The sequence below is a fragment of the Carassius gibelio genome, chromosome A3 (assembly GCF_023724105.1).
Source record: "Carassius gibelio isolate Cgi1373 ecotype wild population from Czech Republic chromosome A3, carGib1.2-hapl.c, whole genome shotgun sequence".
NCBI lineage: Eukaryota > Metazoa > Chordata > Actinopteri > Cypriniformes > Cyprinidae > Carassius > Carassius gibelio.
The window spans coordinates 3,063,882-3,208,060 of NC_068373.1; the positions used below are offsets into that span (position 1 = coordinate 3,063,882).

General features: G+C 42.2%; 1 long non-coding RNA gene across 1 annotated transcript; it reads right to left on the minus strand.

The window, feature by feature from the left end:
• Window positions 1-7,076: 7,076 nt before the first annotated feature.
• LOC127944162 (uncharacterized) lies at window positions 7,077-7,594 on the minus strand. Its single transcript, XR_008150284.1, has 3 exons — window positions 7,463-7,594; window positions 7,235-7,386; window positions 7,077-7,158 (listed from the first exon to the last, which is right to left on the minus strand). It is a non-coding gene; the product is annotated as an uncharacterized LOC127944162 (long non-coding RNA).
• Window positions 7,595-144,179: the final 136,585 nt, after the last annotated feature.

Consider the following 144,179-nt stretch of genomic DNA (forward strand, 5'->3'; position numbering starts at 1 on the left):
CTGTGTATGGAACACTGTACTTACATTGAGAGCTAGAACCCCTGCACGCTAACAGCTCAGCCCTGTGAATACTTACCTGTGTATCAAACACTGTACTTACCTGAGAGCTAGAACCCCTGCACGCTAACAGCCCAGCCCTGTGAATACCCACCTGTGTATCGAACACTGTATTTACCTGAGAGCTAGAACCCCTGCACGCTAACAGCCCAGCCCTGTGAATACCCACCTGTGTATCGAACACTGTATTTACCTGAGAGCTAGAACCCCTGCACGCTAACAGCCCAGCCCTTTGAATACTTACCTGTGTATGGAACACTGTACTTACTTGAGAGCTAGAACCCCTGCACGCTAACAGCTTAGCCCTGTGAATACTCACCTGTGTATTGAACTCTGTATTTACCTGAGAGCTAGAACCCCTGCACGTCAACTGCCTAGCTCTTGCTTTAAACTTACCTGGAGTGGAGTCGGCGGGAAATTAAGGGCTGAAGTGGAGTGTTGTCGAGGAAGGGCTGAAGAGGAGTGTTCTTAAGACTGGAATCCGTATTTGTGGATAAAGAATAGTTTGAGTCATCATTAGTTTTAAAGTTTCCTTACCCCTTTCCCCAAACTTTTAAACAAATAAAATTGTTACATTTTAATCTTGGTTGTCCGTCCATTCATTGGGGTGTTGTGGGACCTCCTCGAGGTGGAAGTTAGAGGGAGGAGCGAGACCCGTTGAATTGGTGGTCCGCTCCGGCCTGTGACAGATTTTGGCGTAGTCGGCAGGGTTCCACCTCGAGTTGAGCGACCGCGGCTCCCCAATGGCGGATGAGGCAGTGCCTGAGGCCCCACCCCGAGTCATGCCCATTTTCTTGGGAGCCCCCTGGGCACCGAAGTATGGAGGGCCGGGATCTGAGATATGGCTGTCGGAATGGAAAGCCCAGGTCGAATATCTGGCTGGGATTCAAGGATTGAGCGCCCCCCAGAAACTGCAGTTTGTGATAAATTCCCTAGAGGGGGAGGCCCAACGGGAAGTCCAGGCTGCTCCAGAGACAGTCCGAGCTACTGCACAAGATGTGTTGGACTTCCTCACAGGAATATATGGGGATGCAACCCCAGTAGCGGTCCTTCGGGCCCAGTTTTTCAATTGCAAGCAAGGGCAGCAACAATCCTTAAGGGCCTTCACACTAAGGTTGCGGGAGCAGTTCATCAGGCTGCGAGGTAAGCGGGACCATGGCTTGGGAGAAGGGGAGACTCTCTTACGAGACCAGTTCCTGTTGGGGCTGCGAGAGGGCCCAGTTCGTCAGAGTCTACGTGTTCAATTTCGTAGAGACCCAGCTATGACGTTTGAAGACCTGAGAGCCGAGGCTCTGGCCCTAGAAGCGGATCAGGTGGGAGTGGTGGATTCCCCAGTGTGTGCGGCAGTGAGTGGAGAAGTGGCAGCTGCCTCTGGAACAGGGGATTGGAAACAGGCCTTACGTTCTGAGCTCTTGAAGGATGTCCGAGAGCAGATGGCAGAGTTATCTAAAACCCTCCTAGAAGAGATGCGACGAGGCCCCCAACGCTTACCACCAATGTCACGGGAGCGGTCGCATTCCGAGGGAAGACGAGTTCTGGAGAGACGTCCAGTACGGGAAGCCCGGGCCCGTTTTCAGTGGGACGAACAGGGACGCCCCATTTGTAATCGGTGTGGTGAGCCAGGGCATTATAGTCGCCAATGCGGCTCTCGACGGGGTTCCGAAGGGGATTTTTAGGTCGGCCGGCCACTGTGGGTCAAGTGGCTGGGACCTCTGTGAGTGACCCAAATTGGATGAGCGCCCCCAGGAATCAGCTGATCGGGCATAGCTCAGTGGTAGAGGTACGGATCCGTGGGGTGAAGATACGATGTCTGGTAGACACTGGGTCTCAAGTCACCTTAGTCTCAGAGAGCCTGTCCAGGGAGCTGTTTCAGGGTAGCCAGGTACAGGGAACAGAAGCACCCTGGCTGACCTTACGGGGGGCTAATGGACTGGAGATCCCCTATGTCGGATATCTAGTTACAGATTTGGAGATTAATGGAATCACTGTGCCCCAGAAGGGGGTCGTTATTGTCCGAGATCATTGCCTAGGAATCCAAAAAGCCCTGTTGGGGATGAACGTAATTGCAGACTGCTGGGAGGAGTTGTTTCAGGCTAGGCCTAAGAAGACCCTACCACCGGCAGAAAGACAAGAATGGGAAAGGATAGAGGCCGATTGTCGTCGGGTACACATGGCCAAGGCACGGGGGAGTCAAGAAGGTATCGGGCGGGTTGCCTGCCGATACGCAGTATCTATACCGGCAAGGAGTGAGGCCATTGTCTGGGCAAGAGTACCATCGTACGAGTGCGGGTCGTCAGGCTGGGTGCTGGTCGAGCCCCATATGGACTGCCAGAGTGTAGCAGTGGCCCATGGATTGGCAGTGGTTCGCCGAGGCCGAGTCCCGGTGAAGATACGGAACGAGAACCCTTACCCTGTCAATTTACATCGTCACCAGCGGTTGGTCCTGGTGACCATGGTGGATGCCCACCAGGTGCGAGAGGGCCGGGAAGTCAGCTTCCGGCAGGTGTGTCCTACGGTCGTAGAAGTGACCTTGGCTCAGGTGGACTTATCCCTGGAACAGCTCGGAAATGAGGTGCCTGTTCACCTGACCAGAGAGTCCCTGCAGGGAGAAGGGCTAGAGGAAAGCCAGAGTAAACAATTGCAGGATCTCCTTACCAAGTGGCAACATGTGTTCTCCAGACATGATGAGGACTATGGCTGTACCGGTGTAGTGAAACATCAGATCCCCACTGGCGATGCCCTGCCTAGTCGTGAGAGATACCGTCCAGTACCACCCACTCTGTATTCGGAGGTTCGTACTCTGCTGCAGGGAATGTTGGACAAGGGGATTGTCCGGGAGAGCAGTAGCCCATGGGCGGCCCCGATTGTCCTCGTCCAGAAGAAGACGGGAGCTTGGAGATTTTGTGTAGACTATCGGAAATTAAATCAAGTCACAAAGAAAGATGCTTTTCCACTGCCGCGGATAGAGGACTCTCTTGCCAGCCTGACACGGTCTGTATGGTACTCCACTTTGGATCTTGCGAGTGGGTATTGGCAAGTCCAGGTCGAGGGGGTCGACCGAGAGAAGACTGCTTTCACCACTCCCTTTGGGCTTTTTGAGTGGGACCGTATGCCCTTTGGCCTATGTAATGCACCGGCCACGTTCCAACGGCTGATGCAGCGGTGTCTGGGTGGCCAGTTGGTGGACTCTGCGCTGGTATATCTAGATGATGTCATCGTCTATTCCCCAGATTTTGAGTCCCATCTGCGACATCTGGAGGATGTGTTTCGGGCCATGGAGCAGTATGGGTTGAAGCTGCAGCCAGAGAAGTGCCACCTGTTGAGGAAGGAGGTGAAGTTTCTGGGCCATTGTGTGAGTGCCTCGGGGGTCTCGGTGGATCCCGAGAAGATGGCGGCTGTGCAGGGCTGGGAGGCACCGAAAACCGTGAGGCAAGTTCGGTCCTTTTTGGGCTTCGTCGGATACTATCGGCGATTCATCAAGGATTTTTCAAAAATTGCCAAACCCTTGAATCAGCTGTTGGCAGGGACTGGGCGTCCTCGCGGCCGTGGGTCTCCCTCCATTGCTTGGAGCCCGGTGTGTGAATCGGCGTTTCAAAGGCTGAAGCAAGAGCTGCTCCAGGCTCCAATCTTGGGCTATGCGGATTATTCACAACCTTTCATCTTGTACACAGACGCCAGTAACCTCGGGCTTGGGGCGGTGTTAGCTCAGCAGCAGCAAGGGGTAGAGCGAGTGATCGCCTATGCTAGCCGAAGCCTCCACCCGGCAGAGAGGAATGATTCGAATTACAGTTCATTTAAGCTGGAGTTGCTGGCTTTGAAGTGGGCCCTGAGTGAAAAATTCAAAGATTACTTATGGGGTGCTAAAGTACAGGTGATAACAGATAACAACCCCTTGGTCCACTTACAGACGGCAAAGCTGGGGGCAGTGGAGCAAAGATGGGTGGCCCAGCTGGCCAACTTCGACTACCAGATCCAATATCGGCCAGGCCGAGAGCACACAAATGCCGACGTCTTGTCCAGACTCCCGGAGGCACATCAGATGGAGAGTGAACGAGAGTTACCGATAGGCCCGGAGGAAGGGCTGACAGTGGGGGTTGTAGAGGTACCGGGGGCTCCGCAGGAGGCTGTGCCAGTGAGTTGGGGCTGGGACCCGCAACGATGGAGGGAGCGTCAAGAGGAGGACCAGGATTTGAGAATGCTAGGTCATTGGTTAAGACGGAGGAGGGGGCCAACGAAGGTGGAATGGCGAGCCCAGACTCACAAGGTGAGGAAGTTGTTGGGGCAGTGGGCACGCCTTGGCTTGAGAGATGGGGTGATGTGCAGGACGATTAAAGACCCGAAGTCGGGAGAGGAGGTCCGCCAGGTGTTGGTGCCAGGAGGCCAGGTGCAGGCTTTGTTAGAGGCCTACCATACACAATTGGGGCATCAGGGGAATGAGAGGACGTTGTCGCTTCTGCGGCGACATTTCTACTGGCCCGGGATGGAGGCCGCTGTGAGTTTGTTCATTCAAGCATGCCCTCGATGTACCCTGTTTAAGGCTCGGAAGGAGGTGAAGGCCCCGATGGTTCCGATACAGGCCAGGGCCCCGTTGCATATCCTGGCCATGGATTATCTAACCTTGGGCAGGCCCATGGACCGCTACCAAAACATATTGGTGGTCACCGACCTGTTTACCAAGTATGCTTGGGCCATCCCGACTTTGGATCAGACAGCCAACGTGACCGCCACCGCTTTATGGAGGGCAGTGATTCAGCCTTTCGGATGCCCAGAATTCTTGCACAGTGACCAGGGGCCGAACTTTGAGTCCAGAGTGATCAGGGAGTTGTGTCGGGTGTATGGATGTACTAAGACCCATACTACCCCCTACCATCCCCAAGGGAATGGGTGCTGCGAACGCTTCAACCAGACTCTGTTGAGCCTACTGGGTACGCTGGACCAGGAACGTCAGAACGATTGGGTGAGTAACCTTCCTGCACTGGTCCAGGCCTATAACAACAGCGTCCACAGCACTACGGGGTACGCTCCGACCTACCTGATGTTCGGGAGACATGTGCGGTTGCCGACAGACTTGGTATTGGGGGTGGCCACGTTGGAAGAGACCTTGAGTTTGACCGAGTGGGTAAGATGCCACCACCAGCGCCTTCACTCTGCCTATGAGCAAGTCTCGGGGAGGATAAATGCTGCCGCAATTAAGAACAAACAGATATATGATCGGACGGCCAGAGAAGCCCCGTTGTTACCAGGAGAGAGAGTGCTGGTACGGGACAACCGGCGACAGGGGAAAGGGAAGTTGAGTGACCGTTGGGAGTCTGTTCCATATGTGGTGCAGCACCAGCAGCGGCTGGGGCAGCCGGTCTATGTACTTCGACCTGAGGGGAAGGCTGGACCAGAACGGGTATTACATCGCAACTTGATTCGGCCATGCCCGAACTACCCTAGACCTCCCCTAGAGGCATTACCAGCTCCGACTGTGTGCGCTCCGCCGTTGCAAGCATGGGCCATAGTTCCGAGGCTCCCAGAGGCTGAACCAAGGGGACTGGACCCCGGATCACCACCTAGACGGTCCCAACGAGAGAACCAAGGACGGCCCCCCGAGAGGTATGGGGATTGGGTTGAACAACCACGTTCTAGGGACTAGAACGATTTGGCGGGGGAGGATGTCACTGGGTGACTAATCCGGGCGGAACTGTAGTGTGGGAAATATTTCCGCCCGGACCAATTTAAGTGAAACATAAGTTCTGTTCCGGTTGGCCCAAGGTGGGGAAATTATCCAAAATACATGTCAGGTGTGGGAAGAGGACGTGTTGGATACCGATTGGAGGATCGGGAAGGATGCAGTGATATAAAAGGGGCTGGTTTATGAACAGGAGCGGGTTTTTTTGTTCTGCTGTTGTTCCACGGGATACGGAAGTGGCTGGTGTGGCGTGGATGTTGCGATTTACGGGCTGCAACGGAGAATCCAAGGAAAATGGATATTGGAAGTGCGGAGGAAGTTAAGTGATCGACCTTTTGTATGTTGTGTTTACCTCTTATTGTGGATTGAGTTGAAGGAGCGATCCTACGTTTGGAAGGCCCCTGAGTGAAGGAGATCATTGAATTCGTGTTGGGAGAGGACAACACTGTGCACTGGTGGGTGAAGACTTTACGAACATTTCTTGTATATTGTGGAGAGTGAATGACGGATGTGGAGGGAGACTAACCGCCTTTAAGAAAGGATTCCGACTGCATATCTCTCCGTAGCAGTGGAACATCCCCCCCCCCCTCTTGTGTTGATCTGATAATCCTCATTGCTTGGGTGTTTACTCAGTGTTGATAGTAGTGCCTTGCGTTGGAGATCGCTGGGAAAGACGGAGAGACTCCGGTGTACGATATATCTGCCTGCTGTGGTCTGCCCTCCTGCCTTTGTCCATCTGACCCGCCCTGTCAGGACTCTGAGCCCGAAACGGGAATACACCACCGATCTTCTTTCACTGAGTGTGTGGAGTGTGGTGAGTGCTGCTATATTGAAGTGTACACACGAGAAGAATTGTAGTGCCTTTGTGGTGTGTGGTGTTTGTCCGTGGTTGTGTCCCTGGTCGTAGGAAGAGGCCTGACGGAGAGGAGTAGTGTATTGGTGGCAACCACAGTCTTTACCTTAAGTAAGCTGGAGCTCGGACGTGTTGGAGGCGCCTCTGGAGGAGGTTGGATGTCGTTGCCCATGCATCAATCCCTGTAAGCTTTTAAATCAAAGCCTTATCCTTTTTTTTATCCATGTGACGTTGTGTCCTTGGCCCTGTCAGCAACCACCGGCCTTGTGCGTGTCGTCTGTGCTGTTTATTTGACGAGGGAAGCGAAGGACAACAGCCGATTCTCCCCCGTGTGCCCCCTTGTCAAGCTGGGCGGGAAGCCCAGTATTGTTTGCAGTTTCACCTGTAAGGCCCACCAGCCGTCAGTCATCGACTAAACCCGTATCTGCTTGGAATACAGACCTCTGAATATCTTCAGTGGTGAGTAGCGCATTAACAGCCCAGCTCCGTGAATACTCACCTGTGTATTGAACACTGTACTTACTTGAGAGCTAGAACCCCTGCACGCTAACAGCTCAGCCCTGTGAATACCCACCTGTGTATGGAACACTGTACTTACATTGAGAGCTAGAACCCCTGCACGCTAACAGCTTAGCCCTGTGAATACCCACCTGTGTATGGAACACTGTACTTACATTGAGAGCTAGAACCCCTGCACGCTAACAGCTCAGCCCTGTGAATACTTACCTGTGTATGGAACACTGTACTTACATTGAGAGCTAGAACCCCTGCACGCTAACAGCTCAGCCCTGTGAATACTTACCTGTGTATGGAACACTGTACTTACATTGAGAGCTAGAGCCCCTGCACGCTAACAGCTCAGCCCTGTGAATACTTACCTGTGTATCGAACACTGTACTTACCTGAGAGCTAGAACCCCTGCACGCTAACAGCCCAGCCCTGTGAATACCCACCTGTGTATCGAACACTGTATTTACCTGAGAGCTAGAACCCCTGCACGCTAACAGCCCAACCCTGTGAATACCCACCTGTGTATCGAACACTGTATTTACCTGAGAGCTAGAACCCCTGCACGCTAACAGCCCAGCCCTTTGAATACTTACCTGTGTATGGAACACTGTACTTACTTGAGAGCTAGAACCCCTGCACGCTAACAGCTTAGCCCTGTGAATACTCACCTGTGTATTGAACTCTGTATTTACCTGAGAGCTAGAACCCCTGCACGTCAACTGCCTAGCTCTTGCTTTAAACTTACCTGGAGTGGAGTCGGCGGGAAATTAAGGGCTGAAGTGGAGTGTTGTCGAGGAAGGGCTGAAGAGGAGTGTTCTTAAGACTGGAATCCGTATTTGTGGATAAAGAATAGTTTGAGTCATCATTAGTTTTAAAGTTTCCTTACCCCTTTCCCCAAACTTTTAAACAAATAAAATTGTTACATTTTAATCTTGGTTGTCCGTCCATTCATTGGGGTGTTGTGGGACCTCCTCGAGGTGGAAGTTAGAGGGAGGAGTGAGACCCGTTGAATTGGTGGTCCGCTCCGGCCTGTGACATATGGGTATACAGAAGCAATGTTAAATTAATTTTTCCACCACACCATGTGGCAAGAGCTCATTCAAATACTGAGGTGCTAAACCATTCAGGGCTTTATAAGTAATAAGCAATATTTTAAAATCCATAAAATTTTTGATAGGGAGCCATTGCAGTGTTGACAAAACCGGACTAATATGGTCATACTTCCTGGTTCTAGTAAGAACTCTTGCTGCATTTTGGTCTAACTGTAGTTTGTTTACTAAGCATGCAGAACAACCACCCAATAAAACATTACAATAATCTTACCTTGAGGTCCTAAATGCATGCATTAACATTTCTGCATTTGACATTAAGAGCATAGGCCATAATTTAGATATATTTTTGAGATGGAAAAATGCAGTTTTACAAATGTTAGAAACGTGGCTTTCTAAGGAAAGATTGCCATCAAATATCACACCTAGGTTCCTAACTGATGATGAAGAATTGACAGAGCAGCCATCAAGTCTTAGACAGTGTTCTAGGTTAATACATGCAGAGTTTTTAGTTCCTATAATTAACACCTCTGTTTTTTCAGAATTTAGCAGTAATAAATTACTCGTCATCCAGTTTTTTATATCGACTATGCATTCCATTAGATTTTCAAATTGGTGTGTTTTGCCGGGCTGCGAAGAAATATAGAGCTGAGTATTATCAGCATAACAGTGAAAGCTTACACTGTGTTTCCTGATGATATCTCCCAAGGGTAACATGTAAAGCGTGAAGAGTAACGGCCCTAGTACTGAGCCTTGAGGTACTCCATACTGCACTTGTGATCAATATGATACCTCTTCATTCACTGCTACGAATTGATGGCGGTCATATAAGTACGATTTAAACCATGCTAATGCACTTTCATTAATGCCAACAAAGTGTTCAAGTCTATGCAAAAGAATGCTGTGGTCAATTGTGTCAAACGCAGCTCTAAGATCCAATAAAACTAATAGAGAGATACACCCACGATCAGATGATAAGAGCAGATCATTTGTAACTCTAAGGAGAGCAGTCTCAGTACAATGATATGGTCTAAATCCTGACTGGAAATCCTCACAGATACAATTTTTCTCTAAGAAGGAACATAATTGTGAGGATACTACCTTTTGTAGTATCTTGGACAAAAAAGGGAGATTCGAGATCGGTCTATAATTAACTAGTTCCCTTTCGAGGAAACTTCAAACTGCATCCTCTAGGTGTCGCTTTGGGGAACACCTCGTTGTGACCCATGTCTGAACCATACTTTGAAAAGACACCAACGCCTTGGCTGGCGACAGCCTCTGACGTCACTACCTGAGGAGAATGAGCTTGTGGGGATCACAACTTACCCTTTCATGCTCTTCGGTGGCAGATGAGAGTGAACTTCAGGAGGAAGATGTGTTGTCATTAACCCCTTTCTGATACTGAAGTTAGTGCTCTGCTGGGTTCTGCCCAGGAAGAGCAATAGATGTTTGAGGATGGCGAAGAAGCTGAGGTTGAGCCTTCTCAATCCTCCTGCCCCGCGTATGCGGAGTTGTTAGAGGTTATGGATCGCACCATGGCAAAATTAGACTTGCCATGGAAGCGTTCCAGCAAAGTAACGCCGTGAGGTCGCCTTGACGAGCGTTATTTATCTGACCATAGCCCTCCAGCCCAGGTGAGCCTTCCGTTCTTGCCTGATTTACATGCAGAAGTCAAAAAAGAATGGAAGAGTCCATTTTCTACTCGCATCCATTGGTTTCAGCATACTAATTATGCTATCATGGCTATGAAAAGATGCCCTCCGTAGAAGAGACACTGGCTAGCTATCTCTCTGTGGGGGAAACATCCTCTCTTAAATCTCCCTCTTTGCCATCTAAGCCCCTCCAGGATACATCCCGCTTAAATAGCAGAGCATACGCAGCAGCAGGTCAGGCTGTGGCTTCATTGCACACAATGGCAGTGCTTCAGGCCTATCAGGCTGACCTGCTGAAGGACCTGGATAAAGGCAAGGACTTTTCAGCTGACCAGGTAGCCGAGCTGTGCCGCACCACAGACCTCTTTCTTCTCCGTGCTACCAAACAGGCCGCCTCCGCCATGGGTAGGTCTATGGCTGCCATGGTAGTAATGGGGAGACATCTGTGGGTGAACCTGTCAGACATTGGGAGGATAGAAAGGGGCTTTCTTCTCGATGCTTCATTCTCGCCTTCTGAGCTTTTCAGTACCTCCGTCGAGACGGTGGTCGAGAAGTTCAGGGAGGCAAGGGCATGTTCAGCTGCCTTTAAATCCTTCATTCCACGAAGGTCCAGGTCTGAGCCCGAACAACATAGGGGTCCTTGCCCGTCTCATTCTGAGGATCAAAGATGGGCGCAGAAGGCTAGTGTCGCGGCTCACGCTCCTCCCCCGCCCGTGGGCAGGGGCAAGAGGAATCTTGGGTCACGAGGAGGTAAGCAGGACCTGAGGGATGTGATTCAGACGAGGCAGCGTTCTCGTCCGAATCGGAGCGATACCTAGGTAGCTACTCATTCCCTTTGGATGTTTTTAACTTCTGCTCTTATCCTCCTGTGCCTAAACTCCCCTGTAACCACCAGCTCTCCACCTGATCGAGGTTAGGTGGAAAAAAATTCTCACATAACAGTCTCATATGCTGGACCTATGATGTTTTTGGTTGGTTCTAAATTCATAATTAAAAAAATTGAAAAGTGAACGTCGCTTGATTGTGCCATCCCAAAGAAGCACAAAGTCACTTTTACGGACTTTTAAATTAAATGTTCCCTCCTGGTGGAATGACCTCCCCAACTCAATCCGGACAGCTGAGTCCTTTGCCATCTTCAAGAATCGGCTTAAAACACATCTCTTCCATCTTTATTTGACCCTCTAACTTTAACACTCACTATTCTAGTTCTATTCTTTAAAAAAATCTAACTACCTTTCTAATCGTTTTATATTCTATTTTCTTTTCATTAATTATGCAATTGTATGTGTGTGTATGTGTAAAGATCTCTAACACTAGCTTGCTCTATTCTTTTTTTATTCTATCTGTTTTCTTTATATTATATTATTTAACCCCTTACTAGTAACCCCCCTTTTTTGGCATGGAGACCGAAATTACATACCCAAAATAAAAAGGTTTCTGCTCATGATTCTTTCTGACTAGATACATAATCAACCTTTGTTCACAAAGCTGAAACTTTAAAGTTTACTGTTCAGGAATCAGAATCACTCAGACTGTTATGATAATAGAGATATATAAGCTCAAACATAAAAACAAAAATAAAAATATTAAAAACATATGTTTTAAATGTATTTAAAAAAATGTTGATGTAGGAAATGAGTTTGAAAACACAGTGTAGCTAAGGCCACAAGTCTTCCAAGACTTCATAAAAAATTTCATAATCGAATCTGTAAAACTGTGAATTTTATGAAATATTTTCTAAGGCCATGTCATGTGTGTTTTTAGAGAAGGCTAATCAGATTGATTTATGGCCCTTGTCATCTCTGTAAGATCTCACATGTAAACATTCATGTGCTCTTTGTGTATGTTTCACTGTTGAAAACTGCCCGAATCATGATTGTATTGTTCTCACCAAACGGTTCTTTCACACCTCCGCCAAGTATGACACATTATCCGCATTATTCTTTTATCATTATTCTTTTGTTTTTATTCCACCTTTATTAGCCTTGATTGTGGTTTTTCAGGCTTTACAAAGCAACAAAGCAGCGATCTCACTTCAGTCTCTCTTTGCATTTAGCCCTTATTTATCAAAAGTCTTACTATAAAAATACAACAAAACATTTTCTTACGACCTTACGTGAATTATTGAGACAAAAATGCATTATGAAGAAGAAAAGCACCTGCTATTAGTAGCATTGGTGCAAACGTTAGCATCAAGCTACATCTGACAATTTATGAAATTATTAGTACACTTTTACTCAAAACTCACTTTAAACCCCGATCGAGTGTTTATAATAACTTCCTTTAGCGATCAGGGGTGGAATTTGGTCGTTTACTGTTGTAAAAATATGTTATTTGTAGCCTTTTTCATCGCTGCACAAGTTGTACGATGTACATTTTCGATTTTTTTTATAAAAACGCCCCAGATCTCAAGAAATTCTCATACCAAGCTTTACTATCGTAATCGCGGGTTTATTATTCGGATATTTTGTGTGTACAGAGGTGTTTCAGTGTTGTTTTGGCCAGATAACTACCAGGAAGTGTGCAGGAAGCATGTGACACGATGGGGCGGTGTCCAGATATGAAACTCTAAGATTGACGTTTGAAAGACCCAATCAGAGTCTGAGTCACACACCGCACGAGCTGTGACTACTGCACGCACACACAGATCGCTGGGAGAGGCTGTTTATCATCTGATCGCGTAAATCCGTGGAAAATGAATAGAAATGACGATTCTGTCTGAAGAAATATGAAGTAAACATCAGTAAATATATCCATATATCTCCGCAGATATGCATCTTTGGTCTGTAAATCCTTATTGACGCTGTTCAGTGAGTCTATGTGAACACAAATAAACCGCTCTTGACGTGACTGAATATGAGTAAGTTTTGAATTTCTATTCAAAATTTGGCATAATACGGATTTATTATTTTGCACTCCTGACATAAATCACTAAATATCTGTCACTGCAACAATGTTTTATCAAAATATTGGTCAAATATCGAAGCTTGAGTCTTTAAACTTTCCATTGATGCACAGTTTGTCCAGATGAAGTAAGACAGTGATGTTTAATGTGCTGTGAAAGTGAAACAATAATAAACTGGGGCCGTCAGCGATGTTTGCACGCAAAGGGGTTAAAATCCCATGTTAGGTGTACTGTGTTATAACCTTACCGAGACTTGTTATAGCACTTATATATCATTGTTCTTTTTGTTGTTTTTGATTGCTTCCACTGTCCTCATCTGTAAGTCACTGTAAGTGTACTTCCTAAAGTGGTAAGTGTGCATGCAAGACTTTTCTGAAATCCTGTACGGTAAGGGTTATGCGCTCAGCTTCGTTCCCTTTTCAAAATTATTAGACCTTGATACCTTTGTCTTCATTCAGCCGGAGTGTATTTGTTATACACCTCAAGCATTGCTTCCCCCAACGTGAAGGGATATCTGGGCGGTTCTCACGGTAGTTTAACATCGGTCTCCTTTCCAGGATGGGTCACGTATGAGTATGCTACTCTGAATTCGGAGTTCTCTCATATGAGACTGCGTTCTCTGTTTTTTCCCCAGAGCACTCCACCATTAGTTCCACAGATTGAGTTGATGTTCTCAAAACATATTTTTGAGATACATCATTCCATCTGTGAGCTGCTCGATCAGAGTGCCATGAGAAACCCTCCTTAGAACATTATTCAAAAATCCATATTATGGTAAGTGTGCACGTGAAGTCTTTGCGCACTTTCTAAAATCCACACAGTGGTAAGTTCGCACGCTAGTGCTCTGGAAAAATCCTTTATGGTAAGGGCTTCGCACGGTTGCTTCGTGCCCTTTTTTGAGTTGGTGAAAGCTCTGTTCATCTTGGGTGCCACTCCATTTATGTATCCTCAAATACCTATCTAAGCAGGGTATTGCTACCAGGGATCTGTTGAGACAGCTCCTTCAGCAAACTTGTGGCTCCTTCAGCAAACTTGTGCGAGAGCAAGCGGTAGCCCCTGTGTTACAGGCAAGACCTTGTATGAATACTAGGTTCTTAGCCGTATCCCTTTAAAGGAATCCTTCCTGATTCCAAGCCTTTAGCTCTACCCCAGGCCAAGGCCCTAACAAATAAACTGGCTATGAAGCTTAGGCCTTTGGCCGTAAGGGATAATGTCACAGACAGCCGTCTAACGTCCCAGGGGCAGCTCCCATAGATATGAGTTGGTACTTATTGTTTGCCATGAATCTGGCTTGCACTCCCCTCAGCATGGCGGCGTGGGTATACTGTTCCCCAAAGCAACCCCTAGAGGAAGCAGTTCAAAGTTTCCTCGAAAGGGAACTGTCTCAGGTTACGTATGTAACCTTAGTTCCCTGAGAAGGGAATGAGACACTACGTCTAGCTTCCTGCCATGCTTCGGACGCAATCTTCAGATGAAGAAGATAAATGACATGATCTCTGGGTGCTTATTTATAGTCGCACCGGTAGTGACGTCAGAGGCTGTCGCCGGCCAAAGTGTTGTTGTTTTTTCAAAGTATGCTTCAGACATGGGTCACGACAAGGTGTTCCCCAAAGCAACCCCTGCAGTGTCTCGTTCCCTACTCAGGGAACTAAGGTTACATACGTAACCTGAGACATTTCTTTGGGGTCAAGTTGTGGTTTTTTGATGAAAGGCTTAATAACAGTCCGTTTGAAGGTTTTGGGGACATATCCTAATGACAATGAGGAATTAATAATAGTCAGAAGAGGATCTATGACTTCTGGAAGCACCTCTTTTAGGAGCTTAGATGGAATAGGTTCTAACAAACAAGTTGTTGGTTTAGATGATATAACAAGTTTATACAATTCTTCCTCTCCTAAAGTAGAGAATGAGTGGAACTGTTCCTCAGGGGATCTATAGTGCACTGTCTGATGCGATACTGTAGCTGATGGCTGAATAGTATCGATTTTAGAAGTAAAGTAGTTCATAAAGTCTTTACTGCTGTGATGTTGGGAAATGTCAACACTTGTTGATGCTTTATTTTTCGTTAATTTGAGCCACTGTAATGAATAAATACCCGGGGTTATGTCTATTTTCTTCTAAAAGAGAAGAAAAGTAATCAGATCTAGCAGTTTGTAATGCTTTTCTGTAGGATAGGTTACTTTCCTGTCAAGCAATAGGAAATACCTCTAGTTTTGTTTTCCTCCAGCTGCGCTCCATTTTTCTGACTGCTCTCTTTAGGGTGCGAGTGTGCTCATTATACCATGCTGTCAGACTGTTTTTGTAAAGGAGCAACTTTATTTAAAATGTTAAAAGTTGTTCTGAGGTTTTGGATATGCTAAGGAATTTGGATACATGAGGAAGATTACTTACAAAGCAGTCTTTTGTAGTAGAAGTGATGGTTCTACCATACTTGTAACAAGAAGTAGAAATTACAGTTTTGGCTATATGAAGTTTGCACAAAACTAAATAATGATCTGAGATATGGAATGCCACGACTAAAAAAAAATACATAAATACACAAATAAATGTAAAATATATATATATATATATATATATATATATATATATATATATATATATATATAGATCTTACTGTGTGACATGGGTAGGCTAGTCTTTATTCCAGACATGGCCGTAGAACATCGTTTGGTCTGGATTTGTAAAATGTCCTGGGCTAACAAACATGAAACAGGGACTCTGAACCCGAAGCGCTTGATATTTTCCATTTTTCGTTCAAAACTCTTGGAAAGGAAGCAGGGCGCACAGGCTACAGTGAAGTCGATGCAAGCATATTGACCAATGCTTTTGAAACAAGACCATTGCATGTAGCTTAATTTCCAAAAACAATAATGACAGCAACAGCCTTATTAAATGTATGAACATCACGTTAATCCACATCGATAAATTCAGTTAGAGGATAAGACTTAAAGAGATCGCTAATGTGTCATCATCATGACGTATTCCCAGTGGTGAACGCAAAGCATTTTGGGAATCTGCGGCACAAGCATTAGGTGCTAGACTTCTTTGCATGAGGGAAGAACACAGTGTTCAAGATGCTGTCTACCTATAAACTGCAATAGTCGTTCTCACGATAGAAGTGGCATAAAGCTTAAGAATGGAATATTATTTTATCGTTTTCCAGTATGGAAAAATAATAGTACAAGCGATGTTTCAGAGGTGACAAAAAGGCACCGAATGGCATGGATAGCAGCGGTAAGGAGGCCAAGATTACCTTCGATAACACTCCACCACACATGATGGTGTTCAAAGCATTTTCACAAAGGTAAGTTACAATTACTCTCTGTAAATGTTAACTGTTAACTAGCATGACATGGTTAGAAAATGAGCTTAAGTTACCAGTGTATTAAAGCATAACGTTAATCAGTTTTAAATGTTGTACATCTACATTGTAATTTATTTGGTGACTGTGTTTGCAGTCAAACCTGCCTATGAAATGTTGGGAGTGTGATCCTGCTTTGATTACAGGAATAAATTAGTTTAAAATATATTAAAATAGAAAAGTCATTTTAAATTGTCATAATATTTCACAATATTACTGTTTTTATTATTATTAATTTTTTATCAAATAAATGAAGCCTTGGTGAGCAGAAGATGCTTCTTTTAAAAAAAATGTAAAAAATCTTGCTGACCCCAAACTTTTGAACGGTAATATATGTTGTGTGTATCCTATGTATAGCTAATCTGGATTCCTTAGGAATAGAGGTTGTGATATGACCTGATTTCTTTATATTGTTACTGTCAGACACTACACCTGCACCTGAGATGGAAGATCCTGAGAATCCACCTCCATCGCCGGACACTCTCCACACCACTCATGAGACTGAGCTGAAGACTTTGCTGGATATAATTGTGATTGTGTGCTGTGCTTTGACCAATATGTGTCCAAGTATTGTTGTGAAGGCGTCAAGTTAGAATTATACACCATGCTCACATCTAATATGTAAATGTTTTTTTTGTTTGTTTTCTAAAAAAAGATTTTGTAATGTCTCTTCTCACATGTAATGTTTTTTTAGCCATGTCTGTAAATAAAATACACAAAGATTGAATGTAATTGTGCAAAATCAGTGTTCTTTGGTTGCAAACACAAATACATAACTTAAATAGTAGTAACAACCAACTTAATTTCAGTGTCTTTACATATTTAACATGTAAATACATTTAGATGAATACATTAACTTGTAAATACATTTAGATGAATACATTTACATTTATAAAGAGTCGATAGAAATGATGAGAAACTGGAAATGTATGAGGTAGGTTGTGGGTGATAAGTCACAGACACATGACTCTTCTCTGGCTGTCCCACGCAGTCTAAACGGAACCACTGTATAGGACAGTTCTGATTTTCGCAAGCAAACATGTCATCAAGCTCTTCAGGCTGTCTGCAAAAGCACAACAACACAGCCTTTTCACATGCCCTTCTTTTGGGCTGGAGTGTGTTACCTTGACCAGTCGCTCTGCTCGTAAGGATCGAGTCCTTTGATTCTCTTTATTTTCTCATCATATCTCATCTTTGCATTAGGATTTAGTTTTAGGCGGTATGGTCCGACAATGTTTTCTTTATCCCGCTGCATTTTGTAGGATTATATTCTGTTTTTCACGCTAATTTTTCATTATTTTCATGCCAGAACACTAGCCTCCTATGCCAGACCATGTTAACTGGCCAAACATACCCATAATTCTTTGCTTTCTGATGACGTTGCCGCCCAGTTGGTCACGTGTTAGCGATCTCTATAGGGCAGTTAGCCTCCCAGACAGCAACATAGTGTCGGCCCAGATCCGGCCCACATCTGGCCCGCATGAAATCCATGCGGGCCAGATGTGGGCCGAATCTGGACCGAAACTGCTTGCTGTCAGGGCTACCACTAAAATCCAACCAGAGGTTCATCAGAGCCATCAATACAGAAGAGATCTTAATGCATTTACACAACAATTAGCCTACAAGTGCATACAAATATTATGAAGTGTCTTAGGCCTACATTTTGAAGACATAAATATGACATGATGGAATCAATGAAGTGATAGCCTACGTTTAATAAGAAACTAAAACAGACACCAGGTGTCAGAAAGTCACTGTCTTAATGAGTGAGTTCAATCCACTCGTTTGATACACCAAAATCAAAAACAACTCTATGTAATGATGAGACGGATAGGTTCGGATCCATGTGCAGAACTTTTAATGAGAATGGTCAGACAGGCAATGATCAGCAACGGCATCAGGTATATAGGGATAACCAGAATCGAAAAATGGAACAAGCAGATGTCGGGGGCAGGCAGCAGAGAATCAGAGTCGGTATAAACAATCCAAAGGTCAAGGAACAGAGAGATCAAACAAGGAAAACGTTCGGAAATGACAGACACAGCAAATCAAGATTTCGCAGAGAGTGAGAGTGAGTGTGCTGCTTATATGTGTGTGTAAATGAGGTGCAGGTGTGGCAAGGAGATTGACTGAGGAATGAGGTGCAGGTGTGGCAGGGTGATTGTGATGCAGAGACTCATGGGAAATGTAGTTAGGGTGTGGTGCTACAGATAAGTGGTGCTAGAGTCCAAGTGACATCTGGTGGTGAGTGTGGAATTGTCCTGATTGGAGTGCCCTCTACAAAAGTTCCTGAGCACTCCATGTAATGATCGTGACATAGCCCCCCCCCCCCCCCCCCAAAGGAGCGGCTTCCAGATGCTCAAAACAATCTAGGAGGGTGGTGGAGCGGAGGCGGAACAGGGGGAGGGACGGAGGGCCAGGTCCATGAGGAAGTGGATTGGTCGAGGACCGGGACAGAGCAGGCAGAACTGGGCCTAACATGGAGATCAGGAGTCTCTCCTGGACCTGACATGGGAAACAAGGGGCCTTCCTTGGCCTGACAGAGGGAACAGGAACCCGCCATGGGCCTAACTCAGTAACAGGGACCCGACGTGGGCCTAACTCGGGAACAGGGATCCACCAAGGCAGAGCAGGTGGCGTGGGAGCCCACCAGAGCGGAGCAGGTGGAGCTGGAGCCCACCAGGGTGGAGCAGACGACCACCACAGCTGAGAAGAGGGGACAGAAGCCCACCAGGGCGGAGCAGAGGACCACCACAGCCGAGATGATGGGACAGAAGCCCACCAGGGCGGACCAGACGACCACCATAGTTGAACATACATGACAGAGGCCCACCAGGGCGGAGCAGAGGACCACCACAGTGGAGTTGATGGCACAGGAAAGCAAGTCTAGTCAGGTGGGACTGAAACCGGGAAAATAAACAGGTTAATAGCGGCCTCCGTGGCCATGATGAGATGGTAGCTGGCCTCCGTGGCCATGACAGAACAGACAAAGAGTTGGTGTATGGTCTCCGTAGCCCTGACCGGAATGAATGACAGCTCATTGACGGCCTCCCTGGCCGTGACAGGATAGGACGAGAGCTCTGAGATGTGACGAGGCTCTGGGAGTTTGGCTGAGATGTGACGAGGCTCTGGTAGATCTGTGGTGATTTGACTGGGTTCATGAAGATCAACTATGACTTGACTTTGCTCATGAAGATCATTGGTGACCTGACTTTGCTCATGAAGATCGTTGGTGACTTGACTTTGCTCATGAAGATCGTTGGTGACTTGACTCATCTCTGGATGGTCAACGGTGACCTGACTATACTCCGGGAAATCAACGGGGACCTGATCAACGGTGACCTGACAAGGTTCTGGGAAATCAACAGGGACCTGATCAACGGTGACCTGGCTAGGTTCTGGGAAATCAACGGGGACCTGATCAACGGTGACCTGGCTAGGTTCTGGGAAATCAACGGGGACCTGATCAACGGTGACTAGCCCTGACTCTGGAGGGTCGACGGTGACTAGCTCTGACTCTGGAAAGTCCACGGGCACCTGACTCGACTCTGGAGGGTCAACCGGGAACTGACTCGACTCTGGAGGGTCAACCGGGAACTGACTCGACTCTGGAGGGTCAACCGGGAACTGACTCGACTTTGGACTACCTGTAGAGACGTGAGACGCCTCAGCTTCGGGCACCACCTCTGGAACGGCCTCGGGCACTGCCTCGGTAACGGCCTCGGGAATGATCTCCGGTCTTTGAGGAACGGTAGACGGTAGTCTCCTCCTCCTCCTCCTCCACCCTCTATGGTGGCGAGTCGGTGGCACCTGGTCTGGAGGCTCAGGCGTTGAGTCGGCCATCTTGTGCTGTGGCGCTGGGCTGGCGGCCATCTTGTGCTGTGGCGCTGGGCTGGTGGCCATCTTGTGCTGTGGCGCTGGGCTGGCGGCCATCTTACAGATAGGAGCTGGATACATTGGAGAAGTAACCTCCTCAACTGTAAAGGGAGAGCCACAAAACTCCAACACAAAGTCAATAAACTGTCCCAGGGTCCAGCTAGGGTCTCCCTCCGGTAAACTCAAGCTTATCCTAGTATCAAGACCACTCCAGAAACAGTCCTTTACCAGATCCTCATCCCCAGGCAAAAGGTGACTATACTGAATGAATTCCTCCACAAAGAGCTCAATTGGTCTACCATATTGAAAGATGGAGCTTAGCACCTTTATAGGGTTGCATGAAATGTTAGCTCACTCCATACCTGGTCTGGGGTTCAAGAAAGCTGCTGGATCCTGGTTTGGCGAAGTCTTCTGTAATGATGAGACAGAGAGGTTCGGATCCATGTGCAGAACTTTTAATGAGAAAGGTCAGACAGGCAATGATCAGCAACGGCGTCAGGTATATAGGGATAACCAGAATCGAAAACAGGAACAAGCAGATGTCAGGGCAGGCAGCAGAGAATCAGAGTCGGTATAAACAATCCAAAGGTCAGGTACAGAGAGATCAAACACAAGGAAAACGCTCGGAAATGATAGAATGATAGACACAGCAAATCAAGACTTCGCAGAGAGTGAGAGTGAGTGTGCTGCTTATATGTGTGTGTAAATGAGGTGCAGGTGTGGCAAGGAGATTGACTGAGGAATGAGGTGCAGGTGTGGCAGGGTGATTGTGATGCAGAGACTCATGGGAAATGTAGTTAGGGTGTGGTGCAACAGATAAGTGGTGCTAGAGTCCGAGTGACATCTGGTGGTGAGTGTGGAATTGTCCTGATTGGAGTGCCCTCTACAAAAGTTCCTGGGGACTCCATGTAATGATCGTGACACTCTACGTGTTGAAGCGATTTGTTTCTGATCATTTATGTTTAGGCCTATGCGTTATCTAAATAATTAAAATAGCCTTATAATAATAAATAAATGACCAAATGTTCAAAAAGTTGGCAGAGAGGGGTCATGTTCGGGGGAACAACATAACTGTTGATAGGCTATATTTTTCAGGGACATGGGTTTAATGCGCAAACCTGCTTGACCATATAGCAACTATTCAGAAATGGAAATTACGAATGCATTAATATTTTGTTTTGAATTTAGGAAAGGTCGATTGAATATTTACAGGTTTGTATCTCGTTATTATTTTCAGAATAGTAACGTCTTTGTAACCAACCACAATGATCAAATGTCGAAGCTATCTCTATCTAATAGGCTACTTCAAAGATCAAATCAAATTACCTATTGTAAAAGTTTGTAAAAATTTCTGTAGCCCAAAAACGTAACAAAAAATAGCTAGTAGCTATTTAATTTATATTATTATTATTATTATCATCATTCTTTCTTTCTTTTTATTATTATTATTAGGCTATTGTTATCATCATCATCATCAGCTGGCAAACCATTATGGAATCTATTTATGGAATCTATTTAAAGGGAATGATCACACACACACACACACTCTCTCTCTCTCTCTCTCACTCACTCTTACACACACTCTTACACACACACAAAAGGTTAAACACTGAAAGCAATTTTTATTTTTGAGTTTTAAAGGATTGTTGATGCCCGTTCGACCGAGCCCGGCAATGCAAGCAGAAATTGATGCTGCAGAACCGGATGTGATGAATTTTATGAAGGCGTGACAACGTCGACGATTGTTTGCTGTTTGTTTGTTGGAAGTGCATCATAGATAAATATTCTAAATATCAGTAGTGTAGTAGGGCACAACCGTATGTTTTTGCGCTGTATAGACAAGAGATAGCAAGACAGTTGAGACATATGGCAGAAGTAACTGAAGCCAATCCGGATTATGTACTGTCACGTGTTGAAGCTCTGTCTGATAGTTTGTTCGATTTCGCGGCAACGACTGACATTGAAATGGATCTTGTCATATTAAGTAATCTAGAAGAAGCGGTCAATCATCTTAGTGTGTCTTTGCAAAATGCAGATGACTGCAAGGCAGTAGGCCGCCCCAGGTATTTCATACCCGTGGACACTCTTGAGAGTTACCTGCATGCAGGGTTGTCCGTTAGCAACATTTCAGCTCTTTTTGACTTTGGTGAAAGAACAATTTGGCGTAGAATGGCAGATCATGGGATAAGGTAGGTAACGTTTGTTTAATTGATGTTGTGTGCAATATTTGGGTCAGTCTTATTGAGAAAAACTAACCCCATACCATTACATTTATTATTTATTAATCATCATGTTGTTTTAAACTAGGGAGGGTCAATATGACCACTATGTCTTGTAACACCAATGAGCGGATGGTATTCAACCATCTGTTCCATATTAATGAATTCTGACCCTTTGACACATTCTACACTCAAAGACCAGAACGTGAATTAAAGAAAAAACAAGGACCTTTGTTTTACAAACCTCTTACAACATAACTCACCACCCTGGGCGCCGCCTTGACGGCAACGTCCTGGCGTGGATGAGAGTTATAACGCCTTGGAAACTATCCAGCGATGCGATATCGAACTTCAAAAGGGAAGACAAACACCCCCCCCCCCCCCCTTTTGATCACACATTCCAGCGAAACAGACGCACCCACACTCAAAAGACGCACACACATTCAAAAACAGGCACAAGCATTTTTGGCTAGCCCATGGACTTTTTTACTTAAACTACCTCTAATACTGAAAAATAGGTGTAAACCTGGTTTTACGTAAAAGCTCAGGGAAACCTGTATTCTGTGCATTCCGCCAGAGAGAAAAAGAGGATTCCCAGCTTTGCAACCGGACTTCAAGAAGTTCTCCGTTTATTCTTCTTTACTTTTCGTTTCATTTTAGTTTTTCGTTATTGTCTTCGGATATTTGACTTCGTTCAATTGTCTTCACGAGCCAAACGAACTTAAGTCTAATCATCTTTTGGCAAAGTTTACCTTCGCGTTAACCATCGAGCTCACGCATCATCTGCTCTGGAAAGAACCGCGGTGAGGCCGCACAAACGGACAATTTGAGCGCAGCTACACACAAGAGCCATATCAAAGCAAGTACTTTCTTATATTGCAACTAAAATTGCTGTTTAAGGTTGTCTAGGCTATTCCATGTTTGTGAAATTATTCAATGACTTGGGGTCTCTTGCAAAGTTAACTGTTTGAAATTGCCACGCTGAGATTGGTTTCCACTTTCACTTTCTCTCCCTCTCTCTCTCTCTTTATCTCTCTCTCTCATTTAATTCATTATTATTCTTGTTCGTTTACCTTGTTTAAATTGTATTTTTGTTTTGCTATATACTCATATTTACTCCGTGTGAATTGTAGTTATGTACTCTTTAGTCTGTTTTTATTAAATCCTATAATTTGCTTGAATTGAATTGTTTTATTGCTCATTGAGATCGAAGTCCCTGAATCGTGTGATCTACGCTACGAGCTTTGTTTTATATGAATTAATTTCAGTAATCTTAGTAGTACAGACACAGAAAATATTGTTTTTTCCTAATCAGAAGATTAATATTTCTTGGAGTTTGTAAGAAGGTTATTTTTATTGAATTTTGATAAGGAAGTCTAGCTTCCAGTTCGCTGGACGAACAGATTGTCTAGAGTAACTTAAATTAATTCTAGTAAAGGTTACCTGTAAATGATTAAATATTCCCTCTTTGGGTAATTTAATATTTGTAAGCAATAAGCACGTTATATTCATAGACTCATGAATATTCACTTAATTTGAGTTAATTATTCCCCAGAAAGTGATTGTTGCTACATTATTAATACCAAACCTTAATTCACTTTAAGTTTCCTTTGTTCATCCTTTGTGTATTTGATTGTAGAACTCCCTTGGTGATTGGACAGTCATCTCAGGTTTCTAGTGAGCAAGGGGGCCGACCGGCGTTACCAACACTGGCTGTGAGTGAAACTCGGTCCCTCTTATCTCTGTCCGTTTGCGGCACGCAGTGGAGACATCAGCAATTTGGCACTCCAACGGTGATCAATCAGTCCAGCCGACACACGATGCAATCTCTGGGACCAGTACCTAAACTGGGGGCTAAATCGAGGCCCACTTTCATTTCTATGAGAGGGTTCTGGGGAACAGCCCAATTTTGTAGTGCTGTCTGGCGGTTGACATCTTGGTGTTGCCGGTTGTGTTAAAAGTCACAAGCTGTTTGAGAGGGCGCAGCGTCAGAGTAACGGAGGGCCAGGGACACTGCGGTTGAGTGTTTGGGAGCGCCAGGGAGGCTGACCGTGCCACTGGATTCCACCAGGTGAACCAAAAGTGATAAAACCTATCCACTTATTATAAGGCACAGAATATTAGATATCCCCCCAGATATTTATGTTAAGTGTTTGGTCCATTTCCTCTCTAAGCCACACCCTTTTCCTAGGTCTCTTACTCCCCTAGCCGCACGTGCTGTAGGCCCTAGCAGAAACTCTTGTGAAAAGTAGCAGGCTTAGCCCCTTTATTCTCTACCTAACACTTCTAGCGTTCTTATTCATTCCATTTCATTGCAGACCAATTTATCTGGTGTTTTGTTTTCACTGTGCTCTTTCATATCTTCACCTTTTTGCATGCTGTTGTGATTCTGTTTCTTGCAGTTCACCGAGAGACCCCAAGGAGAGCTAAGTTGTAGAGCGACAACCGAGCAGCCGGTGTCACCAGGTGACCCACGAGGCTATCCCCTGTCAAATCTCTATTTTGGGCCGACCCTAATTGGACCCACCTCCCTGTCTAACTGTCTGCATCAGTTAGCCAAAATTCTTATAGACGGCATAGCCCGTACGATAGCTCGTTAGCCAGAGAACAAACTTGCATTGGCCTCTTTGTGTGAGTGTTGTGCTTCTCTTGTCCGCAGTAAGCCAAGATGTCGCGTGCATCCAGTCCCGCAGTCCCTTGGGATCAGCTAGCGACATGGCTGGAGACGATGACGACCTCCTTCCTGCCAAAGGACACCAGTGACCTGCAGCACTTGAGCCAGAGACAACTGGACACTGAGATGGACCAGCTGATTGCAAACGATCCGACGCAGAGTTACACCCATAAAGAACTCGCCAGGATCACAGGGACCCTAGCTCACCTCCTCATCGCCCAGGCACGGATCAGCGAAAAGAGCAACCACGACTTGGAGCAGGAAGCCACAGCTCTGAGACTTCGAGTGGAGGAAGCCCTACAGCATCAGGCCCACACGCAGAGTCGTCTAGATAAGCTACTTCTCGAGACCCAAGACCAGCACGAGAAAGAGAACGCTACAGATCCAGGGCTACAGAAAGAAGTGGAAAGACTTCAAAATGCCCTGGAGAATCTTCGTCTGAACACAGACCAAAGAGAACATTTGGAGAGAAAAACCCGAGAGAGACTCGAGGCAAAGCTCCGACAAGGTGACGCTCTCCTTGAAAGGGCTGAAATCGAACTGAAAGAAAGAGATGCTAAAGTTAAGGTCTATGAAAATCACCTGAAAATGGCCTGAGCTGAAATCCACGACCTTACACAGCGTAAAGACTTTCTAATAGATGAACTTGACATGGTTCACAGAGAACTGAAACATTCTTATAGCCTGCAAAGTGAACAGAAAGAGGAAACACACTCCACAGAGTTTCCCCTGGCCAGTGAACCCCAGCCTGTCAGCCAAGAACTTCGAGCTGAAAAAGGGGGTGAAAGCCTGCTTTTCAAAATGTCATCAGCCAGCCTCCACGAACCCCTGTCAGCAGTGGGGGAAGGAAAACCCTTCCAGAAAGTCCGGGTCACCAGCTACGGACACATAACTCCAAAAGAACTGGACAAGCTGGCTAGAAACATCCCTACGTTCCACCCAGATCCTGCAGGAGGCCACGACATTCAAGCTTATTTACAAGATATAGACTTTCACTTGCAAACTGTCACCAACGTAACCACTTGGGACAAATTGTACCTGCTCAGAATTACGTCCAGTCGTGAGGTACGCAGTTTCTTAGACCGTCAACCAGAGACTGTCAAAATGGACTACCAGCAACTGTGAAAAGCTTTGGTGCGTGAATTCTCTGATCCAGAATCAGACCAAGGGCTAGTAACCGCAATGAACCTCAAGCAAGGTCGACTTGAAACCCCACCAAATTTCTACAACCGACTGCGACGTGCCTACTTCGGAGCAAGGAATGAACCAGGCATGGAGGAAGACGTCAACTTCCGAACTCTGTTTCTGCGAAACCTCCATCCTACTGTCAGCCACCATTTGGGAGTGTTAGCGTGCCCGCATAGCATGTCAACGCAACAGTTACGTGATTTAGCACATAAGGCCTACACCAAACAAAAGACTGTGTCAGAAAAGACTGTAAAACACCCAACTATTTGCTCTGTCTCTGAGTCCTATTCAGAGTTGACCCTAGAGGGCGCCCAACAGCACCCCAGTTATACACCCAGCAACCGAGAGTCAAGACCGTTCCAAGCCAGCAGAGGGCAGCGCGGTCGCGGTGGTGGTGCACGTCTGAAGCACCAGAACGACCGCTCTGGAATATTTTGGGACCGGCCTCGCCCCTCCCATAACCAAAACGGGGGGCCACCTGGGAAGACCCAGAAATAGCCAACTTCCAGCCTCCAGAACATCAAGCCCAGGGAGGCGGGAGGGGGAACACTCTCGACGTGATGCTTGGAAACTCAAGGCTGAGCCCACATCTGACAAGGAAAGTGCAGCCACATCCGAAGCTGCAGAACTTCTGAGAATGCTGAGAGAGTTCCTTCAAAAGAAACCTCATAAGGAGGACAAGAAGGATAAACCAGACACTGCATGACTAAACCTCATGCCTGAAACCAGCAGCACTCCCGACGTCTCCACAACTGAACCAAGCACACAGAACACTGTTTTTCAACCACAAACTATTGAACTACCTGTTGCATCAACAAACGATAGCAACACCCACTCAGTCCAGCTGACGTCTGCACCTCCTGACCAAGAAAGCATCATCCCACACACTGAGGTGCCAGAAAGTGCTGTTTTGGTTATCTGTACCCACAACGAAACACACAAAACATACCCTAACTGCTTATTGATCAACACACAAGCCCCAACACCAAAACTCCTGGGGAACCTGATCGAGAAGGGAGTGGCTCGGAAACTCTACCTAACCATCACTTTAGAAAAGGAAATGAGACTCGAAGCCCTTGTGGACACAGGCTCAGACCTCACGTTGATTTCAGCTCAACTATTTGATAAGCTCAAATTTGAAGCTCAGAGACAGAATCGAACTCTAAATTTTCACACTTGCAAGCTGAATGTGCAGTCATACAACCAAAATGACATCCAGCTCAGAAACGTAGCTCCCATCCACCTGACGATCGGCCCTATGAGCCTAGTACATCCTATTTATGTCTCACCAATGAACAATTATTCATTACTCATCGGGAAAGACCTGCTTGATCGCTTTGAGCCTTTACTGGATTTCAAACAGCTGAAAGTCTGGGCTCAAGTGCGAGAACCTCTTCCCCTCCAGCCACACAGGTCGCCGGTGCCAGACAGTCAGGTCACAGAGGTCACAAGAATTCCCACCAAGCCAGACTGTCAGGTCACAGAGGTCACGGGAACCCCAGCAGCCAGCCATAGGTACCCAGCCTCAACAACGAACCAAGGCTCAAGTTCGATCCTCTGTACCTTCAAGGCCACTAAAGACTCTGATACCTACTGCCCCAAGGTCAAAACCAAACTGCAGCTGCATGATATAACAACAACGGACAGTATTCTGGCCATATGGGCAGACAACTCAGCCATTAGTCTGTCACTATACAATGCAATCACTGAGAAGACACCTGACCTCCCTTATGCCAGCAAGCGCACTCGTTTCCCTTTGAACCAACACCCATCCTCAATGGTGTCTGCTAGAGGAATCTGCGCTTTGCATGTGAAATGGAATTACCGGTGCCTGACTCATTATTTCCTGGTCCTTCCGGACCTGCCCCACGATGTTTACATTGGAGCAGACCTCTTGATTCGCCTCAAGGCTCATGTGGACACTTTTAATGAAGTTGTATGGGCCCCATTGACTTTGCAGCCACACGTTTCCATCAACCATGACAACCTCATATCAAGGCAGACCATCCCAGAAGTCTGCACTTTAGTCAACGAACAGGAAACGGTGGTACCAGCTTACACCAAAGGGGTCGCTATTCGGCTTAACATGCGATGGGGTCAAACCTTAAACCACACGCTGGGTTTCTTCCAACCCTCACCTGAATGTGTGGAACTCGGACTCACACTGGAAGCCACACCCCTCACTGAAGTGTCATCTCGTGAAGTCTACATCCTGTTCAACAACTGCATGGCAACTGACATCAACATTCCCAAGGCCTACCGGCTGGGATTGCTAGTGAGCCATGACTTTCATGATTTTGAACTTGTACTACCTGTCATTGGTCCCATTCCACCCGCACTGATACCCGAAAGGAGTACAGACAGTACATTGTTCACTGCACCCTTCAAACTCATTGCCATCACATCTGTTATGTCGGTGTCTAAAGACCAAGTGTGCAGAACGGAGCTGACCGAGGACGAACACCTCACAATATACACAGTCTCCCACAAGAACGTCGGTGAGGCTCATGAACCTACTACACCTCTCAATACCAACCCGACTGATGACACAGCGATGGAGGAGCCTTACCCAGGTTTTGAATCTCAAGTGCAGCAAATTCTACAAGACGCTAATGCACTTCAGAGCGATACGGATCGTCAAGGACTCAGACAAGTTCTGTATAAGTTCAAAGAATCCTTTGCCAAAGACTCTCTAGACTGTGGTCTCACCAACCTCCACATGGTGCGCATCCCTACGCACCCTGATGCTCCTCCCACTTTTGTCAGACAGTACAAGATTCCCATCGCCTCACACGAACCAGTGTAGGAGATCATCGAATCTATGCTTGAAAAGGGGGTCATCCGTCCATGCAACAGCACCTACTCAGCTCCCATCTGGCCCGTCCTCAAACCTAACGGCAAATGGCGACCCACCATTGACTACAGGAAAATACATTTACATTACATTTACATTTAATCGTTTAGCAGACGCTTTTATCCAAAGCGACTTACAAATGAGAACAATAGAAGCAGTCAGGTCAACAAGAGAACAACAACAGAATACAAGTGCCATGACAAGTCTCAGTTAGTCTAGTATAGAACGCATAGCCAGGTATATATATATATATATATATATATATATATATATATATATATATATATATATATTTTTTTTTTTTTTTTTTTTTTATTTATTTTATTTTTTTTTTTGTTAAATGAAAAAGACAAGAAAAGGAAAAGTACTGGTGTTAGTAGGTTAAGTGCAGGCGAAAAAGATGAGTCTTTAGATGTTTCTTGAAAATGAGTAAAGACTCAGCTGTAAGAAATGAGATTGGGAGGTCATTCCACCAGCTGGGCACAGTCCAGGAAAAGGTCTGTGAGTGATTTTGAATTTCTTTGGGATGGCACCACAAGGCATTGTTCACTTGCAGAGCGCAAACTTCTGGAGGGCACATAGGATTTAACCAGTGAGTTTAGGTAAGTTGGTGCCGTGCCAGTGGTCGTCTTGTAGGCAAGCATCAGTACCTTGAATTTGATGCGAGCAGCTACTGGTAGCCAGTGTAACCTGATGAGGAGAGGAGTAACATGAGCTTTTTTTGGCTCATTGAAGACAACCCTCACTGCTGCATTCTGGATCATTTGCAGAGGCCTGACAGTACATGCAGGAAGGCCCACCAAGAGAGCATTACAGTAGTCCAGTCTGGAGAGAACAAGAGCTTGGACAAGAAGTTGGGTTGCTTGCTCTGACAGGAAGGATCTAATCTTCCTAATGTTGTATAAGGCAAACCTGCAGGACCGGGTCGTTGTAGCAATGTGGTCAGTGAAGCTTAATTGATAATCCATCACAACTCCTAGGTTTCTGGTTGTCCTCGAAGGAGTTATGGTTGACGAGCCCAGCTGTATAGAGAAGTTGTGATGAATCAATGGGTTAGCTGTAATCACCAGTAGTTCAGTCTTTGTAAGGTTAAGCTGAAGGTGATGGTCATTCATCCAGCTAGAAATGTCACTCAGACAGGCTGAAATGCGAGCAGCTACCGTCGGGTCATCAGGCTGGAATGAGAAGTAGAGTTGGGTGTCATCAGCATAGCAGTGATAAGAAAAGCCATGCTTCTGAATGACAGATCCTAAAGATGTCATGTAGATGGAGAAGAGAAGTGGTCCAAGTACTGAGCCTTGAGGAACCCCAGTAGCAAGGTGGTGTGACTTTGAAACATCACCCCTCCAAGACACACTGAAGGATCTGTCAGAGAGGTAGGACTTAACCCACAGGAGAGCGGTTCCAGAGATTCCCATCTTTCTGAGGGTGGACAGGAGAATCTGGTGATTAACAGTGTCAAAAGCAGCAGACAGGTCCAGTAAGATGAGTACTGAGGATTTTGAAGCTGCTCTTGCTAGTCGCAGGGCTTCAGTAACCGAGAACAGAGCAGTCTCAGTTGAATGGCCTCTTTTGAAGCCAGATTGGTTGCTGTCCAGGAGGTTGTTCTGTCCAAGGAACATAGAAAGCTGGTTGAACACAGCCTGCTCAAGTGTCTTTGCAATGAATGGAAGCAGGGATACCGGTCTGTAGTTTTCAAGAAGCGCTGGATTTAGAGATGGTTTCTTGAGCAGTGGGCTTACCCGAGCCTGCTTGAATGCTAAGGGAAATGTTCCAGATTGAAGAGAGGAGTTGATAATGTGAGTAAGTGAAGGTATGACTAAAGAAGAGATCGCTTGAAGGAGGTGAGTGGGGATAGGATCAAGTGGACAAGTAGTAGGATGACTGGACAGGAGAATTTTGGAGACGTCCATCTCTGAGAGTGGGGAGAAGGAGGATAAAGAGTGTGCATTGGTCATTGTGAAGTTTCCCTCAGTCTTTGGTGTGGAGAATTGGTCACTGATGGATCTTGTCTTATTTGTGAAGAAAGCTGCAAAGTCATCCGCTGTAAGAGTCGATGGAGGAGGTGGAGGCAGCGGATTAAGAAGAGAAGAGAAAGTCTTTAATAGTGTCCGAGCGTCACAACAGCTGTTAATTTTGTTGTGGTAGTAGGATGTTTTAGCTGTGAAGACATTTGCAGAGAAGGAAGAGAGGAGAGATTAATACACACTGAGTTTTTTGATTTCTGCCATTTCCTCTCTGCAGCCCTGAGTTTAGAGCGATGTTCACGGAGAACCTTGGACAGCCAGGGGGCAGATGGGGCAGTGCGTGCTGGTCTAGACAACAGTGGGCAAAAGTTGTCCAAACAAGATGTTAAAGTGGAGCAAAGAGTGTCCGTAGCACTGTTCATGTCCAGAGCAGAAAACTGAGAGAATGGTGGAAGAGAGGATGAAACCACAGCAGATAGGCGAGATGGAGAGAGTGAGCGTAGGTTCCTTTGAAAGGTGACCTGCGTTGGAGTGTGTGCCACTTCACTTCAAGAGGAAGTGCTTGGTTAGCAATAATGAGGAAGTGATCAGAGGTGTGCAGTGGAGCAACTGAAGAGGTGTCCACAGAGCAACAGCGCGCCGCTGTCACGATGCCGCTGTTGAGGTGCCGCTGTCACAATGGCCCATGACCCAGCTAGAACAAGAACTACCCCGAATCAGAGGAGCCACAATCTTCTCTACACTTGATGTGGCCTCTGGATTCTGGACCATTCCGGTGCACCCGGAAGACCAACACAAGCTGGCATTCACATTTGGCAACAGACAGTTCACCTTCAACAGGTGTCCGTTCGGATACGCCAACTCACCAGCCGAATTCAACATCTTTCTGAACAAAGCCTGCCCAGACGCTAGAATGAGAGGCAACCTGATCTATGTAGACGATGTTCTCATGAAGAGCACAACGGTGGTCGACCACCTGAAAGAAATAGACTATGTTTTGAACCAATTATCTACCGCCGGAGCCAAGATCGCCCTCCACAAAGTACAGTGGTGCCGAACTAAGGTTAACTACGTGAGCCTGCTCATCGGATCCCAAGGCATTGAACCTCAGTCAAACCGCATTCATGCCATTCAAAACATCAAGCCTCCCACCAACGTCTCTGAGTTGCGGAGTTTTCTAGGGATATGCAATTACTCTCGACAGTTCATCGAAAACTACTCAGACATTGCCAGACCTCTGACAGCTCTGCTAAAAAAAGACTGCCCTTTTGTCTGGTCAGAGGCTCAAGAACACGCCATGAAAGAACTAAAAAGACATTTATACACAGCTCCGTGTCTTGCTTACCCCGATCCACAAAAGGAATTCTACCTGGAAGCTGGGTTTTCCAACCAATGTCTCAGTGCTGGCCTGTACCAACGGCATGACCAAGACAAGAAAGTAGTTGCCTATGCCAGCAAGACACTGCTTCCACCAGAGTGTAAGTTCTCAGACTGTGAAAAAGCTCTGCTCTGCTCTGTATGGGCCATTCAGCGATTCTCCAATTACATCGGGGCACAGAAAGTTATCATAGAGACTTGCCACCAGCCAGTAATGTTCCTCAACAGCCAGCGGATCCGAGATGGCGTGGTCACCAATTCACGCATAGCCACATGGTTAATGGCTCTCCAAGGACGCAATGTTGAGGCACGGTATGCACAGAATCACAAGTCTGCACTGGGCAATGGCCTGGCCGCATGCCAAAACTGTTCTGATAACACATCTGCAGAAGAAATGGGTGCACAGGTACTTTGAAGAGAATGCGTGTCAGGGCATGCTCACAGCCTACGTCGATGGATGCTCCTACAACCACGATGGCATCCTTAAGGCAGGTGCAGGAGTGCTGTGGGTCAACGACCAGCCGTGTTCCCCACAACACTTCAAGTTAGGTCCCCAGTCATCACAATATGCAGAAATAGCAGCCATTCTCATAACTCTGCAGATCGCATCAGCCCATGACATCAGAGAAATCCTCATCTGTACAGACTCTAACTATGCCAGACTCAGTTTTGTGTGCCACCTTACAGGCTGGAAACAGAATGGTTTCAAAACGGCAAACAACAAGCCAGTCAAAAACCAACACCTGTTCCCGGAATGTGATGACATCACCGAAATGCACAATATGACTGTGTACTGGAAGAAGGTAAAAGGACACTCTAAGCTACCAGGGCTGGACAAAGACTTAAATGATAAAACCAATGCCCTTGCCAAAACAGGCGCACTACACGGGGAGGTGTGGTCACCCCCAGAACCCACACCCAGCCCCGATGTTGCAGTGTTAACCCGCAGCAAACGACCTTCACCTGTGGCAGTGCCCGCCTCACAGTCGCTATCGCTAACTCCGCAGATCTCCAACAGCGACATTGCAGATATGCAAGCCTCTGACACTGCCATAAAGACAATTCTTAACCACCTCTCTGACCCCTCCAACCACCCTATCACTGAAGCTGAGCTCAATGATGACTCGTGCCTCCGACAACTGTATAACACCAGACACATGCTACGGTGTACAAGACAACATTCTGTGGTTTGCACCTGATGACAGCACATCGCCACGGCACGTGGTGCCACGATGCCAAAGGGGGTAATGCTAATGTACGCCCACGACCCACACCATGTGCTGGACACCACGGTGCCAGAGCCATGTATGACACACTGAGACAGGTGGCATTTTGGCCCGGCATGCAACAAGATGTGGCAGAGTACGTCAGAGAATGTCTTGTGTGCTACCAGTTCACACCAGCAAACCCAAACCACAGAGCCCCACTGCAACGCAGAGGGATCACGTTCCCATGGTCAGACCTCCAAATCGACTGGGTAGGGCCCCTGCCCAGATCAACAAGAGGCAACAAGTACTTCCTCACGGTGGTGTGCCAGTTTACCAAGTGGGTAGAGTGTCTGCCAGCACCCAATGACACTGCCCAAACCACTGCATACCTCCTGATGAACCATATCTTCTCCCGGTTCGGATTGCCACTGAGAGTCAACTCAGACAGAGGTACCCACTTCACGGCCGAGATCATGCAACAGATCTGGAAATGCCTAGGGGTACAAGCTAAACTACACATCAGCCACCATCCAATTGCATCCGGCCAGGTAGAGAGATCGAACTGAGCGGTGGTCGCCATGCTGAAAAAGTATGTGTCTGCTAATCAGAAAGACTGGGATGTGAAACTACCCCTTGTGTTGATGGCCATCAGAGCCACCCCACAGGAATCAACATGGGTGTCCCCTTTTGAACTCATGACTGGGCGGCAGATGACCCTGCCACTACACTTGCTGTATCAACCAGGAGACTCCAACCTTGTCACCGCTTACACCACATTCCAGTACCTTGACGAGCTCCATAGACACTTGAAAACAACGTTTGCTTTTGCCCAGCAACACCTGCAAAAAAAGCGCTGAAGGCCTGAAAGCATACTATGACCGGAAAGCGTCACACCAGGAACTGAATGTGGGCGACAGGGTCTTGTATTACCGCTTCACCCCGCCAACTCAGACAGGCCCCCAGCGGCTGTCAAAGAAATTCCTGCCACACTGGACGGGACCTCATGAGATTATGAACAAACTCTCCCCAGTTGCGTACCAAATCCAGCTAAGCCGGGGATCGAGAGAACCAGTTCTCAAATGGGTCCACCGTAACCAGATTAAGAGACATGTGGCCACTAGCAGAGAAAGACAGGGAGGGGCCAATGCAAGCTAAACACCAACCGCCGCCATCGAAGCTAAAAGACTGTCCCATCCAACCCGGGACAAACCTCACTGACCTGTTCCCTCTCTCTCTTTTCCCTTTTCCTCCCCATCTCTCTCTCTTTCTCTGGCCTGTAACAGGATGCTGCTGTGGATTCTCATCCTGTGCCTCCAGTCAACCAGAGGCCAGCCGTCATCAGACATCATCACACCGGGTCCTGCCTCGGGCATTGTATTGAGAGAGCAACCAGGACTCCTGATCACGAATTGTCGGACGTACACCCAGAAAGTATACGTTCGACTCAACCCCCGCAACGTCTACAGAGCACACTACCCTCGCGCAGTAGCCCAGTACAGCTGGGCCGGTGCCCGTTGGACAGAGGACTCCCTCCTGCACGCCGAGGCCGATGTCAAGCACATGCTCAACCAACTTGAGAAGATGACTGTTACCCAGACGGAACTAAGTGGACACAACCACCGCCCCAAACGTTTCCTGGGAGCGCTGCTCGGAGCCGCCGCTGCTGTTGAAACTCTGTTCAACATTGGTATGTCCAGTGTCAATGCAGTAAATATAGCCACTGTGAGACGGCATGTGGCTGAAATTCAGACTGAACTTCCACAGCTAAAAGAGCAACTCACTACACAGAGTGCATCCTTGCAAACCATTGGAAAGACTTCGAAAGGAACGGTGGTCATTCTCAACACCCCCAGCGTGCTTTTGAACCAGACCATGAACTCCATGAAACAGCTGTTCACTGTGTTCCAGAATGACTTTGCCCAAATGCAGCTGGTCACAGCATTAATGACTGACATGCTACGGGAAGTAAATTCTTCCATCGACAGTCTAGCCATGGGAAGAATTCCACCATACCTGATACCCCTAAGCCTGGTGCAATATGTGCTGGCTTCCGCCATCACCACACCCACTGATCCTATGCAAATCCACCTTGCCTACTCTCTAGGTAGTGCTATTCCCCTTTACGTGGATCCTGAGCAGAAGGAGATGAGTTTCCTCCTGAACTTACCCATCATAGAGTCAAGCCGAATCTACAGACTCAAAGACATTGTTAATGTGGGGTTCTGGAAGGATAACACTCATATCAAGATACGTACCCCTGAGGTGGTGGCGTACCATGACAACAACACCCAGCTGTACTTAGCCCCAAACCTGCACATCTGCACCCTAACTAAAGACATTCACTACCTCTGCCCCAGCAAACTGTTTCTCAGAGACAATACTGATGGAATCTGCGAGTGCAACCCATGATCAGCGACACGCGTTGCCCTGCCGATGCCCAGCCTCGCAGCCACGTCACCGAGACGCAAGCTGAGATTGTGGGTGATAGATGGCTCCTTAACACTCCAGTACGTACCACTACACTGACCTACAACCAGCATGACACAGCCACCCGTGTCAATCTGCTTGACCAGAGCATGTGGATTCAAGTCCCACGAGGGGCCATCCTCCACCTCGACGATCTGGCCTTATACCATCTTCCGAGTGAAGAGTACCAATCAGAACTAGAAATCCCATCCTTCTTCAAGAACTACAACTTCACCCTAGGTCCGGAGTTGGAACTGTGGATTGAAAAAGGCGCGCCTCAGCTCATTGACATTGCTCCCGTCGATGCAGCCCTCCAAGCCTTGTCTCGATTGCCCATCCTGAACACCTCACCTGTTGTCCAAGCCTGGAATGCAGCTGACACAGCACTGTGTATCTCCATGGTCGTCGGCCACACCCTGACCCTTGGCGTGGCCTTAGTCCTATACAGGAAACTCAACGAGATGCGAATCTCTGCAGCTAAACTCAAGACAACTAGGATTGGAGGTCTCTGATGGAAACCCCGAAGGGAAGGTACCACACCAGAGACGGATAAGGACCTCATCGAGTTGAGTCCTCAGCCCTAACAAACACCTGCTATCCGACTGTCAGGATTGACCTGCCATCCGACCATGGTGGTGGGTGTTGTCCGATAATGACCACAGGGCATCATCCGACCACAAAGGGGGGATGTAACACCAATGAGCGGATGGTATTCAACCATCTGTTCCATATTAATGAATCCTGACCCTTTCACACATTCTACACTCAAAGACCAGAACGTGAGTTAAAGAAAAAACAAGGACCTTTGTTTTACAACCCTCTTACAACATAACTCACCACCCTGGGCGTGCAACGTCCTGGCGTGGATGTTAGTTATAACGCCTTGGAGACTATCCAGAGATGCAATATCGAACTTCAAAAGGGAAGACAAACACCCCCCCCCCCCCCTTTTTTGATCACACATTCCAGCGAAACAGATGCACCCACACTCAAAAGACGCACACACATTCAAAAACAGGCACAAGCATTTTTGGCTAGCCCATGGACCTTTTTACTTAAACTACCTCTAAATGTCTCCCTTTTTGTGCTCAAATGTATGTATGTGGCATAGTGGAATATATGAATGTTACTGTGTGTTTAATGCAAACTTTATATGCATTTAGTTAAGAATAACTCTGTATCTCTGTATACGGGATTGGTAAAATCATAGTTCTTGGTGTCTGTATAATCGTAAAAACACGACTGTAACGAATCTTGATAGCAAATTACAAAAAGATGCATTGTTTCAGAGGAACGATCTTGCTTAGGAAAAATGTTTAATTTTGTCATTGCCATAAATTAGACCAGTGGGCGGAGATCAGCAAACAAAGAAGATTTTTCCCGCCTCAGTTTGTTTACACTTCATTGGCTCATACTGAAAAATAGGTGTAAACCTGGTTTTACGTAAAAGCTCAGCGAAACCTGTATTCTGTGCATTCCGCCAGAGAGAAAAAGAGGATTCCCAGCTTTGCAACCGGACTTCAAGAAGTTCTCCGTTTATTCTTCTTTACTTTTCGTTTCATTTTAGTTTTTCGTTATTGTCTTCGGATATTTGACTTCGTTCAATTGTCTTCACGAGCCAAACGAACTTAAGTCTAATCATCTTTTGGCAAAGTTTACCTTCGCGTTAACCATCGAGCTCACGCATCATCTGCTCTGGAAAGAACCGCGGTGAGGCCGCACGGACGGACAATTTGAGCGCAGCTACACACAAGAGCCAGATCAAAGCAAGTACTTTCTTATATCGCAACTAAAATTGCTGTTTAAGGTTGTCTAGGCTATTCCATGTTTGTGAAATTATTCAATGACTTGGGGTCTCTTGCAAAGTTAACTGTTTGAAATTGCCACGCCGAGATTGGTTTCCACTTTCACTTTCTCTCCTTCTCTCTCTTTATCTCTCTCTCTCATTTATCTCATTATTATTCTTGTTCGTTTACCTTGTTTAAATTGTATTTTTGTTTTGCTATATACTCATATTTACTCCGTGTGAATTGTAGTTATGTACTCTTTAGTCTGTTTTTATTAAATCCTATAATTAGCTTGAATTGAATTGTTTTATTGCTCATTGAGATCGAAGTCCCTGAATCGTGTGATCTACGCTACGAGCTTTGTTTTATATGAATTAATTTCAGTAATCTTAGTAGTACAGACACAGAAAATATTGTTTTTATTAAATATTAAATAAATTATTAAATATTCCCTCTTTGGGTAATTTAATATTTGTAAGCAATAAGCACGTTATATTCATAGACTCATGAATATTCACTTCATTTGAGTTAATTATTCCCCAGAAAGTGATTGTTGCTACAGTCTTAAAGTACGCACTATATTTGGATGATACGTTTTGTAACACTGTTATAACACTGTCAGCCCGATTCCAAACGTAAACATGAGTGTGATGTCTCTCTAGGGTCTCAGATTCATATAGCACTGTTGAGGACAGAGAACTGGATGTCACGGTGCGTGAGATCCTCAGCGGTCATCCAAACACTGGCTACAAAATGATGCTCGGTCATCTCAGAGCCAGAGGAATAAGGGTCCAACGTTAGTTAATTCGAACCATATCTTGTGTTTAACCTATGACAAAAATCAGACTGGTGTTATAAAAAATATACCCAAAATATACCCTGCTGGTTGAATCTGCTTTGCCTAATCCTAACCCAAACCCCAAAACCTATGCTTTAACATACTAATAGCAGAGGGTACACCGCTTAATTAGCTGTGGTAACTACAAGTTATTTGGATGCTTCACATGTGATTTAAGTCATACTTTGTGCATTTAGGTCAATGATAATGTGTAGACCATTGTTGTTTGGTTTGTTACTATTTGACAATTAAAATAGATATTTGTGTGTGGCTGTTTTATTTACTACTTTGCAGGAAGGTGTGTGAAAGAGTCCATGCATCGAGTAGACCCACAAGGAGTTATGATGACCCAGGACACTCCGACTCCAGACATGGAGGAGAAGACAATATTCTGTGCCAGCTCCAAATAGTTTGTGGCATATAGATGGCAATCATAAACAAATAAGGTAAGACAAAGCATTTTCCAAATTATTATTTTTTTTTACATTTTTAGCAGAACAAAGAAATCCATAATTTTCAGACCAATACAAGGTGAGTAAATAATGACAATTAAAATTTTTGGGTGAACTATCCAATCAAGTTAATTTATGTATAAAAATGTATTAACACTGATTCTTGAGAGTCGGGACAAAACCCGTTTTAAAAAAACTTTTTAAAAAAATACACACTATATCAATTAGAGTTATATGTTTCTGCAGAGAAAGGTCTTAGCTATTTAACCATGTAAAGGAACAGGTTCTAAATAAAAACACATTTTTAACAAATAAACATGTTTCCCTTCAGAACTGGATTTGTGTCAACTCCATCAGACACACTAAAAAGTATACAATTTTAATTCTTCAAATCCAACAAGAATCTAAAGTTCTAAAGTATATTGTAATAGTGTTTAGTTACTCTGATATGTAAAAAATGTTTTGTAGATCAGATGGTCCTTTTATTACAAAAACAACATAAACTGAAGGAAGAATTTTTTTCCCCCAAAAAAATTTACAAAAACATTTATACATCCAACGCTGTTCACGAAGATCTGACGGTGTTGACGAAAAAACTGACGCTGTTGACTGAAAAACTGACGGTGTTGACAATGTTTTTTTGAATGTTTTACCTCAGATTTGTGAAATGTTCACCTCTTTTTGTCATGATATGTTGACAATGACAATAAAGAGTAGTTTAAAGTGGTTAAAACCAGTAGTAGTTTAAAACTACAATTAATGCTCTGTTTTCTTTCACTTAGGAGCAAAAATCTGCCTTTAAACTTGAAATAAAGATTTGACATTTATCGTGATAATTATCGATATCGACTGATATAAAAAAAAAAATGTATCATGATGATTTTTTTTGGCCATACCGCTCAGCCCTACACTGGCTTCTCATATCTCTATCTCTGTCTCTACATATACAAATATATATATATATATATATTAAAGTGCTGGCAAAGTTACACGTTACACAATAATAAGCAGACCACTGCCTGCCCATTATCTACAAGTCAGATGCGTATGGTTAAATAATGTAATGCACACTATATATGAGCATTTATGTGTAAATAAAACCCTGAAATAACAGTTTAACCCTTCACTATATTCACAAATAATATTATATTCGCACATTAAGAGGTTATTGGTGGATTTGTCAACTCCGTCAGCTTACAGGTCAACGCCGTCAAGTTCTATGTCTGACGCAGCTGACGTAAGGGCATGTATTTTCCTGCCAAAACATGTATTGTACACTGCAGCTAGGTAGTTTTTCCTCATTTGCTAGCTGTCCCAATAACCTCACTAAAAATGCTTAAATTCAGTCCACTATGGTTTAAAAAAAAGTATCTTAACAGAAAGATAGTATTGACATGGTGCAGCTGTGACCATAGGAATATTGACATTGTCTAAAATATAAAAAATGTTCAAATGTACCAGAGCATGTGTGGTAGTGCTGCATTCATCACAGGCAGGGAGATGAAAAGGGGTCCTCAGGGATATAGCTGACCATGCTATTTCCTGATTTAAAGAGCTTTATGAAAAAATCTGACGGAGTTGATAGAAACTGAGGACACAACTTTAAAAGGCAGATTTTTATGGAAAATATTGTTTGATGTTCACTTAATGCATTGTTTTTTTATATTTATACCCCTTATTTTTTATTTGATATGTTTTCATGATTGTAGAGCTTTTTTTAAGTTTTTTGGGATGGTTAATATTGTGACCTCTGTTATTTCGCTTTATACTAACATAAAATGTATAATCAAACTTGTACTTGTGTACTTGTGTGCAATGCACATTTCTTAATATTAAGGCTAAAATGTGTTTTAATGTCAATTGTATGATCTTTGAATAATATCAGTGTGTACAAATTCACTATAGCACAATCAAATATACTTAAGTATCTTTAGTTGGAGCTCAGCACAAAGTGCATTAAGTACAAAATGAGTTGTTCCAATTAGTTGTTCTGTACTGAGACTTTAAGTACATCAGTTTAGAATGTTAAAAGTACAATTGCAGGTTATTTTAAAGTACATAAATACGTAAATTAATTTGTTGTAAACATGGCATTACATGAATAAATCTAAAGTTAATTTCATATATATATGTATTAGGATTGTTACACAGAAATTAAGTCAGTGAAAATGACAATATCCAAGTACTTGTTCCTTATTAACATTAATGTTTTTTTCCCTTTTGTTGTATTCGATTTTAATCAGCATTGATCGATTGTGGAGGGATGTTTTCGGCAGAGTGTTAGATCTTTTCTACAATTGTTTCTCCAACCTTGAGAGGGAAGGCCTGTCACGGTTTGGCAAGGAGGAACTCAAGTGCAGACAGGAATCAGGTTACACAGAGGGTTTATTAACACAAAAAGGGGAAAACAAAACCCACGAAGGGGAAAAAACTGACTAGGGTAGATACAAAATAAACAAACAGGACTGGGCTGACAAGATAAACAAGGACTCTAAACACTAACTATAAACAAACACTCACGGTAATACAAAGACTAATTCAGGGATTCAGAAACATATAGAGGCACTCACGATATGGTAAACACTCACATGTAGGAACAATCACAATCACAATCTCAATCTCAATCTCAATCTCAATCACAGTGTGGAACAATCTCAGTGGAACACAATGAACCAACAAAAGACAGAGGACACTAGGGGATAATAAATAAGACACAACAGGTGGCACAGATACGGCAATCACGACAAGACTAGGATAACAAGGGGGGCGGGGCAAGGGAACGAGACAACAGCTGTGTCCAAATTCAGGGTCTGCATCCTCCTTAGGATCCTTCCTACCCGGTTGAAGGAGGATGGATCCTCCGACGACCGCAAAAACCGGAAGTCGGTGTTTGTGAATTTGGACAGGCTACCCTTCTTTCAGTTCCCTCCCTTACCCGTTGCTCATATCCTGTCGCCTAGCAACCGTGACAGCGCTAAGCAAGACTCGGGTGAAGAGCTCATCGTTCTCTCCCCGGAGCTTTATAAACACTTCTGTCTGCTCTTTCGTCCTTAGAAGCGTTAAAAACAGCTTCAATCACTAACAAATAAGCTGTGTGTAAGGGGATATTCACACAGGCAGTAAGGAAGAAGCTAGTTTACAAAAATAAACTTTTTTTTTTTTTTTACATATAACGTTACACGTACAAATGTAAAAAAAAAAAATGCTTAACGCTAAAACAAAATGCCTAACTAGAAAACCACTGAAAATATATATTTTTGAAAAGCCAGTTTTTAAAAAACACCAAAAATAATACTCCTCCCCCACTCCGCTACCGCTCGCTTTGTCCTGCCGAAAAGAATTATGGGATAGGTAGGACGCGAAAGGATCCACCACACCCATCCTTCCAATTCGGGGAAAAGGAGGACGCATTTGTGGGCCGCATTTGAAGGATCCTACGAATTTGGACAGCCTTCGTCGCGGCGCTGTGACGTAACATCCTTCAAATGAGTCCTCCGAAGGATGCAGACCCTGAATTTGGACACAGCTAACACAAGCACATGGCCCAAAGACAAGGCCATGTGCTTGTACACAAAACACGGGTCTGTCATGATCCTGCCTCAAGACTAGAGAAAAGTCAGGACATGAAGGCAGAACCATGACAAGGCCTGCTTAACCCTGATAATGAACTTCATATGTATGCACTGCACTGGACATTTCTTCCACACATAAACCAACATCTACAGTCCTTCAAAGATGGCTGGAATTACCATACTTTGCGTACTGAAAGGCACCAATCACCACATCAGTTATGGTGTGAAAATCAGAAGGAAGGCCAGGATTCCCTCCAGGTCTGTACCCTTAAACTTTGGGAACTTCTGTGTAACTAATAATCCACAATGTTTTTACAGAATACAGTGTTAAAAGGATAGTTAACGCCAAAAAACAGGCAATGTGCACCACAGGATACTTATTTAGTTCCATGTAGGAGGCATGCGAGAGAATATTTAATCCAAGATGGTTGTCAGTATCATAGGTGAGTCTGTTTGGAGTATGTGGGTCATGTGAATTGGTTCAAATAACATGTACTTGATTAGTCAGTTTGACCTAAAGCCAACATGCCCACCCACAGATTTTAGATTTCAGGAGAAAAATGCAATACACCGATTAATAGTAATAGTAACAAAGGGTTAGTTCACCCAAACATTAAAATTGTCATAATTTACTTACCCTCAGGTTGTTACAAAGCTACATCTACTGTTGAATGCAAAGGAATAGATTTTGAAGAAAGTTTGTAATCAGGTTTCTTTGGGCCACCATTGACTTCCATAGTAGAAAAAAAGTATAAACTTTCTTCAAAGTATTTTCCTTTTGTTTTCAACAGAACAAAGACATTTATACAGGTTTGGAACAACATGACGGTGAGTAAATGATGACAGAACTTTTATTTTTGGGTGAACTATCACTTTAAGATGTTGAATAAAATTAAGTCAGATGTTGGTCATGCAGTTATTTACAGTATTTTTAAATATTTGTATCTCCTGAGATGCATTATCAGATTAGGCTAAAGCCCGGAACACACCAAGCCGACGTTGGTCCTAGTCGGCTATTTTTCAGCGGATTCGACATGATTTGTCGGCTTGGTGTGTTAGGGAAACTTTGGACCCAGATGCTGCCAACGTGAGCCAACTCTGCAGTCTGCTTTCATCTCTACTAGTTGGCTGGTGTCGGTTTGGTGTGTTCCTTGCTTAAGAAAACAGGATTATCCACAGCATTGACAATGACTGGTGCCCAAGGTAAACTGGGCACCCTGTACTGGCTAATAGAAATATTGTGCCAGGACCCTTAGGAAAGATATTTTATAGTCCTCTGTACATAGTCCACTTGATCAACCTATGTACTTGAGTAAAAAAAAAAAGTTCCTATTATGCTATTTTAAAGCTTCGTAATTTTTTTGGAGGTTTCTCAGACGACTTGTATGAATCAGTTCAATTCCAGGAGCCCTCTGCAAATGATTGCAATGATTGGTCAGAGGGCCCAGTAGATTGTGATTGTGGTTTACCTTATGGCACATACAAGTATAGACCTTATTCTCCAGAGAAACAAGCATGCAGCCATCTTTCAAATAGTGTCTTTGAACTTCTGTTTTTGCAGTAAGCTTAATGCATTTCGATGGCATCATTATCAGATCAATTAGTTAGTTAAGTGGATTTACTAAATGTATAGTTAACAAAAGTTATCATGAGCATCAGGACTCTGGAATGGTTCCAAAATGAGCATTACCTGATTTGCCCACGTCAGAGTGTGGGTAGGGTTTAGGGGTGGGGTAGGGTAAAGGGATCACTGTCACAGCATGATTTAGAAAACCATCCCGTTTGGGAAAGGAAAAACTAATTCAGAAAAGGCCACTTTTACTTCCACAGAGACCCCACACTCAACATGTCATAAATGAAATGCCCTTTAACCAGCATTGCCTACCCCTATTCTATATGATCACCATTGATATTACCAACACTTTCTTTTCTTACATTAGGTTGATTTGGAGCACGGAATCGACTGGGAGGGTCCAAGTGGTCACCATGAGGAGGGTGTTGCAGTCCCTGAAGTTAACCTTCCAAGGCAACTGACCTTGAATTACAAAGACTACCAAATCCCCATGGTTCTTTCTCCAGTGTAATAAATACATGCAGTGAAACAGTTGACATATTGTCCAATATAATGAATGATTAAATGCCAGAAATATGCAGTGGGTAAACAACCCAATGATTAAATGAAATGAACAGAAAGACAAAACATTGAAAACATTATTTTGTTTATAACTGTATAATAATTTTTATTGAAACGAATAGCTAACAACTTCGAATCTGAAACTGCTATCAGCCATCAGAACTACTGGCTCAAGATGAAATATCTGTAAACTCTCAAAACGGTTTCAGTATGCAGTGTTTAAATCTTGCCAAAACCAGAGTACCATGAAGTGATGCTTGCCATCAGGTCACGCTCAAATTCCTCATATGTTGCTACATTTTTAGATAGTTTTAGAGTGAAAAAACAGGTAGATGCCTGTGGCAAAGCACAGTCAACAAATTCAACTTCCAGGTTTGATGACAGCACGTCCCACCCAGTCCAGAATGTGAGAAGTGACTTCAGATGCCCTCCAGATCCTAAATGAGCATTACAATATTTTAAAATAATTTAGCAATATGTGGTTAACCAAGTAAAAAAAGAAAATAGTCAAAACTAGGGATGTCCTGAACAAATCTCAAGGATCAGTATTGCCGGCCGATCAAACATATTTCAGCTGATCGTTATTGGCTCTTATGAGCACAATCCTTTATGTTAGCTACCATGCATTGTGGAGTAGGTGTGATATGTAACTTCAAGTAAGTTTGCCTGCTGGTTTTATTACTACCCCTGGGCCCTGCCTATAAGTACAAATCTGATTCCAAAAAAGTTGGGACATTGTACAAATTGTGAATAAAAAAGGAATGCAATAATTTACAAATCTCATAAACATATTTTATTCACAATACAATCTAGACATAACATATCAAATGTTGAAAGTGAGACATTTTGAAATGTCATGCCAAATATTGGTTCATTTTGGATTTCATGAGAGCTACACATTCCAAATTTGCAGTGTATCCGATACTTACCCACTGTACAAAACAATCAACACAAGTTTGTCCTGTTAATCTGTGGGAAGATGTCTTCTCACTGAAGCATTCTTTGAGTTTTATTTACAGGGATTAACAAACTATACATCATTACAAAAGATTTTAAACTCAAGCATTATGGAGGCCTTTTTTTAATTATTGTTTTAAGTGCAAGAATTGGGGGGGGGGTCTAAGTATAGGATTTAGGGCAGCAAAATACATAATTTTAGCATTGGAATCACAATGTGTGCATGAGCAATAGTAACATTGCACAATGTGCTGTCAAGAATAGGGTTTGTGTTTGATCTCATTCAAGTGAGTTTAGAGCATGTCAGTCACAGATGACTGGTCTATAAGTCACACACTTTTCTCTGTGAATGTGGGCAGACAGCATGTGAATTAGTTTAGATTTCTTTCTTTTTAATCCCTGAATAGACACAAACATGCAAAATTATATGAAAATGCCCACCATTGTGAGTATTCTCATAAACAGATTGTTATATCTGTAAACAACTAGAACTACTTTGTCTGTCTATTCACCTTTAAGTGGAAGTACCTTAAATAATATCTGAAGTTTTGACTATATGCCTTTGAGGGTAATCAAACAAAAGGCAATCTCTTATGTGGCTTGAACAAACATTACATTTAAAAATTACATTTATACAGTGAAGACTAGTGTTATTTTACATTTGTTATGTCCAAAGACGCAGTCTTTATTGTTATGTTTTATCAAAAAAAGCGGTTTTCTTTAATGTGTTTCTACTGTTGACATTTATTAGTTACTTTAATACTTGCTTATTTGTTAGCTGGGTTTTATTTGGAAGCTGTGGGGAGATGGGCACCATTTTTGTTGAACCCCATTTTCTTCTTTTTTGGGGCCAGGAAAGGTAGTTAGGGTACCATTCTGTTATTATTTCTCTTTTCTTTGTTAGTTAACTTTAAGTTTTAAATTATCCAGTTAGATTGTTTTTGTTTGTTATTTTGGCCCTCTCCAGCGGTTTATTCCAGAAAGCAAGGTTAACTTATCGTCACATATACCCTGAACTCTCAGTTGATTAACCCAAACCTTGCTTACTCGAGGTATGCTGGTTCCAAAAACGAGTCCGGGAGTAAGTTCAGCCAACTCAGAGTATGTTCCCGGTGAAAACACAAGACATTCTCAACAGAGCGATGAATCGATGAGTCACCATGGAAACAGATGCTAAGAAAAAGCGTGCCATTCTACTTCCTCTTCTTCTTTTGTTTAGTGGCGATTTACATAACCTACTTACTACACATCACCACCTATTTGGTGGTTGTGAAATCATCTTTTCGTTTAATAAGTAATCTTTAAAAAAGATTATATTGTTTGTTAGATGCTAATTAACTGAATGCAGATCCATGTGTGAGATGACAATAAAATAAATGTTTTAATTGATGTAACATTTAACTTTTACATTAAAAAAAAAAAAAAATTCAAATTATTTTAAATTAATAAATAATATTGTATATTATATAACTGACATAAATCTGGTTATATTAATAACTATATTCATTATATATATATATATTAAACACATCTGAATCCCTCTTAAACAAACTAACCCTGGATCATGAGCTGGTCCAGAGAGTGAGTTGCCATGGTTACCCTGAAAGTTACCTCAGTTTTTGGAACCGAAAGTTGAGGTTACTTACTCTTAATGTCAAATATACTTTTTTCTGGAATACCCCCCTGAAGCTATTGCTTCCCTTTTCTTTTTCACAGTAACTTTTTATTTGTTTAATGAACTGTCAAATAAGAATCTTTATGGTAATTTTATGTGGTGCAGTGGCAGGACTTATCTGGTCTTTAAAATATTTGTTTTAGTTCCCTCCACCTATACGCCTACACTCATGCGGAATGTAACATTTGATAATTCAATTTCTGCACATGAATAGAGTTACACTTATCTGAAAATCATAAAGCACTGTTTGTTATTTACATCTTTGTTTGTTTGTATTTATCCATGCTTGTAAATTATTATCAGAATCAGAATCAGAATGAGCTTTATTGCCAGGTATGTTTACACATACGAGGAATTTGTTTTCGTGACAGAAGCTCCGCTGTACAACAGAATGACAGCGACAGAACATAAAACACATAATAAAAGAATAAAAAATACAAATAAGTAGATAGTGAATGACAATATACAAATGACAATTGTAGGCAGGTATATTACAAAATTAAGTTATGTACATATATATTGTGTGCAAAATTTAAGTGTATACTAAGTATGTGTGTTAGATAAATAAAGTGTGTGTGTATATAAATATAAAGTGTAGTGTGTTCGCCGTTATTATCAGCTGTTCATAAGATGGATTGCCTGAGGGAAGAAACTGGTCCTGTGTCTGGTCGTTCTAGTGCTCAGTGCTCTGTAGCGTCGACCAGATGGCAACAGTTCAAAGAGGGAGTGTGCTGGATGTGAGGGGTCCAGAGTGATTTTGACAGCCCTTTTTCTCCCTCTGGATAAGTACAGTTCTTGAATAGATGGGAGAGTTGTACCGATGATTCGCTCAGCAGTCCGGACTACCCTCTGTAGTCTTCTGAGGTCAGATTTAGAAGCTGAGCTGAACCAGACAGTTACTGAAGTAAAGAGGATGGATTCAATGATGGTGGAGTAGAACTGTTTCAGCATCTCCTGTGGCAGGTTAAACTTCCTCAGCTGGCGAAGGAAGTACAACCTCTGCTGGGCCTTTTTTACGATGGAGTCAATGTGATTGTCCCACTTCAGGTCCTGAGAGATGGTGGTGCCCAGGAACCTGAATGACTCCACTGCAGTCACAGGGCTGTTCATGATGGTGAGTGGGGGGAGTGCAGGGGGGGTTTCTCCTGAAGTCCACGATCATCTCCACTGTTTTGAGGGTGTTAAGCTCCAGGTTGTTGAGACTGCACCAGACAGCCAGCTCTTTTACCTCCTGTCTGTAAGCAGACTCGTCACCGTCCTGAATGAGGCCGATGAGTGTGGTGTTGTCTGCAAACTTCAGGAGCTTGACAGAGGGGTCTTTAGATGTGCAATCATTAGTGTACAGGGAGAAGAGCAGTGGGGAGAGGACACAGCCCTGGGGAGCTCCGGTGCTGATTGTACGGGTGCTGGATGTGTATTTTCCCAGCCTCACTAGCTGCTGCCTGTCTGTCAGGAAGCTGTTGATCCACTGACAGACGGAGGTGGGCACGGAGAGCTGATTTAGTTTGGGCAGGAGGAGGTTTGGGATGATCGTGTTGAAGGCCGAGCTGAAGTCCACAAACAGGATCCTCACATAAGTCCCCGGTCTGTCTAGGTGTTGCAGAACATAATGCAGTCCAATGTTTACTGCATCGTCCACAGACCTGTTTGCTCTGTAGGCAAACTGAAGAGGATCCAGCAAGGGCCCAGTGATGTCCTTCAGGTGGGCCAGCACCAGTTTTTCAAATGACTTCATGACTACAGACGTTAGAGCCACAGGCCTGTAGTCATTTAGTCCTGTAATTTTGGGTTTCTTAGGGATGGGGATGATGGTGGAATGTTTGAGGTATGAAGGGACTTCGCACAGCTCCAGCGATCTGTTGAAGATCTGTGTGAAGATGGGGGCCAGCTGGTCAGCACAGGATTTCAGACAGGCTGGTGTAACACAATCTGGGCCTGGTGCTTTTTTCCTTTTCTGCTTCCGGAAGACCTGGCGCACCGCATCCTCGCTGATCTGAATTGCAGGTGTGGAGGAGAGGGGGGATGCAGGAGGTGAGAATGGTGAGAGTGCTTGATTGGAGAGGTGTTCAGGATGGGTTGCAGGAGCTGTTAATGGTGTGAACGGTAGTTTGGAGAGGTATTCAGGGCTGGTTGCAGGAGTTGTGAAGGGTGTGAATGGTTGTGTGGGGAGGTGTTCAGGGAAGGTGATGGGTGTTCTTTCAAACTTGCAGTAAAACTCGTTCAGATCGTCTGCCAGTCGTTGATTCTCTACAGTGCTGGGGGGTGGTGTCTTGTAATTGGTGATCTTCTTTAGACTTTTCCACACTGATGCAGAGTCGTTGGAAGTGAACTGAGTCCTTATTTTTTCAGAATAATTCCTCTTTGCCACTTTGATCTCCTTTTCCAATGTGTATTTAGCCTGTTTATACAAGACATTGTCCCCCTTCACGTAAGCATCTTCTTTGGCCTGACGGAGCTGTCTGAGTTTTGCAGTGAACCACGGTTTGTCATTATTGTAAATTAGTTGAGTCTTTGTAGGAATACACATATCCTCACAGAAACTGATATATGAGGTTACGGTCTCTGTGAGTTCGTCCAGATCAGTGGCAGCAGCTTCAAAAACACTCCAATCAGTGAGGTCAAAACAAGATTGTAAATCCTGCTCTGCTTCATTAGTCCATCTTTTTACAGTCCTTGATACAGGTTTAGCTGATTTTAGTTTCTGCCTGTAGGACGGTATAAGATGAACCAGAAGGTGATCAGAACGTCCCAAAGCTGCTCGTGGAACAGAGTGATATGCATCCTTTATTGTGGTGCAACAGTGATCCAATATATTACTGTCTCTTGTGGGACAAGTAACATGCTGTCTGTATTTTGGCAGTTCACGGGACAGATTGGCTTTATTAAAGTCCCCGAGAATGATTAAAACAGAGTCCGGGTGTTGTTGTTCTGTCTCTGTGATCTGATCAGCGAGTTTCTGTAAAGCTGAGCTCACATGCGCTTGAGGATGGATGTAAACACTGACCAGAATGAACGAGTGAAACTCCCGCGGCGAATAGAACGGCTTGCAGTTAATGAAGAGTGTTTCGAGATTTGAGCAGCACGTCTTCTTTAACACAGTTACATCTGTACACCACCGTTCATTGATGTAAAAGCATGTCCCGCCGCCGCGCGATTTCCCAGTGGATTCTGATTCGCGATCCGCTCTGAACAGCTGAAAGCCCGGCAGATGGAGCGCGCTGTCCGGTATGGTGTCATTCAGCCAGTTTTCCGTGAAACACAGAGCAGCAGAGTGTGTGAAATCCTTATTTGTCCGAGAAAGCAGAAGGAGTTCGTCCGTTTTGTTGGGTAGAGAGCGGAGATTTGCCAGATGGATGCTAGGCAACGGCGTTCGAAATCCGCGCTTCCTGAGTCTGACGAGCGATCCCGCTCGCTCCCCCCGTCTGCGCGTCCTGAAGCGCTTGATCAGCGCCGCCGCTCCTCCGATAACAACGTTCACTAAAACATCTGAATAATTGAAATCCGGAAAAACATCTTGTGGTGCGTTCTGCCGAATGTTCAGCAGTTCTTCCCTGGTGAAACTGATGGCAGGAATATAACTAATATAATAAGACAGGACAAACTAACAAAAACACAAAAACATATGCGGAGCTCGTCACGGAGGCAGCCATCCTGTATCGGCGCCAGCGTTTTTATTTACATCTGGTCAGATTTCCATAACACAATACATACATAAAATATTACGTCTGCCTATACTTAATATTTCACTATTTAGATGGGATCAGGGACACACATATTTGATCTGGACATCCCTAGTCAACACAGCTATTTCTTTTGACGGCGGGTGAAAAGACAGTCCGGAAACAATAGCGAGTTAACAAGATTTAATGAGATGATGAGATATAGTACAAAGACACACAAAGATGAGGCGGTAACACTCCAGGGAGGCGATAGACGGTGATAAATCCAGACGGTAGTGGAGTGTAGGTGAGGAGTCCGGGTCTTGACGGCGTGAGGCAGCAGGAGAGAGTGGCACAGGAACTGCGGGGAACAGAGCCGAAGGTAAGTGTCCGTGGCTGAGTGATTTGGAGAGCCCGAACGGCATCACCAAATATTCAAAGTGCCCTCTAGGGGTATTAAAGGCAGTTTTCCATTCATCCCCCTTCCTGATGTGGACCAAATGATAAGCGTTACGTAAATCCAATTTTGTGAATACAGATGCTCCCTGCAACCTCTCGAAAGCTGAAGACATGAGTGGTAACGGATAAGTATTCTTAATAGTAATGTTGTTCAGCTCTCGGTAATCAATGCAAGGTCGCAGAGAACCATCCTTTTTACCCACAAAAAAGAACCCCGCCCCCGCTGGAGATGAAGAAGGACGGATGAACCCAGAGTCTAGGGAATCACAAATATATTTCTCCATGGCCTCCCTCTCAGGAATAGAAAGAGAGTATAACTTGCCTTTAGGCGGAGATTTACCTGACACTAAGTCTATGGCACAGTCGTAGGGACGATGCGGAGGAAGAGAAGCAGCCCGGGACTTACTGAACACTTCCTTCAGGTCCAGATACTCAACGGGCACGTTTGGCAACGCCATGGTCTCCTTCTGAAAGACAGACACAGGAACAACAGGACAGGCAGAAACCAAACAAGACTCATGACAACTTTCATTCCACAATGTGATAGTGTTCGAACCCCATTCCACTCGTGGATTATGTTTGGACAACCAGGGGTGACCTAATACAATGGGAGCAACAGGGGTGTCCATTAGAAAAAAGGATATGGTTTCTTGATCGTTGCCAGATGTGATGAGTGTGATGTGTTCAGTATGGTGGGTGACGTGAGGCAGTTCCTGGCCGTTGAGTGCGGTGGCATGGATGGGGAGAGACACAGGAAGGACAGGAATGTTCAAGTGATGTGCCAGTGAAGAATCCATGAAGTTACCTTCGGCTCCGGAGTCCAGAAGGGCGTGACACTCGTGATGTTGATTTCTCCACCACAGTTTCACCGGAAGGAGGGTCGATGATGTAGGTGAGGACTTCTCAGCGGAGATCCCGCCCGATAGTAGCCTCAGGTTTACTACCGGGCTGGGTCCTTTAACCGGGCATGAGTAGATGTTATGGTCAGAGTCTCCACAGTATAAACATAGTCCTTGGGACCTCCGCCGTTCCCTCTCCCTCCGGGACAGCCGAGCTCGACCCACCTGCATGGGCTCGTGATCGTCGACAGAACCGACCGTGTTCTCTCGACTCAAGCGCCCCCTACCAGGAGAGAATGGAGGTCTGGAAGGACTGTGTTGGCGGCCCAGGCGATTAAACCTGGCCTCCACCCGCAACGCCAGGTCGATTAGTTCGTTGAGGGTAGGGGGCAGCTCGAGGAGGTAGATTTCCTGCTGCACACGGTCGGATAACCCATGCAGGAATCTATGAAGTTATTTTTGATTCAAAACAACTGAACACCTGTGGCAGTGCGATTTGTAGTTGTAGAGAAAAGCCACACATGTGTATCAGTAAATTTGAAGTCACAGAGAGAAATGTTTTAAGAGTTGCAAACCTGTAGACTTTTTTTTCTCTCCCACAAACACAACACAACAGTTACACCTTCTCAAATTCTTCATTGCAGGTGCACAAATCCTATTCTACAAATCACACATTTAGAAACTCGTACACTCACATTTTTGAAACAATTGCTGCAGTGAATGTGGTGCAAAACGCATTTACACACCTGCATCAAGAAATGTGAAGTCGTGGAGAAATGTTGAACATCCGCAAATCAGTACGTGAATTCATCAAATGAGAGTTGCACACTTGTAGAATGTTTTCTCAGAAATGTCTTGTATATTTTTCTAACACAAACACAAAGTACATAACTACATCTGCTTGAATCTGCTACGATGAATCTCAAACACTGTTTTTCGCTTTCAAGTGACAAGTTTCGCGCTCTGCCTTTTGCACCGAGATATTTGGTTCAAAAGTGATTTGTGCATCTGTGGAGGTAGTGGGCGGGACTGTTTAGAGATTAGAGAATTTCAGCCAATCAGAAGAGTTACTTTGGCTCGTTGCTGAGTAGGTGGAGGCTTGGGAACTGTAGGTAGATATACGCCCCAAGCAGTTTTACGCCCCTGTTGTTCCACATGCGTCCAGTAGGGGGAGGCTGCAGACCTATGACCTACTGTAAAATGTATTATTTAGATTTATTTATAAACTGTTTTTATATACAGGAGACTGACTGATATATGATGTTGTGAATTTATATTAAGTTATATTTAGATATTAACCATATTCAGGCCATTAGACATACAGTGTAATCATATGGATCCTAAATGAAATATTTGCTGTACAATTCACAATTGCTCGTCATACAGCAACAAAACATGTCAACAAACACAATTTAACCAAACAAACACAATTTAACCCTTTTCTAAAGTTCCAATGGTCATTTAAAAGAAAGAGACAACATTGTTGTTAAAAAAAATTATTTATTAACACCATGACTTGGTTATTTCTTAACAGCATGACTCCTGTAGATGACTCTCCTATGGCTTGCCACTCTTCTTTAATTGTTTCTTTATCCTGCTCTCAAAGTGATCCCACTCACTGATAAAAATAAATAAAAAAGCAAAAGTTGCATAGTGGTATAAACAATGGTTATTTATATATTATGGCAGGATGTCATGTTTCAATATTTTGTCCTTTATAGGATCCTTACAGTACCTTGCTTCAATGACAGGTCCTCCCAGGAATTTCTCCTCAGCCTCCAAGATGGACACATCTTTCACAACAGCAAGAGCACAGATTATGGACTACCAGAGAAAGATTTATCAGAGCCCAAATAAGCCAAGCATCATTTAGCATTTTTATTTTTTTACAAAAAAAAAAAAAAAATCAAAAGTGCCTTTTCTATATTAAGCACAAAACGATTATTTTATAGCAATGGTCTTACATTATGGATAAACTATTTGACATGAAAAACAATGTGAATATGACACCTGAGTCTATGCTCAGCAACGAGCCAAAGTAGCTCTTCTGATTGGCTGAAATTCTCTAATCTCTAAACAGTGTTTGTAATAGAAAAATATACAAGACATTTCTGAGAAAATATTCTACAAGTGTGCAACTCTCATTTGATGAATTCACGTACTGATTTGCGGATGTTCAACATTTCTCCACGACTTCACATTTCTTGATGCAGGTGTGTAAATGCGTTTTGCACCACATTCACTGCAGCAATTGTTTCAAAAATGTGAGCGTACGAGTTTCTAAATGTGTGATTTGTAGAATAGGATGTGCACCTGCAATGAAGAATTTGAGAAGGTGTAACTGTTGTGTTGTGTTTGTGGGAGAGAAAAAAAGTCTACAGGTTTGCAACTCTTAAAACATTTCTCTCTGTGACTTCAAATTTACTGATACACATGTGTGGCTTTTCTTTACAACTACAAATCGCACTGCCACAGGTGTTCAGTTGTTTTGAATCAAAAATAACTTCATAGGAATCTATCCCACTGCGCCGCCTCGTTCCACTGGCACGCGGCCGCCAGGGTACGGAACTCGATGGAATATTCTGTGACAGATGAATGTCCTTGTCGGAGTTCCGAGAGGCGATGGGCGGCCTCCCTGCCGGTCGCGGCCCGGTCGAAAACTCTCTTCATCTCGTCAGATAGGAGGTGGAACGAGGCACAGCACGGATGTTGATTCTCCCACACCGCCGTTCCCCATAAGGCAGCCTTGCCCGATAAAAGTGTGAGCGTGAACGCTACCTTGGATTCTTCTGTGGCGAAAGTGCGGGGCTGCAGGGCAAAATGCCACAGAGCACTTGTTAAGGAATGTTCTGCAATAAGTTGGCTCACCAGCGTAACTCTCCGGCGCCAGAAGTCGCGCCTCAGGCCGGAAGTGGTCCTGGGGAATCCCTGGGGGAACGGTCGGCGCAGGCTGGGCGATGGGCGCAGTGGGAGACGTGAGCTCGGACACCTGTGCCACCGGCGCTTGGACAGCGCGTCCGGTGTTCGAGATGCTCTCCTGCTGCTGATCCATACTCTTGACGCTATGGTGCATGAAATCAGTGAGGGTGTTGGTGCTCGCTGCTTCCATGTTGGGTGAGATCGTTCTGTGACGGCTGGTGAAAAGACAGTCCGCAAACAATAGCGAGTTAACAAGATTTAATGAGATGATGAGATATAGTACAAAGACACACAAAGACGATGAGGCGGTAACACTCCAGGGAGGCGATAGACGGTGATAAATCCAGACGGTAGTGGAGTGTAGGTGAGGAGTCCGGGTCTTGACGGCGTGAGGCAGCAGGAGAGAGTGGCACAGGAACTGCGGGGAACAGAGCCGAAGGTAAGTGTCCTTGGCTGAGTGATCGTGCGGAGAGTGGATGAGGTTCTGGGGAAAACACAGACATCCAAACGCAAACTACACAGAAGCCAGACAGGGGTAAACACAACGACATGAAACAACGATCTCACAAACACAAGACATGAGACAAGCCATTATAAAGGAGATGAGTAATGAGTGGCAGCTGTTGCTGATACAATTAACGGAGACGCCCACAACTAATCAGTGCAGACGCAGAACACACAGAATTCACCACAAAGTGTAAACAACCCGAGATCACGGTTTACCAACCGTGACATTTCTATAATAAAAAATTATACTATACTGCAGACCCAATTAGCAATCAGGAAAATGGCCAAATTGGGAAATTAGTTCTCGGCTAGTTTACCAAATTCCTACAAGTACAAGGTGTGAAAGCCCCTTAACATTGTTGTAGCAAAAAAAAAGGCATACCATTCTCTATGAATCTTCGGAGAAAATGTAGTGCTTTTTGTTGTTCCTCCAAGCTGAGTATATCCTCATCAACATCCTCATCCCTTGGCCAGACAGCACAACAGTAATATTGTGAAATTATTACTATATAAAATAATGATTTTCTATTTTAATATACTTAATATAATGTACTTTAATGTACAAAATATAATTAATTTCTGTGATCATAGCTGGATTTTCAGCGTCATTACTCCAGTGTCATACAATTGTCCAGAAATCATTCTAACATGATTATTATTATTATTTGTAACCTGTTATACTTGGGGAAACTGTTAAAGAACAGCATTTGTTAAAAAAAATAAATATACTATAAATTTATGATCAATTTAACACATGCTGAAAAGAATATTAATTTATTTAAAAAAAAGGCAAAAAATTACTGACATAAAACTTTTGAAAATTAGTGTATATTGTTTGAAATATTAATGGATCTTTTGAATAAATGCTATTCTTTTTAATTTTATATTTAAAGAGTCCTGAAAAAAAAGTATCACAGGTCCTACAAAAAAAAAAAAAAAAAAAAAAACATAAAATAAAATAAGCAGCACAACTGTTTCCAACATTGATAATAAATCAGCATACTAGAATGACTTCTGAAGGATCATGTGATACTGAGGTCCGTGTATCTTTTGGTCATTCGATTTTCTATTTAAAAATAAATAAAGATAAATGAGAAACTATTTGATTTTCGTTTTTTCGTTTTGTTTAAGAAACGGAAAACGAAAATTTAGCTGGATTTTTCGTATTTTTGTTTGTGGGTAAAAAATCAGATTATGCTTTAATATTTGTTTGAATGTGTGGGCGGCGCTGAAACGCCCCTTTCATCCCTTCTGTACTGCACCGACAAGCGGCAACCTTGAGCTCAGTTCATTGTCACCAGGAGAGAAGCGGCATACAGCAGAGTTTATTAATCCTGCCAATTCTTTGCTAGTGGTGCTTGCAAGATAAAATAATAATAATAATAATAATAATAATAATAATAATAATAATAATAATAATAATAATTAATTAAATTAATAATAAAATAAAAAAATAATATTATATTTTTCCGGCTGCTGCAGTTATTGACAAAGCAGACTTGACAACTTTATTCATAAAACACCATTTGCATTTTACTTTAGCCTGTGATCTACAACCACATGGAATAAAATATAGGCCTACTACAAATTTTTTGCCTACTTATTTTATTCTAGGCCATTCATAAAAAAAAAATTAAATGGGAAAAATCCAACCCCACATTTATAATAAAATTTATATTAATATAAGTTAAGTTTTCCCCATAATTAGTCTACTTTAAATGTTTTAATTATAGGCTATAGGCTACTTAGAATTATGAACTGAATTCACGAATTCTGTAGATGACTGTATGAATATAGTGACGGTGTGACATCGTTACAGATAATGAGTTCAGACGGGAAACACTGCACCTCTGGTTGGTTTCATTTGAATTACATAGGCCTAAATATAAAATTATTATTATTATTATTATATTTAAATGGCTTATTTTAAAAGTAGACATGTCCAGCAAGACATGGTTCGTCTGATGCATGAGCCTGGTTCATTTCTGACGTTTCAGAAAGAAGTTAATGTAGACCGAGATGACAGAAAGCAAATCCTGTTGAGTTTTCATGTTATTTAGGGTGTCTTACGACCCAAACTGACGGAGCTGAAGCTCTTTCCTCTTGTTATCGGGATGGAAGCTGTGGATCGGGATCCGCCGATCGGAGAAGTGCAACAGACTACACTCTACAAGATAAAGTTTAAGTTGCTGTTGTTTGTATAGCAAATGAAAACATGTTAGGCTGTGAGGTTTTTCTTAAATAGGCATAGAATAAAATTAGTAGGCAAAAAATCTGCACATATTTGTCATTGTAGATCTTACAGTAAAATTCAAATGTCATTGAATAAATTAATTTCTGTTTGGTCAAAAAAAAAAAAAAAAAAAAAAAAATATATATATATATATATATATATATATATATATATATATATATATATATATATATATATATATATATATATATATATATAAATATATACCTATATATAAAAAGCTTGCAAGCACCACTAGCAAAGAATTGGCAGGATTAATAAACTCTGCCGTCTGCCGCTTCTCTCCTGGTGAAAATGAACTGAGCTCAAGGTTGCCGCTTGTCGGTGCAGTACAGAAGGGATGAAAGGGGCGTTTCGGCGCCGCCCACACATTCAAACAAATATTAAAGCATAATCTGATTTTTTACCCACAAACAAAAATACGAAAAATCCAGCTACATTTTCCTTTTCCCTTTCTTAAACAAAACGAAAAAACGAAAATCAAACCGTTTCTCATTTATCTTTATTCATTTTTAAATAGAAAATCGAATGACCAAAAGATACACGGACCTACTGAGTAAAGAATAATAATTTCAGTATTTTATCACAGGAATAAATTATATTTTTAATTACATAAAACCATTATTTAAAATTTTAATAATATTTATACAGTTGCAAGAAAAAGTAAGTGAAGTATTTTAAATTTTCAGGTTTTCTGCATTAAAGGGATAGTTCACACAAAAATGAATAACGTAAAATAAAAAAGATGGTCCGTTTATTATTATTTATTTTTTCATTTGGTTTAACAAATGGAAAATTAGATTTTGCCGTTTGTGATTTATAAATTGGTTTATGGCTTTGATATTTCATTCGCACATGTGGGCGCGCTAAAATGCCCCTTTCATCTGATTGGTCAAACTGCACCTTATTCAGGACGGCCTTATTTCTATCAGGTCGAATCGGGTAGAATAGAAATCATCCCACTTTACAAGCTTTATTCACCATGCGAACCACCACTCGCTGATATTTAAAGCAGAATTGCTTATATTTAGCCTAACTATAATTAGTGCTGCTGTAAAGCTTCGCCTCTAATGTAAGACGTTTTGTATTCACAAAACATCTTAAGGCTAAAAGTAACGTTCAACTTGTTGATTTAGTAGAAACTCTTAAAAATAATGGCCGTATCAGTCCTAATTTTAGGACTCTTTTTGCTCTAAGAGTATTTCACAAAGCATTTTAACACTAAAATTAGCTCCTTAATCTGTGAAACGGCTGCTGGGGGCTAAATCTTTTCTTCTGCAATACATATTTTGATTTATATATTGTAATCTACCATAAAACGGCAAGAATAAATCTTTAATAATTAAATACATAATGTCCAATTACCTGTGGCAGTTGTTTTCACAAGTTCAAACTTACAAATGATCGAATAGAGTAAAAAAAAAATAATAATAATATGCATAACGTGGCATTTGCTTTATGTCATGTTGCCTGCTCTGTTCACATTTTAGCTCTCACAGTCCTAAACTGTGTGAGCGTTCCCTAATGCTGCTGCTGCTGTCCTCTGACTCTCTGCTATTTCATGGTGCTCATGAAAGGTCAGAAGACTCCCTGAACAGAACCATACCGCCAAATTTCAATTCAGGGACATCAACTTGTTTGCAGTCTATTCAATAAAAATTCTTAAATTATTTTTATTGTCTGTGTGTTCTTGACTTAGGGCGCTTTCACACTTGCAGTCACCTAGTGCGGACTGGGGCACGGTTCGCATGAAAAATCGCTAATGTGAACGCTGTCATCATCGGACCTGGGTGAACACTAGAGTACCGAACCCTAGACTACCTGGAGGAGGTGGTCTGAGCTCGGTTTCTCCCGAACCATGGCGCGGTTCGCGTTAATGTGCAAGCAACACGGACTCAGGTGCATGCTTGTTCAGGAAGTATAGTATCCCGCGCATGCGTATCACTGTCGATATCATTGTTTCCTCACACACGACAACCATGAGTGGCAGGGGAACGTTGTGGGACACTGAAGAGGAGTTGTCTTTCACTATGTTGTGCATAATAGCACCAAAAAAAACAGACAAATTACAGCTATGCTCAGTCGAGTTGTATTCTCCATGCGTTTTCCGTGTGCGTTTGCGATGACGTGAGATCACTGGAAACGCACCTGGGTTCGATACAACTAATTGAGTGTGAAACCAGACCAACACTGCGGGGGGCGCTGTGAACTAGCGCACTCGGGTTCGGACCGCAGCAAACGAACCCAGTGGAAAAATGCCTTTAATGGACCTGACAGAACTGTGGTTATATATGGCTTTCCTTCTTGCTGATTGGGTAGATATGTTGATTACTGATTTTCAGACAGCTGGTGACACTTGAGTAGCTTATTTGACGTGTTTCTCCCAAACTATGTTAATAAAACATAATTTTAGCAACATTTTCATTTTTAAATCTTTATTTGAATATGGCAACATGTTTCCTCATTCTACAATATTTCTACGATTAAAATCTCTGACAGAGACTCCCATCAGCCAATCACTGCGGGCATAGTTAGTAAGTGTGTTGACATAATCCGTAAAAAATAAAAGTAACATTAAACTTTTGTTGCCATTTAGGAATACTTTTAGTGGTGAGATTAATTGTTTTGTGAATACAGCCCCAGATCACATTTCATGACCAATTTAAGCAGAAAACCTGTAAATTGAAAATGGTTTGCTTATTTTTTCTTGAGACTGTATACATATGCAAATATATTAAACTATTTATAATTGCACATTGAATAGTTCCATGTTTAGCTTTAAATATTTTACTTTCTAATAATGATGCTGTAGCTTAAATTGTATATTAGGATTACCTGAGGTGTTAACATCACATCACTGGTCCTGGGGAACAAGACTGGGATGGCGTCTGGCCTGGAGCTAAAAAAATCCCAGACCCCGGTGTCTTTCAAACCCCTCCTCATTTGTTTAACCTGCTGAGTTGTTCTTCCCAGTACCTTAACATTAATAAATAAATAAATTACACACGTAACAAGAACATCTGTAACCTTCTTTTCAGTTGTGATTTTAAAGAACAACAGTTTTTATGTCACCACTGAGTGCAGGCTTCATGCTCGTCATCCTCAGAGTGCGAGTGCACCCGCTTCTGCAATTACACTCACTCACAGGATGCAAAGCTTGCACGCTAATGTCCATTGACACGTTTAGTAACACTCAAAGGTGATAGGGCTCCTAGTGTATCCCATATCCCAATTCGTCGGTTCACTTATGACGTACCATGAACATGACATCTTAAAGGGAACCATTTTTCCCCCTGGTTTCTCTTAAATCTTTACATTCACTGTGCTCTACTGTAGAAGGAAAAACTTACAGAGTGAAGAAGAATTTTCTCTGTCAGCCACCATCTGTTTTCTGCTGTAACAACAGGGAGATCCCAAGGGAGGGTCACCGAGATAATTTTTGCCTTTTGTTCCTCTGAGAAGTTGCTGTTTTCTTCCAACTGTGCAAAACAGAGCTCAATCAATAAGAGCCTTACCATGCAATAACATATATTTACATACATTTCACAAGACTAAACAATTTAAATGTTCTATGCAGGTTTACTATGTTGACTGGTTGAACACAAATGAGTACTTGGAACCTAGTGTGATATCTGAACCTATTGACTCAATTGTCCTAAAGGGCAAAGCTGGACCAAACATCGTGGTTGAAGACCCAAACAAGCAGAACATGTAAGACAATGAGATAGAGTAGCTTAGCTTATTGTGAAAAAAATCCTTGAACAGATTCACTGCCCAAAGGCTACAAACAATCACTGATACCTGAGGACAAACAATGTTATGAAAGTCAAATCATCTTCATTTATATAGTGCTTTTCACAATACAGATTGTTTACTGATGAAACAAGGGCATATACACTTAAGAAATGGTTAATCTGTGTAAATTCAAGTTACTTCTTTGTTTTTTTTGTAATAATTAAATGTCAATTGCTTTCTGAAGATATAATAAATGTTTTATGAACCCTCTAATTAAAAAAACAACAACAAAAAAACATCCTGCATAATCTATTTGGGGTTTGTATGTACACTAAAGATAAAGACTATAAGATATTTTATAAATTAGGGGGAAAAACATCAACAGACCAACTGTAAAACTTCACGGACATCCTGGTCCACAAAAGATATTTTGAAGAATGTTTGTAACCAATGGTTGCTTCCATACAATGGTTGCTTGAAAATATATTTTGTGCTCAGCAGAACAAAGAAACTCATACAGGTTTGGATCAACTTGAGGGCGAGTATATGATGACAGAATTTACGTTTTTGGGTGAACTATCCCTGTAACATGACTGTGGTATAAATATTTATAAATACATTGACAAATGTATTGCACACAGTTAATACATCATGCCTTGCTCAAGGGCCTCAGTCGTGGACCTCAGTCATGGCCTAATGGTTATAGAGTTGGACTTGTAACCGGAAGGTTGCGGGTTTGAGTCTCAGGTCTGGCAGGAATTGTTGGTGGGGGGGTGAATAACCAGCACTCTCACCCTCAATACCACGACTGAGGTGAGACCCTTGAGCAAGGCACCGAACCGAACTGCTCCCTGGGCACCGCAGCAATATGGCTGCCCAGTGCTCTGGGTGTGTGTTCACTACTGTGTGTGCACATGGATGGGTTAAATGCAGGGCACAAATTCCAAGTATGGGTCACCATACTTGGCCACACGTCACTTAACTAATGTTAACTTACAGAACCTTGCAGTAAAGTGTTACAATTTTGAGCCAGACCCAATTTCTTTCACAAGACTATTTCTTTCTAAGATTATTTTACTGAAATACCTTTATCTTCATCAAGAAGAAAGCCATTTTGAAGGTTGTCCATCACTGTTGAGAGGATATGCCTGTTCACACCATCTCCAATTGCACAACCCCCTTAAAAAATATATATATAAAATAAATAACAATATTTATACACATACATATGCATCCTAAAAGATTTTCTTGCATTGGAACATTCATACAGAATTAAGTACTAAAAGTAGCTCATAAGAAATTGATATTATATTTGAATAATTTGTTGTTATTATTACCAATCAGTCTACACTGCAGTGGACTAGCCCACTCCACCTTTGGCTTTTTATAGAAATGAATGATGGCCCTGCTTCTGTCTTCCAAAGAATCTCTTAGATTCAGGTTGAAGTTCAAACTGTCATTGTTTTTTTTTTTTCCTCAAGTGCTGATTCAACATACAGTTGAGCAGCCTTCTCCGGATTTGGTTCTGTAACCCAAGCTTAAAGAAAACATTGAATGTCAATTAATAGTGTATCTAAAAGCACACTGAATAAAGAACCAATTTTCACAAACAAATCATTAACACATAATAAAACTAACATCTTACTTATTTGCTTACCCTTAACAATGAAATCTAAATCCTCCGAGACATAAGCAGCAGGTGTATTATCTGTTGATAAAGAAAAAACATAGCATTACATGTAGCAATAGCAGGTGTTAGATGTAATGATTGAGAGATCCTACAGGTCCAGTAGGCAAGATTCACAGCTAGTAGCAGCAGCATATGTACAGCAGTCTAAATTTAAAATAATGGGTAGTTGTTTCCCCAGCCACTTTCTCCTCTGACATGAAACTGGCAGATTGCCAGACTAAGGACATGCAACAAAAATAAATACAATTAACAAAGGCAAGCAAAGAACCTTTTACTTTTTGTGTTTTACTCTTTTGGTTAAGAAGTTATGTTCACAAATGCCAAGGCTTTTAGGGCAGTTAGAATCTGCGATCTCTGACCCACTTTGTTTGTTGGCTTCCATGGCTGCAACACACTTGTTATCCATTAACTGGCAATCTGGGTTGTTGTAATACTGTTGGCTAAATTGGCAGGGGGCAGGATCACACAGACCAAACCAAAAACCGTACTGACAAGAACACACAATTTGAAATAGAACAACTTTATGTATCACTGTTTTTCAGACAAGCACACATGTCAGCTTAGCATGTTTCCTACATTTTTCCTAATAAGTCATGGTAATTTTATGCTACGATAATTAAATATACATATAGCACCTTCAAATCAATCTAAAAATCCCTAAATGAACAAAACCTGATCTGAACCTGTTTCCTGACTGTCCAAATCTGGATCCTGTGAGGTTGAGATACATGTCCTACTGGTTATAGGTACAGCTGCACCCTCATTTTCCATTTGACTTTCACCATGTGACTACCTTGAAAGAAAAATTTAGCCGTTACTCAAAAATAAGACAATTACTGTAAATGACACCTGTTATACTACCCTATTACTTTCAAGTAGCAATATGATAAAGACAATCATGATAAAAAATCATTCGGCAATTCATTTTATGCGATGCACATAAAATTGCCCAGTTTTCATAATTTTGGACAATAAGAACATGAGAAAAATAGTAAAATATATCCTTGCATGTAACAGCACTGTTACCATACCCCATATGAACAATTACATTTTTAAATGTAGAGTATTACCTTGAAGATGAACAAGCCTCACTATGTGATCTGATCTGTGAAAAGGGAAATTTTTCTCCACAAATCAGACATGCCGTCAATGGTCCAGTGTCAGACACAGACGAGGACACAGAGGATTCAGTGCAATGGTATTTAATGTGACACAGAGGTTTCAGACACAGGTGAATCTTGACACGAAGATGAGACAGTGATAATACAACTTTCCTTAGGTGATGGTGACACAGATGGAGACTCAGACAAAGACGATGGGCACAGGAACACAGATGATGAAGACAATGGTTCTGAGGATCAGGTAGGTTAGCCAATAGGCGGTTTGGTTAGGGTGAGGAGATCGGTGCAAGACCAGACACTGGGTGATGGTGACGGATGGCTTTATATGTGGCACTGGTGATGATGCACAGGTGTTCAGAATTATGGTGATTGGGGACGAGTGGGTGTGGCGTCAGTGTCCGATTCCGGGAGTGTAGAAGGTGTGGCTGTGACAGTACCCCCTCCTCCACGGGCGGCTCCTGACGGCTGGGATCTTGTGCGACAAAGGGGTCTACCTCGGCCACGGGGAGCGGGGTGGTCTGGATGGTCTCGGTGAAAGTCAGTGAGAAGACTGGGGTCCAGGATGTCGTTACGATTAACCCAGCAACGCTCCTCCGGGCCGTAGTTCTCCCAGTCTACTAGGTACTCCAGTTGAGGACCCCGTCGTCGAGAGTCGAGGATAGCTCTCACCCGGAAGATGTCGTTGTCTCCTTCGATGGCTGGAGGAGGAGGTACGGCATCATCACCAGGCTCTGTGGATGGAGGAGACAAAGGTTCAGTGAAGGGTTTGAGGAGTGAAACATGGAATGAAGGTGAGATACGGTACTGTGCAGGTAGCTGGAGTCTATAGGTCACTTCGTTCAGTTGCCGTTCAATCGTGAATGGTCCGATGTATTGGGGACTCAGCTTACGGCAGGGCAGTCGGAGGCGGATGTCCCTCGTCGAGAGCCAGACTCGCTGTCCAGGTTTGTATTGTGGTGTAGGTCTTCGACGAGCGTCCGCTTGCTCCTTATGCCTCTGAACTGCCCGCTGGAGATGCACGTGAGCCGAGTCCCAGACCCTCTCGCTCTGTCGGAACCAGTGATCTACCGCTGGGACCTCCGAGGGACACATTGGAATGGGATGAGCCCGGTAGTAGATTGCTGGAGGGAGTTCTGAGCGTATTCTGCCCAGGGTAGGTACTGGCTCCAACAGTCCTGGTTACGGTGGCAGTATACCCTCAGGAACCTCCCAATCTCCTGTATCTTACGCTCCGTCTGGCCGTTGGTCTGTGGATGGTATCCTGAAGAGAGGCTGACGGACACCCCTAGAAGACGGAAGAAAGCTGACCAGACTCTGGAGATGAATTGGGGACCCCTGTCGGAGACGATATCCTCTGGAATGCCAAAGTGACGGAATACATTGTGGAATAGTGCCTCTGCCGCTTCAAATGCAGTGGGAAGTCCTTTGAGAGGGATGGTATGGTATGAGGTATGAGCTAAGTCCAGAAGGGTAATCCGATGTTGAGGAGGGACGAAGAGTTTCCCTTCTGGACCTCCCAGGCGGTTTTCTTGTTCAATCAGACGATCAATATTCCATTGAATGGGACTTACAATCATGGCTGGAGGGAGGATTGGTTCAGGAGATTCGGGTTCTAGATCTGCCTGATGAAGACGGGAGAGGGCATCGGCTCTTTTGTTCTGGGAGCCAGGGCGATAAGTGACTTTAAAGTCGAATCTCGTGAAGAATAAGGCCCATCTAGCTTGGCGATGATTCAGTCTCTTAGCTTCCCGGAGGTATTCCAGGTTCCGGTGGTCTGTTACTACCTCGAAAGGGAACTGGGCTCCCTCCAGCCAATGACGCCACTCCTCCAGAGCCAGCTTGATGGCCAGTAGTTCACGGTTACCAATGTCGTAATTCTGCTCCGCCGGGGATAGCTTCTTCGAGAAGAAGGCACATGGATGGAGTCGTGGAGGATCCCCCTGCCGCTGGGAAAGTACTGCTCCGACCCCGGTTGATGAGGCGTCCACTTCCACGATGAACTGTCGGTTGGGATCAGGGTGGACTAGGATCGGAGAGGTCTTGAAGGCTTATTTAAGTTGGTGGAAGGCTTCAGTGGCCACGGGGTTCCAGGACAGAGACTTGGGCCGGTTCCGGAGGAGAGAAGTTAGAGGGGAGCTGAGTAAACTGTAATCCTTGATGAATCTTCTATAAAAGTTGGCAAAGCCCAGGAAGCATTGGAGTTCTTTAATGGTACTAGGTTGAGGCCAGTGTGTGATGGCGTCCACCTTCCCCTGGTCCATCTTCACGCCATGTGGGTCGATGATGTATCCCAAGAACTGGACTGAGGGCGTGTGGAACTCACATTTTTCTGATTTGAGGTATAGATGGTGTTCCCGGAGTTTTCGGAGGACGAGTGTGACATGTTGGATGTGTTCCTCCATGGATGTGGAGTAAATGAGGATGTAGTCGATGTAGACTATTACGAACTGGTTAAGGTATTCTCTGAAGACTACATTCATATAATTTTGGAAGACGGATGGACTGTTGGATAACCCATACGGCATGACCCTGTATTCATAGTGCCCCGAAGGAGTGATGAAAGCAGTCTTCCACTCGTCCCCTTTCCGGATGCGGATCAGGTTGTAGGCGCTCCTCAAGTCCAGTTTAGTGAAGATCTTGGCTCCGCGTAGTTGTTCTAATGCCGCTGGGACCAGGGGAAGAGGATAACTGAATTTGACGGTTTGAGAGTTGAGATGGCGATAGTCGATACACGGCCTCAAGCCTCCGTCCTTCTTGGCCACAAAGAAAAAGCTGGAAGCGGCAGGGGAAGTAGATGGTCGGATGAATTCCTGAGTGAGGGCTTCCTGTATGTACTCCTCCATGGCCTTCTGCTCCGGGATGGACAGAGGATAGACTCGTCCCTTAGGAAGGGTTGCTCCAGGCAGGAGGTCAATGGCGCAATCCCATGGCCTATGAGGTGGAAGTTTCGTTGCCAACCGCTTACTGAACACATCCTGGAACGCCCGATATTCAAGAGGGATGATATGATCCACCTTCGTGTCGGGGCTTTCCACTGATGTGGACTGGACCGGTAGGGGTGACTTCTTGTTGGAAGGAATGACCTTGGGAATTTTAACTGGGGGAGTGATGCAGGTCAGATGACAGGACTTTCCCCATTTCAGGATCTCACCTGTGGGCCAATGGATGTGAGGTTGGTGTTGGTTAAGCCAGGGGCGTCCCAGGATGATGGCTGCGGTGGATTCCTCCAGCACCATAAATGTGATGTCCTCCTCATGCAGGAGTCCGACGCGGAGGATGATTGTGGGGGAGAAATAGCGGACATGACCTTTGCCCAGCGGCTTTCCCTGTATCGTAGTTACCTTGAGTTCGACGGGGCGTCGATGATGCTTGGCATTTAGACGAGTTAATGTTTGCTGGTTGATGAAGTTCCCTGCCGAACCAGAGTCGATGAGGGCTTGTACTGAGACAGAAGAATGGAGATGTCTTAGAGTAACCTAGGTTTTAGTCAGAGGAGCAGTTTGAGGTGGTATATGGATGGTACTCACTGCTGGGCGTGGAGGCCGTACTGGACATGATGGTAAGAGGTGTCCATCTCCCCCACAATAGAGACACAGCCCGGAATTAATCCTCCGCTGATGTTCCGATGTGGATAGGTGGTTAGAGTCCACTTGCATGGGTTCAGGTGCTGGAGGAGCGACAGATGGTATAGCGGGTGGAGGAATTACAGCGGGAGTGAGTTGATGACAGGCAGTGAGTCTCTGGGCGACTCTGATGGATTTCTGAATAAGACACTCAAGTCCCAGTGAGTCTTCATATATAACAATCAAACTTTGTATTTTATCACATAACCCGTGGCGATATGCAGTAATTAAGGCAGTTTCATTCCAGCCGCTTATGTAAGCGAGTGTACGGAAGCGAATGGCATAATCACTCACGGATTCATCTCTCTGTTGGCGAATTGTAAATAGTTGATCATGAACAGATAATACAGAAGTTTGTTGACCAAAGACAGATTTTAGCTGAGAACAGAAATCAGTAACTGATCCAGTGGCAGATGAGTTCAACTCCCAGAGAGATTGAGCCCATTGGAGAGCTTTACCTGAGAGCAGGTTGATGATGAATGCGACTCGACTGCGTTCAGTGGTGAATAAATGAGCGTTGGATTCCATGTAGAGGGAACACTGTAGCAGAAACCCGCTGCAATCCTCCGCCGTGCCGCTGTATGTCGCTGGTTTAGCCATGGGACTGGCAGGGGCAACTGAAGAAGTGACCGGAGTTGTAGCGGTGTTTGAACTGTTGACAGCCGGTGAGGAAAGTTGAGCTTGTTGCATGAGTGAGGACCGTACAGCGTGAACCAGTTCAGTGAAGGGATCCGCGGTGCGGTCCCCGCCTGTATCTGAAGAGCTCTGCATGAGGTCTGGTCTTCTGTCAGACACAGACGAGGACACAGAGGATTCAGTGCAATGGTATTTAATGTGACACAGGGGTTTCAGACACAGTTGAATCTTGACACGAAGATGAGACAGTGATAATACAACTTTCCTTAGGCGATGGTGACACAGATGGAGACTCAGACTCAGACGATGGGCACAGGAACACAGATGATGAAGACGATGGTTCTGAGGATCAGGTAGGTTAGCCAATAGGCGGTTTGGTTAGGGTGAGGAGATCGGTGCAAGACCAGACACTGGGTGATGGTGACGGATGGCTTTATATGTGGCACTGGTGATGATGCACAGGTGTTCAGAATTCTGGTGATTGGGGACGAGTGGGTGTGGCGTCAGTGTCCGATTCCGGGAGTGTAGAAGGTGTGCCTGTCACATCCAGGTTCAGTGCCAACTGGTCCACCATTCAACGCCTATTTAAAATAAAGGCATTTTAATAAATACATAAAAAAATGTTTGCTTAATTTATGACACATTAATAACAAATTCTAAATTTTATTTATATTTAAAAATGAAAATTCTGTCATTATTTACTCACCCTCAAGTTGTTCCAAACCTGTGTAAATTTCTCTGTTCTGCCGAACACAAATTAAGATATTTGCAATGGCAGAAATGGAACAGATCTCACCCCCCATTTTGACTACCATAGTAGAAAAAATAAATACTATGGTAGTCAATGGGGATGATATCGGTTTGGTTACTTACATTCTTCCAGATATCTTCCTTTGTGCACAGCAGAACAGAGAAATGTATACAGGTTTGGAACAACTTAAAGGGAGTAAATAATTACAAAATTAAATTTTTTGGGAGAGCTATCCCTTTAATACCAAAGCCAACATCTTAGTCATTCAAGGAAACACTGCTATATACTTTTTCAGCATTTATGTGTACTTACAAACTTGATTCCAAAAAAGTTGTTACACTGTACAAGTTGTGAATAAAAATGGAATGCAATAATTTACAAATCTGAAATGTCATGCCAAATATTGGCTCATTTTGGATTTCATGAGAGCTACACATTCCCAAAAAGTTGGGACAGGTAGCAATAAGAGGCCGGAAAAGTTAAATGTACATATAAGGAACCGCTGGAGGACCAATTTGCAACTTATTAGGTCAATTGGCAACATGATTGGGTATAAAAAGATCCTCTCAGATCACCAATTCCCCCAATGCTGCGGCGAAAAATAGTGGAGCAATATCAGAAATTAGTTTATCAGATAAAAGTTGCAGAGTTTGAAGTTCTCATCATCTACAGTGCATAATATCATCCAAAGATTCAGAGAATCTGGAACAGTCTCTGTGCGTAAGGGTCAAGGCCAGAAAACCATAATGGATGCTCGTGATCTTCGGTCACTTAGATGACACTGCATCACATACAGGAATGATACTGTAATGGAGATCACAACATGGGCTCAGGAATACTTCCAGAAAACATTGTCTGTGAACACAATCCACTGTGCCATCCACATCTTTCACCCATAGAAAACATTTGGTGCATCATAAAGAGGAAGATGCGGCAAAGAAGACCTAAGACAGTTGAGCAACTAGAAGCCTGTATTAGACAAGAATGGGACAACCTTCCTATTCCTAAACTTTAGCAACTTGTCTCCTCAGTCCCCAGACGTTTGCAGACTGTTATAAAAAGAAGAGGGGATGCCACACAGTGGTAAACATGGCCTTGTCCCAACTTTTTGGGAATGTGTAGCTCTCATGAAATCCAAAATGAGCCAATATTTGGCATGACATTTCAAAATGTCTCACTTTCAACATTTGATATGCTATATTCTATTGTGAATAAAATATAAGTTTATGAGATTTGTAAATTATTGCATTCCTTTATTATTCACAATTTGTAGTGTCCCAACTTTTTCGGAATCAGGTTTGTATATCATGGACAGACAACTGTCATCCTAAAGGGACACTGTCTTGCAGAGTTTATCTCTATCCCAGATAAAAAAAAAAAACTGACATGGCTGCAGTTTTATAGTAACCCAAAGGAACGTATTAACTCGTTCAGTTGGGTTTGATTTGGGTTGAAACCATAGGCTTTTAAAAAAATATGGACGATGTGACTTTATTGGTTGAAGCTTTCGGAGGCCCGCACACGGCACTGACATCTTGCGCAGATTTGGGACCGAGTCTGTAATGTGAGTAGTGTGTCTGTGAGTAGTGATCTCGGGACCGGAGTTGCGCAGTAGAGAGCAGGAAGTAGAGGCGCGATATATATCAAAAGCCCGCCCACGGTGTGAAATAAACATTTATGAAAATGTAGAAATGAAAGCTAAAGCTCCAGTCTCCTCCCTAAAAAAGTCTGTTAGTGCCTCAGTGACAACTTCACTCTGAGATGCTGTCAATCATGACGTCACACCCCCTGTTTTTATAGCATCAAATAACTAACTAAAACTAAAATTATTTAAAAAACGAAGACTTGAAATGAAATCATTGTGATAAAAACTGCCTAAAATGACAGAAACCAACTCTGGGAAAAATTACATGAAGTGTAATTGGATTGTTTAGTTCGTCTTGTGTCCATTAGAATCCACTGAGGGGCGGCTATATTGGGACCGGCCACCTGGGGGTGATCGAGGTGCGGAGGCTTCAGTTATTTACTGGAGTACCGCAGGCTTGGTTGAAACAAAACTCTGCAGGACAATGGCCCTGATGTACATAATACAGAAAATCATCCAAAAATAAAAAAGTAATTGCAGACTTACATTATCCATATTCAGATTTCTTTGCAGTGGGCGAATGTAAATAATAGAGTGGTTTACTAGGAGAACAGGATCTTTCAGATATGTAACAGTGTAACCCTGATTAGGGCATGGAATTAAGGACAGATGACGATTACGAGTAGTTCCGGATATCTTAAGTAATTCAAAGCCACCTGCATCTCTCAGCTTTGGGTAAGATGCAAGAATGAACTCCATGAACTCTGATGAACTGTCGTGGTTACCTGTTAAGACAAAGTCAACTTAGTTTTATATTTGTTTTTCACATTACAATTGGGTAATGATCTTTGTCTAAATCACATATCCGAGCAGTGACCAGTTTTTAAATACATTTTGTCAGAAGACATACCTTGAAAGACTAGGCGCCTGTCCCCCAACCCCGATCTTAGGAGTTGGTCTTTGCCAACCCAACTTGGGACAGTACTTGTGTCTTTACGCCCAAGGCAGCAAAATGTGTGTGTGTGTATGTGTGAACTGAACGGGGGTTTCTTGAAGGCCGCCTTGTCCTGCTTTGGCTATTGTATGCTGCAAATAACCTTGTAACCTCAGCTGGTAGGGGGAAAAAAATTGAATAAAGACAACATTTCCCAAAATTCTAAACGAACAGATCACCAGCTGTGTAAACTGTAATAAAATATAAAAAAATAGGCTACCTTTTACTCAAATTGTGTATTACCATCAACAGGGTGTGTGCCTAATGCACCCCGGGTAGAGCCAGATGAAGTGGATGGAGTAGCAGATGGAGTGGTTATTGGAGTGGTTGATGGAGTGATGGATGAGCCAGATGAATTTGCTGTTGACAGTGGCATAAATGATCAGCATGTATTAGCCACATGTAATGTTGTAAGGCTAGATTAGAAGACATTTTAAACCATTTGAAAAAAGATAACACTGTTAATAAGGAACAAGTACTTGGATATTGTCATACATTTTCACTGACTTAATTTCTTTGTAACAATCCTAATACATATACATTTATTCATGTAATGCCATGTTTACAACAAATTCATTTACGTATTTATGTACTTAAATTAAAATAACCTGCAATTGTACTTTTAACATTCTAAACTGATGTACTTAAAAGTCTCAGTACAGAAAATTACTAAATATGAAAAGTAAAGATTGTAGGCCTAAGATAAAGGCCTAAGTACATATAAAACGTACACAATATATGCTAATAAACACAATGGCATGCATGTCTTACTTACAATGCTCCATTTGTTCAAGCCTATCAGCAGCCTCTCTAAGCAGCTCAGAAACTCGTCGTCCCGCCATTCTGATCTTCGTCCTCAAGTTTGCTTTCGGAGAAAAAAAACGCGCACTCGATCGTTTCTTCTTCTTCTTGGGTTTATTGGCGAATCATATATGATGAACATGTCGCCACCTACGGTCCATACATATTTTTTTCACTCAATTATGTCGTAATAACGATGTTGTAGTTTTAACTACATCTTTTCTTGTAATAACGAGATAGGCTATGTTGTTTTAAAATATTTTCTCGTAATAACGAGATGTTGTGTCGTTAGAATTACATATTTTTCTCTTTAAAACAACATATATTTTCTAAGGACATGTATTGTATAGTGATGTGTAGTATGGGGGAGCGCGGGGCACGGCGTTGAGCGGGGTTAGTTGTAACACTCATGTTTGAACTCTTTCCACACATGCCAGGATGACGAAAGTTAGTGTGTTTACTAGTTGCCATATCAACATTATTGAGATTATTGATATTATTTTAATTTTATATCTGTTATTTAACAGTTGAGATTGTTCTTTCATGCTGATCAGCAGAAGACACGAGCCTCTGTTTAAATCCCAGTTGTGCTGGTGGGGTGTGTTGACACACTGCGTTACAATGAGCCCATTATATTCTATAGTTTTATGAATTGTTGTGAGAAACCATGAGAAAACGGTGAATAATGACTGAGAGTCAATTGCGAAATTATTCATTATTATTATGTTTTTAACTGATGTATAGCTGTATTAAGCGATGTGTTTGTTGTCAAACTCAAAAATAAGTAGGCTATATTTTTAATGCATAAAAATGCCATTATTTTATTTTAAAAAGTTAATAATAATATTTTGTTGACAAAATATTTTAGTTTGTCTTGTATATATTTTTTTTAATATCTCAGATAACATTTTAAGCTGTCATTTGGTCATGTTACAATGTACCCCACATATGTGGCATGTTGTCACATTTCACTTCCATTCTTTCGGGGTAAATCAAGATGGGAAAAAAGAAATACTCTGAACCCCAAGTGGATTTACACAAACTGAGACGGTAACACTTTACAATACGTGTGCACTAATCTGCATTAATTCATAATTAACTAATGCACAGATAATCATGTGTTAATGTATGACTATGACATAATGTATGATAATGTATGATGAACTAAACCATTAATTAATGATTACTTCATCAGTAACTAATAAAGATTGTAAATGATTAATAGATTAAGTAATATATGAATTGTCATTAATTAAATGTGTCATAACACACATTTAATATAACTTATATAACTTATTTTATTAATTAAAAGTGTAAATCAATGTGTTAATTAGCCTACCACAGTTGGTCAAATGTAATTCAACTTCCAGTTGTCTGCTTTAAATAATGATTTACTAATGATTTGCAAATGTGTCATTATGTTATGACTTTACTTGTTGAAGCACATGACTACTAATTGTTAAGTATGCCATTTATGGGTTTTGACAGTTTGCACATGCAGTGAATGTAATGTCAAAGAATGTGTTTGAAAGATGGGTGAGTTGGGCTGCACACAAATATCAGCACACCAGAATCTGAACTCCTGATGCTGTTATACTGTGTCTAAACTGGACGAGACCAGCTATCTACACTGGACATGAGTCGTGACAGACCATTGCAAGTCCATTTGTCCTTCAGAAATAGCACAAGAGCTCTGAGTACGTCAGAAATAGAGTGTGGCATCATTTAATGTTGGGGTTTTGTCATGTAGCGTCGCGCCGCATCCAGTGTAGTAGCCTATCACTGACTATAATGGACATTATAGCCTATTGTCTTTGTCCAGTCAAGACACTGTGTCATGAAACAGCAGCACTCGACCGCATGTTCTCAGTATAACACATATTCACATTATGAATTTATATAGGCCTTAACCTATATGTGCCTTTGTCACACTTCCATGTTTGAAAAACAGAAGCAATTAAGCTCAGAGTAAAATTGCGTTTGGAGGGGAGTGCTTATTATAACTGCTTATTCAGTGTGTTACTTATATGAACAAATTAGTATTTAAAATGTAAATGTGAATAACTGCTGAAAGCCCTATTACCACGAACTGTGACATAATTGACATACTATGGGTTAAAAATATATGCTTGGAACAAAGAGAAAATAAGTGAAATTGAACATTTTTCTTTTCATATTTTCCCTTTTATTGTTTGGTGGTAATAAAACCAGTGGTGACTTTCTTTGTGTGTGGAGTAAATCTATTGTTGGTAATTACAAGTTATGATTGGGGAAAAAAAGATTGAATAATTTTAGTTTATTGAATGTAACAGGTGGTTTTTAGGCTATCCTGGGTTTTTGTTTTGGCAGGCCTATACCTGTCTGGCGCCCGAACAAGTTGAATTAAATTTATTTATTAAAGTTAACCGCAAATTGTTCTCTGGGGCCCACCACCGTTACAGAGTGGCGCCCGAACAGGGACCTTGAACCCACAGATCAAGTGTGAATTATGACTTAAATGTGAAAAAAAAAAAAAATCAGACCAGTGTGCGGTTTTCCACTTTGCCCTTGACGGTTAGCACTCCAGCACAAACCTTCCCCGGGGAATCTCCCAGTGCAGACCATATGCAGCTTTGCTCATCACCTGAATCTTTTCCTCCATCTTCTGTGGGACAGCAGGATTTGCAGGATTTGCCTTGTGAACTTCCTACACCTGGCAGATGAATTCAACATCTTACTCAACAAGTTAAAGGAGATTTGGACTCCTTAAAAGAGGCTAGCCTTAAACAGGAAAGTGCAATGACTCAGCTTACCAGGGAGGTAAAGGACAAGTCAACTCAATATGCAGCACACATTTCAAATATGGTAATTAAGATGGAGGACAACCAGCAAAAATTACTCCAGTGCATCTCTGATAACAAGCAACACATAGAAAGCGAGATGGATCAATGGACCAAAGCTACCAAATGCATGATCAGAGATGAACTGACAAATGTGAAGACTTCCCTTGTATCTGAAGTACGTTTCTTGGTTGAACAGCTTCAGGTAGAAATTCAAAAAGATCTTAAAGTTATGCACAGGAACCTGCAGACCAGTCAAGATGGTCAACCAAGAGCTTCATCAGTGTAAAAAACAAATGGACGAGTTTGGCACTAACTTAAAAAAATTCCAATCAGACTTGATAAAACAATTTGAAAAGGAAAGAAAAGAGAAGATTGATCAATCAAAAGAGGTATCCATATCTACACCCATCTCCCTCTCCGCACCACCCAGCCCAGAAGTGCAAACCACCACATCTTCTACTGCTACGGCAGCAAAACGTGACCATCTTCGACTAACATTCCCCACATTTGGAAGGCCATCTGATGACGCAGACCCTTTAAATTATTTAATTCGACGTCAGGATTTTTTGGCCTTACACCCCTTATCAGATGTGGATCTTCAGGCTACTTTTCGCACAGTCTTACATGGAACTGCACGTGACCGGTGGGAAGTTGCTCGCTCTTCTACTTTCTCCTGGACTGAATTCGAAGCAGCTTTCCTCTCTGCTTTTCTTTCATAGGACTTTGAGGATGAGTTGGCGGAGCGAGTCAGGATTAGGACTCAAGGAGAACGAGAACCTATTAGAGATTTTGCCTTTTCCTACAGAGCATTGTGCAAGAGATGGAAGAGCACATTAACAGAATGCGACATTGTGAAAGATTTTTAAAAATATTAAACCTCACCTTGCCAGTCAACTCCGCAGTCGAGTGTCTACCGTGGAAGAATTGGTGAAGCTAGGTCATCAATTGGAAAAGGACTATGAGCAGCAACTCCGGTATGATGGAGGCTCACACCCTAAACAACAGCCTATACTGCCCAGACCTCCAGCGACTCGCTCTATGGACAAGTCCCAAGTTCAGTGCTGGCGGTGAAAAGGACATCATTCCCCAGGGAACTGCCCTTACTTTACATCTCTTTCAAGTCAGCCAACCCATCAGTCTCAACCATCTCACCAAAAATGATCACCCCAAAATCTAAAACAGGGTGGATTACCCTCCCACAGTACTGTCTCAGCCACTGCGGCATCACCTCTTGGAGCCTTTCCACCGTTCCAATCTCTTACCTCTAGTCTGAGAACTAACCAGCTTGGTAACAACCAACAATTCACAGTACCCCAACAGCTAGTAGTCCCCATCACCATTGGCACCTGGAAAGGTAAAGCTATCGTGGACACTGGAGCTAGCTATACTCTTATACATGAGAGTCTATGGAAGGCTCTTATACCCCAAGATAGTCTCCATCCATGGAACTTGGGGCCTCTATACCTAGCAAACGGCGAGGCTGAAGTTCCCCTGGGGTGGATAAAGGTGCAGATTACCCTACATAACACAAAGACTTCTATGAAGGCTGTAGTGCTTACCTCCACATCCCTTACTTATGTAGCAGTTTTGGGATTAGATTTCATTTTCCTGAGTGGCCTCCAACTTAATGTCCCAGACAGAAAATACCCCTTCAAATGTGCTCCTGAGGAGGAATACTACTTCCAACTGGGACAAGCAAGTATACCTGCCAGTAGAGATCCATGCCAACGAACATCAAAGAAGTCTAGGAGTTCCCAACACAATCTTTCATTATTAAGTTCTGTTCCTCCTCCACAACCTTTACAGGCATCTCGAGATGTGAACCCTACAGTTACAGAGGATCAAGTATTAATTGACAATGCCTTAAAAGAAGCAACTTTACCCCACGATGAAGAAATTCAGCTACGCCACCTCTTGGAGTCCCATCGAACAGTGTGTACTCGGCGACCTGGACGTACAACTGTTCTTCAGCACTGTCTGTACACTCGTCATCCCGTACCCATTAAACAATGACCATATCGGCTCCCACCTGCAAAGCAAGCCATAATAAAGGAACAGATTGAAGAAATGCTAAAAGCTGACATCATAGAACCCTCTTATTCAGCATGGGCATCACCAGTTGTCTTAGTCCCCAAAAAAGATGGAAGTCTCAGGTTCTGTGTTGATTATAGAAAGGTCAATGCTCTCACTGAGAGCGATGCATATCCAATTCCTAACATCACAGAGATCCTCGAGTCACTTTCTGGTGCAGCCATTTTTTCAACTTTAGACCTTAACTGTGGTTATTGGCAGGTACCCATGGATCCTGAGAGCAAGTCGAAGACTGCCTTCATCACCTCTGGGGGGTTGTATCATTTCAATGTTATGCCTTTTGGTCTGAAGAATGCCCCAGCCACTTTTCAAAGGCTGATGGAGCTAGTCCTGAAAGAATTGCTTTGATATATTTTGAATATCATTGTTTATTCACCATCTATGGCCCAGCATTTCCTGGACATCCGGAGCATCCTTCAACAATTGCAAACAGCTGGATTGACATTAAACCTAACAAAATGCAAGTTTGTCTTCATGAGATCACCTTCCTTGGTCATGTAGTGAACGGACAGGGAATTAATGCCGATCCAAGTAAGGTGGAAGCAATCCGCACTTATCCAGTGCCACATAATCTTAAAGAAGTCCAGCGCTTCCTAGGATTGGCGGAGTGGTACCACCGATTTGTGCCAGACTTCTCCAAGATCGCAGAGCCTCTCAACACCCTTAAAAAAAAGGACACTCATTTCAGTGGACATCACAATGCCAACAAGCTTTTGAGCATTTAAAATCATGCCTTATGTCACCCCCTATCCTCAGACACCCCGATCTCCAACTACCCTTTACAGTGTACACTGACGCAAGCGACATCGGCTTGGGTGCTGTATTAACGCAGCGCAAAGAACAAGGAGGTGAGGAAGTGATAGCCTATGCCAGTAGGTCTCTGAATAAAGCTGAGAAAAACTATTCTATCACCGAAAAGGAATGTCTTGCTGTGGTGTGGTGATGAGCTCCACAAAGACAACTAGTCGACTCATCGGGTGGGCTCTACGACTACAAAGGTTTGATTTTGTGATGGAGTACAGGAAAGGAAAGTTGAATGTAGCACCCGATGCTCTTTTACGAAGGTATTACCTACCTGGATCGTGTGTGTACACCAATCAGAAAGAGGAGGCAGAGTTTCCAATCACCCCTGAAAGCATCTGGAAAGAACAACATCATGATTATTCATCATTCCAATCCCATGAGTGGACATCTTGGAATTTTCAAGACTTATAAAAGAGTACAAGACGTTGCCTACTGGTCTGGCATGTGGGCGGATGTAAAAACGCATGTCAAGAGGTGTGTAACATGTCAAACTCTCAAGAGTGACAACAAAAAACCAGCAGGAAAACTGCAACCCATTACTACATCACGACCCAATGAAATGCTGGGAGTAGATATAATGGGGCCACTGCCAAAAAGCACCAAACGACATGAGTACTTACTCGTCTTTGTTGACTACTTTTCTCGATGGGTTGAGTTATTTCCCATGCGACAAGCACGGCTCAGACTATTGTTGAAATCTGGCAGAGAGAAGTGCTGACTCGTTGGGGTGTGCCTGATTACATTCTGTCTGACAGAGGAACCCAATTTGTCTCTGCGCTATTCACTGAATTGTGCGCAAAGTGGAATGTGACCCACAAATTAACTACTGCATACCACCTGCAAATGAATATGACGGAAAGGGTCAACTGTACTCTGAAGTGTATGATAGCCTCCTTCGTAGAAGAAAATCACAAAGGTTGGGACCTCTACCTTCCTGAGTTTCATTTTGCACTCAACACCGCTGTTCAGGAAACAATTGGAATGTCACCTGCTGAGCTCCATCTGGGCAGGAAACTTCAGAGTCCCTTGGACAAATTGTTGCATGGAAAAAACCTTTCACCCTCGGGTCCTTCGTATGATGTGGTTCATCAGTTGTCTCTGCTACAGGAAAAGGCCAAGGAAAACTGCAAAAGAGCTCAAACCAGACAACTGAGAAGTTATAACAAAAAACGATGGGATGTCTCCTTCCAGGAGAAAGATCGGATCTGGGTAAGAAACTTCCCTCAGTCCAGTTCACAACGCAATTTTAGTGCTAAGCTGGCACCAAAATGGAAGGGACCATACCGCATAATTCAACAGTTGGGGCCTCTCAACTATAAAGTTGCACTGGAAACCACAGGAGAAGACGTGCGCACTGTGCATGTATGCAATATGAAGCCGTGTTTTCCTACTGCAAGAGAAATAGAGGATCGTACTCTAGAGAAACTCCAGGAAATTTTCCATGAGACCTCAGATGAGGATGAAGAATTCTCTTATTTTACTCATATTACTCATATTTTCACAGATTCTGCAAGGGGTGCCCAAACTTTCGATCACCACTGTGTATATATATATATATATATATATATATATATATATATATATATATATATATATATATATATATATATATATATATATATGTGTGTATATATCTATGTACATTCTGCTGAACAATAGTAATACATATCTGGCAAATACTTGTTTTTAAAGTAAGCTGGACTTTTATTTTGATGGGTTGACGTACCTTTACAATTCTGTGTATGTGATGTGATGCTAGTTTTACTCAAATCAAACGGTCAGATGCTCATGAAGTGACTGTCAGTGCAGTTCTGGAGATGTTGTTCATGTGTTCACGTCCTTATTTAGTGAGACAGCACGCTTCAGTGTGTGTAAGGAAGTCACCCTTCTGCTCCATTCATTAACAGAGACATGCAGAACATGCAGGATTTATATCTAAACAGACTGTTCCGGCTTAATATTTACAGATATTAGTCCATATAGTGATTTGATGTAAGTGCAATGACCTATTTTTTATTAATTAATTCAAAATTTGGCAAATTCCGTGCCATTCCATGTTTAACTGTAAATTCTGTTTTTATGACTGGATTCCACGATTTCCTCCGCGTTTTCTTCATCGCGGAAATCATAGGGCCCTAGTTGTTGTGTGCCAGCTCTATCTTGCAATGAACACACGCCACGACGTTCTCTTTAAGTTTTCCCGCGCTCTCAAATCAAAACACTGCTGACTCCTTGCAGTATGCGATTTCGGACGCAGCGTTTGTGTCTCCATCCGCTTTGTGGGTGACATAAACGTGTTGTGTCACATTAAAAAAATCATTGTGAAAGAACCTGAAGTGAGATTTAAAATAAATTAAAAGAGGATTTGAGGCTGAGGAATTTGACTCGATCATTTTTTGTAATCGAGTTACTCTAGGAATCGTTTCAGCCCTAAACAGAGCACATCTAGATTATGATCAGTGATCATATTATTTACAAAAAGTGCTTTCCTAGAAAGGGATCTGATATTCAATAAGCCAAGCTTTATCATTTGTTCATCTGTATTGCATCTGTTTTTTATTTGTTGAACCACAATTAAATTGTTACTCTTAAATCGGTTTGGACGTTTTTTCGTATTTTCTAGTTCGGGGAACAGACACAGTCTCTATAGTGTGATATCTAGGTAAAAGAGTCTCTGTGTGATGAGAATTAACGGTCTTCTGTGACGTGAATATTAAATTATGTTTTGGGATAATTAAATATATTCTAAATAAACTACAAACATAAAATCTATACAATTTGTCCTCAGATTCTTTCTTGTATTTCTTCCCTCTCAGTCACAAACCTGACTGAAAGGCTCATTATGCATCTCATTATGCGGCTCATTATGCATCTCATTATGCAGGTCTTTGTCTTCTCAGGTGTAAATCACAATTATATTCAAGATTGACGCCTAATTGCATATGACTTTTACAAACAAAAAGTGTCTTCTAAAATTTAAATCAATATATTGTTTTCTGTGAGTGAGTAAATAATTATTTAGAAAGAAAAATTTTAGGCTACAAGCTCCAGTTCTCAAAAGTCCCGGGAACCAATGTTCTTTATGTGTTTTATGGCCTTATTCAAGTGATTTAACAATTTTAGTTTTTCACTAACCATGCATTACATTTTTTTTCTCTAAAACACAATTATGTACATACATGCAGCTCACATATTATTATAGCCCAGTTTGTGCTGATTACAGTGCGATTAGCCATTTAGATGTTTATAAGCAACTGAAAAAAGCACAAATGTCGGGTCATGACAAAACTTCTCAAGGGCCCAAAAATACCCTTAGACCTCAGAGGGTTAATATAAAGTGGGACCTTATGTTTTAATTTTGATGGTTACAACTTAAAGCTTAAATAAAAAAAATAATCTTATCACAAATTAAATTTTGAGCTTGATTAATTTGAGTAATTTTGCGTATAAATGCTGGGTACCTCTTGGGCTAGTTTATAACATGCAACCACAATTATGGGAAAGACCACTAACCTCACATTCGTCCAGAAGATGATCACTGACACCCTCCACAAGGAGGATAAGCCACAGAAGATCATTGCTGAAAGGGCTGGCTGTTCACAGAGTGCTGTATCAAAATATATTCATAGAAAGTTGACTAGAAGGAAAAAGTGTGGTAGGAAAAGGTGCACAAGCAACAGGGATGAGCCTTGGGAAGATTGTCAGGAAAAGCAGATTCAAAAACTTGGCAGAGTTTCACAAGAAGTGGACTGAAGCTGGAGTCAGCACATCAAGAGTCACCACACTCAGACATCTTCAGTAAAAGGGCTACAGCTATCACATGCCTAGAAACAAGTCACTCCTGAACCAAAAAAAGAAAGCGTGTCACCTGGGGTAAAAAGAAAAAGAACTGGACTGTTGCTCAGTGGTCTACTTTTCAGATGAAAGTAAATTTAGCATTTAATTCGGAAATCAAGGTCTGGAGTCTGAAGGAAGATTGGAGAGGTACAGACTCGAAAGTTCATTGTGAAGTTTAAAAAAATCAGAGATGATATGAGGTGCCGTTAAGTCTGCTGGTGTTGTATCATTGTGTTTTATCAAGTCCAAAGTCAATGCAGCCATCTACCAGGAGATTTTGGAGCACTTTATGCTTCCATCTGCTGACAAGCTTTATGGAGATACTGAATTCATTTTGCAGCAAGAATTTAGCAACTGCCCACAGCGCCGTAACCATCAGAATTAAAACAAACAAAAATAAAAACTCTTGAAGTATTTCAATTTGTGTGCAATGAATCTAGAATATAAGAATTTATAATACATTATAAGGGTATTCTTAAGGCATTATAATGAATGCATTATGCATTATAAAAAAACAACAACTCATAATATGTTATATATATATATATATATATATATATATAACTCATGAATATTCATAACAACAATTACAATACATCATAATTCTTAATTTTGGTTATAAGTTTAAGGGTATAATTATTTGTAACAAACAATGAACACCATGTTAAATCTCTAAGCTGGGACACTGTATAAATTGTGAATAAAAACAGAATGCAATGATGTGGAAGTTTACATTTCAATATTTTATAATTGTATAGTATAATTTATAATTATAATTTAGAAATGTATAATTAACCAGTGTGTGGCATCCCCTCTTCTCTTTATAACAGTCTGCAAATGTCTGGGGAGTGAGGAGAGGAAGTTTAGGAATAGAAATATTGCCCCATTCTCTGAAAGAGACGATGTCTGGATGGGAGCATATGTTGTTCTAGAACTTGGATATACCTTTCAGCATTAATGGTGCCTTTCCAGATGTGTAAGTCAGATTCGACTCATCAGCTCAGTATCACATGAGTTAATAAGCTGATGAGTTGAATCAGATGTGTTTAATTAGGGAGACAAAGAAAACGTGCAGTGTTGGGGGTACTCCAGGACAGGTTTGGGAACCACTGATCTAACATCACACAGAAATCGAAACTTGTGACAAACCCGAAGCATGGGAATCCAACTCCTTAACAGTGTAAAAAACTCAGTATGCATGAAATAGCAAACGATTCAACCTGGCGCTCCGGTGAGGTAAGAACTTGTAGTAGGTGCTCTGGGAATGGGGAAGCAAAACAGAATGAAAAAAAAAACACAGGTCCCAGGCACTCAAAAATAATTCAGGTGGAGAAGGTAAACGTTAAGAAGCCTTTATTGTGGTATGGCCAATATCAAAATTAAAATGCCGACATGTTTCGACCGCATTGGTCTTCCTCAGGGCAAAGTGATAATCACATTTAGTATTCTCACACATATAAATACTACAAACCACTCCCATCATCAATAAGCAAATAGTGGACTAATTAAGTTCAGAATCAACATACGGGTAATTAGGTGTATGAGATCAGGAAACTAAAAAGTAAAAGACAAAAAAGGACAATGCAAAAAGAACAAAAAAATAAACAAAAAAATACAAATACATACATCTAATAATATTAAAGTAACACAAAAGAAAGCAATGATAAATGTAGTAAATACAAATTGAATGTATACCCCAGACTATATCATAAAAAGCATTTGAACTCTATATCCTCATTCAACCCTGGGTAATTAAGTGCATCCAAAATGAATCACGTTGGCTCAGTTTGCGAATCCTATCACCACCTCTATTTAAAGGTCTAACATATTCTAAAACCTCAATTTTTAGTAGAGAATCATTTTTGTTATGTTTATGTAAAAAATGTGTGGCCATATGGTAGCCTGGAGTATTGGTACGAATAGCATACTTATGTTCAGCTAATCGATCACGCAAACGTCTCTTGGTTCTGCCTACATAAAATACATTCTGACATGGGCAAGATAAACGATATATAATGAAGGTGGTGTTACAGTTAAAATCCACAAAGTTTTTTGATGGGATAATGTTACTGCAATGAGGACAATTCATACATCGATATAAACCAATGGGTCTCTTGAGCCAATTTTCTTTTTTCTCAGGAGGAAGATAACTATGAACCAATTTATCACGAAGTGTCGGAGCTCTACGATAGGACACCAAAAGAGGTTGCGGAAAAATAGAGGTGGTGATAAGATTCGCAAACTGAGCCAACGTGAGTCATTTTGGATCCACCAATGCGGTCGAAACATGTCGGCATTTTAATTTTGATATTGGCCATACCACAATAAAGGCTTCTTAACGTTTACCTTCTCCACCTGAATTATTTTTGAGTGCCTGGGACCTGTGTTTTTTTTTTTTTTTTTTTTTTTTTTCATGCATGAAATAGCATTTCACCAAAATACACATGTACTGAAACGAGAAAGTAATTTTGCCCAAAATTTGCATTAATGATATCTACTGTGTTCTTAGCAAATTACATAAAAAATGTATATTTAAAATCACATATTTTTCAATTTTTTCGTTATAATTTTATTTTGTATTTTTTTTTTTTACAAAATCTGTTAAAGTACTTACAGTTCTGTCCAAAAATAAACTTTTTTGCCGAAATACCAAAACAACTTTAAATAATTTATATTGCTAGTTTAGCCTTGGAGATTTATTTATTAGTAGTAGTAGTCGTATTCTTATAACTAGGCCTATTGAGAATGAGAAGTTGTCGTCATAGCACAAAGCCCCTCCCTCGATATCACGGTCTCCGCCATGTTGGAAGGATAACGGCAGCGAAACAGGATTGTTTACATGTGTTGTTAAGAGGAGGTTCTCGCAATTCTGCACTGTTTTACCATGCCTGGAAGTTACTGTTGCGTTAAAAACTGCTGCAGTACCTCACACGATACGTATGGAAAACATAGAAACAATGGAATACAGTTTTTTTTAGGTTACACCAAGCGCAAAACAGCGGTATTTGGAGAAGCTCTCAAGCGGCACAGAGACCTGGACCATTTACCTCCATGCACACATATGGACATTGGGAATTATATTGTTTTTGGTTTAAGTTACTACACAATGCAGGAGTTTAAAAGCCATAAGTCTTTGGAAAGTTACGAGGCTTTCTGCTGTGGCTGGGTCCATCTACAGCAGGTGAAGAAAACAGTGTTGTACTGGCCAAAGTAAGTTTATTCACATGCGTTTTAGCGTATTGTAATTACATTGCATTTAGAATGCACTTCTTGACCAAAATGACAAAGTAATTAACGGCGACTGAACACTAGATTGTAACGAGATGTTCAATGTATATGAACGTTTCCAACATGTTTTGATGTAGGCTAAAGCTGTGTATGTTTAGTTATAATTTTATTTTAGCCCAATGACACATACTGTACCAGGTTTTTTTGTTGGGGGCTGCAAAGTGGACAAACCAGTTCTGGGTTAGCTAGGGTAGTTAAATGTGTGATTGCGAGATGTAAATGTCCGGGTTAGATTAAAGCCATTAACAGCGTGAATGCAAAGTGACTTACATTGTAAACAATATAATTCCCAATGTCCATATGTGTGCACTGAGGTAAATTGTTTAGGTCTCTGTGCCGCTGTAGGGAGCTGCCCGAGAGCTTCTCCAAACACCGCTGTTTTGCGCTTGGTGTGAGCTTGTTCCTGTAAGGTCCCCTTTCTTTCGCCTTATGTTTTTGCATTGCTTTACTTTCTTCCTTTTCTTTCGTGAATTCGTAGATCCTTCTCGATCTGTTCCGCCGACAAAATAAATGCGCAAAAATGAAAGTGCTCTGAAATGTTTAGTCGTGCCTCTGTGAAGTTCTGAAGGCATTGCCCCAGGCAACAGATAGCGTTTCCTGCCATCAGGGCCGACCGGCTCAGACCCCTCCCAAATCAACCCAAATCGGCACGTGACACCTCACTCTCAATATATTGGCAGAAGAACGGATGTCGCGCTGACAATCATAAACAACAGCACGTGGTGTCACAGGCAGTGGTCTTCAGAGTGCCCCTGGAAAGACAATAATGGACGACACTCGTTTCATCGTGGAAGTTGAGAAATATGAAGGTCTTTATTATCCACACAATGTACTTTACAAAGACTTGCGGGAGAAGGAAAAAGTATGGGATGAAGTTGCAGTGGCTCTTATTGCAGATGGTAAGTAATTGTTTTGACGCCTTCGCTGGCACATGAGCGAACAACTCAATATTTGATTCAATTGGAACCATTTATTTACAATTTCTAAATTACATACAAGCACACAAATAACAAAAGCAGGTGATGCATATATAATAAACAAGTAAATGCTGATTTCAAGATGAGCAAGAAGTCAAGGCTGTGAACCATTTACAATACACATAATTTAAAACCGTTTATTAAATTGGTTTTCAGGGTGTCCTTTGGTAAATTTGATTGCAAACAAACCCAGTAACAAGATGGTAATATGCACCATATTCTCTCCTACGTCGGTTAATGGGATGAACCCAAAGTCTGCGTCTTTTTTAGTCTCCTTAATAACAAATATAGCGCGATGGCCTTTCTTCTATCAACAACACGTACTGCACGGAAAACAAAAATGCAACAAAAGTAACAATGAAATTATTAATTAAAAAAGCTTCTTGCCAAGTCTTTTTATTTAAATGTATTTTAAGTGGAAATAAAGCAATGCGAACGTACCCATTATAGAGTACTCTGACCAAAATCCACTGTTCAGTTGCGTGCAGCCTCCGCTGCCGGTGTAAAAGCAAAATAGGCACGCGCTGCTTCTGCTATGCCTACCTGCTGCTAACGCGCTGCTTTCGCTCTGCTGCAGCTTGCGGTGTGAACCCGGCATTAGTGAGGCTTCCGTTGCCCGCTCCATTTGTGTGGCTGATCTAACTATTACATTGCTTGTAGCTTCATAGGATGATTTCAGCTGGTTTATTTTTATGGTCCTTACATTTGTGTTCTAAGGGTAATTTTGGGTAAAAATGGTTTTCTGCTTCCCGCGGGGAGCACAAATGAATATTTTTCCGTCCACTCACTCTTAAACTTGCAGTTTTCAAAATCAACTTTTCTTTTCTTATCAACAGCCAACTTTGAGCACAGCATTTTTTACTTCCAGTCAGCAAAAAAAAAAGGTCAGTTGTCGATATTCGCACTGCTCGGAAATGGTGAGAATGCCTGTTTGCCTGCCTGGCCCAGAAGATGTGATCGGTAGATACATCTGGCTGCCTTGAGTGAGTGAGCGAGTGACATAGTGATGACATTGCTATAGCGATGCTGTTACAGCTACTGTGATTGGACAAAGATGAAGCAGCCAAACCGAGTAGACGCCTCAAAGATAAACAGCGCGGAATCTTAATTGCTCACCCCTTTGAAAATTAATTTGGATTATGATTAAATTAGCATGTTGTGTTTGGCATCGGTCCAAATTTAACCGCGTCTGGGTCCAGATGCTGACCGGAATCCGCCTATTGAGTACCCCGGCCCTAGACTCTAAGGTCGTGGTTTCTAGTCTCGGGCCGGCAATACCATGACTTAGGTGCCATTGAGCACAGCACCGAACCGGGCGCAGCAGCATAAATTGCTGCCCACTGCTCCAGGTTTGTGTGTGAGCACTTTGGATGGGTTAAATGCAGAGCAGGAATTCTGAGTATGGGTCAACATACTTGCCTGTATATCACGTCACTTTCACTTTTTTTCACTTTCAAGATCAAAGGCATCCAGTATGGTTTTCCGGCCTTGACCCTTACGCACAGAGATTGTTCCAGATTCTCTGAATCTTTGGATAATATTATGCACTGTAGATGATGATAACTTCAAACTCTTTGCAATTTTTCTCTGAGAAACTTCTTTCTTATATTGCTGCACTATTTTTCGCCACAGCATTGGGGGAATTAGTGATCCTCTGCCCATCTTGATTTCTGAGGGAGCTTTCACACTGGAAGTTTAGTGCGGAACGGGGCACGGTTTGCATGAAAAATCGCTAATGTGAACGCTGTCATCAGACCCTGGTGCACACTGGGATACCGAACCAGAGACTACCTGAGGAGCTGTGGCGCGGTTCACGTGAATGTGCAAGCAACATGGACTTGGGTGCGCACTTGTTCAGGAATAAAAAGTATCCCGTGCATGCGTAACACTGTCGATATCATTGTTTCCTCAACACACGAGAGTGCCGAGGTTGATTCCATACACTCCTAAAAGTAAAAATTAAATGGATTAAAATTAAATAATTTAAATAATTAAAATGTGTTATTCTGCTGTGCATATTAGCACCAAAATAATAACAAAAACATTTACAACTATGCTCAGTCGCGTTGTGTTCACCATGCATTTTCCTTGTGCCTTTGCAATGATGTAAGGTGACTGCAAACCCACCTGGGTTCGATTAAAACTACTGAGTGTGAAAGCAGACCAATGCTATGGGCAGTGCCGGGAACAATCGCCACGAGCGCGGACTGCAGCAAACGAGCCCAGTGTAAAAGCCCTCTGAGAGACAATGCCACTCTGAGAGGCTCTTTTTATACCTAATCATGTTGCCAATTCACCTAATAATTAGCAAATTGGTCCTCCAGCATTCGATATGTTATCTATTTTCTATTGTGAATAAAATAGAAGTTTATGAGATCTGTAAATGTTTCCATTCCTTCTTTAATCACAATTTGTACAGTGTCCCAACTTTTTAGGAATCGGGTTTGTATAATATTTATGCTGCTTTCCATTATAAAGTATTGTATGTTTCTCTTTTCTAGCTACTGGTGGTGGTTTCATTTGTTTCTCTACTAAATCGTTGGTTTCATATTTCACTAATACGTCCCTTCTCATAATTGGCCAATCATAGTCTTTCATCGCTTTATTTACATAATTTGCTTATCGTGTCCTCTGTATAGTATTGCCTATTGTGGCCATCAGGTAAAACTGAATATTATTGTTTGTTTAACCCTCACATAATTGGCCTTTCATAACTTTTCATAATTTATTCACAAAACTTTCATGACCCATTGTGTGGCACTTTCGCATAGCACAGCTTTAGCTATTACATATAAGCATGGCCTATTACCAGGGCTGGGAAGGTTACTTTTATATTTCACTACTGATTACAAAATACACATTTTAAAAAGTAATAAGGTATTGTATTTTGTTAGATTACTCAGGTTTAGTAATAATCTAAATACTTTAGAATACTTTGAAAAACTTAAGCTATGTAATGCAAAGGAACATATTAACTTGATATCTTGATTTTATGTTTTCCAACTTTAAATAAACGAGAGTGGTTGGAATCCTCCGTGGAAGAGTATGCTGCATTTTGTTTTCCAGGAAATACTTAATATCTCCATCAGACAACGCTTTCACTGTAAGGGGATTCAGTGATTGGAAACACGCTGTAGAGGCAGGAAACTTATTTTATTTAGCAGTCATAGAATGCATAATTTGTTTATAATTTTATCTTATTTTTATCGTGACTTTTAAAAAAATGTTTGCGTAAAGTTTGAACCGATGTCGAATGTGCATCGGGTCAGTGAAAAATCATTATACATTTTCTTCTTTTTCGAATAGTGACGATGATTAGTAGTACTTATTACTTTGTTTTATAGGCTAAAATAAATTACATCGATACCAAACGCCCACTGACACTCACCCCCTCACGTCACAGAAGTCAGTTAATTCTCAGCACATACAGACTCTTTTACCTAGATATCACACTATAGAGATTGTGTCTGTTCCCCGAACTAGAAAAATACAAAAAACCGTCCAAATCAATTTAAGAGTAACAATTTAATTGAGGTTCAACAACTAAAAAAAACAGATGCAATACAGATAAACAAATGATAAAGCTTGGCTTATTAAATATCAGGTCCCTTTCTACGAAAGCATTTTTTGTAAATAATATGATCACTGATCTTAATCTAGTTGTGCTCTGTTTGACAGAAACCTGGCTAAAACCTGATGATAATAATACTTTAAATGAGTCCACCCCCCAAGATTACTGTTATAATCATGAGCCACGTCCAAATGGCAAAGGGGGAGGTGTTGCTTCAATTTATAACAATGTTTTCAGGATTTTTTCAGAGGACAGGCTTCAAGTATAACTCGTTTAAAGTAAAGGTGCTTCATATGACAATATCCAGAGAAACAAATGTTAATGATAAATCCTGTTATGTTTGTACTGGCTACTGTATACAGGCCACCAGGGCACCATACAGACTTTATGAATGAGTTTGGTGATTTTACATCCGAGTTAGTTCTGGCTGCAGATAAAGTTTTAATAGTTGGTGATTTTAATATCCATGTCGATTATGAATAAGATGCATTGGGATCAGCATTTATAGACATTCTGAACTCTATTGGGGTTAGACAACACGTTTCAGGACCTACTCATTATCAAAATCATACTCTAGATTTAATACCGTCACATGGAATTGATGTTGATGGTGTTGAAATTATGCAGCCAAGTGATGATATCTCAGATCATTATTTAGTTTTGTGCAAACTTCATATAGCCTAAATTGTAAATTCTACTTCTTGTTACAAGTTTTGTAGAACCATCACTTCTACCACAAAAGACGGCCTTTAAAGTATTCTTCCTTATGTATCCGAATTTCTTTGCATATCCAAAAGCTCAGAACAACTTGATGATATAGCAGAAACTATGGACTCTCTCTTTTCTAGCATTTTAAATACAGTTGCTCCTTTACACTTAAGGAAGGTTAAGGAAAACAGTCTGACACCATGGTATAATGAGGACACTCGCACCCTAAAGAGAGCAGCCCGAAAAATGGAACGCAACTGGAGGAAAACAAGACAAGAGGTATTTCGTATTGCTTGGTGGGAAAGTAACCTATCCTACAGAAAATCATTAAAAACTGCTAGATCTAATTTCATTTCATCAAATTTAGAAGAAAACAAACATAACCCCAGGTATTAATTCAACACAGTGGCTAACTTAATGAAAAATAAAGCATCAATAGTGTTGACATTTTCCAACATCACAGCAGTAATTTACATTTTTGCATTTACATTTATTAATTTAACTGATGCCTTTATCCAAAGCGACTTACAATTGCTATATATGTCAGAGGTCACACGCCTCTGGAGCAACTAGGGGGTTAAGTGTCTTGCTCAGGGACACATTGGTGTAGTAATGAGTTTATGAACTACTTTGCTTCTTAAAATCGATACTATTAGAAATAAAATTGTAACCATTCAGACATCAGCTACAGTATTGCATCAGACAGTGCACTATAGATCCCCTGAGGAACAGTTCCATTCATTTTCTATTATAGGAGAGGAAGAATTGTATAAACTTGTTAAATCATCTAAACCAACAACATGTATGTTAGACCCTTTTCCATCTAAGCTCCTAAAAGAGGTGCTTCCAGAAGTCATAGATCCTTTTCTGACTTTTATTACCGAGCAAGGACACCGACAGGGCACTTGAGTATTGCTTTTCTCTTTCTTTACTTTTTGTATAGCCTCTCAAATATATCTTACACTTGTAGTCACTATGTGCTTTCAGATCTCTACTATCACTACTAACACTCGGAGAGCACGCTATGTACGTCGCAGGAAGGCCTGTCTGACAAACCTACGCCATGTCCCTCTGACCTCTACTACTATGCTCTCTATTCCAGTTTCTGGAACTGCCAGTCTGCAGTTAACAAAGCAGACTTCATTTCTTCTATTGCTACTCATTCCGGCCTTAACCTCATGAGACTTGGATCAAACCTGAAGATACTGCCACCCCTGCAGCCCTCTCCACTAATTTCACTTGTTCCCACACTCCTCGTACCACTGGGAGGGGTGGAGGTACGGGTCTCCTTATATCCAAAGAATGGAAATTTGATCTTCAGCCATCACCTACAGATACTGGTTCATTTGAATTACATGCCATTACTGTAACCCACCCTGTTAAAATCCACTTTGTGGTCATTTATCGTCCCCCAGATCAACTGGGAAACTTCTTGGAGGAGTTGGATGTGCTGCTATCAAACTTTCCTGAAGATGGTACTCCTCTGGTACTGCTTGGTGACTTCAACATCCACCTAGATAAACCCCAGGCTGCGGACTTCAAAACTCTGCTCACCTCATTTGACCTCAAGCTAGTGTCTACTACTGCGACTCACAAATCGGGCAACCAACTGGACCTCATCTACACACGCTGTTGCTCTGTGGACACCTCTTCAGTTGCTTCACTGCACACCTCTGATCACTTCCTCATTACTGCTAACCTAGCACTTACTCCTGAAGTGGCACACACTCCAACGCAAGTCACCTTTCGACGGAACCTATGCTCACTCTCTCCATCTCGCTTATCTGCTGTGGTTTCATCCTCTCTTCCACCAGTCTCTCAGTTTTCTGCTCTGGACACGAACAGTGCTACGGACACTCTTTGCTCCACTTTAACATCTTGCTTGGACAACTTTTGCCCACTGTTGTCTAGACCAGCACGCACTGCCCCATCTGCCCCCTGGCTGTCCGAGGTTCTCAGTGAACATCGCTCTAAACTCTACTGACCTCAGTGTGTATCAATCTCTCCTCTCTTCCTCTCTGCAAATGTCTTCACAGCTAAAACATCCTACTACCACAACAAAATTAACAGCTGCTGTGACGCTCGGACACTCTTCAAGACTTTTTCTTCTCTTCTTAATCCGCTGCCTCCACCTCCTCCATCAACTCTTACAGCGGATGACTTTGCAACTTTCTTCACAAATAAGACAAGATCCATCCTCAACTGAGACTGCTCTGCTCTCGGTTACTGAAGCCCTGCGACTAGCAAGAGCAGCATCAAAATCCTCGGTACTCATCTTACTGGACCTGTCTGCTGCTTTTGACACTGTTAATCACCCTCAGAAAGATGGGCATCTCTGGAACTGCTCTCCTGTGGGTTAAGTACTACCTCTCTGACAGATCCTTCAGTGTGTCTTGGAGGGGTGATGTTTCAAAGTCACACCACCTTGTTACTGGGGTTCCTCAAGGCTCAGTACTTGGACCACTTCTCTTCTCCATTTACATGACATCTTTAGGATCTGTCATTCAGAAGCATGGCTTTTCTTATCACTGCTATGCTGATGACACCCAACTCTACTTCTCATTCCAGCCAGATGACCCGACGGTAGCTGCTCGCATTTCAGCCTGTCTGAGTGACATTTCTAGCTGGATGAATGACCATCACCTTCAGCTTAACCTTACAAAGACTGAACTACTGGTGGTTCCAGCTAACCCATTGTTTCATCACAACTTCTCTATACAGCTGGGCTCGTCAACCATAACTCCTTCGAGGACAGCCAGAAACCTAGGAGTTGTGATGGATCATCAATTAAGCTTCACTGGCCACATTGCTACAACGACCCGGCCCTGCAGGTTTGCCTTATACAACATTAGGAAGATTAGACCCTTCCTGTCAGAGCAAGCAACCCAACTTCTTGTCCAAGCTCTTGTTCTCTCCAGACTGGACTATTGTAATGATCTGGCGGGCCTTCCTGCATGTACTGTCAAGCCTCTGCAAATGATCCAGAATGCAGCAGCGAGGGTTGTCTTCAATGAGCCAAAAAAAGCTCATGTCACTCCTCTCCTCATCAGGTTACACCGTCTACCAGTAGCCGCTCGCATCAAATTCAAGGTACTGATGCTTGCCTACAAGACGACCACTGGCACGGCACCAACTTACCTAAACTCACTGGTTAAATTCTATGTGCCCTCCAGAAGTTTGCGCTCTGCAAGTGAACAACGCCTTGTGGTGCCATCCCAAAGAAATTCTAAATCACTCTCACGGACCTTTTCCTGGACTGTGCCCAGCTGGTGGAATGACCTCCCAATCTCAATTCGTACAGCTTTACTCTTTACTCATTTTCAAGAAACATCTAAAGACTCATCTTTTTCGCCTGCACTTAACCTACTAACACCAGTACTTTTCCTTTTCTTGTCTTTTTCATTAAAAAAAATAATAAAAAATACCTGGCTATGCGTTCTATACTAGACTAACTGAGACTTGTCATGGCACTTGTATACTGTTGTTGTTCTCTTGTTGACCTGACTGCTTCTATTGTTCTCATTTGTAAGTCGCTTTGGATAAAAGCGTCTGCTAAATGTTTAAATGTAATGTAAATGTATTAATTCCTCATTGTCATTAGGATATGTCCTCATCAAAAAAAACACAACATGACCTCAAAGAACTAGTTGATTATAGATCGATCTCGAATCTCCCTTTAATGTCCAAGATACTTGAAAAGGTAGTATCCTCACAATTATATTCCTTCTTAGAGAAAAATGGTATCTGTGAGGATTTCCAGTCAAGATTTAGACCATATAATAGTACTGAGACTGCTCTCCTTAGAGTTACAAATGACCTGCTCTTATCGTCTGATAGTGGTTGTATCTCTCTATTAGGGCTATTGGATCTTAGTACTGCGTTTGACACTATTGACCACAATATTCTTTTGCATAGACTAGAACACTTTGTTGGGATTAATGGATGTGCATAAGCATGGCTTAAATCGTACTTATATGACCGCCATCAATTCGTAGCAGTGAATGAAGAGGTATCATATCGATCACAAGTGCAGTATGGAATACCTCAAGGCTCAATACTAGGCCCATTACTCTTCATGCTTTACATGTTTCCCTTGGGAGATATCATCAGGAAACATGGTGTTAGATTTCACTGTTCTGCTGATGACACTCAGCTCTATATTTTTTCGCGGCCAGGCGAAAACATATTTCGTACTGCTAAATTCTGAAAAAAACAGAGGTGTTAATTATAAGACCTAAAAACTCTGCATGTAATAATAACCTAGAACGCTGTCTAAGACTTGATGGTTGCTCTGTCAATTCTTCGTCATCAGATAGGAACGTAGGTGTGCTATTTGATAGCAATCTTTCCTTATAAAGCCACGTTTCAAGCATTGTAAAACAGCATTTTTCCATCTCAAAAATATAACTAAATTACGGCCTATGCTCTCAATGTCAAATGCAGGAATGTTAATCCATGCATTTATGACCTCAAGGTTAGATTATTGTAATGCTTTATTGGATGGTTGTTCAGCACGGTTGGTAAACAAACTCCAAGTAGTCCAAAATGCAGCAGCTAGAGTTCTTACTAGAACCAGGAAATATGACCATATTAGTCCAGTTCTGTCCACACTGCACTGGCTCCCTATTAAACATTGTATAGATTTTTAAATCTTGCTTAGTACTTATAAAGCCCTGAATGGTTTAGCACCTCAGTATTTGAATGAGCTCTTGTTACATTACAATACTCCATGTCCGCTGCGTTCTCAAAACTCAGGCAATTTGATAATACCTACAATAACAAAATCAACTGCGGGTGGCAGATCCTTTTCCTATTTAGCACCTAAACTCTGGAATTACCTACCTAACATTGTTCGGGAGGAATACACACTCTTGCAGTTTAAATCTAGATTAAAGACCCATCTCTTTAACCTGGCTTACACATAACATACTAATATGCTTTTAATATCCAAATCATCAAAGGATTTTAAGGCTGCATTAATTAGGTAAACCGGAACCGGGAACACTTCCCATAACACCCTATGTACTTGCTACATCATTAGAAGAATGGCATCTACGCTAATATTAGTCTGTTTCTCTCTTATTCCGAGGTCACCGTAGCCACCAGATCCAGTCTGTATCCAGATCAGAGGGTCACTGCAGTCACCCGGATCCAGTACGTATCCAGACCAGATGGTGGATCAGCACCTAGAAAGGACCTCTACAGCCCTGAAAGACATCAGAGATCAGGACAACTAGAGCCCCAGATACAGATCCCCTGTAAAGATCTTGTATCAAACGACCACCGGGACAAGACCACAGGAAACAGATGATTCTTCTGCCAACCTGACTTTACTGCAACCGGGAATTGAACTGCTGGTTTAGTCTGGTCAGAGGAGAACTTGCCCCCCAACTGAGCCTGGTTTCTCCAAAGGTTTTTTCTCCATTCTGTCACCGATGGAGTTGTGGTTCCTTGCCGCTGTCACCTCTGGCTTGCTTAACTGGGATCACTTAATTTACAGCGATATCGTTGACTTGATTGCAAATGATTGCACAGGTACTATTTAAACTGAACTGAGATGACATCATTGAATTCATTGATGAACTGCCTTTAACTATCATTTTGCATTATTGACACATTGTTTTTTCTAATTAATGTTGTTCAGTTGCTTTGACGCAATCATTTTTGTTTAAAGTGCTATATAAATAAAGGATACTTGACTTGACTAATAATAATTAAAGCTGTAAGCAGTGATGAAAGGGCCCTCGCACCCGGGCTAACGTCACCCAATGGCTATTCGAAACAGCGAACAGTAGGCAATATCCTTTTAAAATGGTTAATGTTGGATAAATGCGTCAAATTCACTTATGTGTGCGAAACTTCCTGCTGCCAGTTGGTGGCGCTATGACTATAACTGGATATTGACATGTAGATGTCTTCAGACCAGGACCCTTACCAAACATGTGAAGTTTGGGGCAGATTGGATATTGCATGTTTAAGTTAGTGTAAAACAAGTAATTTCCTGTTGCCAGCAGGTGGGCCTATAATTATAATTTAATATTGACCTTTAGTTATGCTCAGGCCGGGACTCTTATCAAATTTGTTCAATTTGGGGCAGATCGGGCATTGCTTGCCTGAGTTACAGCAACTTCCTGTTTCACTAAATTAGTGTCTTTAACACTGAGCTAAGTGTTGCTAGCATGTTTTAATATGTTTCTAGCATGTTGGCAGCCTATTTAACACTTATTTATACTTTTTAATATGTTCCTAGGAGTCCATAACAGTGTTAACCTTGTCACATCCTGTTGCCAGCAGGTGGTGCTATGACTATAACTAAATTTGGGCTTGGGAGTTTGTTCAGGGTATAACACCTATCAAACGTGTGAAGTTCGGGGCAGATCGGACATTGGTTGCCTGAGTTACAACAATTTCCTGTTTCATAGTATTAATAGCATGCTTCAACACTTAGTAAATGTTGTTAGCATGTTTGAGAATATTTCTAGCATGTTTAGTTTTGTTTGCTAATAGTGCATACCAGTGTAAAACATTTCACATCCTGTTGCCAGTAGGTGGCACTATAGCTATAACCAAATATGAACATGTAGATGTGTTCAGGACAGGACTCTAATCCAATTTGTGAAGTTTGAGTCAGATTGGACATTGTATGCATGAGTTATTTCTTGTTTCACTGCATTAATGGCATTCTTTAGCACTGAGCTAACACTGATGCTAGAAAGAAAAGAAAAAAAGTGCCTTATTGCTGCCGTTGAAACATTTTCGAGAGAACTCGGCTTTATGGGGAAAACTAGTCAGTCATCATATTATGTGAATTAGTCATCTGCGCATGCTATTGATGGATTGTTGACCACTTGGGCCCACTCCAAATTACAGACTGACCCATGGTGGAGAGTGGATCTACTGAAAGTATACAAAGTGAACAGTCACCATTACTAATAGACGTGACTATGCTTGGAGGATAAAAGTTCTCCAAAGTGAATCGCATTTTTGAGGGCCTAAACATGCTCCAATCGTCACGAAACTGCACACGCATCAGAACTGGTGAAATGTACATCTGATATAGGTTTCAGATGTGGGTGTGGCAAAATGGTTCGATAGCGCCACCTGTTAAATTTCAATGGAGTGCACCTTGAGCTACATTTCATGTACATGCATGAAAATCAGTACATACGTGTAGCATACCATTTTTTTGTGCAGTTTTTGCCAGTTCAATTAATCGTATTTTGACATACTCCTCCTACAGTTTTAATCGGATTATCCTTAAATTTGGTGAGGGTAGGGCTGGGCGATATATCTAACGATATGATCATGCACATTTAATCAGAAAAGCTGCTTTCGTGATTACCGCTAAATTGGCATCACCTGCTTATAATTGGAGCAGCATTTAATAGACAGACTCGTAGATCGCTGACAAGCTGCGCAATATCGTGTTCAATGTCCCAGATAAATCACCTTAGATAATGAACGCGACATTGCGTAGCTTGTCAGTGATCTATGGTTCTGTCTATTAAATGCTGCTCCATTTAAAAGCAGGTGATCATTACATAGACATCATCAAGCATCATCTACAGCATCAAATTTACATACACCAGCGAGCAAATATTTAACATAAGATTTGATTTTTAAAGTAGATCTTAAAAAAGAAAAAAAACAACAACTTTAAAGATCAAGTCACAAGCAAAACCAGTGTTAGGTATGGTAAGATTAAAGGATTATAGATGACAGGAGAGGCAAGGATCAAAATGCAAATCGACTCCAGATGCTCCTCAACAAACACAACCATGATTGGAGAAGGGAGGTGGAGCAGGGGCAGGCCCAGATGGAGGGCCAAGAAGGAAACCAAGGAAAAATTTGAATGTATGTTCCGCACCGCGGAGAGTTCACCCGATCACTACGTCAAAACCGAAAGTAAAACACAAATTCAAATCAATTTTAATATGCCACGTTTTGAGAGCGACTCCCTGATGTGCTGAAATGTAATTTAATTTGAGTTTTACAAATCATTGCAAAGCAACTTTACAGAAAAATTAAGTTTCTACAATATTTAGTAGTAGTTTATCAGTGGTGGCTGTCAGTTTTTGTGCATATGACAGGAATTTTCAGGAAAATCTATAAATAATATTATATGATGCAGTCACACTTGTCGCAATATTTGTTAGTTCTGTTGTTGATTCAGGGTTAGCATCATCTGAGGTCCTCTGAGGGTCAGCATCATCTCTTCTCAGGTGTTCTGGATCCAGACTGGAGCTTGTGTAAATCCTAGTTACCACGGGATGAAGATCCCAGCAGAAACAGAGAAACAAATAGAGACATCATTAGCATAGCTGCTGTTTCAAACAAGTAAAAATTATTCGATTAACCCAAGCTAAAGAATAAGAATGTGCATTTGATCAGATACAACTGCAGTCACAAATTAAGAGATGTATTATTCGAATGCAGACTTATCCTTGGCCACTAAAAAGGAAAAGAAAATTTAGATACTCAAAAATTAAGTAGATAACCACACTAAATACAAATGTGAGATGATTGTAAAGTCTCATTTGATAAAAGCAAAGCTTTATCAGGCAAACCAAGAATCAACAATAGAGGATCCATGACCAAATCCTTATCAAAGATATTACTCATTTCAGATACAATCTTGGCCCAGTATACTTGCAACTGATTACATGACCAAAGACAGTGAGTGAGAGTGCCAACTTCTGTTTTGCACTTAAGGCATAGCGGTAAAAGGGTGTTACATGCATGTCTATGGTTTGGTGAAATATAAAAAATAATTCCAAATGTAACATCAAATGTAACACTAAGAACCATATATAATAAACTCACTGACTTCTTTCCAGGTGTTGGAAAAAGTAGTTTTTCTATAGGAGACAGACTTCTATTAGAACATAACGAGGTATCCTTCAAAATATAGTTCCTAATATAAAAAACGAAAGAAGTCCTGTTTTAATCATTTATATTTCTGTCTCAGATCCTCAAAGGACATTAGGCCTTCTTCATCAAACACATCCATAGGCCGGTTTATACCTTGATTCACCCAAAATTTAAACCTCCCATCAAATCTGCCTGGAGGGATGTCTGGGTTATTCACAATTGGTGTACGAGCAGAGGTTAATTTAGTTCTTTCCTCGAAATGACAAACAGCCCTCCATGCCTTAAGTGCATTTATAGTTACAGGGTTAATTTTTTTGAAAAACAACGGATCCACAAGGGGAAAGTTTGACAATGACTGTTCAAGATCCAACCAAGTAGAGGAGTTATCGAGAACAACCCAATTAGAAATGTATCCTAAATGAGCAGACCATTGATATAGCTTAATATTAGGTAAGTCCAGACCTCCATTTGAGCCTGGTAACTGTAGAGCAGAAAACTTCAACCTTGGTTTGCTCCAAATAAAGGAGCTAAGCCAACCGTTCATGTCCTTTAAAACCTTTTTAGAGAACAGAATAGGTATCAGCTTGAGAAGGACAGTCATTTTTATAAGAGCCATTCTACCCAGTCATTTTAAAAAATGAAATAGGTAAAGGGTCTTGTTGGTTTAAATCTTCTCTAATTTTACTAAGCAATGGGTAAAATGGGTAAAATTATCTTTGAATAGATTTTTAAATATGGAGCTCACAAAAAATAGCTAAATATATAAATCCTCCAGGGGACCACTTAAATGAAAATGGGGGACTATTATCTAGAATTGTTTTCATAAAACCAACAGGCATAGCATCTGGCTTAATTTGATTTTGTATCCTGAGAAAGTATTAATAATGCTAAGAAGTGATGGTACTGAAGAATCAGGATTTTAAATAAAAAATTAGCACATCATCTGCATAAAGGGTAATTTATGATGTTTTTCTTCAGTCTGTAGACCTTCAATTGAAGGCTCTGCTCTGATCGCTTCAGCTAAGGGTTCAATAGCGAGTGCTAAAAGCAAGGGTGATAATGGGCACCCCGCCTAGTCCATATATCTAATGAAAAACATGCTAACCTAGAATCGTTACAAAAGTTTTAGGTTCCTCATATAACACTCTAATCCATCTGATGAAAGTGTCTCCAAGATTACATTTTTCCAAAACAAAAAGTAAATATGACCACTCAATGCGGTCAAATGCTTTCTCTGCATTGAATTAAAATGGCAATGAAATAAAAGCACCTACCCATCTTGATGCACATAAATCATATGCTAGAATGCTATTTATAGACTATTGTTCAGCTTTTAACTCAATGGTCCCAACAAAGTTCTTTCACAAATTGAAATGTCTTGGACTCGATGATGCCATTTGTAAATGGATTTTAAATTTCCCCACTTGTTGACCACAAAGGGTCAAAATTAATGGCTGTATTTCAGACGAGTTGTATGTTAGCACTGTATCTTGAGCCCCCTATTGTTCACATTGTATACTCATGACCTTGTAGCATCCTATGATAATAATATGATAATCAAATATGCCGATGATACAACTATCATTGGGCTGATTATTTCAAACAATGAATCTCAGTATCGCGAGGAGGTGGAGAATCTTGTTCAATGGAGTAAAAAAAACAACTTGCTTTTGAACACTTCAAAAGACTCTTTCTCATGACTTGAACTGGAGCTCTAATACAACTAGCATTGCTAAGAAAGCGAGACAGCCCCTCTTCTTTTTATGTAGGCTTCGAGAGTTTACTTGAAATACTAAGATTCTTTTGAATTTTTACTACTGTGTAATTGAGAGTGTTCTAACTAGTTGTATTACTTTGTGGTTTGGTAATCTCACCTTGAAAGAGAAGAAGGCTTTGAACAAAGTGGTTCGCTCAGCCAGCAGGATCATTGGCTGCTCCTGGAGGTTACATATAGAACTAGACTTTTGAATCGAGCTTTAAAACTTGTCAACGATGCCTCAGGCCATCCTGCAGGGACCTTCTTTGAGATGCTTCCCTCAGGGAGAAGGTATCGCTCGGTCAAATGTTCTACTGATCGCCATTTAAACAGTTTCTTTCCCCAAGCTGTAATCATTTTAAACAAAGCACTTTAAATTAGGCACTTTAAATTTATGTGTGGTTTTATTGTACAGCATTTTACTTTTGAGCTTTTATGTGGCATCTGCTTGTCTGTTTTATGTTATGTCCTTTATGTGTCTGACATTGTACTTTGAGCTTCTTGCACATCTTTTCCAATGTGGTTTTATACTGCAAATGGCTAATAAAGTGAACTGTGAACTGTGTGCCATTCCTTATAGAATTCACAAAATATGGCATCTGTACCAGGAACTTTTCTGTTCTGCATCTTTGAAATTGCCTGTTTTAACTCTACATTAGAGATAGAAGCACTTAATTTTGCCTTCTGCTCTACTGAAATAGTTGGTAAACTAATTTAGGAAAAAAATCTTCTAATAAGGTACAGGTCCTTCTCAAAAAAGTTCATTATTTTCTGTAATGTAATGATAAAAATTAAACTTTCATATATTTTAGATTCATTGCACACCAACTGAAATATTTCAGGTCTTTTATTGTTTTAATACTGATGATTTTGGCATACAGCTCATGAAAACCCAAAATTCCTATCTCAAACAATTAGCATTTCATGAAAAGGTTCTCTAAACGAGCTATTACCCTAATCATCTGAATCAACTAATTAACTCTAAACACCTGCAAAAGATTCCTGAGGCTTTTAAAAACTCCCAGCCTGGTTCATTACTCAAAACCGCAATCATGGGTAAGATTGCCGACCTGACTGCTGTCCAGAAGACCATCATTGACACCCTCAAGCGAGAGGGTAAGACACAGAAAGAAATTCCTGAACAAATAGGCTGTTCCCAGAGTGCTGTATCAAGGCACCTCAGTGGGAAGTCTGTGGGAAGGAAAAAGTGTGGGAAAAAACGCTGCACAATGAGAAGAGATGACCGGACCCTGAGGAAGATTGTGGAGAAGGAGCGATTCCAGACCTTGGGGAACCTGCGGAAGCAGTGGACTGAGTCTGGAGTAGAAACATCCAGAGCCACCGTGCACAGGCGTGTGCAGGAAATGGGCTACAGAGAAGCAGCACTGGACTGTTGCTCAGTGGTCCAAACTACTTTTTTCAGATGAAAGCAAATTTTGCATGTCATTCGTAAATCAAGGTGCCAGTCTGGAGGAAGACTGGGGAGAAGGAAATGGCAAAATGCCTGAAGTCCAGTGTCAAGGACCCACAGTCAGTGATGGTCTGGGGTGCCATGTCAGCTGCTGGTGTTGGTCCACTGTGTTTTATCAAGGGGAGGGTCAATGCAGCTAGCTATCAGGAGATTTTGGAGCACTTCATGCTTCCATCTGCTGAAATGCTTTATGGAGATGAAGATTTTGTTTTTCAGCACGACCTGGCACCTGCTCACAGTGCCAAAACCACTGGTAAATGGTTTACTGACCATGGTATTACTGTGCTCTCCTGACCTGAACCCCATAGAGAATCTGTGGGATATTGTGAAGAGAAAGTTGAGAGACTCTGGATGAGCTGAAGACCGCTATCGAAGCATCCTGGGCCTCCATAACACCTCAGCAGTGCCACAGGCTGATTGCCTCCATGCCACAACGCATTGAAGCAGTCATTTCTGCAAAAGCATTCCCGACCGACCAAGTATTGAGTGCATAACTGAACATAAGTATTTGAAAGTTGACTTTTTTTGTATTAAAAACACTTTTCTTTTATTGGTCGGATGAAATATGCAAATTTTTTGAGATAGGAATTTTGGTTTTTCATGAGCTGTATGCCAAAATCATCAGTATTAAAACAATAAAAGACCTGAAATATTTCAGTTCGTGTGCAATGAGTCTAAAATATATGAAAGTTTAATTTCTATCATTACATTATGGAAAATAATGAACTTTTATCACAATATGCTAATTTTTTGAGAAGGACCTGTAGTATTATTACTAGACACTTCAGTACTGTAGCATCAAGATTACTATATGAATCTAGAAGAGATAATTCTCTTCTAGATTTATATAGTAATCCCTGAATATGTTATTAATTGACGTACGATCAGAATGTATCTTTGTTTGTTTTGTGTCTAGTATTGATATGATTGACTGTGAATCACTTTTCTTTTTAGTCACTTCACAAATTTTTTATTTGTATTCTGCATCCTGGGTAAGCAGTGAGTCTATAGAGCACCTCAATGCTTCTCTTTCTTTAAGTAATGCCTCATCCACAGTCTTAATATAATTTTCAAGGTCTCCTCTAATAATCTTCTTGTCTCATTTTGTTTAAGTTTCTTAGAAATAGAAAAGGAAAAAATTAATCCAACTTATATAAGCTTTACAATTTAATTTATAAGCATTAAAATTATAGAAATATGTAAATTCCACAGAGAAAAAAGGTTTAAAGGAACACTCCACCGTTTTTTGAAATAGGGCTTATTCACATTATTTCCTACATTTAGATAGGTGGGCAAATGCATTTTTGTGTCAGTGCATGCATTGTTTTAGTTTGACTGGGTCGGCGTTAGCTTAGCTTAGCACAATGAATGGAATCCTTTGTTGCCAGCTAGCATGGCCTGAGTAAAAGTGATCAAAAAATTAAAAAAAACCCCACCTAATTACTTATTGTGGCCTGCGTATTCACAGCGAGTACAAATAGCGATCCAGATTAACACTAGGCGATTTCCTAGGCAGATATTGACTTGGGACTATATTATGGGGAAGCACAGGCAAAGCACTGCTGCTTAGGCGAAGCACTGCTACTTCGGCGCAGAGAATCACGCAACACATTAAATCCCACGACTTCCGTCAACATACCGGCGTGAATAGTAGCTGCCTGGCTATTTTCCTTACAGTACACGAATGGTGATGAACATGGCTGATTTTGAGATAGACGAAGAGGGTGATTTCTCAGACAGTCAAGAACCAGAACCATACCTATTTGAACCAGAGTTTACGGAAGACGAGCTGCGTGCTTTGGAAATAGAACGACAGGAGGAGGTTGAGATCGCTCAACAGCCTGAGGACGTGAGGATGAGAGCCAAAATGAACTGGTGGTGTGAATGTGGGGGAATATGCCAATCTATAACCGACGGAAATAGAGTGTCTGTGCTGTAGAGCAGTGGTTTTCAAACCCTGGGTCGCGACCCTCGGGTGGGTCGCCAGAATTAAAAAATGGGTCGCCAGTGATTTTCCTTTTTTTTTTTTTTTTTACTCAATTAATTAATTCCGTTTTCTAATCATAGTAAAATTAATAATAATAACTTTGAATAGAAGTACACTGAAAAATCATTCAAATACAAGCAAAATAAATAAATAAAATGAATAAATAAAAAAACTAAAAAAAAAATCTTGCATGCAGTGTTGTTGATATACAGCCATTTTCTTTTTCTCACTGAGATGGAGGAGCGCCTCGCTGTACTTGCTGAGATGATGCAACATCTTAGGTAGCGTGACATTAGTAGCCCGTATTTAATTTATTTTATGCTGAACATGAGCAAGCCAAAGTCAAAAAGCATTTATGATTTTTTCACAAGAAAAAGAGGGCCAGAGACAGAGACCCCTTTAAATGAAGCAGCAGAAAACGCAGCCAGTCGTCAAACCCTACCGCAAACAGCGGAGATCAGCAGGGAAGTTAACGAAGGTGATGCATGTGAACAGAGTAGCAGTACTTGCCCAGCAAAAAAAAAGCAGAAATCCGGAGTAAGGCCATATAAAGATGATTTTTTGAAGTTTGGGTTTGTCAACTGTTCGGACGCAGTCCGTGCTGCAATACCAATGTGCGTAATATGCGGTGAAAAGTTGGCAAATGAAAGTTTGAAACCAGCGAAGTTGGAAAGACATTTAAGAACACGCCATGCAGATCTCGCGGACAAACCATTATCTTTTTTTCAGAGGAAGTCTCAAGAAATTAAGTCATCAGCTCAGTTACTCAGCAGAAGTGTGACATACAATGACAAATTGCACTTGGCATCTTATAAAGTTTCATATCGTGTTGCCAAAGAAAAAGCGCCACACACAATTGCAGAGCGATTAATATTGCCTGCTGCAATAGACATAGTTAATACAGTTCTGGATGAAAAGGCATCTGAAAAGCTAAAACTAATTCCTCTTAGCGACAATACGGTGTCACGTCGAATTGTGGACATTGCCCAGAATTTAGAAGAACAGCTCATAGCGAGAACTGAAGTCAGCGAGGGATTTTGCTATTCAGCTGGATGAGAGCACTGACGTTGCATCAAGCGCTACGTTACTTGTTTATGTTTGGTACATTTGGCAAGCTGAATTTCTTGAAGATCTTCTGTGCTGCCTAACTTTGCCTTCTAGCACGTCAGGAGCACACATTTTTGAACAATTAAATGCATTCATAACAAAAAGCAGTCTGGATTGGGCCAATTGCAAAGGCATCACCAGCGACGGGGCGGCCAACCTAACTGGCAAAAATAGTGGAGTTGTCAGAAGGATTAAGGATGCAGCAGGACAAAACATTGTTTGGTACCATTGTTTTATTCATCGTGAGGCGTTGGCATCAAAAGGAATCCCACATGAGCTTGAACTAGTGATGAGAGACACTGTCAAAGTTGTGAACTACATTAAAGGCAGTGCTCTTAATAGCCGACTTTTCGAGGCACTGTGTGTTGAAATGGGAGCCGAGCACAAACATTTACTCTTTCATACAGACGTGAGATGGCTGTCGAAGGGTAGGGTGCTCAGCCGAGTGTACGAATTGAGGGATGAAATACGTGCTTTTCTTACTGATAAACTGTCACCTCTCACAAGCAAATTCAGTGATGAGAAATGGCTTTTAACCCTTTCTTATCTGGCTGACATATTTTCTGTTCTAAACGAACTGAATCTAAAACTACAAGGACGGGAAGACAACATTTTCAGACATTGCGAACAAATTCAGGCTTTCCAGAAATCACTCGAACTCTGGCAGCTGCGACTCAAAACCGCGAGCTACTATATGTTCCCGACAATGATGAAACGCATTGAAGAAAACGATGTGCCCAACGAATCGGTCGCTGGCCTGACGCGTCTCATTCAGGCACATCTGGATGAACTGATGGGGAAATTTTCTCGCTACTTTCCCCATGCGAAGTTCGATGAATCAAAAGACAAGCGGTGGGTGAAAAATCCATTTGACTTTGAAACTCCAGATTCAATTGCTGAACTGAATTTAACTCCTTCTGAAGAATCAGAAATGATCCAACTAACCAGTGACAACACTTTGAAAACTCGTCACAAAACAGAAACATTGTCTTCGTTCTGGATTGGCCTCTTCCCCGAGTATCCCATGCTTAGCAAAGCAAGCATTTCATTGCTACTACCCTTCACCACTACCTATATGTGTGAAACTGGATTCTCAGTTTTAACCAAAATGAAGACGAAACAACGAAACAAACTGAATGCTTCTCCGGACATGAGTGTTGCCCTCTCATCCTGCGAACCGGCTTGGGACCAAATTATGCAGAATAAGCAGGCCCACCTTTCTCATTAATATATATTAGGCCTACTCCTTCGCTCCAACGTCAGCAACACACGCGCGCGCGCGCACACACACCCAGTTCAGTGAACATGAGCCTTTGTCTTCTGTCACAAACACGCACACACACTTATTTCAGATCAATAGGATAATTGTTTTCCTTCTGTTTCCTTATTTTTTGCTTTTAAACAGTTTGTGAGAGTGTGTGTGATTTTGGTTGTTTGTTACTTGTTCTGTTCTGAATATCACATTTAAAGGATTTGTTCTGGAATATGTTTTGTGTATTTTTTAAGCACGCAGCAAACGATAGTAGACTTTTAACTGGTTAAAATTCTTATGATGGTTAATGGTTAACAGGTTAATGAGCATCCCATAGCTAGATCAAATTAGTGCAGAATCAACTTTGCATTGCAATCGCGCCAATGATAATCCAGTGCACGTGCATCATCAAAAGCGGTTGTTATTGTTATTCTTATGCTTGGTTTAAGAATGAGCCTATGGGTCGCGCAAAAAAAAAAAAAAAAAAAAAAAAAAGGTCGCTCTTGAAAAAGTTTGAAAACCACTGCTGTAGAGAGTGGGACATGTTTTTGCCATTGATGACCAGGCTCAACACGTCAGATCAAGATGAGCGTGCCCGAAGTCGTGTCACATCTACAGAGGATTTCACGGCGCTGATCCATTCTGCAGTACTCGATTTTTTTTTCCGGTGTGACAAAGTGAACTGGAAAAAACGCCCCACGCCGAATGGACCAAATGGACAGCTGTCCACAGAGTAAGTGATTATTTTAATCATGACGCATGTATAGATCGACCCATATTATACCTGTATTCACATAGAGTTTATGTTTTCATGTGTTGCGTGATATCTCTGCGCCGAAGTAGCAGTGCTTCGCCTGTGCTTCCCCATAATATAGTCCCAAGTCAATATCTGCCTAGGAAATCGCCTAGTGTTAATCTGGATCGCTATTTGTACTCGTTGTGAATACGCAGGCCACAAGAAGTAATTAGGTGGGTTTTTTTTTTATTTTTTGATCACTTTTACTCAGGCCATGCTAGCTGGCAACAAAGGAATCCATTCATTGTGCTAAGCTAAGCTAACGCCGACCCAGTCAAACTAAAACAATGCATGCACTGACACAAAAATGCATTTGCCCACCTATCTAAATGTAGGAAATAATGCGAATAAGCCCTATTTAAAAAAACGGTGGAGTGTTCCTTTAAATAACTGATCTTTGAGTATATTAGTGTTTGATCTCCATTGTCGAAAATTATCTCTGTTTGACCCCTTTAAATCTAGAACAACCATATCATTGAGATTACAATATTGTTAATACAATGTGCGATGGCTAAATGTCCTGAACACTTAGGCATAAAAAAAATAATCAATCCTTGTACGACACTGATGTGGTGAGGAGAAAAAAAAATGTATTCTTTACCAGATAGGTGTAGAAGTCCTCACAAATGCCATTTATTTCAGAATCAGAATCAGAATCAGAATTAGCTTTATTGCCAGGTATATTTACACATACGAGGAATTTGTTTTCGTGACAGAAGCTCCGCAGTACAACAGAATGACAGCGACAGAACATAAAACACATAATAAAAGAATAAAAAATACAAATATGTAGACAGTGAATGACAATATACAAATGACAATTGTAGGCAGGTATATTACAAAGTGAAGTTATGTATGTACATATATATTGTGTGCAAAATTTAAGTGTATACTAAGTATGTGTGTTAGATAAATAAAGTGTGTGTGTATATAAATATAAAGTGTAGTGTGTTCGCCATTATTGTCAGCTGTTCATAAGATGGATTGCCTGAGGGAAGAAACTGGTCCTGTGTCTGGTCGTTCTAGTGCTCAGTGCTCTGTAGCGTCGACCAGATGGCAACAGTTCAAAGAGGGAGTGTGCTGGATGTGAGGGGTCCAGAGTGATTTTGACAGCCCTTTTTCTCACTCTGGATAAGTACAGTTCTTGAATAGATGGGAGAGTTGAACCGATGATTCGCTCAGCAGTCCGGACTACTCTCTGTAGTCTTCTGAGGTCAGATTTAGAAGCTGAGCTGAACCAGACAGTTACTGAAGTGCAGAGGATGGATTCAATGATGGTGGAGTAGAACTGTTTCAGCAGCTCCTGTGGCAGGTTAAACTTCCTCAGCTGGCGGAGAAAGTACAACCTCTGCTGGGCCTTTTTTACGATGGAGTCAATGTGAATGTCCCACTTCAGGTCCTGAGAGATGGTGGTTCCCAGGAACCTGAATGACTCCACAGCAGTCACAGTGCTGTTCATGATGGTGAGTGGGGGGAGTGCAGGGGGGTCTCTCCTGAAGTCCACGATCATCTCCACTGTTTTGAGGGTGTTAAGCTCCAGGTTGTTGAGACTGCACCAGACAGCCAGCTCTTTTACCTCCTGTCTGTAAGCAGACTCGTCGCCGTCCTGAATGAGGCCGATGAGTGTGGTGTCGTCTGCAAACTTCAGGAGCTTGACAGAGGGGTCCTTAGATGTGCAATCGTTGGTGTAGAGGGAGAAGAGCAGTGGGGAGAGAACACAGCCCTGGGGAGCTCCGGTGCTGATTGTACGGGTGCTGGATGTGTATTTTCCCAGCCTCACTAGCTGCTGCCTGTCTGTCAGGAAGCTGTTGATCCACTGACAGACGGAGGTGGGCACGGAGAGCTGATTTAGTTCGGGCAGGAGGAGGTTTGGGATGATCGTGTTGAAGGCCGAGCTGAAGTCCACAAACAGGATCCTCACATAAGTCCCCGGTCTGTCTAGGTGTTGCAGAACATAATGCAGTCCAATGTTTACTGCATCGTCCACAGACCTGTTTGCTCTGTAGGCAAACTGAAGAGGATCCAGCAAGGGCCTTGTGATGTCCTTCAGGTGGGCCAGCACCAGTTTTTCAAATGACTTCATGACTACAGAGGTTAGAGCCACAGGCCTGTAGTCATTTAGTCCTGTAATTTTGGGTTTCTTAGGGATGGGGATGATGGTGGAACGTTTGAGGCATGAAGGGACTTCGCACAGCTCCAGCGATCTGTTGAAGATCTGTGTGAAGATGGGGGCCAGCTGGTCAGCACAGGATTTCAGACAGGCTGGTGTAACACAATCTGGGCCTGGTGCTTTTTTCCTTTTCTGCTTCCGGAAGACCTGGCGCACCGCATCCTCGCTGATCTGAATTGCAGGTGCCCCACCTGAGAGGTGGGATGCAGGAGGTGTGAATGGTGAGAGTGCTTGATTGGAGAGGTGTTCGGGATGGGTTGCAGGAGCTGTTAATGGTGTGAACGGTAGTTTGGAGAGGCATTCAGGGCTGGTTGCAGGAGTTGTGAAGGGTGTGAATGGTTGTGTGGGGAGGCGTTCAGGGCAGGTGATAGGTGTTCTTTCAAACCTGCAGTAAAACTCGTTCAGATCGTCTGCCAGTCGTTGATTCTCTACGGTGCTGGGGGGTGGTGTCTTGTAATTGGTGATCTTCTTTAAAGTGAAGTGAAGTGAGTGAAGTGAAGTGAAGTGAAAGTGACTTTTCCACACTGATGCGGAGTCGTGGGAAGTGAACTGAGTCCTTATTTTTTCAGAATAATTCCTCTTTGCCACTTTGATCTCCTTTTCCAATGTGTATTTAGCCTGTTTATACAAGACATTGTCCCCCTTCACGTAAGCATCTTCTTTGGCCTGACGGAGCTGTCTGAGTTTTGCAGTGAACCACGGTTTGTCATTATTGTAAATTAGTTGAGTCTTTGTAGGAATACACATATCCTCACAGAAACTGATATATGATGTTACGGTCTCTGTGAGTTCATCCAGATCGGTGGCAGCAGCTTCAAAAACACTCCAATCTGTGAGGTCAAAACAAGATTGTAAATCCTGCTCTGCTTCATTAGTCCATCTTTTTACAGTCCTTGATACAGGTTTAGCTGATTTTAGTTTCTGCCTGTAGGACGGTATAAGATGAACCAGAAGGTGATCAGAACGTCCCAAAGCTGCTCGTGGAACAGAGTGAAATGCATCCTTTATTGTGGTGTAACAGTGATCCAATATATTACTGTCTCTTGTGGGACATGTAACATGCTGTCTGTATTTTGGCAGTTCACGGGACAGATTGGCTTTATTAAAGTCCCCGAGAATGATTAAAACAGAGTCCGGGTGTTGTTGTTCTGTCTCTGTGATCTGATCAGCGAGTTTCTGTAAAGCTGAGCTCACATGCGCTTGAGGATGGATGTAAACACTGACCAGAATGAACGAGTGAAACTCCCGCGGCGAATAGAACGGCTTGCAGTTAATGAAGAGTGTTTCGATATTTGAGCAGCACGTCTTCTTTAACACAGTTACATCTGTACACCACCGTTCATTGATGTAAAAGCATGTCCCGCCGCCGCGCGATTTTCCAGTGGATTCTGATTCGCGTTTAGCTAGTTTAGATGGAGCCAATTATTTATTGGGAAATCGATCAATGAGAGGATTCAACATACAGTTAAAATCACCTGCAGCAATAATATAATCCAATCTCAGATCGCGAAAGTCAGCAAATGCTTTAATAAGTAAATCTGAGGGATGCTTTGGATGATAACATATATTAAACAAAGAAATAGACTTGCTGTATAAGGTGACAACTATAATAACAAAACGGCCTCTGTCATCTTCTGTCAGTTCAATGGAACATTCAATGGGATGTCGTTTCTGATAAGCACTACTACACCTCTACTCTTTGACGTAAAGGATGAGGAATATACTTGATTATTACTTTAAATGTTCCTGCTTATCCAAATGCATTTCTTGTAATAGAGCTATACCAATCTTCTCTTTTCTGATACAAGAATATATTTTATTTAGATATATTTTCCTCTTTATAGGATTATGAATTCCCTTAACATTGCAAGTAGCGAGTGTGCTATCCATTGTCATAAACCTCAATCAAGAAACAGCTGTATCTGTACATCTTTAAGTAATATACACAGTGACCTAAAACCGAAATATACCGAGCTGAACAAAAACTGATAACATTTGTCAGAACTATAATACAAATCAAAAACAAATAAAGAAAGTAGTAAACCGGGGAAATCACCCTTAAATCCATCTCACAAGGGCTTTCAACCAAACCTTTTTGTGAAGAGAGATACAAACTTCTCAAAACACTATCTTCACCTTCACCAAAAGTCAGCTCAGCATAAATCAGTCATCTGCAGAACTGCGCTGTCGGTCTCTTCTTAATGCAGTCATAAAACATAAGAAGTATAACTCAAGTCTGAACCATGACCACTGAAGAATTACACCACAACTAAGCCGGTACTTGTCGAGAGTCGAGAAAAGCAGTCACCACCTCCGGGGAAACAAATTTCTTGCTCAAGTGGCCAACTTTGACACTAAGTGTGGCAGGGTAGAGCAGCGCATAATCCATCTGCAGCTCTCAAAGAAGAATTTTGACCTTGTTGAACGCTCTTCTCTTCTGCACCACAGCCGCTGAGTAATCGTTAAAAAAGGAGACTCTCAGAGTGTCTTGTTTTGGCTGAGCTACTCTTCTGTCTAAATGAAAAGGAATTTTTTTATAAATAACCGAGACTAATCACGCAGCTGACAAAACAAGTGTTCAACTCTACAGCACCCACAGCACCCCCCAAGAGAAGTGTTTTTAATCTAGATTTAAACAGAGAAAATGTGTCTGAACCCCAAACATTATCAGGAAGGCTATTCCAGAGTTTGAGAGCCAAATATGAAAAAGCTCTACCTCCTAAGTCCAGCGAATGACTAGTGATTATTTCAAGTTGACTTTTAAGTAATGAAAGTTGAGTTGAAGTCGACTAGCCGCTGATGACATCATTAATGAACAAGCTTGGAGCTGTAAAAAAAAAAAAACCACCTTGTGCACAGCTATGGCATATATGACACAGCACTGCCCACAATGGCTATTGCTCCTATAACAGCAAATTTTTATCAGTTCTTTTGTCTTTGGGTTGTTATATTTCTCACAGATTTCAGCTCGTTTTAAATCAGATACAGATAAAATAGCACAGTAAAGATTACATTCATATGAACACATTAGTGAGAGCGATTGTGTGTGAATTAATTTTACCCAGGAGCATCTCTACTACTGAAGCTGTGGGATTTAGTTATTAAGAAATAAATTATAGAACTTTTCATTTTCCAAGCAATTGTTTTGAGAAAATCACAGAACAGCGTTGACAGTACATTTCCACGCTGAATGATTCTGTGGAGTGATCTGCACGTGTGAAGCTTCCAGTCTTAACCACAGGAGATGGTGAAACCTGATCATGAAAAACACGGTCATGAGCAAAGTTATTACCCACAATCACATCAGTTCCCTCTATAGGTAAAGAAGGACGCACCGCAATAGTTACTTCTTCGCTCACAAAGCCAGAAAACAACTGAATTTTGTGCAGTGACACTGGAAATGACTGGAGACCAATTACCTGTATTAACACAATTTTGGGTATCAGACTCGGATGAAAAAGACAAGACAGATTGAGAAATAAAACTTTCTGATGCACCTGTATCACGCAGAATTTTCACTGGAACGCAATGTGCGTCACCAACCAATGCCACAAAACAATCCATGACAAACGGTGCATAGTCCTTTGTAGTAGATACAGGAAATTCAAGCTCATCACATTGTACATTTCTCAAACCCTTATCAATTGACACTGTACATTGTGCACAATCCAATGTCTTTACTGGGATTGTCTTAAGTTTATTCCCGGAGCGCACAGCAGGAACAGATGAGACGCAGAGGCCAACTTCTCCTCCATCATTTTTTCCAAAGATTTTTCCCAAAACAGTAATTACAGTCTGTTTTAACATCAAAATCCGATGGTTTACCACGTGCAGTTGAATTTGAAAACACCGATGTATCCGTATTAACACAAATATAGCGACGTTCTTTATAATTACTGTTAGAATGCAAACTAAAGTCATGAGCTGAAGTCTTGTGTATGAAAATAAAATTATCAGCAAGAACAGCAGCATCTGCTGTGGTTTTCACATGATGTCACAAAATGCCATCCTGCAACATAAGTAGCCCTACAAACACACTTCGCTACTCAACCTAAACAAACAAAATATGGTTGGTCAAATTGCTCTAATCTGTGCAAATATTCCCAATTTCTTCCACAACCAAAAAAATAATTTTAGCGATCAAAATACTAAAGTAACAATCAATTAATTAACTGAACACTCGATGCGGAACTCCCCAACAAACAAACACAGCGTGTGCCAGCTGATTAGATTACTACCATCAGCTGATCACCGATACGGTTCATTCACAAAAATGTGAACCAATGACGTAGCACTACCCACGCAACTATGCCTACACCATATTGCGAATTATAGTAGTCTACTTACATTTGGGATCCAAATGGCCGGACGAGCCCCGATATGTCACAACTATCTCGCTGACAGTAGCAATGACATTGGGAAGACCACAAAGCATGTTACGTTAAATCCAAAATAATTTATTAAAACATTAAATTTTACAATGTAATCATAATTCGAATCAACAAATGTATAAAGTTATTAAATGAGAAACAAAAGAAAACTAATCAAAAGTGTAGTGCAGATCAGTAAAGTGTAAACTATGTGCAATGCAAAAAAGGAATATGATGGTGCTGCCACCAGCCTAGAGGCCAGAGCAGAGCAAAGACACACACCCCAGAGCAGAGAGAGAACAACTGGCAGGAGATGCTTTTAAATAGTCTTGTCAATCAGCTACTGTCAAATGAACCGAAAACAGACAGCTCCCCCTTCAGATTGGGGGAGAGAGACAGGCCACACATTTTCTGCCCATGGTGGGGGGATCACTCCCTGCACAGCAAAGCCGGGTGTGACACATCACAACAAGGATATAGGGAAAAACAGTCTGACTACTAAACTAATCTAGTAATCTTTATAGTGTTGTATACTACCAAGTAAATGCAATTACCAAGCTGCATTGTTTTAGATTTTGCTACACACTTGGCCAATGTATGACGTATTAGGCATTGCTTACAAAATTATTTATTATTGTTTATTTCTAAAAAATGCCTTTCACTGCATGGGCAGGTGTATAGTAATTGTTAGTTATGGGTGTATAGTTCTACGTGTTTGCCTGCCCATTAAAATAACTTTAAATTGATTACAAAAACTGCCTACCTGCCTGCCTACTTGATAGTTCTCCCAAAAATGAAAATTACCCATGATTTAGTACTCATACTCAAGCCAATCTAGGTGACTAGATGGCTCTTCAAAGCTTTATTATGCTAGTGAATGGCCCCAAGCTCAGAAAGTGCAAGTTTTGTCAGCAGTTAATGGGCCTATGTTTGATTAAGTTGATAAAAATGTATGACGTGACGATGCTCTTGAATGAAAACAATAGATCTCTATGGAGAGATCAAATCATTCAAACCATTTTTTTCAAAACCACAACATATATGTTTGTTACTTTATCAACAAAAATGAATGATGAATAGATTTAAATAACAGCCAATGATGGTACTATCATTCATGATTCTATTAACATGAACTAACTAATGCATTCTATCTGCCAGCTGTCAATCACATCTTGGGGTACCTCAGTGCAGACTTTATTTGCCATGACTAGGAATGATAAAGCTTGTGTGATAATATGCATAAATGTTTCACATCACTGGCAGAGGTTTCAACTATGTAATGAGATATTTTTTTGTAATGAGTGTTTACATCCAAGCTTTGATTGTAGCATAACCTTACACACACACACACACACACACACATACACACAAAGAAAGAATTGCTTGTTTGCTGCATTTGTTGCATTCCCCTGCAGTTTTTGGAGTTTTGCAAAAGACCTATGTAGTCTGTTTATGATTGATGGATGCACTTTTCTGGGATTCAAACTTTCCCTCATTCACTACCATTGTAAAGATTGGAAAAGCCAGGATATGTTACTATAACTTTTGCATGTGTCTGAAAGAAGAAAGTCATATACACCTAGGATGGCTTGAGGATGAGTAAATCATGGGATCATTTTGTTTTAACCAACAAAGGATTATTAGGGCCACCCAAGATGTGTACAACTTTCTTTGTTGTGCTGAACAAAAATAAATAATTTTAGAAGAGCATTAGCTCATTGAGATTCTTTCAGTAAAAGTCAATTTGCACCAAAAACCAATAAATTAAAATACACATACATCAAATAGAAAAGACATTCAAACAACTCCATTTGTGTAATTAATAAATCGGAAACAATTAATGTAAGAACTATTTATATTATAACTACATTACACTATAAATGTTTGGTCATCCACATGCTTTTTGATTATAAAGAATGTTGATGTCTGTTAATACAAATATTTATAATATTTTAGCTGTTCTCACCTAAAACCATTTGGATTGCTTCAGAAAAATTTAACTCATTTACGTTTTGGTGCACATTCAAATGCACTGAAATGACCTCAGAGAGCTTTTTTCCTAAAAATCTTCATTTTAATTTAAAAGAATAAAGAAAATCTTGGATGATGTAGGCAAGTAACTTATGAGAGAAAGTTTATTTTTGTTAAAACTATTGCTTAAGGTTAAGAAAGTACTGTAGGATTTATCTCTAATTGGTGCAATCAATGTTTAGTCCTGACATTACTCTAGATCAGTGGTGTTCATACTTGTTCCTGGGGACCCATAGTTCTGCAGACCAGAATTTACAGACCTTATTCAGGTCACCAGCTCATTAGAAAAGAGCTCCATGAACTCAAATGAGTGTCAGATAAGGGAGAAAACCACCGCTCTAGATACCTACCTTGCACATCATTCTTCACCTCCTTCTGAGCAGGTTTGCGGACTGGAATCTCTGAGGAGTAAAGAGAGTAGGATAAGGGGGTGGCAAATACATACATACACATGTACAGCACTACAAAACAGTGAATCATTTTGTGATTTATTTGTTGTATGAATAACCGTGGAAAGGAAGACATTACAATGAATAGGTCTAGCGTACAATGTTTTTATTAAACTGTGAACACATTAAATACAGATAAACACAGTTAAATACAGAATTGGTAAATACAAGCATGCATGTGTATGTTATAGTGTCCACTTATGAAGGTGGAAAACTGACTTTTTTTCTCAGAATTTCAAGATAATAGCTCACAATTCTGAATTTATTCAATTGTGACTTTTTATCATGCAATACTGGCTTTATAAAAAGTTATCATCTCGCAATAAAAAAAAAATAAAAAAAAAGCAATCAATCGTGATAACTCACAGTTGCAAGTAAAAAGACAGAATTACGACTTTAGGCCTATTTCACACAATTCTAACTCACAATTCTGAGAAAAAGTTCAAAATTCTGGGAAATTAAATACTGCTACTCTTAATTATTGTTATTTTATTTTTTTATTTAGTGGTGGAAACAATCTTCCATACATTTTGTTGCAATAAAATGCTTACAGTACAAGTCAGCCTCTGCCACATGCACATAATGCTGAATGTTAAATTTACACAACTGGTAAAGCTTTAAACTCACCATATACATCAGAACTATATTTATGGTATTTTGCAATTTATCCGCTTACTTCTTTTAGTACTTTGAGTTGCCATGGCTGTCTCAGTGACGCCGCTGTATGCCTCCAGGTTTTCGCACGTTTCTTGCTGCGTGTGTTCTGTCAGATGACTCTGACTGTCATCCTCATCAGGAATCAATGGTTCCACTTTAATCACAGAGGCCTGGCGCTCCCCCCTAAACATAATGTGGAGCTCAGGTGGTTCTTTGCTGTTGTCAAATGACGTAAATAATGTCAGAGTGGGTACTATATAATATATTTGAACTTTGTTTAAAATTCGCAAAATATTTACACCCCCCTTCATGTTCAGTTCGATTTATATGGATGTCCAGATGGTGGCCTGACTTGCTTTTATTGTACTTAAGTCAATTAAATATATATAATATAATACAATATAACCAGTATTTTATGGTAACCATTTTTTATCTTGTATTTTAGATTACCCTCTCTTTTGTAAATCTGCCATTATATTTTCTCTACAAAAACTGAATTTGTCACCAATAACATATTCAGGCAAACCTAACCCCTTATGTTTATTTAAAATTATAAATTCTAGCAGGAAACATGATGTGAAAGTTTATTGGTAGATTTTCTGAATAAGGAATCTGGCAACTGAAGTGACACCCATTATATTGTAATATTTTAATTTTTACCATTTTATCACTTATTGCCTAAAACCTAGCCTAAAACGTTATTGCAAGGTTTCCAAAAGTCATGGAAATGGCGTCCTGTATTTTTTTATTGTTAACTATACTTCCGTTACTGTTAACCCCAGAAATGCATAAAGGGTATGCTAAGGGTCCATATGTTCGCGGCTAAATTGAGGTCAAGTCATTTCACACTGAGGTTTAGACGATTGGTTTCATGTTCTGTGTAAAACTTGTACCAATGCTTGTTGAAAAATGAATCTAACGACAGAGCTGTTAGGGCCATTACATAGTCGACGCAAGAAATGCGAGCAAGCAACGCGAGCGACACACTTCCTTTCATAGTCTAAACAGTGGACGCAAGCATTACGGGTGATGCGTGTATGCAATACACCGCTCACGCAATAGGGGGTAATAGAGTCGGTTGATATTAGTAGAGTCGTGTAGCGTATTCAGATCACAATGGCAACTGAAGAGGAATGTATTCTGTTACTGATTTTACATCGGCGGCAACAAAGGCAACGCAGAGATAGACGGTGGTATGTTCGCCCTTTAAATAAAAAAAGAGTTCAGGATGGGGAGTTTGTGTCTCTGGTGCTTCCCATGCGAAGCCTGGACGAGGAGAGACATTTCCAGTATTTTAGGATGTCGGCGCCAAAATTTGATGAATTGCTTTCAAAAGTCGTCCGCTTTCTCCCGGAAACTCACCAAAATCACCGCAACCCGATTGGAGCTTCGCAAAGGCTTGCAGTGACTTTGCGGTACCTCCCAACAGGCATCAGCCAGCAGGCACTCTCTGCCAGCTACAAAATGGGCACCAGCACTGTTTCGGGCATTGTAGAGGAGATGTGTTGTGCCATCTGGGATGCCCTTCAGGGGGAGTACATGGCCTTTCCTTCGAGCAGTCAGTGGCAAGACATAGCGGAGGACTTTTGGAGACAGTAGCAGTTTCCCCTATGTGTCGGGGCGATTGACGGGAAGCATGTTCGCATCAGAGCACCACCACAATCAGGCAGCGACTTCTACAATTACAAAGGTTTTTTTCTATTATCCTTATGTCAGCTGCTGATGCGAACTACATATTTATTTACGTCGATGTTGGCGCATTCGGGCGTGAGAGTGATGGAGGTGTGTTGGGCCGCAGTGCGTTTGGATCCAGACTGGCACAGGGCAGTCTCAATCTACCTGCTCCTGCTATCCTATCGGGCACCACAATGCCCAGTCCTTTTTTTTTCCTGGTGGATGAGGCATTTCCCTTACAGGAGAACCTGATGCGACCCTATCCAGGTGAGAATAAAAATAATTGATAGCAGACCTGCTCAATAAAATAGCCCAGAAGCAATGAAAAAGAATGCACTGGTCTTAGCTCGTTTATAGATTGTTATATATTTATAGTTAATAACATTATTTGTCTTCTCATTATTAAAGGCACGAACCTGCAGGATAGGAAGCGTATTTACAATTACCGACAGGCCAGGGCCAGACGCGTGGTGGAGAATGCCTTCGGTATATTGGCTGCGCGCTTCCGAATTTTCAGCCGCCCGATTGACTGCAAACCTGAAAAAGCGGTGAAGCTCGTGAAGGCATGCGTGGCTCTCCACAACTTTCTGGCATCCACTGAACGTGCCAGATATATGCCCGCCACCTTTGTGGATGCGACGTCTGACACTGTAGAGGTCCAGCCTGGAGAGTGGAGGCAGCACGTTGCGGGGGACCAGAACATGGTCGACGTACCACGGTGTTCGGTCGGCAGCAGCAGATCCTCCCGGAGAGCGGCACTTGTCAGGGAGCAGCTGGCTGACTTCTTTTTATCAGATGCTGGCGTGTTTACCCACCAGTACAGTGTGCTACGATTGGGTTGCTCTGACCAATAAATTGATAAAAGGTCGCTTTGAAGTATGAGTTTTTTTTAATTAGTTAATACTTTACACATTTTAACTAATATGGCATTGTGGAAAACATTACACATTTTAACTAATATGGCATTGTGAAAACCAACTGGTGACAGTGTAATGCATTTTCATTGCACTTTGTTCCTGTGTGAGATTTTGTAGAAAATGGCACAGGTAATTACAAAAAGTGGTGTGTATGTCCCTCTTTTCGCTTTCCCTCTCCCTCTCTCTCTCTCTCCCTCTCTCTCTCTTGCCGTATTTCCTGCAGCCTATCGAGGAGCATACACTCAAATGAATCCATAATCGGCCTGTGGCTTTTGCGCTTCCTTTTACCACCACGGGAGGCTGATGATGTGCTGTGCAATAATGCTTTCCTCCTCCTCATCATCATTATCATCCTGGCCCTCCTCGTCTCCCTCACCTGCCTACACAGAAAGAAAATGTAGGCCTATTCCTGTTTCAAACGTCCTGACCAAATCAGTAGCCTACCATTCTCAGTAAATGACAGTTAAAAAGGAATCAAAATAATAAAATATTACATAACTTAAATTTAAATTTACAAATTGAATGGATTTGGATGTACACACACATCTCCCTCCCTCTCTCTCCCCTGCAGTAGGCTATTTCAGCTTCTCGAGAAGGGCACACAGCATTGACTTCTAGGTAGGCTACACACACAACATTGTTTACATACCGAAAAATTTTATTCTGTAGTCCTATGCTTTATGTATTCACTCAGCCAGCTAAGTTGAGTAAATATTTTTGGGTAGCCGAAACTTAGCTGCCCCGCATCACTTTTGCACGCCACCTTCCACTTTTTGTGCACCCTGGTGAATTTGTCACGGGCACATTTCCAGTCCGTTTTTACTTTGTCTATGGGTTTTCCCATCGCAGTTGCAACCTCTCTCCATGCATTTTCCAACGCTATTTTATTTGAATGTAATTGCGATGAACTATCGTATAAATGTGGATGAATGCGTATAAGTTCGCATAATTTTTTCTCTTCGCCAGCCATTGTATTCAAACCTTCTTCTTCTGTAAACACAATATACTTGAATTAATGTACAATACTTGCAATGTCGCCCCCACCGACAATGCATAGTATTGTGTGCATCGGCTCGTCGCGTATCAAAAACTAGGATGACACATTTGGCTATGCACCGACGCATAATGGCGGCCGAAGCGTAACAATGCGTAGCCTCGGGGACACGTATGCGTACAGATGCGTTGACTATGAAACGGCCCTTACTTCTGCTGATCGATAAGCCAACTAAGAGGACCACCACAAAACTCATGAAATGGTTACAGAAAAAGATACTTTTTCAGATTTGTGTTCGTGGCATGAAAATGAAAATGGCTTTCAGTGGTAGGTTGGTCTGCACATTTCTCCTGGCACGATTTTGTTTGACCACTTAAATGCGATTTTATGTGAAGTACACAAGGTAACTTTGTCCAAGTGCTTTGCATAGGTCAGGCTGTCGCATCTGTAGACATAGTGGAACATTACAGTCGTTGGCAGCCTACTGTAGTAGTTACCTACTGTAACAGAGACTGCAGTGAACTATTTTCCAATTTTACAAAAAATCAGCAGTTACAAAGAGAAATATTAAATCATTTATTTTAATTTTTAATGTAATATTATTTCACTCTAATAAAAACATTGTTTAAATCATATAAAATTGATTTATTAATTTAGAAACTAATACTAAAACACAGTCGCGGTCTTATTTCCATTTCATATTTCTTTTCATAATTACTATTGGCCACCCTTTACTTCTGTCTGGGGTTTGCAAATATTTAACCAAAAGAGCTTGTTTCTAAACCTCGTTATTCCATTGGCTCCTCATTAACGTTACTCCACCCGCGTGTATGTGCTGCACACGGTTTGGCGCATCACAGCTTGTTTGAAGTCTGAAGGTAACGTTAAATTAAGACTTTTGTTTAAATAAGCGTTTTCTTTAGTCAAGAAATAATGTAATTATAAAAGATTGTTTTATGTATTTAAGGAATGGAGTCTTAGTCTAGCACATGATGTTTGTTTTCACAGCCAGTGCCATCTTAAGTGTTATCTTTTATAACATAATTTAAACAAATGACAGAAAAATATGTGTGCCCACATAACAACAGAAAATTAGATAACACGCAGTTAATGAAAATGTAATGCAATGCACTTGTGTTGCCTTTATGTGCTTTCAGACATTTTCTAATTCCCACTTCAAAAATCCTGATTGCGAGTTTGTTGCATTCAAGTGCTTGCTGTCAGAATGCACAGGAATCATGGAAGACACCAGGGGCCTGTTACGTGAAAGTTTACCAAATAAGCTAGGCTTATTTCAGTTAGTCTGACTTATTTTGAACCAAATCAACTTAAAATAAGTCAGAATAACTGAAATTACCCTTGTTTATTTGCTAAACTGCATTTATGAAATAGGCCTCAGGATTATTCCTGCATATTTACATTTAGTTAGTTTATCCAAAGAGACTTAAAAATGAGGACAACAGAAGCAATCAAAAGCAACAAAAAAGCAACAAGCTCTATGAAAAAATTTGCGGATGACACAACAGTGGTAGGCCTCATCAGGGATGACAAGGACCTGGCTTACAGAGAAGAGGTGGAGCAGTTGGCGGGCTGGTGCAGAGATAACAGCCTGATCCTGAATGTCGACAAGACCAAAGAACTCATTGTTGACTTCAGGAAGAACCAGCCCAGCCATGCTCCACTACTCATCAACAACATAACCGTGGAGGTGGTTAGCAGTACAAAGTTTCTGGGGGTGCTTATCACAAACGATTTTACCTGGGGGCCAGGTCCAAAGAAGGAGATAAATAGGAAAAACAAATGAAAACAAAAAACACAAAAACATGGGTACATGGAGGACATTAAGTGATGCCCACCCGGGCGAAACAGAGGGCCATCACACCCATGTGGTCAAGGCAGAAACCCCCCCAGGGCGGAGCGGAACACCACCACGTCCTCGCGGTCAAGGCCGGAGTCCCCCAGGGCGAAGCGGAAGACCAACACGTCCTCGCAGTCGAGGCCGGAGTGCCCCAGGGCGGAGTGGAAGACCACCACATCTTTGTGGTCGGCCCAATGGGAGGACGAAGATCACCGGTGACTTGACTCAGTCCTCGAAGATCACCGGTGACTAGCCTTGTCTCTGGAAAGTCCATGGTACTTGGTTCAGACTCTGGAAGGTCATCAGTGACTAGCCCTGACTCTGGAGGATTCACGGGAACCTGACTCGACCCTGGAAGGTCAACAGGAACTAGCCCTGATTCAAGAGGGTCAACGGTAACTAGCCCTGATTCTGGAAGGTCGACGGTGACTAACCCTGACTCTAGAGGGTCCACGAACACCTGACTCGACTCTAGAGGGTCAACTGGAACCTGACTAGACTCTGGAAGGTTGATAGAAATCTGACTTGATTCAGGAGGAACAACTGGAACATGACTTGCCTCTGGATGGTCAGCAGGAACTAGCCCTGACTCTGGAGGGTCAACGGTAACTAACCCTGACACTGGAAGGTCGACGGTGACTAACCCTGACTCAGGGTCCATGAACACCTGACTCGACTCCGAAGGGTCAACCGGAAACTGACTCAACTCAGGAAAGTCAACCGGCACCTGACTCGACTCGGGAAGGTCAATAGGAATCTGACTTGAATCAAGAGGAACAACTGAAACATGACTCGACTCAGGATGGTCAGCAGGAACTAGCCCTGACTCTGGAAGGTCAACGGTAACTAACCCTGACTCTGGGAGGTCGATGGTGACTAACCCTGACTCTGGAGGGTCCATGAACACCTGACTCGACTCTAGAGGGTCAACCGGGAACTGACTCAATTCTGGACAGTCAATGGGCACCTGACTTGACTTAGGACTGCCTGTGGAGACGTGAGACGCCTCTGCTTCGGGCACCGCCTCTGGAACGGCCTCGGGCACCGCCTCGGTCACCGCATCGGGAACGGCCTCGGGCACCGACTTAACCTCCGGAATAGCAGCGGGCCTCGCCTTGGCCTCTGGAACAGCAGCGGGCATTGCCTCGGCCTCCGGAACAGCAACTTTGAGGAACGGCAGACGCCTGTCTCCTCCTCCTCCGCCCTCCATGATGGCGAGTTGGTGGCCCCTTGACTGGCTACTCAGGCGTTGAGTCGGCCATCTTGTGCTGTGGCGCTGGGCTGGCGACCATCTTGTGCTGTGGCTCTAGGCTGGCGACCATCTTGTGTTGTGGCGCTAGGCTGGTGGCCATCTTGTGTTGTAGCGCGGGTCTGGCGGCCATCTTGTGCTGTGACACGGGGCTGGCGGCCATCTTGTGCTGTGGCGCGGGGCTGGCGGCCATCTTGTGCTGTGGCGTGGGGCTGGCTGCCATCTTGCGCTGTGGTGCGAGGCTGGCGGCCATCTTGTGCTGTGGCGCGGGGCAGGCGGCCATCTTGTGCTGTGGCACTGGAATGGTTGACACTCTGTGCTTAGACGCTGTGCTGGCTGCCATCTTGCCTCGTTGTGCTGGGTTGGCGGCCATTTTGTGCAGCAGCACAGGACTGGCGGCCATTTTGTGCAGCAGCACAGGACTGGCGGCCATCTGGTACCACGGCGCTGGCTCGGTCGATCTGTGTCTCCCCTTTCCTCTAAGGACATACTGGGGAACTGGCGGTCCCCAAACGAATCCCGGGTCAACGGGAGCCCACAGTGGAGATCGCTGCCGGACCTCCTCCCTACTGTTTGCTCCGGAGCGACCTCCTCTGGTCCCCCGGAACACCACTAGGCAAGAGCCCTCAAAGCCACCTTTCTCCCGCTTGCTGGCTGGGGAAAAAATGTCAGCAGACATACCGCTGGATCCTTATTTTGATGGAGTCCTTCTGTGACGGTTGGGTTTGGGAAAAACACAAGGAGAGGGTAGGATCCAATAGCAAGGTATGGGTTTATTAAACAGAAGGAAAAATACAAAATAAACAGTCTTGAGAGACAAACAAAACCAAAAAGGGAACCGGATGAAAACGGGAACTCGGAGGAACGAGAAGGTAGGTGAAGTCTCGGGAGACGAGAGCATAGACACATAGGGTAAGGACTCCATACAGATGACAGAGAAAGACAGCTATACATAGGGAGACTAATGACAAAGGATTGTCAGCACCTGTGTGATTTAATTGGAGTGCAATTACTTTGAAGACAGAACCAAACTAGAGGAATTAAAGTGCCTATGGTGAAGTGCCTAAGGAGAAGTGAGCTCACTAGGGAACACCCAGGAAAACAGAGATTGACAGCGTGACAACGCCTTATAATTTGGTGTGCCCTATATATGAAAACAGTTCCAAAATACGCCATTCATTGAAGATGCGCTTTATAATCCGGTGCGCCTTATAGTGCGGAAAATACGGTAGTTTTTAAAAAAGAAACAAGCAGATAGAATAGAAAAAAGATAGCTACTTTTTTTTGAAGAAACAAGTAGATAAATAGATCAAATAGAGAGTGCTAGAGTTAGAGGGTCAACATTCACAATGCTATTAATTTCGTTTTGGCTATTACATTATAGAAATGTTCACAGAGAAATAAATACGTTTAATAAAATTTAAAGTACATATGATGTATCTAGATATTAGATATTTGACATTGATTTAACATTTCCTTATAGTTTATCCAGGAAATTGCAGACATCAAAGCCACAGAGGCAGAAAATGCAGTAGGACTGTCAGAGCAAAATCACTCTTTCAGAATTAAAAAAAATTCCCTGTCTTCATGAATGAAATTTATTTACCGGTAAGTCAACACTTTTCACAACTTAGGGAGTATCTTGCAATCAGTCAATTAATACAATTATTGGAACACTTTGAACAAAAAAAACAAAAAAGGGTTGGAATACATTTATGATTGCATTTTTCTTATTACAACAAAACTAATTGCAATCTAATGCAATGTAGATGTGGACATGATTATAATTAAGTTAAAGGATTAGTTCACTTTCAAATAAAAATTTCCTGATAATTTACTCACCCCCATGTCATCCAAGATGTTTATTTCTTTCTTTCTTCAGTTGAAAAGAAATTAAGGTTTTTGATGAAAACATAATTGACGTTTTGGAGTCCATTGACATCCACTGTATGCTAGAATGTTTAACCTTAAAGCCTTTTTTCCTTCAGTTGAAAATAAATTAATACATAAACATCTTGATGAATCATGAATCATATCATGAATTTTTCATTTGAAAGTGAACTAATCCTTTAAGTTCTGATTCTCTTTTACCTATGACGACTCATGTACGTACGTCCTGGAATATCCATACCAGATTAAAAATACCACATCATTTTTTGTGTGTGTGAATAAAACACCCCACAGATTTCTGGCATGTTAAGTAAAGCAGTCAGTAATATGAAAAATAACTAAGCTATGCACTTATATTTACTACCAGGTTTTCTCAGGGCTTGCACCTCAGGCAAATCGACATGAAGCAAGATGGGATTGCAAGAAGTTCCCAAACTATGTCCAGAATGGCTGCAGTATTAAGAAACGTTTGCAGTCGTGCTATGAGTCGTTATAAACGAAGAAGCGGGCAAATTATTGGAGATCCAAGAGAATTTGCTGTTATTGACGAAAGCAGTTTCCGTAATAAACAGAAGGTAAGTAAAGGGTGACAGCTCTTGGTTCTGACTTACCATGGAAATATTCACATTGTGAAGTCACAAAGGAGTAACCTACAGTTAGGGCTGCACAATTAATTGCATGCATTTGTCATGCGTGTCTCATCAGTAAATCGGCTCATCAGCCGGTTCCGTGATTAGGGGTAAATGTGACCAATAACGGAAAGTAGGGACACAAGTCGGTTCTGGGGCATTTTGAGTTATTCGCAGATTCTGAAAGTGTAATCTCCAAGCTTTCCAACGATAAGCACATGGAACACATGGAAATCTGATAATATTTGGAGAAGTTGTGGCCATTTGAAGGTAGGCACTCAAAAAGCTGAAAAAGCAGAAAATAGCCTCTGAAGATTGTGCATTTCTCACTGCTGCGAGTGACAATGGGTCACATTAACATCTCATTTAGATAAGCCATACCCCCTGCATAGCAACGACAGACACAATATGAAAAATCGGACCACATACTATTAATAATAAAGGAGAATGTGCATTGTAAATGTCAGTAATTTATCTTTTTTGACTTTTATAAAAATGATTTAGAGGCTGAAATATGTGAGTTTTATCTTTTTATAAAAAATCTTTAATCTTTCAAATGTGGCCATCATTTTTAATGTCATTATTTTAATGTTTATGTAAACAAAAAGTACATATTGATGCTAATTTTATTTGTTATTTGCTGGTTTTCTACATAAAACTTGGTGAATTGATTTCATTGTGTAGCATTAGGACATTTTTAACAGGATTCTGTGATAACCAATGAGCTATCTAATAACAATAGGTAGATATGGGAAGGTCTAAACATGGACTAAACATGAGATAACGTGTACGTGTTCTTAGAATGAACACAAAACGACAAACTTTGATGTTTATGGAAACTCACCCCATTAGAAATGATATAGCCTCTGATATCTTATGGTCCAACTCGTCTGACGCCAGTCCAATACATTCTTCCTCGTCATCATCTTTGCTCAGTTGTAGATTAGGGATATTATACAGTCTTATAATGCCGCTTTCATCGTCATTATAAGTGGACAATTTTCGTTGTGGCTATGCCATGCTAGTAGAACAGTGTTTTACAAAATAACCAAAGCACTTCAAAAATTCTGCCAACTTTGAGCAAATGGAAACAGAGACTAATTATTATTGTCATGTCTTTGTACACCTGATGTTAAATTATAGAATTTAAAACAACTTTGTTTTTTTTTGTTTTTACAGTGTGGCAGTGTCACTTTCCGTCACCAAGTTGTGCCTAGTTTTCTAGTTCCTGGTCTTGATCTTGTTTGATTATTTGTTTGTTTCTGTTTGGACTGATGTTTGATTACGACCCCGGCTTGTATCAGCTAAATCTGTAGTAAGGACAGTAAAAAGATGGACTAATGAAGCAGAGCAGGATTTACAATCTTGTTTTGACCTCACTGATTGGAGTGTTTTTGAAGCTGCTGCCACCGATCTGGACGAACTCACAGAGACCGTAACATCATATATCAGTTTCTGTGAGGATATTTGTATTCCTACAAAGACTCAACTAAATTACAACAATGACAAACCATGTGGTGTCTTGTAATTGGTGATCTTCTTTAGACTTTTCCACACTGATGCGGAGTCGTTGGAAGTGAACTGAGTCATTATTTTTTCAGAATAATACCTCTTTGCCACTTTGATCTCTTTTTCCAGTGTGTATTTAGCCTGTTTATACAAGACATTGTCCCCCTTCACGTAAGCATCTTCTTTGGCCTGACGGAGCTGAGTTTTGCAGTGCACAGGCCTGTAATCATTTAGTCCTGTATTTTTGGGTTTCTTTGGGATGGGGATGATGGTGGAGCGTTTGAAGCATCAAGGGACTTCGCACAGCTCCAGCGATCTGTTGAAGATCTGTGTGAAGATGGGGGCCAGCTGGTCAGCACAGGATTTCAGACAGGCTGGTGTAACACAATCTGGGCCTGGTGCTTTTTTCCTTTTCTGCTTCCGGAAGACCTGGCACACCGCATCCTCGCTGATCTGAATTGCAGGTGTGGGGGAGAGGGGGGATGCAGGAGGTGAGAATGGTGAGAGTGCTTGATTGGAGAGGTGTTCGGGATGGGTTGCAGGAGTTGTGAAGGGTGTGAATGGTTTTGTGAGGAGGCGTTCAGGGCAGGTGATGGGTGTTCTTTCAAACCTGCAGTAAAACTCGTTCAGATCGTCTGCCAGTTGTTGATTCTCCACAGTGTGGCTCTAACATCTGTAGTCATTTGAAAAACTGGTGCTGACCCAGCTGAAGGACATCACTGGACCCTTGCTAGATCCTCTTCAGTTTGCCTACAGAGCAAACAGGTCTGTGGACGATGCAGTAAACATTGGACTGCATTATGTTCTGCAACACCTAGACAGACCGGGGACTTATGTGAGGATGCTGTTTGTGGACTTCAGCTCGGCCATGAACACGATCATCCCAAACCTCCTCCTGCCCAAACTAAATCATCTCTCCGTGCCCACCTCCATCTGTCAGTGGATCAACAGCTTCCTGACAGTCAGGCAGCAGCTAGTGAGGCTGGGAAAATACACATCCAGCACCCGTACAATCAGCACCGGAGCTCCCCAGGGCTGCGTTCTCTCCCCACTGCTCTTCTCCCTGTACACCAACGATTGCACATCTAAGGACCCCTCTGTCAAGCTCCTGAAGTTTGCAGACGACACCACACTCATCGGCCTCATTCAGGACGGTGACGAGTCTGCTTACAGACAGGAGGTAAAAGAGCTGGCTGTCTGGTGCACTCTTAACAACCTGGAGCTTAACACGCTCAAAGCAGTGGAGATGATCGTGGACTTCAGGAGAAACCCCCCTGCACTCCCCCCACTCACCATCATGAACAGCACTGTGACTGCAGTGGAGTCATTCAGGTTCCTGGGCACCACTATCTCTCAGAACCTGAAGTGGGACTCCATCGTAAAAAAGGCCCAGCAGAGATTGTACTTCCTTCGCCAGCTGAGGAAGTTTAACCTGCCACAGGAGCTGCTGAAACAGTTCTACTCCACCATCATTGAATCCATCCTCTGCACTTCAGTAACTGTCTGGTTCAGCTCAGCTTCTAAATCTGACCTCAGAAGACTACAGAGAGTAGTCCGGACTGCTGAGCGAATCATCGGTACAACCCTCCCTTCTATTCAAGAACTGTACTCATCCAGAGTGAGCAAAAGGGCTGTTAAAATCACTCTGGACCCCTCACATCCAGCACACTCCCTCTTTGAACTGTTGCCATCTGGTCGACGCTACAGAGCACTGAGCACTAGAACGACCAGACACAGGACCAATTTCTTCCCTCAGGCAATCCATCTTATGAACAGCTGATAATAACTGTGGAACACACAACACTGTTTATATTTATATACAAATACACTTATTTATCTAACACACATACTTAGCGTACACTTACATTTTTTGCACATAATATACATGTACATACATAAATGCTCATTCTAATATACCTGCCATACATTTTCATTTGTATATTGTCATTCCTTACCCACCTATTTGTATTTTTTTGTATTTTTTATTCCTTATTGTGTTTTTTGTTCTGTCGCTGTTATGTTGTACTGCGGAGCTTCTGTCACGAAAACAAATTCCTTGTGTGTGTGAACATGCCTGGCAATAAAGCTCATTCTGATTCTGATTCTGATTCTGGTTGTTTGATTCTGATTTGGATTACCCTTAATAAACCTACAGTGCACTTGGATCTTCTGTCTCCTGTGTTCCCGAACGTGACAGGCAGAGGGAGGCCAGCCACAACTTGGAGACGAAAAAAGTGGGTCTTTGGCATACTAGGAGTAAAGGATGAGCGACGCTGTAAAGAGAAGAGGAAGGCAGAATCTTGTACAAATCGTGGTCAAGCATGTGCGACCTGGCACCACCATTAGAAATGACAAATGGAGAGCTTATAGAGGTGCATTAGCTGCTATGGGCTACACTCACTTTAAAGTAAATCACAGACAGTGGTTTGTGGATCCCCACAGTGGAGCCCACACCCAGCCTCTGGAGAGAGCATGGTTGAAGTATATATCTACTATTTGGAGACTCAGAGGAAACAGAACAGAAAAAAATCCTGAAGCAACACCTCTCAGTCATTGAATGGACTCACTGGCTGGCTGTTGAACATAGCCAGTGTCCACTTGGTAGACTGTTAAAAGATATTCATCATCACTATCCTATGTAGGAGTTCACCACAAAACAAGGTTGTTGAAGGTTGTTGTTGTTTTTTTTACAACTAGCTGCTTACTTTACTATTGCTGTTAAAAATAAAAAGTGTTCCATTTGCCTGTTGACAGTACATCATGTTTACAGGAGACATTGTTTTTGTTGCAGGTGATGACAGATGTAGTAATGTGCTATGGAAACATGTTTCTTAAGCACTTTACATGTGTAAAGGGTTACAAGTGTACACACTTTACAAGTGTTTAATCTGCATTTAATAAATGGCTTTTATAAACTCTAGTGATGGTCATTAATGAATCATTAGCTGATGGTTTGTGAATATATCATTATGCTGTGACTTTACTTGTTGAGGAACATCATCATTAACTCATCATTTAGTAATTGTAGTAATTTACACATGAATTTGCACAATTAATGCAGTAATTAATAATGTAGTAATGCATATTACTTTACCTGTTTTGCCTGGAAGTTGAAATACAAGGCTTAGCCTCACTGTGGAAGTTAACAAGTAAACTAACACTATAAGTTAAAGAAATAAGTTATTAGGGAATTAATACATAATCACATATTTAATTAATAACAATTCATATATGAACTAATATATTAACCAGACTGACTCATTATTAGTTGATAATGTGGCAATCATTAATGAATAGCTTATATAATCGTGAGTTATACATTAATTCAGTATCATCTGTGCATTAGTTAAGCATGAATTAATGCTTATTAGTGCACACGTATTGTAAAGTGTCATCAAACTATTAAATATTAAATAACAGCAATATGAATCTACTAAATATTATTAATATTACAGTGATATTACAGTGATATAGAGTCCTGCCCTGAAAGCAGCATATAGTAAAACTAAAGAGCTGATTGTGGACTTCAGGAAGAAACAGCAGCAGCCCTATACTCCTCTTATGATCAGCGGGACCCCTGTGGAGAGGGTGAGCAGCTTCAAGTACCTTGGTGTAAACATCTCGGAGGACCTCACTTGGACTACTCACATTCAAACACAGGTTAATAAAGCCAGGCAAAGACTGTACCATCTGGGACAGCTAAGGAAATTCTGGGTCTCACCATCAATCCTGAAAACTTTCTATTCAGGGGCTATAGAAAGTGTACTGACTCAGTGTATCTCAGTATGGTATTGGAACAGCTCCAGTTAAGACTTGCTGTGGGGAAGTTGTGGGCTAGTGGTTAGAGATTTGACTCCTAACCCTAGGGTTGTGGGTTTGAGTCTTGGGCTGGCAATATCATGACTTAGGTGCCCTTGAGCAAGGCACTGAACCCCCAACTGCTCCCCGGGTGCTGCAGCATAAATGGCTGCCCACTTTGCTGCCATCTGGTAAGCGCTACTGTAGCCTGATGGCAAAAACCGAGAGACTCAGGAGGAGTTTCTTCCCCCAGGCCATCAGGCTCCTAAACTCTAAACCAGCCTCTTAACATCCTCATGCCTCCACTTAATGTTCACTTTATCTTTTTTACTTTATTCACTACCTCACATAGACACACTGCCAGTATCACCCTGTTTACACACTATAACTATTGAGTACTCCTGCTCGCAGTGCTAGGGCGGGAGATGTTTAATTTTGAATAAAGAAATGGAGGCTTGAACGAGTTATGTGATCGCTTATATCCACCTCACAGACAGCGGGGTAAGTTAGCAATGGAAAAGCATGTTTTACCCTAGTTATCCAATTAGCAGCTTTGGTAGGTGAACTGAGGCAGTCAAATCAAAATGCACATGAGCAGATTATTAGTTTTGTGCATTCTCAATGTTCCCTAAATTATCTTAGTAAACTAAAGGCTGTGTATGTTTCACTTTTAATACAATATATTGTAAACTCATTTACCTTACAATAAATGCGATCTCCCACTCTGACAAAAAGTCAATAACGTATCTCTGTAGATTCCTTCTACATTTTGACCCTGACCCTGCCTCTGATCCAAATCCATTGGTTGAATCTTTGAATCAATGATTTTCCTTTTTGACACAGTCACGTTAAATTGTGTTCCTTTGACACAGTAATGCTTATGATTGCTCAGGAGGTAATATATTTGTTCATATAATGTTGATGTATTATGAATGATACTCCTGTGTACTTCTGTGTGATCTACTATAGTATCCACTGTGTATTTTGGTAAGAGGGCAATGTCTTTTTAAAGGTGCCATCTGTAATGTTTGGCAAAAAAAAATCAAGTCATACTCCACATTCCATAACAGATGGGGGCAGTATGCCTCAATATTGAATTGGTCTACTCTAGAGTAACAAACGAGAAACGGCATAGTCTCTGTGCTCCGCCCCTACTTTCACAACAACACTACAGCCATAGCCGAAGCCTAAGGCCGGCGACACACTGGATGCGTGGCGCAAGCGTCTCAGCCGCGTGGCGTGTCGGTTTTTAATTTCGTCTCCCATGTTAACAGGTTAGAGCTTACAGACCGCCTGCGTGAGACGCACATCTCAGGCGCGGCTCGAGCCGCGCGGCAAACCCTTGCTTGCTAGAAATAGAACCGACGCCTATTTTTACCGCGACACGCGTGCGTGTTGGAAGCTTTTCCAGGCTAAATATAATAGGAAAATGTGTTTAAATGTCATTTTGTACACAAATACATATGAATTCCTGATATTTTGATATTTGAAAGTCTATAGGTTGACATAAATTCAGATATAAATGTAATAAAAAAAATAAAAATAATAATTATCGACTTTCAAATATTGCACCTGTCAAACATAATCTATTTCGCCGTCAATACTTTTGACGGTGTCCTTTAAGTAGGCGTAGGTGTAGGTGTGTAGAAAAAAGTATATATTGTTGTAAAGAAGACATGAGCCTTGTCTGTCAACAGTCTCCCTCTACAGCAGCAGCGCACCAGCGCCGCGTCAGGCACGCTTCTGGTGTGTAAAGACACAGAATCCGCCACGCTTCTGGGACGCTTCTGGGACACTTCAGACACGCGGCGCTCACGCCACGCAGCCAGTGTGTCACCGGCCTAACTGTGCGTTCACACCGCCGGCGTCTAGAGTGTCAAAAATCGCTCTTACCGCTCTGCTCACGATGCTGCAGAAAGATTTGTGAGCGCTCAGATGCTCTAACGTAGATCGAATGCTTATTTTGTATTTAAAGCGGCCGCAAAGCAAACAGGCTTGTTGATCTCGTGCAGACTAACCACAAGTAGTTATAACCTCATTAAATATTGTTGTGGACGAAATATTAGGATCCTTTACTTAAAATGAACAATCTCAGACACCTTGGTCCACGTATCACTTTTAATTAATTTTTTTATGTCCCTGTAGGCAAACAGGGACACATCATAGATTAATACAAACGCTAAACAGAAATAATCAACCTGTCCTTTATTCTGCTTGGAAACTAATGTGCCAACTCTCAAGCATTCACCGTGAGACACACGCAATTGACTCTTTTCACACGCTTTCACGCCACACATCAATTTTTTCATGCACAGAAAAACCACGAAGCTAAGAGGACACGGAGACCAACAGACTAGACAGAGCAGGTTAGATATGATACATAGGGCTGTGCAAAAAATCGAATGCGATTTCATGCACCTCTCATCAGTAAAGACGCTCCTGTAATTAGAAGTATATCTCCAGCATGTGCATTCAGATCAGGGTTGCCAGGTTTTCACAACAAACCCTGCCCAGTTGCTTCTTAAAACTAGTCCAAAACTAGCCCAATCACGTTTCCGGGAGGTTCCCCGATAAAAATTGCTTCCCGGGGTTAAAATATAAATTTTTGGGAAGGGTTTCCCTGGTAAAATTAGCATTTTAGGGCCTAAATATCACATTATTGGTATTGGGATTGCTTCAAACCGCGGACATGAAAAACAACCGCAGACTTGGTTCAGGTGGAGCGGCAGTAACTGCACAGAGCCTTAGTCTACCGACAACTAACACAAAATCACTTTCAAAATCGACAAAGAATCGCCTGCGATTTTAACATCGATGTTGTGTAGATTGTCAGTGAATTACAGCTCTGTGTAGTAAATGCCAACCAGTGTTGCCAAGTCTGTGGTGGTTGTTTTTCATGTCCGCTGGTCACAGCGACCCCAATACAAATAACGTGATATTTAGCCCCTAAAATACGAATTATACCAAGGCAACCCTGCTAAAAAAACTATATTTTAACCCCGGGAAGCAATGTTTTATCGGGGAATCTTCTGGAAGCGAGATTGGGCTAGTTTTAAGAAGCAACTGGGCAGGATTTGTTGTGAAAACCTGGCAATCCTGATCTGAACACACGTGGTGGAGATATACTCCTAATTACAGGAGCATCTTTACTGATGAGATGTACATGAGTAAAGACATGCACAGCCCTATATAATAAAATGGGTAACGTTAAGTTATAGCTAACTAATTATCAAACGCAGCTACGGTTAGCCATCGCTAACATACATTTATCGAACAGCCTTCGATACATTTCAATGTTATAACTTCCCGAAAACAAATACACAAACATATAAAACAAACTTCTAGCGAAATACTAACAGCATCTAACTTGCAGGTTCGGAGTCGAACCACATTTCTTTCAGGCCCATCAGTTGTCTCCAGCGATTAAAAGCAGTGCCGATGTTTACTCTGGTATTCTTATCGGATTTGATTTGTGATTCCGAGCACGGTTGTTTCCCTGTAGCGGGTGTTGGTCTCTTGCCAAGGGCTTCAGCTATCCTTCCGCTCTCTTCTCTGAACTGAAAGTAGTGGGCTGGACTTTCCACACGATTGACATCAGGTCCAGGTACGCCCTGCGAGTTATTCGTGTATTGCAGGTTGGCTGGTGGTTATGTCGCCCGCATACCGCCTCCCACGGCCGAAACTGGTATTACAACACCTGCCAGGCCGGGGCTAGTAATGCTAATGCTAATTAAGGTTGATATCTCTGCAGCACTATAACTTGACATTTTTCTAATGACATCATCGCCCTTATTTCTTCTCATTCTTTTGATGCGTGTAGGTCATGTTATGGATATTTTTACCTCAATTTCTGCATATGGCACCTTTAAGGCTCAGCCGCCCACACTCACTATGAGGGCGTGCCTAAGCTTATATAAGAAAAACAAAAGTGAACCAAGGGGAGGACAAGGGTTGTTTTGAATTCATGGCGCCAGCAATGTTTGCTGCAGCTATAAGAGATTTAAAGCTTGTTTCCTTATGGTTTGATAGTATTTTCAAACAATACTTCCCTTACGAAAAATAACCATGGTTTTATTATAGTAAAACTGTAGTAACCCATGGTTTTTTGGCGTGTTGACCACCATTTGTATAACCACAGATTTACTACAAATACCATGGTTAAACTATGGTTAATATAGCAAAACCATGGTTATTTTGTGGTTACCATGGTTTAACTATAGTAACCATGGTTTTTTGGTTTTATTTGTAGTAAAACCATGGTTAATTTTCGTAAGGGTTTAAGAGACTGCTTTAATGGTTGATAGAGGAGAGAATATTATTTAACCACCTGGATTGTTCACTCGTGTACACATCTCTTGTAAAAGGATTATTCTCACGGACTAACTTTTCCCCTTTTTTGTGTATGGATTACATATTTTTACTTCGGTCCGATCGAGGATCATTCGCCTGGACTAAATGTTTCCCGGTTGGAAGGACTGTAGCGAGCTCATGAGGCAGCCTGGACATTTTTGTTTACTTATCTTTCCTGTACGGGGTGTTTGAAGGTGGTGAGTGCACGGGATAATTGTCTCATTATAATATACTGCGCTCCCCAGATAGCCACTGGATGCTGTAACGGAACAGGGCCGCAACCGCAAAACGATAGAGCCGGGTCTGGCACACATCCGCCTCACGTACTCGTTACTGAGTCCAAACGCACATCGGGCCGAAGCCGTTTCTGGTCTGTTTTTAGGGGTTGTTGCGGATACGTTCCAGCGCCGATCCCGTCTGATCATCCCGTTACAGGTAACGGGTGCGTGAAACGATTCCGCCTACCGGAGCTGTGCCGGATGTGTTACGAATGCGCTTAAATCACCACTGGATTGACCTTTTGCCTTATTTTCGGCATTTTTGTCATACTAAAACAACATGAACAAAGTTAACAAACACAGAATTAATGACCACAAATTCATATTTTAATTATAAAAAATGAACAACAAAGTCATGAACAAAGTCAACAATTAACACAAAAAACAGTCAACAACATACACATAATTAATGGATAAAAAAAAACCGCACAAGCTATAAACACAACGAGGAAGAAAAAAAAACATGCACTTAAACAAATTCACTATAGGTGCTGTGGCAGCTGTGGTTAATCCTCCTGCTGCTGACGCGCCAGTCTCTCCTTGCGCCCTCCTCTCCTGTCCGCCGAAAGGGCAAACCACCTTATAGCATGCCTCCATATTTCAGCTTCAGCACCTGGAAAACAGCATTACTGATTAGGATGAATGAGACATTTGGATCAGTGCTGGTCCTACATGACGACAAAACAGGCAGACGTATATTGCATTTGCTCAAAATGAAGATACGCCCATCCTTCTCGGCCTAATTCTATAACGATTTGTGCATTAGTTGATGGAACTGTAATAAAATAATAGCCTAAAAAACTGGTCATGTAAAACTGAATAAGACAAATGAACTATGTAACCATTGAGGTTAAGACGTAGCCCCAATTAGGTCTAGTAATAAAAAGAATAAGAAGAAAAACAGAAGGCATTATTGTTGGTGTATGCTGTTTTACGAAGACGTCAAAACTGGAAGAATTGAATCAAAAGAAATCTGTGCGGGAAGGATCGATTGTCATCCTCTTTTGTATGTCGTTTATCCTCGTACTTCTTAGCGAGTAAAAGTAGGCTACTTCACTCATCTCCCTACTACAGGGCTGTCACTTTTGTGTGTGATCATCATTTTCGATTTTTAAGACTTAAGTGTTTATTGAATCGATTTTCCATGTCTAAAATAAAGACGTTTCCTTTTTCAACATCAAATAACAGACGAACGTAAAGAGAGCGCTAGAAACGCACAAGTCAGCAATATTTCTTATTTATTGGCATGAAGTTTCGTGCAGAATAACAGCAACAGGATTGCAACATTCTCAAGAAAAAAATATACATATACTGCCAAAACAAAAGAAAAACATCGCTGCAGGCTTCAACCAGCTGCATTTATGATTTAAGCAATTATGATGCGGCTTTAACATAACACAGACTGGTGCGCAAATAACAACCTGTAACTGCTATCTACCAAGCAAACAGCATTTCACTTGCACGTTTAAGTAATATACAGTAAATTAGAATAAACGCATAAAAATAGATGTACATAATAAACGCAAAGACACATAAAAACGTAGGCTACGTGTGGTAGCCTAGCTGGTCAGATAAATCTCCATTGACAGCTTGGTTTGATGATATTTTTTATTATTTTTTGCCGCTTCTGAATGAAGTCCGTAGTACGGATGTGGACCGTATCTGTAAGACGACAGTCAAGCGAGACCCAACGTTCACTTGGCACTTTTGGCGCTGTCGTAAAACGGAGCTCAAACGGACCTTATAACATCACAAAATGTTACTGTATAGTTTTTAAACACTGATAATATTGCTCAGCTTAAAGACAATGCATTTATCTCATGCTCTAGATAAAAAAAAATAAAAAAATAAAAATATGCAGACAGCTTGAAAATGTTTATTCCACGGAATTCTTCACACAGTTTGAGATAAGTATTTCGGATGTGGTCCACATCAGGTAGTCTCTGACAGTCTATGGTCAAAACAGTGTTGGCTCAAATCTGTTTTGCAGATATGGGCCAGAGCAGTTTTTAGCCCTTTTTTAAATGCATTCGGCTCAGATATGTATCACAGATTCGGGCCACACCAGTGTAGCCTATGTGAAAACAGTATCGGCTCAGATTCATATTGCAGATCTGGACCAAATCAGTATCAGACACAGCTAATGTCTTTCGGTTACCTATGGGAAAAGTGATCTGGGCCAGATCTGTAAAATGATATAAATACTGAACTGATGACAGTTAGAATGTTTAAGCTGAAACCTCTATCTGGCACGGATCTGGTTCACAATCAGAAAACGTCTCTAATATAGAAACGGAGGCAAGGGGCTTAAAACGGATCCGGGCCAAATGTAATTGCTATCTGGGTCTGCGCGTCATTCAATTGAGCTGTTTTGAGTGTTTTATGTTTATGGTGTTCCACTTCCGCGCCGTCGGAATATTATTGATATTTTTTTATATACTGTGTGACTTATTCGCTATCATACATCTGCTTAAGAAAGCATTGATGTATGTGATAATATGGAAGCTTTAGTGATATTCGCCATTTTTGCATTAATTCCAAAGAATTTCATTGCGCGTTTATAGTAACACTGCTGTTTAAAAAGAATATTTGAGGGCGGACTGTTACAGATGGTGGCCAGTACGGGGAATGAAATGTAATTTTGTTGATTTTGCTTTATTACCACAGCTAAGTGAATATTGTGTGCTGGTATATATTAATTATATTTTGGATATTTGCTGAATACTTCCCCTGAGCAATCATTGCACATATTATACTCTGGTACAGTTATATATATATAAAAAAAGAAGAAAAAAAAGACACATCATATCTCACACTTCCCGTTCTTACTACTATTACCAATGATTTGGGGTCGGTCATGGACAGATTAAATACACTTGAGACTGACTTTAGAGATTCTCTTAAAAGTGCATTGAACAGAGAAGTGGGCATAAGGAGTTATGTTAACAGGAGTGTTGAGGTGCTTGAGCAATGCATGATATCAACATTAAAACAGTTTGAGGAAAAATTAGTGGATTGCTTGCAAAGGCGTGATGAAAAGTGGAAAGCAGAACATGAACGACTGAAGCGAGCCAGCCGTGTTGCTCTCCCTAGGTCTCTTCCACGCACAGCAGTTACTCTTCTTCCACCTCATAGCCGCTCTACTCCTGCCCAAGCTTCATCCAGTGCTTTTACACAAACTGCAGCTCCTCTGGGTATAGACACACATGTAATGAGCCTGTCTATTAGCAGAATCACTTCATCTCGGGTTAACAACATTACAGCTCCTGTTATGGCGGCTAGTTCTGACAATATTGATCAATCTTCGAGAAAAAGCTCGAGGGTTCATTCCATGTCCACCCGTTCTACCCGGTGCATCGCTTCAGACCCCATTCAATGAAGCACGCTCTTATCCACCTATACAGTGTTTCATGCCAAGCACCAGTATCTCACCTTCGTTGGGTGTTTCATGTAGTCAAGACATCAGACCTCCTGTGGTTTATTCACGACCAGTTATTCAGATGGAGTTTCCTTCATTTAATGGATCTAGGGAGGTGGCCGATGTTCTTAACTTTGTTGATCGCTGCGAAACATTCTTTGCAGTACGGCCTTTGTCTGGTGCAGAGCTAATAGGCGCCCTATCTAACACTCTTAAAGGGCCAGTACATAGCTGGTGGATGGTGGCGAAACACAGGGTGAACAACTGGTCAGAGTTTAAGAAAGCCTTTATGGATGCCTTTCTTCCCCCTGATTACCTCACCGAGGTAGAAGAAAAGCTCAGAGACATGGTCCAGTTGCCTGATCAGTGTTTGAGGGACTTTGCTTACGATTACCGTGCTCTCTGTTTGCGGTGGAAGCCAGATATCACAGAAACCGAGTTGGTGCACAAGATCCTTAATAATTGCAATCCTCGAATAGCTGGTGGTCTCCGGGGTACGGTAACAAATGTGGACCAGTTGGTTCAGACTGGCACCTTGGTGGAGAAAGACTGCACATCATCTAAAGAATACTGGGGGAAGGTGGACCAGCAAAAGGCTAAGGAAAAGGGGTTAAGGACATGCTAAAGAGTTTAAGAAACCTGCTGAGTTGGTGACAGTAGTGCAGCTGGGACGGAAATCTCCAATGGTGCTCATCCATGTCCCTATAGAAGTGAGGGGAAGGCAGTGTCATGCGGTGTTTGACACTGGATGCACTTACTCACTTATGCGGCAGAGTCTCTGGCTGGAGCTGGCTCACGGTGGTGAGCGACTGAAGCCGAATGACAATCAAAACTTTGCCTTGGCCGATGGGAAGACTTATGGGGTGAATGGACCAAGTGGTTATAATTTCCATCCCTTTCTGTGTCTCCCGCTGGAGGGAAAGTTGATGCAGGAACCTGAAACTAGCTCCAATGCCAGCCTATATGTTGCTGTTCCTTACCCGGGGGCTTTGAGTCCATTACCCGCATTGGGAGAGGTGTCTTCTGCTTTTCCAGACCAATCTTCAGAGGTCAGGAAACTGTTTCAGGCCTGGCCGAGGGTGTGTTCTGGGACACTGGGCAAGACCAGGGTTGAAGAACATTGTATCTTTACCACTGACGAGGTGCCTGTTCGCTGCAGGGCATACAGGGTTTCGCCTTTTAAGCAGCAAATTATTGCTGACCATGTGGAGCAAATGCTCAAGGATGGCATTATTGAGCCGTCACAGTCCGCCTGGGGTGCTCCGGTGGTATTAGTCAAGAAGCCAGATGACTCCCTTGGATTTTGTGTGGATTTTTGGCGCCTCAACGCTAAGACCCATCCAGATGCCTACCCTATGCCTATTATACACGAGATACTGGAGTCTATGTATGGTGCAGCCTTTTTCAGCACTCTTGACTTGAAGTCTGGATATTGGCAGGTCGCCATGTCCGAAGACAGTAATGCCAAGACGGCTGTGATAACACCTATGGGCGTCTACCAATTTAAGTGTATGCCTTTGGGACTCCGGAATGCTGGAGCCACTTTCCAGCATCTGATGGAAAAGGTTTTGGGGGAGCTTAGAGGGAACATTTGCTGTGTGTATATTGATGATGTCATAGTCTTTTCACCTACACGTGAACAACATCTCCAGGATCTGCATGCCATCCTAGGGAGGTTCCACAAAGCTGGACTGACCCTTAATATCAAGAAGTGTACCTTTTTCCGGCAGGGGCTGATGTTCTTAGGCCATGTAGTCTCGAACAAAGGCGTGCAGGTGGATCCAGAGAAGACTCAGGCAGTGACAACATATCCTAAGCCCACTAACCTCAAGACCCTCCAGCGTTTTTTAGGCCTTGTGGGGTGGTACAACAAATTTATTGATCATTTTGCTGACTTGGCTGCCCCATTGAATCGTCTGAAGAGGAAGATGGTCGAGTGGGACTGGTCAGAGGAATGTCAGCAGAGCTTTGATCAGCTGAAGAGAGCTCTGGTGAACGCACCTATCCTCATGCAGCCTGACCCCACCCTACCCTTTGAAATCCACACAGACACTAGTGAGGTGGGTTTGGGGGCTGTATTGGTGCAGAAAACAGCCGATGGTGAGAAAGTGATCGCGTATGCCTCCAGAGGGGTGCGTGGGGCAGAGTGCAATTACTCTACTTCTGAAAAGCAGTGTCTTGCCGTCGTTTGTGCGGTTGAAAAGTGGAAGCACTATCTTGAGGGGGCTGAGTTCACCATATACACTGATCATGCTGCCTTGACCTGGGCCTTCAATTGTCCGAAGACATCTTCTCGCCTGACTCGCTGGATCCTGCGGCTTCAACAGTTTCAGTTTAGAGTCCAGTATAGGAAAGGACTCCATAACATCGTGCCTGTTGTCCTGTCTCGAGCAGTCACTCCTCCTTTTTCAGGTGCCGTTTATGCTGCAGAAAATGCCTGTTTCTTCTGATCTGCCTTCCTCTCTGTCTGAAATAAGGGAAGTTCAGGAAGAAGATTCAGAGGTCAGCGATCTGGCCCAAGGGGTGGACGCTCGGAGTATGCCTGACCGAATAGGATTAACAAAGCTGCAAGGCCTTCTGTATCGACGGTCACCTGTGAAAGAAGGAGGGGACAAATATCAGCTGGTCGTTCCAAAGTCTCTTGTGCCGGTCTTTCTGACCTACTTTCACGATTATCCTCTGAGCGGGCATCTGGGTAGGCTGAAAACACTCTTGAGGATTCTTGAGGTCGCCTGGTGGCCATCCATTCGAAAGGACGTTTGGAACCACGTCAAGGTTTGTGCCATCTGCCAGGTATACAAGGCTGGAAATCAAAAGCCAGTTGGCCTCATGCAGGCTACTCCTGTGAAAGAGCCCTGGGAAAAGCTAGGGATTGATCTCATGGGGCCATTTCCCCGGAGTAAAAAAGTCAACACCGTCCTTCTTGTCCTTGTGGATTACTTCACAAAGTGGGTGGAGATGTTTCCGTTAAAAGATGGCAAGGCACACCGCATTGGGTCAATTCTGAAGGATGAAATCTTCACCCGCTTTGGTGTTCCAGGGGAGTTGGTGTCTGACCGGGGGCCGCAGTTTACTGGGCATCAAATGACTAACCTCTGTAAGACCTGGGGAGTAACGCGGAAATTTACCACCAGTTATCATCCCCAAGCCAACCTCACAGATCGGTCCAATCGCTCCATCAAGACAATGATTGCCTCATACGTGGGGAACCATCATAAGAACTGGGACCAGTGGATCAGGGAATTCCGTTTTGCCATCAATGCTGCCTATCATGAAACCACGGGCCAAACGCCTGCAGAATTTAGCACTCGGAAGGTCCCTGAAAGGCCCACTGGAAAGGCTCATTAGTTCTCCTCCTACTCCACAACAGTCACCATACACCCTACTGGAAAGACAGAAACAAATGAATGATCAGGTCAAGAAGAGAGTGCAGATGTGTCAGTCCAGACAAGCCAGGTATTACAATACCCACAGGAGAGGTGTACAACTCCTGCCGGGAGACCTGGTCTGGGTTCGCACTCACCCACTCTCTAAAGCCTCTGAAAATTTCTCATCGAAGCTTGTGCCCAAGTGGTCGGATCCAGCCACTGTGATGAGAAAACTAGGCCCCATTAACCATGTACAGTGGAATGACCAAAACAAAAAGATGGACACGATTAATGTGGTCAATCTGAAGCCCTACTTCGGGGTTCAGCCTCCAGACACAGTCACATTAAATTGTG